Source organism: Symsagittifera roscoffensis, chromosome 6, assembly GCF_963678635.1.
Source record: "Symsagittifera roscoffensis chromosome 6, txSymRosc1.1, whole genome shotgun sequence".
In the NCBI taxonomy this organism is placed as follows: domain Eukaryota; kingdom Metazoa; phylum Xenacoelomorpha; order Acoela; family Convolutidae; genus Symsagittifera; species Symsagittifera roscoffensis.
The window spans coordinates 47,507,431-47,651,609 of NC_087067.1; the positions used below are offsets into that span (position 1 = coordinate 47,507,431).

A 144,179-nucleotide genomic window follows, 5' to 3' on the forward strand; every position below is an offset into this window, starting at 1 on the left:
TTTAGCAGGCTGACGTTTAATGAATTTGCACTGTTCTTCTGTGAAGCACATTTCTGCAAAAATTGACGCGAGATTGAAAAAATTAGCTCGAAATTCACATTTATTCACAATTAGCTCGAAAATTTCAAGAAAACGGCGCAAAACTTTTTTTATGTTTCTTTAAAAGCTATTTGTTTTTGAAATATCAAAAAATGTAATCTCAGCTGTCATCCTGTGAAAAATCAGATTCATATGTCAATGCCTTCTGAAAGGTGTCAAATGTTTTGAATCACCCTCTATTAAAAAAGCGATTGATCTGCTCTCAAAAAAATTTTTCGGAATATGTTTGCACACTATCGTTTCCAAAAACTCGAGTTTTTAGTGAATTAAAACATTTAATTATCTGTTTTCTAAAATCTAGGCTGGAGAAGTGTTTTCAGAATTTTTTTCCACAATCATCTGTTTTTGGAAAAAAAGCAAGGAAGCGTTGCCTAAAGACACAAGCGAGGGTAGTTAAATAAAAAATTTTCTGTTAAAAGTCTGTTTTTTTTTACCTATGTCTGCGCTCCAAAATGTATGCGGTGGTACTATAATCATTGAATTATTGTGGAAATCCGCGGGATCCCAACTTGCTGACTGAGACCAATAGTAGCACGACATTTGCAGCTGTAATGTCAAGAAACCCTCTTTTTCGTTAACGTGTGATATTTGTTTCGGCGCAACAGAAATATAAACGGTATTTGACCTCATATCTGAAGGTGGAATGTTTTTTGGCAATACACTTTCAAGTTTCTCCAAGAGGCGATTTCCGACATCCACTCCATTAGTAAACGAAGTTTCATTTGCGGATGTTTTGACTTCAACTGAGATCAACAAAACACATACAAAAAGACTATAAAACATTGCTTTAAGAAATGAAGCCTCAGAAACTGTAAACTGGAGCTACTTTTCGAAGGACAGGAATCATCCTTAGTTTGGGGTAACTGAAAGCGCAACTACCAGATTTATTTGTTGGAAATATTGAGAACAAAAAATAATATAAATCAAATTGCGGCCAATACAGCAGTCGTAAAAAAAATGGTATAATTTTACTTAAACATAAACCAATAGAATCAAAGCTATCGGCCAAAGCAAGGCGTGTTATAGAAACAAAGCTAGCTCAGGACGCTTTTGCTTTTTGATTTCATCACGACATTAATCTCTAATCCCATTTTCTGGTATTTTCCACTCAAACAAAAAAGAATCGGATATGGCTGAAACCGAAATGAAACAGAGATCGTAATGCATTTTTCAAGAGACTTCAAAAGAAGAAACTTCAAAAACATAGAGCGTACATAAAAATTCTAAAACGACGCAGCTGATGCGCAGGTGAAAGGAGCCAGTGGAATAATTTCATAGTTCAGCAGACCAATCTGAAAGTAATCCAAAACCAAATTACTTAAGAAGACAAGCATATTTTGGTCTATTAGATTAGAAAAAAATTCGGAGTTTCAATTATGAAGATAAGTTTCAGATTGAACTTTGAAACTTTTATGCCTTGCGCCAAGTTTTGAGAAGCATTGCTTTGACTGCAGTGTCACTTTTGGGGTATTTTTTTGAATTATTCAGTTTTTAACTAGAATCGAATTTTGCACTTGAATTTAATAATAGGTCTCGCGTCTATTTTCTCTAGTTAAATTAATAATAGGGATCCTTGATGAAAGGATTATTTACGCTAAATGAAAAACAACGGATTTTTAAAAAAGTTACACCAAGAAGGCTAATTTAAAAAAAATCAGTTCTAGATATTAATTTGATCTTCAATTGATGTAATTTATTACTTTAGCGTACTTAAATAAAAAAACATGCGATTTTTTTGTTATTTTTGTTATTTTTTGGTATTTCGAGCTTAAATAATAGTTTGACTGATATGTCTCCTATCTGCCCTTATCAAAAAAGTGCTTTTTTTACGGAAAAGCGCTTTTTACTCATTACAAAAAAAAAATATTTTTTTTTGTTACAGGGTTGTGAAGGAGCTTTGGCTTGTGCACATTTTATGCAAAATCAGCTGTCTTAAATCTATGGCAGTCGAACGATACGTCGTAACTTAAACCTTGAGTCTTAAGTAGGAAATACCTCAAGTAGTTTTTTTGAAAAACTCGCCGTGTCGAGAAAAACTAGTGTCAATTGTTTGGCATGGAATGTTTAAAAAAACTTCGCTTCCAAATATATCTTCTTAAGCTATTTCTCAGAACAATCAGGCCAATTTCAAGCAAAACATGAAAAAACAAACAAGCAGAAATAAGATTAATTTTCTTAAAATAAATTTTTAAGAACTTAGAACAAAGTCAAAGTCACTGAAAACAACAAATGATTTGTATCTGGTGCGCTAATGTTTTTAATTGGCGAACAATGGCAAATCTATCATTTTTAGGGAGATTAGAGTTTATTTTGTCTCTTTTTTGTCTCTTTATTTTCAAGAAACTCCAGGCAAAAAAAATTTAGCAAAAATTTCTGCTCCGCAGTGGATTTTGCAAAACTTTCCCGGAGGCCGCTTTAGATCCCTTTCCAAAAATTTATGATCCATCGATGTGTTTTCATGGTCAACCACTAGTTTTCTGTATTGGAACTCAAGATTGGCGCTCAAGGTGTTCAAGAAACATTTTTTAAGTTGTACGAACAAAAACTGACTTCATGGGTAGTTAGAAGATTGGATGGGGACTATGAGAGGCTCGAACCTCCGAGGGGGGACGAAGAACCAGATCTGAGTTTGCTCCAAAACTAGATACAAGATTGTAGAATGCCTACAACAACTTCAACGGCAATTGACTCAAAGCGAGCTGCCATACAAATGTTTGAGGATGTTCCTAAACGCTGTAATCATTGCAATTATTTAAATTCGGTGGAAAAAAATGCATCAAAAAGTTCATTATACTGATGACGATACATTAACTCATTTTGAAAGAATATTTCAAATTTGTGGTCAGCTCAGTCAACAAAAACTGTACAAATTTTAGCGGAAATTCGTCAAAAAATTTGCTTTTTAGTACTTTTAATGATTACTCATTTACTCATCGAAGCTTTAATTCATGTAGCGAGCTGAAAAGTAATTTTGAAGAATTTGCCACGACTTGAAGCACTTCTTTGCTCATCAAAAGTTCTCAAATAGCAATATTTTCAAGTTTTTCAATCGTATTTAAAAGTTGTATTGTCACATGGGGTTCTATAATTAATATATACCTTAACTGAATTTTAAATATTTAAAGTCTTGCAGATATCTTTTTTTTTCGACGTCCAACCAGTTTAAAATATAACTGATTTCCATCCAGTTGCATCGATGCTTCGATTTAAACGTCCTTCTACAACCGCATATTTTGACGGTGTCATACAATTTAATGACATACAATTTAACACCGTACATTTTAAAACTTAGTCATTTCACTACTAAACAATTTAAATCGACAACAATATAACTCCTATTTTCCAGTTTATCACAGTACATTTTATCACCTAGTCATTCACTATTAAAATTAATGCTTTATGAATTCCTTATCTTAACTCTTATCACACTAAAGTTAATCCTGCAATTAACACACGCACCATAATGAAAAACTTGGTTTATCTTAGTTATACATGCTAAAAGGAGGCTTCCCAATTTACTTAAGACTCTTATCTACAGGTTTGTAATTTATTTTCAATTAGACTTTTCGCTAAACCTTTATGATTACTAAAAAAGCTGCTTGTGCTAATTCAAAACAATTTGCCGTAAAAATTCTGACAAAAATTAAATTCTGACAGTCACTTTATACTTTACTCAAGAGATAAACAAACGCAAACACAACAAGACTGCTCGTATCAGGGCGAAGCCTTGAATGTTCCGACTGCCTTTTATGGTTTATGGAGCAGTAATAACATTAATAAATTAAATGTAAGAAAAAATAAAATGAAAAATTTTCTTTCCAAAATTTGAAATTTTTTATGAAAATCATCCCCCCACACGCCATACAAAGTACAAAAGGATAAATTTTGCTCCTTGTAACAAACCAATTATGGCGAATAAGCTTCTTTTAAGCAATTTGGAACAATTTCTAAGACGGATTAACTCTCCGCTTACGCGTTAATGGCGCGAAATATATCGCGCGTTAATTGTCCCAAATTGGCCAAAACGGCAATCTTTAAACCCCCATAACTTTACAAAAAATGATCACAGGTGAAATATCTTTTCAAGTTTGAGCTCAGGACAACAATACCTTTCGAATGATCTAAAAGTTCCGTCAAAGTATATATTGGAGCTCTGACCAGGGGGACGGGGTTGCACGCCCTCATGTATTAAGATAAGGAGTAGACTATCAGTCTCCATGCTATGTATTAAAAAAGGTAATTGTATTCCCCCATCCATCTATTAAGATAGATTGTACGTTTCGATATTTATTAGGGTATGATGTTTCAGATGGCAAGTTTCATTAAGTTTCCGGCGCTGTAACTTGTTAATACAGCACTGGCTTAGGATTTATTCTCATTTATTTAAGGTATGTTTTGACAAGTGTTCTAACTAGCTGAATTTTGTTAGATCATTTTAAAATTATGTTAAAACCTATTTGAAAATTTTTAAAAAAAAGATTCTCGAATTTTTTTTATTAAGAAAAAACTTAAATCATCGCTCATTTGTATAGAACTTAACTAAAATTTACATGTTGATTCTAGAAGTTTACTAGTTTAGTATAAATTTTATCATGTAGAACCTCCATTTTTGCTTAAAAGTTACTTTGCGTAAGAGTCTTTTCGATCATATGTTTTGATCGATTTGTGGACTGCATTTGATATCGATTGAGAATGAAACAAACGAGAAATTTTTAGTGTTCTTTGAAGTAATCTCTCATTTCTGAATTCAAAGATGTCGTAACAGCAATACGTTTTGTGGCAGAGACACATCTTTGCAGTATACCGATTCAAAAGACAGGAATCTCGTTTTTCAAGCTTTTAAAAAACAGTGGCGTGTACGCGGGACGAAGTTTTTTTTGGACTGGACCTAAAATCAACTCTGCAGTCATTTTGACAAATTTTATCCACTGAGTTTTTTCTCAAGCAACAAACAACCATCTAAATTCTTTTCAGCTAATGCTAGATACGCAGATTTCATGTTCACCTCAAGCTTCTCGAACTGTTTTTCATTGCAATACATTTGAAAAAAGGTAGTACGCCTCAACATTCTGAGGCTGGCAACATAAAAACCAAATTCTACTATAAACGATTATCAAGTTTCATTGAGGAGTTACGATTACTCCAATTCGGTTTTTTCTCAGCGTTGAACAGATCAAAAATTTCTACCTAGATGCTTTGTTTATCTTCTCATCGAGGAAAAATTTAGTTTTTGGATGTCTGCATCTGTCCATGACTTGGTAGCTGCCTGAAATTGTATCCAGATACTTAATAGTCTCAGCTTAAAATACTATACTTGAATACGTCAACAGTTACATTTAAGTTTTGGCTAAAAATTGTTATTTGAAGAACATTTAAAAATCCTAAAAAAAAGCCACAAAAATACTTCTAACTAGTTGAACAAACAACTTCGAAAACTAGAATTTTAATGCTGATATGCCTAAACGCCTGATACTAAAAATTTAATGCTAATATGCTTATCTTTTGTCAAAAAATCTTTCTTTTTCGGATCAAGAAAATGATCGAGGATATATGAAAAAGAGAAAAAGAAACAGGTTACAAGTAAGAACATTTACTGGAAGTTTTTTTTGGTTATGTTCATTATGATTCGATAGTTTCCAAATACTTTGAGGACAAATCGGACAAAACTGGACTAAATACGGTAGGTCAAGAATTTCCCTAAAAATTCTGATTTCCAGCTTTAGAAGGAAAGTCGTTGAATTATCACTCTTCTTCATATCTTCTATCTTGTTTTTGGTTTTCCAGGTTTAACAAAAACTCATCGATTTTTTGAGTACAAAACTGACAAAAACTCTATGAAGACGGATCAATTTTTGTTGATCCTCGAGGAGAAACATGCAAGAACCCACTTTCTAGAGTTGTTATTGAGACTATTAAGTATCTGGATAAAATTTCAGGCAGTTACCAAGTCATGGACAGATTCAGACATCCAAAAACTAAATTTTTCCTCGCTGAGAAGATAAACAAAGCATCTAGGTAGAAATTTTTGATCTGTTCAACGCTGAGAAAAAACCGAATTGGAGTAATCGTAACTCCTCAATGAAACTTGATAATCGTTTATAGTAGAATTTGGTTTTTATGTTGCCAGCCTCAGAATGTTGAGGCGTACTACCTTTTTTCAAATGTATTGCAATGAAAAACAGTTCGAGAAGCTTGAGGTGAACATAAAATCTGCGTATCTAGCATTAGCTGAAAAGAATTTAGATGGTTGTTTGTTGCTTGAGAAAAAACTCAGTGGATAAAATTTGTCAAAATGGCTGCAGAGTATTCGTTTTACTTGATCCATTCATGATTGAATCGGGATCGAATTTGATCAATCTCCTATATATAACAGGCTCATTAAGGGTTTCTGTAACTACCTCCTGCAAAACGAAGTTCAAATTTTTAGTGAAATGTGATGCGGATTCCGCAACAAGGCGGTTCTCTCTCCGTCTTTTTTCCTTTCGTTTACTTTGATCATTCCAAAAAGAGGTTAATAGGTTTGAAGACTTGTCTCTGTATTCTAGAAACCTACACCCTCTAAACTGTGTGACTATCTAGTGCACGTTTGGCCGTGTAATGTGATACCATAAACTTCGAATTAAACACTCAACTGGAGTTCTATCTGATTCTAACTTGCCTCAAAAGTATTATTTCATGTTGTAATTATATTTTCACACGGACAATTTCTTGTCTTTTTAATTGTCTCTTTCTTTAGTCAAAGTCAAATATGTTTTTTCTTGCTACCACCTTGCAGCTGAATTTGAGGAAACAGTTGCCTCAAGTTTGGCCAATCGATTCACTCAAATCTGTCACTCTTATCGATCCTGAAGAATTGTACAATTAAAAAACGTACACCACAAGTAAACGTAAATTAGAGGCCTACAAAAAAGTAGTAGTTTATTGCTTTGGCGGGTTAAGTGTCGATTGTGTAAGTTTTTTTTTTCTTATATTTTCTGTGTTTTTTTAAATTAAAAGAAATAATCGCCTTCTCTGCTCAAACGGTGGTTTTACAGTTCAAACTTTATTCGCTGTTCTGTGATTTTTTTGTTAATAAAAGTTCCCCGACAAATTCCCCACTTTTTCAAATTTATCTAGAAATGTTCTATATTCTATAATTGACAACTTGTACAAAAAGATAAGCAGGCCACAGAGAATTTGAAGAAAAATCAGCCAACAAAGAAAAGGGTAAACTAATTTGACAGTCAAAAAATGCATGCTTGTGTTTTTGAAAGTGGCATCACCCTTTACGCGTTCTTCAGTTACTGCCCTGCCAGAAAAAGTTAACTTTGAGAATAATCCATTTGATCGTTGGTCTAATCGAAATTTTTGAAAAAAAAGATTAGATATAACTTCGAAACAAATCTTCTGAATTAGGTGTGTGAAATATTGCTAAATTCTTATCCAATAATATAACAATTACGGACAAATCAGTTTAAATTGATGTTTTTTCCATTTTTCTCTGAACGAGAAATTTTAAAAAAACTATTGAAAATTATCTCCGCAAACTTGGAAATTTGGCTAACTGCTATCTCAAACACGACCATCTTCTTTTATTGGACCGAAAACGATGACCACGGCCATAAAATCAAACTGCGTTCACGGCAATGATTTTTTTGATTGATTGAAAAACAAAAAGCTGAAAGCCAATTACTAATTATTAATTTTTTGGAAGTTATCAAAAAATTGGAGTTTTTTTGACGGTAGTTTAAAAAATCGAAATTTTGATGATCCAGGTTTGTTTTTCTTGTTTGTTTTGTTATCTCTAAAAGTACTGAAGTTCACCACACACAATTTTTTCTACAATTATGAAAAATGTTTCAACGCAAGACTAGAATTTGTTTTGGAGTTTTGCGAAAAAAAAACAGTTTTCCTGTTAATTGCAAACACAAATTCTTATTACCGTGCAGTGTTCCGACTTCCTGAGTATTAGTGCATTGAAAAAAAACTAACAGAACAAAACAAGGAGGAAAGTCGGTATTTCAATCACACAGGGCAATATTTAAAACTGAGTCTTAAAATGTGCTCTCTGCAGTGTACAACTCATCCAGCAGCAAAATTGCAAAAATGGGAAACGAAATATAGATATTGAAAAATATGAAGCTTTCACCAGTTTTTTTGATATACTATTGTCTAGAATTTTCATCTATTTTAAGTTTTTACAAAAAAAATGAAAACAAATCATTGCAACACTGTACAAAAAAATCAAAATGAAAATTCTGCTGTCAAAAAGTAATTGAGCAAAAAAGGGGGTTCAAAGATACCTATAAAGATCGCAAAAATGAGATAAATGGAATTATTTGAAAACAAAGATCAAATCTACAGTGCATTATTTGCGATTAATTCTAGAAGAAAACAATTGTCCAGAAGAAGACCGCTTTAAGGCGATTAATTCTAGAAGAAGACCGCTTTGGTCTGGAAAGTCGCGTAGTCTCCGCTTTGGTTGCGAGGAATTGATTATTGGTCGCGCCCTCTCCGCCTTGGTCTGAAAAGTAGCGCCGTCTCCGCGATGGTCTGGAAAGTCGCGCCCACTCCGCCTTGGTCTGAAAAGTCGCGCCGTCTCGTCCTCGGTCTGGAAAGTCGCGCCGTCTCTATCTAGGTCTGGAAAGTTTGGAAATGGCTAAGTTTGGTCGGGCCGGTCACGCCGTTTCCTGAGTTGCAGGGTCGCGCCGTATCCACCTCGGTCGCGAAAGTCGCGCCTTAGTTATTCGGTCGCGAAAGTCAGGAAATGGCAACTCTTGGTCGCGAGAGTCTGGACCTACCAAATATGAGTCGCGATGATTTGATCGCGCCAACTCCGCTTCGGTTGCGAAAGAACCACGGATCATCATGGTTGCAAAAGTCTGAAAATGCCAGGTTTTGGTCGCCAAAGTCTGGACATGAGCCTGGGACCTCGACCCGGGAAAGATCAATCTCAAAATTAGGTGTAGAAACTATTTCAGACCTTAGAGAATCGAATAAATGTGCCACATGTGTACGTGTGAAAAAGGTGACCAAAACTTTCTAGTATTTTGTCCTTGACTTAGCGTTGAGCCATCTGTTAAAATTTCTTAACCATGGATGGTTCGTAATGCTAATTTTATTTTCTTTCTATCAACAAAATTTGAAGAAAGTTTAGGTTAGTATATTTTTTTACTTTTGCAGAAAACCTACAAAAACTTTGGAAGAAGCTCTTTGCCATAACTCTTAGAATGCAAAAACGGGTACAATTTCAATTACGTTCAACCGACCCTTTATCCCAAAACGTTAAATTTCCTTGTCCAAAGTAAATCTAATTTTTGCACTTTTTGATCCAATAGGCGTTGAGCCAAAGCAAACCATCAAATTTTGAAGCACTGTTTAACAAATTTGGGAAAAAAATTGATCATAATCCACTTTAATCGATTACAATTGGTTAAATTGTATTATAATACTTTAAAAAATATATTATCAATCATTTCTAATAACTTAAAATTGTTTATTTACAGACTGACTACTGAATCCCAACTCGCACTGAAGTTTCATAATTGATAATCAATTATATTGGATTTTTATTGTCAGTCTCTATAGAATAAAAAAAATAAAAGATTATAATCGATTAAAAATGGATTATTTTCAATTTATTTCCAAAAAACTTTATCAAAAGAAAAAAAAATCACCTTTAATTGATTATGATGGATTATAATCCATTTATTGAAACTTTTCGGTGTGGTGTTTTAAACTATTCATAAAAAATTTAATGTTAGAATTAAGTTACCCGCACTGAAACTTCATGGATAATAATCGATTATATTGGATTTTCATTGTCAGTCTCTATAAAATAGCAAAAACAATATAATAGAATCGATTATAAATGGATTTTATTGATACTTTTTTTAAGCAATAAAGTCCCAATATATTCGATTGTAATCTATTATAAACGATTTTTTCAACTTAATTTCAAAAAAAAATTATTAAAAGAAAATAACCAATTTTAATCGATTATCATGGATTAAAATCCATTTTTTAAATTTTCGACGTTCTCTCTTTTTTCATTTTTTCATAATAATATTAAAGTTCAGTTAACTACTTTGTTCTCTCGCCAAGTTTTAATTTTTCCTAATTTCAATCGCGTTTATGAAAATTTATAGAAGTCATGTATTTTTGCTATTATTTTAATTAAGTTTTATTTGTCAAACCCGCGAGTGGGTTTAAATGCGGGGAAGGAGGGGAGCTGGGGGAACGAAGGGGGGGGGGGAGTGAGAACGTAGGGGGCGGGGGGCTTGGGGGGACGTGGGGGCAGGTGGGGGCTTTCAAAAAGTCGAAAACTTAGACGATTTTTTTCAGATTGGCCAAGTTGATTTTCCGAGCACTCCCACAACACTAAAAAACGTGTTTTGACCATATTTTTAGCGCTGCAGGAGAATATCTTGACAAAACTGGTCTTTTTGGGCATATTTGAAAAACTAATACATACAACATATTGGCCTCTTCAATATATCTAAATATTGGCCGCCCCTAGATGAACGAGTTCGTTCGAGTTTTGCAGAAACTTGCAGAAAACAGAGTCATTACTTCCAAATTTTAATCAATTTTCATGGATTTTATGCACAAAAAAAATCCATTATATTGAATTCCAAATGGACTGTAATCGGTTATAATAGATTTTAAAGTATTTTTATTTTTCGAAAAAAAATCGAATAAAATGGATTAACTTCCATTACTTTGTTTAAATTTGCCATGATAATCGAATATATAGACAACATTTTATCGACAAAAATCCATTATAATCGATTTTACCCGAAAAATCTCGAAAAATCAATGCGGGTAGTTTTTTTCTTCTCTGGCTAAATTTCAAATTTTTCTTAATTTTAATCGCGTTCATGAAAATCTTTAAAAAGCCACGTACTTTTGTTATGATTTTATTTGAGTTCTAATGGCCAAACCCGCGTTAAAATCCAAACTAACCCTCCCCACGCGTTTACCACACTCCCACAAAACACTAAACATCCCCACTTGGATAGGTAATTATGTAGTATGGGTAAACGTGGGGAAATTGGAGTGGTGTGGGGTGGGGGGGGGGGGGTAGTTTTTTGTGGGATAGACCCCACACCACCCCCACCCCTCCCACGTTTACCTGTCCCGTTGGGGCTGTTTAGTGTTTAGTGGGGTACGCCTGGGTGGGGGTGGTTTGGGTTTAAATGCGGGGAAGGAGGGAGAGAAGGGGGAACGAGTGGGGGGATTACTACAAGCTGGCAGCCCCTGGATGAACGTGTTCATTGGAGCTTTGCAGAAATTTACAAAAAATTGAGTCATTATACACAAAAATCAACTTATTTTCTTGGTTTTTTTGTACAAAAAATTATCCATTATATTGAAAACAAAAATGGATTATAATCTATTATGATGAATTTTAATGGATTTTTTTTCGGGAATAATCGATTAAAATGGATTAAAAATCCATCAATTTGACTAAATTTGTCATGATAATTAATTATACAGACAACCTTTTAGTAAACAAAAGTCCATGATAATCGACTTTTATCCATGAAACTTCGGCGCGGTTATATATTCAATTTTTATCCATGAAACTCGAGCGCGGGTCGCTCTACGGCATTGCTTTTCGGACTCTACAGTTCGTGCCATTAACTCACCTGCGACCAAGAGTGTTATTGTTTTACTTCGCAATATATTATATCTTTTAAGTGCAGTTTTCACAAAAAAACCTTATAACTTTTAAGCATCCCAGGTTGGTAAAAAAATGCTTATCATACTCTTTCATACATTTTCATAGAAAAAAAGTGTATGTATGAAAATAGCAAAATAAGCGTTTTGTTTTCATATATAAAATTTTTTAACAAGCATTTTTTCCATACTCTAGAATTAATTTTTAGGCTTTTTTTATCAGTCTCCTTACTGCCAAAATTGTATGAAAATAGCATGATAAGCATTTTATCCATAGTATGAAATTGTATGATAAGCATTTTTTCCATACTATGAAATTGTACGATAAACATTTTTTCCATACTATGAAATTGTATGATAAGCATTTTTCCATACTATGAAATTGTATGACAAGCATTTTTTTCCATTCTATGAAATTGATGATAAGCATTTTTCCATGCTATGAAATTGTATGACAAGTATTTTTCCATATTATGAAAATGTATGATAAGCATTTTTCCATGCTATGAAATTGTATGACAAGTATTTTTCCATACTATGAAATTGTATGATAAGCATTTTTCCATACTAGGAAATTGTATGATAAGCATTTTTCCATACTATGAAATTGTATGACAAGCATTTTTTTCCATTCTATGAAATTGATGATAAGCATTTTTCCATGCTATGAAATTGTATGACAAGTATTTTTCCATATTATGAAAATGTATGATAAGCATTTTTCCATGCTATGAAATTGTATGACAAGTATTTTTCCATACTATGAAATTGTATGATAAGCATTTTTCCATACTAGGAAATTGTACAATAAGCATTTTTTCCATACTATGAAATTTTATGATAAGCTTGTTACATTCTTCAAACTTGGCAAATAGATTAGAGGCAAGTATATATAAGACGCACCCATGAAGCGTGCCATCTCTGAAGAATGGAGAAAACATAAAAATTTAGAGGTCGGAACCTCAACTGCGTTTTCCACTAATTTTCCACAAGTTTGAGACAACTTAAAGCTCCTAATCCTATCAGAACCATACCGAGGGGGGAGCCTCACAATTAAAAAAAAACTTGAGACGAAAGTCGCTGCCAGACGAGATCAACATTCAATCAGCTGTTGAGACCAGTATCCACATCCACGTCGTATCCAGTCTCTGCGTTCATAAATTCTATATACCAAATCTCATAATAAGCTCATTCGACTCTATCTATGATCAGTTTCAAATGATTACTGAAACTTTCAATTTTTAATTCGAAAAATGTTTATCATTCAATTTTCATATATGAAAATTATATGATAAGCATTTTTTCGACCAAAAAACAAAAAACGATTTTAATATAATGCTCAACATTTCAAAAAGCTCTGAATATACCAAATCTCATAATAAGCTCATTCGACTCTCTCTATGATCAGTTTCAAATGATTACTGAAATTTTTAATTTTTATCTCGAAAAATGCTTATCATACAATTTTCATATATGAAAATTATATGATAAACAATTTTTCGACTAAATGTCAAACCAAAATTTCGACAGTCAAAAGGCCCTCAATAATCAAAAACTCAATTTAATTCCAAATAAACTCATCTAAAACTGATTTTGAACATTTTTTTAAAAAATTTTCTTTTCTATGAAAAAATGTTAAACATGAAGTTTTCATATATGAAAATTGTATAATAAACATTTTTTTCATTCAAAAATTAAAAATATTTTTTGATTACTAGAAAGTTTTAAAAGCGTCGAGAAGAATATGTATCTGAACCAAAAATCTTTGAAACATTTTGAAATTTTGTATGAAAATTGTATGATAAGCATTTTTTCTACAGACACCATATATGAAATTGTATGATAAGCATTTTTCTTCTATGGACGTCGACCCGGGATGTTTTCACCGAAAGACTAAGACAGCGTTTGATACCTATCTACAACTTAGGAATTTGCATTAAAACGAGCAGTCTTCATTTAACTTGTGCTGAGTCAAAATACCAATTCGATTTGGCCAGTTTTATGCCTTGTTTTTGCCTACAATTCTTAGAACCTTTAATCTTTGAGCAACCTTAATGTAAAATGATGTCGTCATGTTCAAGTTCTTAGTCATTTAGTTATTATTGGGTTAGTTAGTTTGCGGTGGTGATAAGAAAAACGGTGGTAAACACGGCTTCATTCTTGTCATTTGTCAAAATTTATTAAGCATGTGACTTTCGCTTCAACCGTTTTCTTCAAAAGAGTATTACCACGAGAAATCTTTTCTGTTGGTTCAAATTATTTCTGTTTTACGTGTTTATTTATGTGATATATTTTCAGTCAAATTGGTAAGTCGTTTATTTATTACATCTCAAATAAAGATCGTTGCATCGTTCATCGAAATAAGATTTTAGACCCATTATTTAGGTCAACTTTCCCTAATTTTAAACTAAACATATCGTTTTTTCATCTAAAAGTTTTGCAATGTCATTTCTTATCGCCAAAAATATAGCAAGTCGAGTTTTTTTCTGAAACAATTTTCACATTGAAAACAAACACAGACTGATTTCAACATATGCTACCATTTTAATCTCTCTCACAGCAAATTTCCGTCATCCTATAAACATTATATCGCCGAAAGTTATTTCCAACTTGTTTTTTTATTTGAAAAAAAAAATTTTTTTTTTTGAAAAAAAAATTGTGTTCACTTTAGCAAAAAATCAATTCTTCGGCTGATCGAAAATGGAGACGGATATCGGAAGAGAGGAGAGCCTGAATGGGACAAAGGAGCGTGCATTTACTCTAATAGGGGACCCGGGAGACGAGGCGGGGGAGAACTTGCTACCAACTAAACAGGGTTGTCATTTGAAGTCATTTAGTTGCAATTTGAGTAGAGATATACATTTCCCTGTTAGTTTTTTTTATACTGCCAATGATATGAAAAACAGCCACTTAAAACTATCAAGGCATGCAAGATCTTTTTGCAAATAAATTTTCTACTTCTTTGGGAAAACATCCCGGAAAATTACTCTATAGCTATAGAGGGACCGGTCAGTGGCATATATAGGGAGGGAACGCTTTCTTTAAATAATCGACACCTTCGCTAATCAAAGGGTCCCCCTATGATAATTTTTGTGATATCTTTTTTCGGTGACCAACACTACTAGTGTTTTCTAAAAGCGTCTTCGTGCCAATTTATACTAATTGTGAAGGGGAGCGCTATAAGTATGCAAGGGATTTTTTGACTGTTTTTCTTTCAAAAACTTGCCTAATATTTTTACAAAATAGTGTCTTTATTGCTTTTTGTTCTGGGAGAGCTCGGAAAAAAAGGTCCTCAAAGTTTTCAAATTTTTTTTGAAAAAACCAACCCCTCCCCCTCGATAAAATCCTAAAATCGCTCCTGGAACCAGTATAATAACACACTTCTTACCAAAATTTCTCGACAATTTTCAATTTTACAGAGATTCCTTAGAAACAACCTTTTTTTTCCAATTTACTTGCTTAGACATAAGTTATCGGATAGAGAGGATCAAGGTTCAATCATTATCGGTGCATAGTTCAAGGCCTCTCCATGGTGCGCGTTGATTCAAAAAATGCATGGTTGGCTTTTATGCTAGGTACTGTTGACAAAACCCGACTTTCAAGATTCCTATAATTCCAAGAACATTTTGGTTCCACTGAATTATACACCAAGGAACTAATCCTCTTTTAGGAAAAGAAGTAAGGAATCTTTTAAAAATCATTTTCCCCTTCAAACCCCCCCAACTTGTTTCAAGATGTGAACTTGGTTTTTGTTTTATTTTGTTTCCATTGCTTATGAAATTTGCTTATTTGAGAAAAAATTTAGGTCCAAATCCGTTTCCACGACGAGTAAAGCTGTTTTATTTTTCTATTTTTCTCTTTATTTGCATTTTTAGTAATATTACGCTAGCAAAACTATATACATCGGACAAAACGCTTGCTAGGAATAAAGGGTCCTTTCTACTTTCTACCTTAGAAAGTAAATCTAAAATTCGCTGAGAAATATTTTATTAGAAAAGAAGTTAGTATGAATTTACAGCAAGTTGCCTTTTGACTCAATATATATATTAACGGTGAGATTAGAGATATTTTTACTGAGAGTAGATATTATTTTAGAGATTGGTTGGGGTGGTTGAAGAGAGTGGTGTTGGTTTTAGAAGAGATATTGTTGGGAATGAATTCCCGTAGTTTTGAGCTTCTATTTATACTCAGATGGGAAATCGTACCACTTTTCGTATCAAATGAGAAGTTACTTCTTAACTTCGTATTCTCTATTCGTACATTCGTATTTTACGAGAAGAATGTTTCGTATGCTCGTATTTTACGAGAGGAATCGTTAACATTCGCATTGAATGAGAATAGTCGTTTCAATTCTCAATGCTTAAAACGTTATACGAATTATTCCAATAGCATTTCCCTTCCCTTTGCAAGGGAATAAAAACATATTTCTTTTGTGGTGGCGGCGGCGTCACATTTTTTGAACGCAATAAAATAATTCATGTTTCTGTTTCTATTTGAAATCAGAACATATCCATCCTCCTATTTGAAGAGGAAAAAAACTGAAACTTTCATTTTTATTACTTTCACTTGAATAGTGGGGTAATTGTTGATCGATCGAAGCTTTTTCTTTCAATCTCATAAAGTTGGTTCAATAGTTTGTTGGTATTACAGGTAGCAGATAATTTTTGAACAACTGATACTTTGAGTCAGGCTTGAATGAATATAAATACATCAGTTACATTTATAAATCAAAATAGAGTTTACACAACCAAGGGATTTAACTATAAAATTAAATACATCAAAATTATTTGTTTCTCAAAAGTTTGAAGGTTAGTTTTATTCCTTGAACATTCTTTTTCCGAAGTTTCCTTTTTGTCCTGAAGTATGTGAAGTGGATGTCCATACGCGTAATAAGGGGAGGACTGGTTCATACAAAAGGGGGTATTTTTTGTTTTTTTTTTGTTTTTTTTATAAAAGTCAAAATTGTTGAGAAAGGAAAAAATTAATAGCTATACTACATAGCTATATAAAGCGAAAGAATAAATGTTTAAATTAAAGGATAAACTTTTACAATTTTCCTTCCAACCGGGCTATAAGTTGGTGATTTTTTGTTTTCAAATTGTGGATTTGCTTTTTCAGCTCCCGGATTTGGTGCGTTTCATGTATATGACTGCTCTGAATTTGCTCAGTATAGTCATCTAACTGAGGGGTTTGTAATTTTGCTGTCAGATATTTTGCTGGGACATAGATTTTTTGATATTCAAGAAGGGAATTAGTTATGGAGTACATTTTTTTTATAGGGTGATAGGCTCCTAATTTAAAACGATTGATTAATGGATTCAAAGCATAATTGAGATCCATATCGAAGCCGGGATTGCTGTTAGAATTTATGTATCGTTCCCTCTCTAACTGAATATGTATTTTAGTATTTAAATCAGTGGGATGTAAGGGCTGTCGCCTAATGGTCATTGGATATTGAGAAGTTGATACCGGCGTATTTGCCGTTAGTATCTTAAATGGTTTTACAATCTGGGTCCGTTTTTTAATTTTGGAATTCGAGGGAACCAGGGGTATTTTGAAATCAGGGGGTGAAATTTTTAGGGGTGGTGGCTTTGATGCTGTAGTTATTGGGACAGCTGAATTGGTTTGAAGTAGTGGCTCAACGAAGGATCGTGTTGAGGTCGGCTTTGCAGTGGGTGTTGTAGTAGTAGAAACAGTTGGTTGTTGAGTGAGTGCTGAAATCTGCGAGTCCAGTGGATCGGTTGGTGGCAGGAGTGAGAGAAGGTCCTCAAAATCTCTCAAGTCGTCATCAAGTGTTGCGTCCATAGTTGAATCAGTTGGTATATCCTAGAACAGTAGAATTTTTTTATTAGACTGGGTTTGTTGGGTGATCCAAGTTTTGAGTTCTTCTCTCAAAACTTGTTAATTGGATGTGAGGATACATGCGATCCTGGTTTATTTTATCAATTTCCTCTAAAAGAGGAGCTTGTATTTTTTGATCACATTCTTGTTCTATTTTTTCAGTTTGCTCATCTTGAGTGAAAATTGAGGTCACTATGGAAGTGAAAAGTATATTATATGAAGCGGCAAGCAATACTTTGTCGAACCAATTTATTACGCTAGCAAAACTATATACGTCGGACAAAACGCTTGCTAGGAATAAAGGGTCCTTTCTACTTTCTACCTTAGAAAGTAAATCTAAATTTCGCTGAGAAATATTTTATTAGAAAAGAAGTTAGTATGAATTTACAGCAAGTTGCCTTTTGACTCAATATATATATTAACGGTGAGATTAGAGATATTTTTACTGAGAGTAGATATTATTTTAGAGATTGGTTGGGGGTGGTTGAAGAGAGTGGTGTTGGTGTTAGAAGAGATATTGTTGGGAATGAATTCCCGTAGTTTTGAGCTTCTATTTATACTCAGATGGGAAATCGTACCACTTTTCGTATCAAATGAGAAGTTACTTCTTAACTTCGTATTCTCTTTTCGTACATTCGTATTTTACGAGAAGAAGGTTTCGTATGCTCGTATTTTACGAGAGGAATCGTTAACATTCGCATTGAATGAGAATAGTCGTTTCAATTCTCAATGCTTAAAACGTTATACGAATTATGCCAATAGCATTTCCCTTCCTTTTGCAAGGGAATAAAAACATATTTCTTTTGTGGTGGCGGCGGCGTCACATTTTGTGAACGCAATAAAATAATTCATGTTTCTGTTTCTATTTTAAATCAGAACAGTAAGTTAGCATCATTCGAACACCATTGTAAAATAATCTAAATGAGAAGCAATAGTCATTGTAATATAACCAGATTTGACCTCTAATGACAACCCTGTCTCCGAATAACTATCTAGCCCCCCAATCTGTTCCCCCTGAGGATGGTGTGGGACCAGAAGAAACATGTGTACTACATGCTCTACAGCGACCTCAGACTCCTCAAGATGTTCAGACATGTCTTCATCAGAGACATCGAGGACACCTTCATCACAGGGAAATTATGGCCCTCTGACGTCATCGGTTAGATCACGTGGTCGTCTTTTTCTTTGGTAAAGAGCGAAATTCTTTATTAAAGAGCGAAACTGTGGAAATTTTAGTTTCACAAAACAGTGGGTGTTGGATATTGGAGGATTTGGAAGAGAAGATTTTTGATATGTAAAGTAGAACCTATAAGAAACCATCTGATTATGATTATGAGCTTTGGATAGAACTTATGTATGAAACCGTTTGACCTCAACAATTTTACGTTATGAGCTTAAAACTAACTAATTGTTGGAGAAACGTTTTAACTTTTGATTATTTTTCAAATTGCATCCTGGCTAATTGATAAGTTCTTCAAATTCACCTGAAGTCCGGATTTATTTAATTATTTTTAAAAATTACTTCAGGAACCATATTTGTGAAAGTCGAATTGAAAATTCAGGCTCAAAAAATATGACGATAAAGAACGCTGATTATTCATTAACTTAAGAAATTATCATCTCTAACGAATCATCAAGAATTTAACAAGCAATTGAATTTGAATTTTGAATTTGATGCAGATAAAATTATGACACACATCATTTTGATCAAACAGGTTAAATAAATCTACATCAGGACTTTAAACTCATAACTTTAAACTAACTTTAAATTAACTTTAAACTAAATTAACTTTAAACTCATAACATAAGACTGTTATTTTTTTTCTTGAAGAAATAATAAGTTTTGTCTTTGACTGAATTTTTGAATAGAGTTTTGGGATATATCATCAAAAATTTGGTTTCTGAACTATTAAAAATAAAATTTTTCATTAAAATGAAGGTTTCTTAGAAAAAATCAGTTCGCAAGGATGAATTTTCTGATAAATGTTTCGAAAAAAGCGTATTTTTTGGACAGGCCAAAGTTAGCTCATTGACAATCATTCTTTTCTCAAGACATGACCTTGGGCGACAATTGTCTCTACATACTCTGTCGAGAATGGGCCATGAACAAGGACTCGGCTTTGAAGAAACTGACCAATCAGAAGACGATACCTGCTTCTGCTTCTGCTTCTGAGTCAGAGAGCATCGGCAGTGATGGAAACATTGCGAACATGGTAGCCGAAGGAGCCGAGAACGAAACGAGCAGCTCTTCCTCGGAGTCGCCAGTGTGAGTCTCAAAACAAATCCTTTCACACCACCCCTTTCACCCGTTCCACTCCTTCCCCTCAATTTGAAAATGATGCACATGCTAACGTTTAATCAGCTCGCTTCAAAGGGAAAACTTAGCATTGGTTATGACCAGTGTCGGATCTAGGATTTTCTCGAGGGAGGGGCGGATTTTCAAAAAAAAAATCGAAAATTTTGTCGACTTTTTTTAAAGGTCGACCTAATTGATTTTCCGAGCTCTCCCAAAGCACTACAAAGACCAAGTTTGGTCAAAATTTCTGTGTCGCAGGCAAAATATCGAAAAACAGTCCAAAAATGCGTCAAAAAAATTGCGTTTTTTCGGCGCGCGCTCCCCCCTTAGCATTAGTATATATTGGCGCCAAAGGCGCCTTAGAAAATCTAAGGGTCCGTAACCAAAAATGGATATCTCAAAAAAGTACAAAGGGGGGACAACTTTACTTTTTAGGTAGGTCTGAGTTTTATACCTGACTTATACTCAAAAAAAGAATTGTTGTCATGCAAAGCTGTCATCTCACTGTCAAAAACTGTCAGAGTTGTCAAAAAAGGGAAAGTAAATTATATCTATCATAAATTTCAGCCCTCGCAAGTCGTTCGACCCTGTGTTGAAGCACTTTATCTGCATCGTGGACAAGAGGTCCCTGTCTAAACTGGGCGAAGTGGCCATACCCTCTCTCCTGTATGACCAGAAAGGGGCATTCACTAATAAATGGCACATGGCTGCTCACGAATCTGACTTGTTGTAAGTCTGATTCAATTTGATTGTTTCACATTTTCGAAATTGAAGTATGTAAAGAGTCTTTTTGTCATTTAACCTTTTCAGAGTTGAAAAATTTTGTGACTCAATGTGCTGATCTGTTTGTTCTCTTCCGGTATTTTCTAGAGAAATTGTAAAGCTTAGAACATTTTTTCATCATTGCTTTTAAGAATCAAACTCAAAAAAGTTGTTTTTATGTGAGCTTCCTTGATGGAGCTAACATTTTGGACATAGTTTTTCAAAAAAGCTGCCCGGGTTGACCAAAATGTTAATAATACAACTTCCAAATACGTAAAAATGGTAATCATCGATTTTTCATGCAATTCCATAAATACAAAAATGCCTGAATTTGAATTTGAATTCATTTACCAGCTGCAGTCAAAAGTTATATAATAAAAGTTTCCATTTTCCATAAAAAAAAATTTTAAATTTTTTTCATTACGAGGCCAAACTGTGCATATTGTGAATTGTGAGCGGATTCCGCAACAAGGACGCTCCCTTTGTTCTTCTCTTCTTCTTACATTTTCTTACATTGTTCCGAAAGATTTTGATATGTTTAAAGACTTGTCTCTGGAGTCCAGGAACATACAAACACAAAAATTTGCGCCTATCCAGTGCACAGTTTGGCCTCGTATTGTTCTATTTGAATTTTTATCAAAAAATCTGGGTTGTTTTACTAATCAGACACAAGTGACAAACGCTTGGTTATTCAAAGCTTGCATCACCAAAGGTTGAATGGTGTAATGGTGTAATGAGTTTGACCTAAAAATTTCTTAATCAAAAAATAATCTGAATATTTATTTTTTTCTGTAAAATGACAATTTAGATGTCTTAAACAAACATTTTTATGATTATATCAACATAATAATTTTGATTATATCAAGTCTGAATATATGGATGCTAATTTTTCAAAATTGTAAACTTGCAAAAAAACATTCTGAGCCCAGTTAAGTATGCAGCACTAGGTTTTTGAGTACTTTCGAAAACAGCTAGTCATAACTTGCATTAATGGAAAACTTATGGTTAACCTTTTGCTGAGTTTACAATTTTCTGATTTATTTAGGATGGAACACCGACAGATCTTGCTAATTACTACCTTCTCTTTTTTTGTACCTTGCTAACTAATTCCCCTTATGCATGTATTATTTTTGAAAATCATTTCTGTATAGAATATGCATTTCACCAATTAATTGAGTTTTCATTTTCGCACTTTCGTATTTGTATTTCGTGTATTTATATAATTCTTACATTAGAGATTTTAATTTTTATCTGGAAATTGTTTCGAAGTGTTAAAAATGTGGCAACTTAAATTAAACTATTGAAAATCGAAATTGGGGGAAGGAATAATTAACAAGATCCGCACAGACTTTTAAAACACAAAAATTATTAGTCCTAAGAGAATTAGAATGTCATTTCTCGGTATTGGTTTTGCCAAAGTTTTTCATAAACACAGCGCACTAGGCGGTTGCCCCCAGAAAGCTTTAGTTTTTTGAGTCTACTTTGTGATAGGCGGCTAACTTCAAGTTTTGATCAATAATCTTTCCCTAAGTCTCTCAAAACAGGAAAAACACAATTTGTAACAAATATTAACCTAAATTTTAAGACGTAAATCCAAAGAAGTTTTTTTGATGATTATCTTGTGTTTTCATTTGACACAAAATGCATTTTTCCTATTTTGAGAGAATTAGGTGTAAGTTTTCAATGAAGTTTTGAAACTACTCGCCTATCACAAAAAAACTCAAAAGTTGAAACTTTCGGGGTGGGGGAGGGGGGGGGGGGCAACTGCCTAGCGGGCTGTGTGCATGTATGCGTAGCTAAGAGTGTTTTCTTCTTCCACGAGCGCTACTTGGTTGTCCTCGCGTGTAAAGCCGTTTGACTCCCCCCCCCCCTCACACAAGAATCAACTTTATGGTCTAACGATTGGTTTTACGAGGTTGATTATGAAAATCAAATATGTTGGGCTAAATAGTCTACATGTCAATTTTCATGACAATCGGACATTGTGAACAGTCATTTGAATTATAAAAAATTTGCTGGTGGGGGGAAGGAAAAAAAGCCATCGATTTTTGCCCAAAAAACGTATCACTAAAGGTTTTGCAAAAAAAGGATATCTTTAGTCTTGAATAGATTATCCATCAATACCTTGATTGACTAGGGTACTATTGTTAAAATTAACTAGTTTTACTGTGCGGAGGTCATCCCGGTATTAAACTAAAAACAAAACGTTCAAAAAAGTTATATTTTTTCATAAAAGTTATTATAGCTTATTTTTCAAGGGCTTTAATTGAAAAAAGCAAGAATTATGTAGTTTGGGTATCTATAACTAAACCATTTTGTAAAAGGGGATCAGTAACTTGGTACTAATTTTGCAAATGCTCAACCGGTAAATTGTTTCAAACTGAGGGTGGCAATACGTTGCCAGGTACCAAAGGGGGGAATAGTTAAAGAGACCCTGAAATTTTTTCGGGATTCTATCTGCAGTGTAAGAACACTGGGGTCATCATTTACTAATCAATAGAAAAGCTAAAATCATCGAAAAACCTGGATTTTTTCATGTCGTCCTTTGATTTTTCTGAAAATCAGTTTCTGAAAGCCTGTTTTTAATGATTTGGTATGTTCTTAACTACAATAAAAACGTGTCAGCGTATATAAACGAAAAAAATTTCACAACATTTCTTTTATGTAAATTACCTTGCAATTGATTTTTTCAACATTTTTGTTGCAATTTTATGAGAGGTTGACAAACTGGAAAAGAAACAAAAGACTTTTTGTGGATCATGTCCATGCAAACCAACACCATGTCAAAAAAATTTTCTTGTCAAAAATATTTGCGACTAGAAAATCTATTTTACATTGTCGAGGAAAAATCAGACAAGCTCATTTGAATTTAATTGAAATAATAGTGCGGGTTAATATCAGTTCCATCCACATGTCTTTGAGATTGGATCTAGCCCAACTGTCTATTTGTATAGTAGCTTCCAGTGGTTCGTTTTACACTCTGCGTTGTGGCTGTCAAGTTCAGTCCTCGCCGTGACCTCTTGACCTTAAATAGACGAACATATGAGAAAACAGATTTTTTTTACTATTCACATTAATGTCAGATAACACTAACAACACATTCCAAGTACCCATGTTGACCTCCATGCACCGAAAATGCTTGTCATACAACTTGCATACATTTTCGAAAAACAATAAGAAAAAAATTAAACCATTTCTGCATCTTTTTTTGAAAACATTTGAACAGACTGGTGACAAAAAAAACTGATTTTAATTTTTATTTTTGAAAAAATTGCTTACCATACAATTTCCATATACGACACAAAAAATATTGAAAATTAGCCCCAAAAGTTTTTTTTTTTTTCAAGCTCAAATCAATTTTTGTATACAAACAAACATTTTCCGAAAAAAATTTTTTTGCATGCAAATTTCAATCTTTTGTGTGCATAACGTAGACCTGGATACGATAATACTGGCTTTTTTTCTTTTCACTTAAATTTTCTTTCTTCAAAAACGCTGAAAATTGCTATTTCTTTTGTATGGTGTGTTTATGTATGCCTTGATCAATGTCTGATAATTGGAAAATTCACAAATTTAAAATAATCATCATTGAAAAATTTTGCCAAAAATTAAAAGTTTGTTCCTATTGTCATATCATTTGTGAAAGACATCTTGAAGACATTTCAGGTCGTTTTCTATGCATTGTAAATGCAAGACCGTCCAACCTTTGGTGCTTTGAGTAACCAAGGTCTTTGTCACTTGTGTTCGGTTGCAAACATAATCAAAAGTTTGTCAGAAAATAAATTTACGAACAAAGAACATCTTTTTGGTTTATGGAGAAAATACCCATCATACAATTTCCATTTATGGGAAAATGCTTGTCATAGAGTTTTCATACAATTTTCTGTACGTATGGAATTGTATGAAATTGTATGAAAAAAACTTCCCATTCTTGAGAATTGTATGATACGCATTTTTTGGTCAACCCGGGTACCGTTTAGCGAGAAAAAATTATACAAAGAAAAACATACCCCTCCCCAAGATAATAAAAGTCAAAGTGTCTGAGCAGTTTTTGTTCTGTTACTGGGGCAAGGGGGTATAACGGGAGTCATCGGATTTTGATGAATTTTTTTCCGTTTTCCGGACAAAAAAATTCCGGCCTGCTACAAGCGACCATATCTCTCCATACTAACAAGAAATGGATTGCAATCAATTTTCTACAGATAATGTAGCAAAGACCTACAAAAGTTAGTTGAATCAATTTAAAATTGATTCAATTTCAAATAAAAAAGGTTGTAGAAGAATCAATTTTAATTGGTCCTAAGTTGATTGAAATTCTATTTTTGGCAAAGTTTGTACTTCCTTTTTCTTTCCGAAATTGGTAACTATCAAACTGAAGAAATTCAATTCATAACCTCTCTTTTTAGACTCGTTTTATACATATTACTTTCTGATTATTTTAAGAGGTTTTATATCAAACAAAAGAGAAACTGCAACTAAAATTATCGCGTCTTTTCAATTGGTTTTTTGTTTTGTGTTTAGCCGAAAAAAACGAGTACTCCTAAAACGTTTTTTTTTGCACCAAAAAAGTTGTTCTAAGTTGAACTTTTCAATTATATATTCATTTGCCTTAATAAGTTGCGCCTAAAACGTTGTTAATGAAAATGACAACTGAAAATTTTCCATAGTTTTACTTCTGGTTACCGAGAAAACCCTTAGTTTTGCACAATTTGAAAGAGAGTCCCCTAAACGCAATAGTTTGCATCAAAGAACTTTGCTCTCTGTAGCTCTCCGAAACAAAAAGAAATGTTAAAATAAATGAATTTTGTTGAGATTTGAGTGATTTTCACAAACTTGCAAAGTCCATTTAAAACAACTTGAATCTATTTTTTTATGCATTAAAACCGATATTTTCGCCCGTAAAAATCCATTAATCCAATCTGTATCGATTTACATGTCTAAATGGGCTATCGTTAATTAATTTCTTTCAAAAAAATTATCTGCACAAAAAGTCGATTTTGTTTGCTTTCAATCTCATTTTTGTCAAAAACGGAAATAATAGCATCAGATGTGCTTCAAAAAAGATTAGGTAATTACATGGAAATGAAAAACGTGTTTGTCTAAGTCACTTTCCACTTTAAGCGTCGTTTTTACACTAAAATAGATGTTTATGTTCAAAAAATGTCACGTGGCGGAGGCTAGAAGGGCCGATAAACGCATAATATTGTTTGTTTCCTAGAGAGTTTCATAGAACATTTTTATACCTGTTCCGAATGGCGTGGCGATAGTAAAGGCCTCCAAGTATGTCAAATTGTTGTTAGTCTTGCTGTGGTTAACAATCACCGGTGAATTCACAGGAACAGGCATCCCGTCTGTTTCCAGCCTCAACTGGGGGTCAAAACAGTGTATCCTCCACAGGGCCAAATACGAGGGGGTGTCCGAAAAACTTATTGGTTGGGTCCGAGATTTTTTGGTGTTCAATAACCCCCCGTCTTCGCTCTGCATGAACTTGGGCTCGGGACTGATACTCGGGTGGGTTGCGATCGCGAATGGCTGACAGTAGCGCAGTTTGTCCCCCATTTTGGAACCGTCAGTAGGGAAGATTATAAATGTGTTTCGCACCTAAGTTGTAAGTTAAAATTGAACGATTCGTTTTTTTCTTTGTGAAGTTGTTTGGGAGGGTCTAGAAGTTTTTTCGACCGCATGCTAATTTTTGCCTTCTCCCCCTCGTCCTTGCATAAGCATCAATATTTTATTCCAAAAGGAGAAAGGAAGTGGAAAAGAGCCGAAATCTTTTTTGCTTACCTGGGGAGATTTGTACTCTAGTGCTGTCGCAGTTTCGCCTGCGAATGTCAGAGCCAAATGATGCTCATCATTGAATAAATGAGGGTTCTGAAACACGACTTGATCCCCGAACTTAACCCACCCGTCGGCCGAAGTAGCGAGTTGAGTCGCGTTCAACATAGCCGTTGAAAGTGACGCGTTTTTCTGACTAAGAAGTTCGCCGCGTTCTCGTTTTTCGAGATACTCTTTAATTTTGTCTTCTTCTAGAACTCGGTCTTCAAACCAGTTGTCAACTAAAGTCTTTTCCCCAAAAATATTCATGTTGTTATCTTGTTGCTAATAATTTCACGAATCCGATATAATATCTCTGTTCTTAACTGCAAAAAGTGTTGTTTTGAAAGCGCTCAATGATATAATTTATACCAAGCAGATTATATGTTTTATAGTATACAAAGCACGTGCAGTATTTCAGATGGCTGTATTATTTTTTGCCACTAAAATTTGTGGTCTTGTAGTTGATAGCTTTTTTCGGTGACTCTCATATGAAGAGAAAAACCATTTCATACCATTTTGGTTGCTATTGATTTCAGATTGTACGTGGAACATGGGGAGAAGGTGTTCCACTTTGAGGATGGAAAGTACTCGGGTGAACTCGAGACTGAACAGTTCCATAAGCGTAGTGAAACTTCTGTCAATGGTAACCACCTTCATCTCAAACAAATATCCGTCTAATTCTAATTCCCAATAAAAAATTAACCACAAAAAAATTGACCTCATACTTTCAAATTTTCATTCTTTTACCTCTTTTACGTGTCATTATGGCTAATTGCGTGCTGATACAAGTCAACGTATAAAGAACAAATCTGTTCACAATTGTTAGTGTGGATACTTTTTTTGTTTCCCGCCACCTCACATAAGCCATAAAGCTTATGGCGTAACGAGAGTTTTATAAGGTTAGAGGATCGAAAATGATTGTCATGGCTTATTTAGTCGGCATGCCAGTCTTTATAGCACTCGGACAATGTAAACGAAAAATTATGGAGGTGGGAAAAGAGCGTTAGTTTGTTCATCATGTCAACTTTCATTGAATTATGACAAGACTAGAAAAGATTTTCAAACTTGAAAATCCAATGTGTGTGTGTGTGTGTGTGGGGGGGGGGGGGGGGGGGTGCAGTGTGTGCCCGTACTGACTAGAAAATGATTGCAGATAGCACGATTGGCAAGAAAAGGATTGGACGATTTTTTTTACAGATAACGTTGCAGAGACCTAAAAAAATCTTTATAATTTAATACAAAAATGAAGATTAAAAATCAATTTCAATCAACCCTTAGTCAATTTAAATACTTTTTCTTAACATTTTTTTGGTGCCGCTTCCTACGGATTTGAGTTACATTAAAATTGGTCGAAATTGTTTTAAAACAATTTTTTCTCCAATTTTTTGTATGCACAGTTCAAACTATCAAACAAAAAAGAAATAGTGGAAATAGTTTGCCACATTTTTTTTTTGGTTGACCCTTACTCTCTGTAGCCCAGATGGAGGTTTTCTGGAGTTGAATAATTTGCTCAAGCTTTGAAACAGAAGAGTAGTTAGATTAAATTATTTTTGTTGAGATTCGATGTTTTTCACTAAAGAAAGCTCTTTTAAATCAATTCAATTTTTTTTTGCAATAAAAAGTTTTTTTTTCTGTTGAACTCAATTTCATCCATTCTAATATGATTTACGTATCTAAATGGGTTATTTTGCATTGCTTTCTATACAGTATATTATATGCACAAAAATTTATTCAAATTGGTATCGTTTTCAAAATTATGAGTGAAGGAGGAAAAGAGACCTGGAAAATCTAAATTCGTTTTTCTTTCTTATCACAACCTCACGCAAGCACTAATTATTTGGTTCAAGAATGATTTCACAGGGAAGAGATCCACATTCCAGAATTACAGGTCCCTATACTTCTGTTTTGTTTCAAAATTTTGTTCACATTGTCTAAATGTCATCAAAACTGACATATGAGTTAAGCTTTCTTTTTTCCCCACACCAGCATCAAGATTAACTCGCACTGACAAATTTAAGATTGAAAAAGATTTTAATCGATTTTTAAACAGATTATATACTGTATAGAAATTGGTTTACGATAGCCCATTCAGAAATTTCAATCGATTTAGATTAAATGGATTTTCACAGAAAAGAAAATTGATTTTGTTGGCTACAAATTAACTCAAATAAAGTTAAATGAATTTTCGCAGGGTAGCGAAACGCATCAAAATTTGAATGAAACTGATTTAAATTTATTATTCTCTTTTTTTCGATGCTTGAGCAAAATTTTGTACCCAAGAAAATCTTCATCAGAGCTACATACAGCAAGAATCACTCGAGGAGAGTTTTTACCGTAAACTATTGCGTTTAAGGGTTCCCCTACAAACAATTGATCCCGCTTTGATTAGAAGTACAAGAACGCAAAGTTTCTAAATATCATTTTGATTATCAATGTCCTAGGTTCAAACTTTTCAGGCAAAAAAGTATTTAAAAATTCAAATTAGAAGAGTTCAGTTGTGGTGCAGAAGGATTCGATATTAGTTATCTTCATAGTTTAATTTCTGGTCATTTATTTAATCAAAAAAGTCAATTTATAAACTTATCTTAAAATTTGTTTGACAGTCTAGAAGAACTGAATATAATCTGCATAAAATGAGCAACCAAAAAATTCGTTAAATACCAATTTAAATTGATTTAATACAATTTTTTTTAATACTAAAATCCGTAGATAAATGAAACCAAAAACATGATCCAGAATCGATTGAAACTGGATTGATTAATCTACATTGTTGTATCAAACTAAATCGATTTTACATCCATTCAAATGATTTTTTATAGGTCTCTGCTAAAATATCTGAGTAAATTCGATTGCTGACCTTTTCTTGTCAGTACGAGAAGTATGAAGATTGAATGTGTTTCTCAGGGTTTAGTAATTTCGCATGCCACGTTTTGTCGCAGTCGGACAATGTCAACAAAAAATCATTTGAAAATTTTTTCAGTTTGCAGTAGGAGGAAAAACAGCCGCGAGTTCATTACTCAATTATGAACAAGTCCTCATTTACAAGCTTATAAACCCAATAATTATACCGTAAATTGATCTATTTGTCTGGTGCACGCCACGCCAATTCATCAATTTTGTTGGCCTAATTGTTACAATGGCCGAAAAAAAAAATGGTGACGTTATTCAGTCTCCTCGCAGACCTGGGTTTTTTTCAACCCTTCCGTTGCTTGCAGATTTTTTCAAGTTTTTTTTGTTCATATTGTGCGATTGTTGCGAAAAACCAACATACTGAATCAGGTCTCGACAAACATAACTGATCATCAAACTTAACCTTGTAACACCCCCTGTCACATCATAAAATTGAAATTTATTCAGAAGGGAGAGAGGGAGCAATTAATTCATTGCAAACATACGCACTCCTGTTCACAAATTACAATGTTGGCCCTAAAATTTTTTTTGATATTACTTCAAAATGGCTCAGCATGAAAAGGGTGTTAAGTAAAAGTCAAAAAGTTTTGCCTACCAAATGCAAATTCGCTTTTCTATTTGTTTTAGATTTCCAGCTGCGTGGATCCCTGCTCTACATTGGCACGAATGACAACGTCCTTTCTATTTACGACTGGAAAAGCTACTCTCCCAATTGCAAAGTGATCATCAAAATACCCGACGCCAAAGACGGAAACTTCACCCTCCTCGGGAAATTCCTGGCAGTCACCAGATCAATCCAGAAGTTGCCAACCGATTCCAGTTTCGATGAAGATGAGCAAACAGATGTCTGGAAGAAATCGATGGTAACTGGACAGGAAATCGAGTATTTGAGGTATGTGGATGTGGGAACGAAAGACACTTTCAGGAAGCCGATCAACTTGCGTGATTTCAAGATATTCACCGCTGCTTCAAATGGAAAACTGGTGCTCTATAAAACGCTATCAAAAGAGCTGGTCTATCAAAATTTGTAAAATAAATTACAATATACTAAAAAAATGGATTTAACTTAAGATTTTTTTTGTATTGAAAAGCAATGAGCATTTTTGCAAATGCAAAATTTGAAGTTGAAAATACTTTTTATTCTAACGAGGTCTTCCGAGTTGTAATGATTCAACAAACAGTTTTCTGAAGCCAAAAAAAAACACATTCAAATAGCCCTATCTCATTATTTGTGTCTCAACCGTTACTTAGTAGTTTTGATTAGTAATTGTATAAAAACTTTGAAAATGATAAAGAAAAGTGAAAAAATGAATATAGCTCAAATGAAAAACACAAACAGAACAACAGTAGACAATAATTGAAAAATAGAGTTTACCGAATTACTTCGCCAAAAGTTTTATCAGCTTTATGGAAATGAGAGGAATTTGTGAATAATGGAAAAGTTTTGTTTATTTCAAGAAAAAATATTGACAAGCCTATTGATTTGATTTCCAAAACTATCTATTAATCATTCTTGTTTTAGCTATTAATTACCACTCAATCAGGCACTGATTAGCTGATTCGCCTAGCTCACAATTTCCAGAAAAAAATAACAGGAGATTTTAGACACAACTCAAAGAAAAGACAAAAATTATTCGAATTAATTTTTCGTAACCGCTTTTCTTTCTCTTTTGTTTATCAAAAAAGTACAGACCGCATTATTCATTCAATTACACTTTGCCAATTACTTGATGATGTCATTGAAATGCTTGAATCAAACACTGATCGTCGCTCATAAAGTAGTTTGCAAGAAAAAATTTTTGTTTGGTTTCAATTATCTTGTTGACAATTTCGACAGCAATTGAGTTCCATGTTTCAATTTTTTTGCTGGTCAAAAGACTTTTCAAAATTTTAATTTTGCGCTTTTTATTCAATTTATTGCTTTTTCAATATCTAATGATCCATCGACAATAAAGTATTTCCTCGAAAACTCGAAGGAATCTAAAAAAGCTTTAGTGAATGACATTGCGCATTTTTTAAATAGCAAACCAAAGTTTTTCTCCATTTCATGATTTTTTGACAAAATACAAATAGTTACGAGGGCGAATTGTATATTTTGTAAGAAGTAAGTTGGTTTGACAGTTAAGCTCTCTTTGAACTTCCTTTATTCTTTCATTTTCTTTGATCGTTCCAACAAAAAGTTAACATCTTTACAGACTTGAATCTGGATTCCAGAGACCTACTCAAACCGAATGGTGTGTCCGTCTAATAATGCCTTGCAATAGAGCTTTGAAACAATTTGCTCCGACGGACTGAAGAACATCTTTCCCCATGCCATTCAATAAAAGATCTTTACCCCTACGAATGAAAGCAGTAATTAGTACTTTCCATTGAGATTTCCTGTTTTGCTGCATTATTATTGGTCGATCCATATGCTCTTGTAATGAACTTGAATATAAAACGCTTCAACCAAAAACAAATTAGGATGGAAGCCTCTCACAATCAGAAAAATTATGATGTGAGATTTTTTAGGAGAAAACTAAATATGATTTTCTAAACTTTATGATATATTGATTTATGATAGAAATTTCTTGCAGGCAAGTAAACTCTAACACAAAACTTAATTGTTTTTGACCTTTCAGATTTTCAGCTACGTATTAGCAAACATGAGAGTTTCGCTATTTACAAGATTTTAGAAAAAAATTTCTCCAAGATATTTATCTGCGTTTCTGTGTGAAGAGAAAGTAATTAGTACTTTCCATTGAGATTTCCAGTTTTGCTGCATTATTATTGGTCGATACATATGCTCTTGTAATGAACTTGAATATAGAACGCTTCAACCAAAAACAAATTAGGATGGAAGCCTCTCACAATCAGAAAAATTATGATGTGAGATTTTTTAGGAGAAAACAAAATATGATTTTCTAAACTTTATGATATATTGATTTATGATAGAAATTTCTTGCAGGCAAGTAAACTCTAACACAAAACTTGATTGTTTTTGACCTTTCAGATTTTCAGCTACGTATTAGCAAACATGAGAGTTTCGCTATTTACAAGATTTTAGAAAAAAATTTCTCCAAGATATTTATCTGCGTTTCTGTGTGAAGAGAAAGTAATTAGTACTTTCCATTGAGATTTCCAGTTTTGCTGCATTATTATTGGTCGATACATATGCTCTTGTAATGAACTTGAATATAGAACGCTTCAACCAAAAACAAATTAGGATGGAAGCCTCTCACAATCAGAAAAATTATGATGTGAGATTTTTTAGGAGAAAACAAAATATGATTTTCTAAACTTTATGATATATTGATTTATGATAGAAATTTCTTGCAGGCAAGTAAACTCTAACACAAAACTTGATTGTTTTTGACCTTTCAGATTTTCAGCTACGTATTAGCAAACATGAGAGTTTCGCTATTTACAAGATTTTAGAAAAAAATTTCTCCAAGATATTTATCTGCGTTTCTGTGTAAAGAGAATTGCTTATGTGTTTTTAACAGTTTTTTACCGCTGTTTTTAATCACTTTTGAAAGTTGTAGCAATAGAAAAGAAAAAATTATGTTCGAACTTTACCTTGAACGACATTTATTACCCAGCAAATTTTTAAATGGTTATAGGAATGCAAACTCTTTTAAGAACTTTACAAAAATCTTTAGGATTTTAGGATTTGTCCGTGAACAAACACAAGTGACAAAAACTATGGTTTAATCGAAACTAGCCAAAGTTTGACTGTCTTGGTTTTTCAATGCCTTGGAAATGACCTGACAGTTATAAAACTTTTCTTACACAAATCATGTACTAAAAACATCAAACTTTTAAATTTTGGCAGAAGTTTTCAAAGATGATTATTTTCAAAGTTCGACTTTTTAAATAATCAGATATTGATCAAGGCATACATAGTCAAGCCATACAAAAGAAATATGAGTTGTTAATATTTTGGAAAAAAGTTAACCATAAAAACGGAAAAAAGCATCAAAATTTTAGTGTATTCAGGTTTACTACGCTCTGCACACAAAAACTAAAATTTGCTTACAATTGTTTTTTGGAAAATGATTGTTTGAGTACAAATATTGTTTTGCCGTTGAAAAAAAATTGTGGGCAAATTTTTAAATTTTGGAAAAATTTTGTAGTCGCCGTCAAAAAAGCTTGTCATACATTTTCCATATATAGAAATTGTATAATTAGGATTTTTATGACGAAAAATTTTTCTTTTCTATTAGGTACTATACACCAAAGCTTATGCCAAAACAAGAAAAAATGTCGAAATTCGATGACACCATTTTAGCAAAATCAATGAAATTTGTATGATTAGAATTTTTTCATAGACTTAGTTTATGGTATTGTATGATTAGCATTTTTGGTCCATAGAGGTCAACCCAGGCTTAAATAGGAATCTAATAAGTTTTGAATTCATCTGAACTGGATCTCGGTTTTCGAAATCCTGATAATCCAAAAGATTCTTGTAAGATTTTCACTAGATTTAAGATTGTTGCATATTATCCGATTCTCTCTTGCAAGATATAAAGTTATTATAAGAAATTGAATTGCGCAATAACCCGCGAAAGAGGCTGAAACTCCAAGGCTCTAAGCTACGGCTTCTCCAGTAATCAACCTGGGAGGTTCAACGAGGGACAGACGGCACTTGACAGCCTTAATTGTGCTGTGTTAAAAGGGAAGCATAGTCAGCGGCGATCAATGTTGAGATAACCCCAGCGCTGCGCTTCCTCAGCCGCAGTTTGTCAAGGTCAGCGTAGTTAACATCGGACAAAACATACCTATTTTTATACAAGCACCAACGAGAGAGAGGGAGGAATTTTTATGGAGTTAGAAAAGAAAAAAAACGCGGATTTTCCGGTATCTTTTGAGCTAAAGGGTTACCTCAACAAGCCTGTACATGACAGGAGTTCGTCCGAATATGAGGTTTGGTTTCCTACAGAGTAATTGGGTGCCTGAGAATTGAAGCAGAAAACATTTCGTCAATAAAGATGCGACTGAGTTCGTAAAATCAGGCCTTCCGACAAGGAATTTGGTTTAGTTTTGATTAGTGTAGCGAGGAAAGTAAGTTTTTTATTGCTTGCATTATTATAAATACTTGACGTATTATCAAGCCCGCACTCAGTAAAAAGAGAAAATGATAGCTTATAGCTTCATTCCTTTTTATTTTTGTTTTATTTTGTGTGCTTTTCAGTTGGTTACCGGACAAAAATCTGTTATTTCGTACTTTTGCTTAAACTTAAATTAAATTTAACTTTACTGTGTTTTCATGCAGAATAGCTGAATTATTAACCATTATTATTGATTTTTGTTCGTAAGATAATATTTTGATAAAAAAAGAGATTATAATCTATCAAAATAGATTATGAGAGATTATAGAAGATTCAAGGAGAAATTATAATCAATTATAATTGATTATAATTTAATAAAATTTCATCAAAATATTATCGCTATAATGGATTATAAATTGTTTGAATATCTAGTAATGGCGCTGATTCTTAATTATAATTTTGCTAAAAGTACGATTATAATTATAATACAATAAATTAAATTCTCATTTAAGTGAGTGCGGGTTTGTCTCCGGTCGTTAATTAGGGTTCTAGGTACAAATTTAGGCACCTAATCTAGGTTCAAATCAGCAGATCTTTCAGCTGATTTATTGGGTTGCATCTCTTTTCAAAAAAATCAAATAAATACAATGTTCAATGAGAAATAAGACAGCAGCGGTAAGCTTTCTTCATAGCTTTGATTGATTAAAATTGGCTGAATTGGAGGATCTCAAGTATCACCTACTTGTCTATTTTTCTAGCGAAAAATTTTTTACACTCCGATACAAAAGTGAGTAGAATTTTGGAGTTGCTGTGATTCGCGGTTCTGTAAAGTTATGCGTTTAAACTAACATTTTTTGAAAAAAAATTTAACTGCAACAGACAGATAGGGACCTTTTGAGCTCAAAATCAAAAAATTAAGTTTAATTACTTGACATAGGATAATAAACGCGCGATATCTTAGGTTCTCATGGAGCGCGTAAACAAGTTTGTGCAAATTGTTTCCGTTCTACAGGCCTTCTGGCTTGCTCTATTGGCTCGAAATTGAATCAAAACTCAAAGTTTTAAAACTTTTTCCACACTGAGGTTTTTTTTGGATTTTATTTAAAAGGTTTGGAATCACGACCGACTACAAGAATTTTGGAACAAGTTCAAACAAGCATTTAAAGCGTGACGAACAGACGGTGTACTTTATCTATAGCTACTCTATGAGAAGGCCAAACCAGGCCTAAGCTCAGTCTTAAAAGAAAACATTGGTCGACCCGTTCCGGTGATCAATTGTGGTATATCTTTTGCAGGGAAGTTAAAAAAAGACAAAAAAGAGACGAAAGCAAGCACACTCGAAAACAAACTTTCTCGGGTGACTGCGTTACAAAAAAACTATTTTAATTATTTCCTTGGCAATTTAATCAAAATGTATTTACCACGACTACACAAATCCACAAAAAATGTTGTTTTTTGTCAAAATTGATTGTAACTAAATATCTGTTAGTTTGTATTAATGTTCTGTTGAAGATATTCTATAATCTAATCGAGTGTAATATATTGAATTAGATTATATGGACATAGAAATTTAACATTAGAATCAGGGCGGATCTAGGATTATCTCGAGTGGGTTGTCGATAATTTAGTCGACCTTTTTTTTAGATCGACAAAATGGATTTTTCGAGCTCTCCCAGAGCACTGAAAAGATCCTGTTTTTGGAAAATTCTAGAGTCCGTCAGCCAAAAATGGATATCTCAAAACAGTACAAAGGGGTCTTTTGAGTCGGTAGGGGGTCAAATCCTTGAGGAGGGAGAAGGCCCGCCCCGCGTCCCCCCTCCCTAAATTCGCCCCTGATTAGAATCCGCTGTAATGCATTATTATTGATTTGATAATATTTTGCGGAGAGAATCCATAAAATTACAATATAATTGATTATTATCCACGAAACTTCAGTGCAGGTTGCTGGGAGTTTCCTAAAAAAAAAACTAAAAAATGAGGAAAACCCATTTCTTTATTTTGGCGACTTCATTTTGGACAATTTATTCTATCGGATAATTCAGCGCAGACGTATTTTTCACGGATAATGTCACAATAGAAGATGATATACGCCAGACTCCTTGACTGTATAAATATTGGATGGGGAAAACAATAATTAAAAACTTTATCCTGAAGTTTGCTCAAAACTTGAACTAATTGTATCTATTTGAGAATCACTTATTCAATCAAGCAGCGTCGCACTTATTCAAGTCATCAAACACCTGGATGAAAATAGTCAAACACTCCGAATTAGTCTACATAAATTGAAAATCTTTAAATGGAAAAAATGTTAACGTAAACATAGAAAAGTACTGGCAGCGTTTTGAACAAGGTACAAGTTGACAAAAAAATCAATACTAAGAGAAAAAAAAGAAAAATAAATTATTCAAATTTGACTGCCGCAAGAACTATTCGTTTCGTCAACAAACTAATTCTGCCATTTTCTTGTGTTTTAGAAAATTTTCAAAAGCCGTTCATCGATCATTAATAGCACCTGAAAATTGAGCAAGACATCTGCGAATAAATCATTGAAGCAGAAATTGAACAAGATTCTTCTGCCCAAAAATGATAGACTTCGTAAAATTAGTTTTATTATGTGTTTTGACAGATATGGGTAAAAAGATACGAGCTTGCCTAATATGCGGCGACAGTTTAATTGCCGAAACACCCGCGAAGCAGCGGATTACAAAGTAAGTTTGTTTTCTCATCATTAATTTTTTTATTTTCATCTAGACTCGCTCAATTTTTCAAATAATTGATTTTTTTTAGCTTTCCAAGTACTCAGTACTTTCGCATAGACGAGAAGATTCTAGAAGAAATGATCATCGTTAAGTTTGATGCAATTATTGACGAGAACTTCTGCGGCAGCTTATGTGTTTTTGACCCTTCTTGTAAATCCTTCAATTACAACGTAGCCGTTAAACAGTGCCAACTGCTGGCTTCTGATCTGCATTTAAAAAATAAGACAAAACCAGGTAACGCCAATCTTCAATATCAAAAGGCCAAACTGTTCCTTTATGCGGATTTTATTACAAGCGCGATAACGACTCTGTCACGGATTCCGCAAAACGGGTAGTTTTGTTGGATGTTTTTTCAGCAGTGAAATCCACTGACAAATAGCCAACACATTGTTCCACTCCAAATCGCTTCAAAAGAAAAAAAAATAACACAAATGAAAAAACACACCCAAATGCAAACCGATTCCGCCAAATTGTAAATGCATGTAGTGAATACATATTTTCTATAGATTCCGCAAAAGAGTCAAGGAAATTCTGAAATATTCATCAGCAAAAATGTTCTGGAGGCAGAAATTTTGTTTAAAAAAAAGGCTTCGCGGAACCAATCAGGATAACCGTTCTTTTACTGGCCAAAAAAAGGTTTGATAGAGTCAAAACAAAAGGAGGACTCTTTGGGAAAAAACAAGGCTGTAGGAATTGACAGATTTACCGACAATATTAGCAATTTTTGATGCATCGATGGGCATTTCGATTATCCATAGTTGATTGGGTTATACTAAAAATCTTCATTCTTCAAACAGTTTTCTGTTCCAATGAAATGTTTCCCTACAGATGAAGGTGTGCATAGAAATTTATTGAGGATTTTTGATGAAATAAGTTTGATTAGCAGAAAAAAAATCGTTCAGAATCAAACTGCCTTTCAGATTTGGACGCTGCAGGAATTTGGATCCACCAGACCCCCAACAAAAAAGTATCCAGGGGCTGCCCGGATGACTCACTGATACTGTCAGACTGTGTTGGTATTTGGGTGGAGTCTTTCACGACTAATGAGCTGGTGGTTGGTTGGAGAGAGCCTTCAGATGAAGACGAACGCACAGAATTTTCTATAGTTAGTTCCTTGATTTTGATCAAATAGATTTCTTAATTTCCTTCTCATTGACTTTTTGAATTTGATTTTGTCAAGTTCAAAACCCAAGGACATGCAAAAAAAATGGACATAACTTTTTAATTTTTGTTTCTTGTAAATGTTCTTGCATCGATGTTTCTTGTAAATGTTCTTGTAAATGTTCTTGTCAGAAAATACGATATAGCTTGCGTAGCAAAGGTTCATCCTTGCAATTGAAATTTCTGCAATTGCAAATTTGTGTAGTTTTCACCATTCGTATTCTTTGATTGTTTCTAGGACAAGTACACTATTGAGATCAACAACACAGCCCACAGGGGTCAATCTGCAGACTTCGAAGCCGACTCAGTGATGAGCACTTTGACATCTTCACGAAGACGCCATGTATTCAGTGACCTAATTCCTGGAATGAAATACAATGTCGAATTGAAGTAAACATGTTTTCTAATCTAGTTTTATAAAATCTTATCTTCTGAGCTTGAATTATATTCAAACCCTTGGCGGATCTAGGACTTGAAAGGGTCAAGTTCTTGAGAGAGAAAGGGCGCCCTCCTGCCCTGATCAACAACACAATGCTGATTGGAATTCATATCTGAAATTATTTTTTTTTCTAAACGTTTCTCAAATTAGCTTCCAAGAAAGTCCCATTAAAGTTTGCTAACCTTAAGCAGACGTTGATAGAAAGCAGACTGAATTTTTCATTTTTTCAGAGCGTTCTATCAACTCGTTCACGAAATTCAGTTCCCACTACCAATTGAACAATCTCTTACACCGGAAAGACCTGTTTTGGGGGGCTTGGATGCATTTGAGAAGAAGTTCTACCTCAACTGGACACTAGAGGGCGCCGCGGACACCTTCCAAATATGGAATACTCCAGCAGACGGCTCATGTGCAACCCTACCTGAAGGATATTGCGAAGTTGATGTGAAAACTAAAGAGATCTACATAACCGAGCTGGTTGCGGGAAAAGGTAGTCATTTTGAAACGTTACCTTCAGAAATGCTGCATTGCTTCTGAATGCTTAAGCCAGCTGAGTTTAAATAACAGAAGTTTTTGGTTCTCAAAATTTGATAGAAGTTTAAGTTTTGTTAATGAATCGAAGTTCGTCTAATCTTGGGAATTGAACTACATAAGTGCGTTAATTGAGGCAGCTTACATTTTTTATGAACCAACCTATTTGATAAAATAAACAGACAAAAGGGTAAAGGTTTTGCGCTATACAAAGGTTATTAAAATAGTCTTTAAAAAAATTACAACCTCTCATTTAACTTTTCTCTTTTTTCCCAATTTTCAGAGTACACAATCTTCGTGAAGTCTGTCAGCCATGGCAAAGAGAGTCTCATCCTAGAAGTGGTCCACCCCACATTCACTGACGTCACATCCATCGACACCACCAGCTCCCCCAACACTCCCAAACAGTTCACGGTGAGTTAAAAATTTTAAGAAACAAGTAGGGGAGAGTGCAATATGACACAATCAATGCCAATTTTTTTGTCGATTAAGCGCTGATTTTTTTTCCAATTCTTTTCACATGATCAGTATCAGCTTCGAAAGATCGTTATCTGCTGTATAAGATTGGCAGAACAATTTATAAGGTATATTTATTTACTTTAACCCTAATTATGTTGTGAATTGTGCAATCATGATTAATATAGTTACAAAAACTGACGCTTCAGGCTGTCTTTTTCTCGAGAGTTCAAACGGAAAACGGGTTGTAATGTAACTGAGAGCTGGCAGAGATCTACTTTCGGGTGGTTCAGAACTGCAAGCTCCAGAAAATAATACCCCATCATTGCATCCAACCCCATGCACAAAAATTTCCTGGATATTAAGAATTTATTTAGGAGAGAGTTATACGCATACAATAAGTCAAAGAAATTGCTTGTACAGAAAAACTCTACAAGGATCATGCAAAAAACTATACAGCTTATTGCGGCAAAAACTTGAAAAATCTAAGACAAAAATTGCGAGATAATATCGGACTTGAACAGTGCAATTCAAAAAAAATCTATTAAATTGGTGGTATCATTAAGTAATAGTTTTTAAAAAATGCTGTAGTTGATGCTCAATTACCTGCTTCAAATCATCTGGTACAATATCATTTATTTGCCTAAAATTATAGCATCTAAGGGAAGTCTTTTGCCATAACCAATGCATTTATTGAGTTCTCGTTTCTAGGTTAGGCAAAAGTTTGGCTGTAGAAGCTCGAGTAATCCGTCTATTTTCGGTGTATCCAAGTTAAAAGTTTTTCCTCTAGGTTGTTTTAGAGATTTAAAAAAAATGTCTGTGTAATTGAAAACAGTATCTAGGTCATATGCCTGCAAGATATATGAAGCAAGATCAAATTTGCGTTTGATACGAATAGTTTTTAAAATACGCTTTTGCATTGCAAAAATTTTTTCCAGAAGTTTTTTCAAATTCGAATCATAAGCAAATAACCCACACGATTTTATTGGCATGCATAGCAGTTTTAAGATATCTAAACTAAAGGTTTTGAGAAAGAGTCTCTATTCCTAAGAAGCAATCTATTGAATATAGCTAAATTACCGCAATTTTAATCAAGATGTTTTTCGAAACTAAGCCGATTGTCGACCTGTATATCTAAATATTCGAATTCTGAAACTTCACAATAACATCACAGTGTTCCGAAAGCTAGCACGCTTGCAAACCCGACCAAATTCCATCATTTTGCTGTCGAGTGGTTTATAACAGCTCGTTATCATCACACTGGTCACTAACTTTCTGCACTTCTGATTGATTTTCCTCTTTAGAAGCACAAACTTCTGAGCATTAATTAAGGTAATCTCATATGTAAACAAAATTAAAACAATGCTGCTGGCTGACCGCATATCAGTAACGTAAAGAAGAAACAAAAAAGAATAAGCTCGGATCCTTAAGGAGCAACTTTTTATACATACTAAGTTATCAGAAATCAATTTGTCTGAACAGAAAAACTTTTGTCGTTTTGGGAGCCAATATTCGGAAGATTTTTTGGTAATCTGTCCAGATCGACGGTGTCAAATAAATTTTTTATATCATTAAAGCAAGAAAAACCAAAAAATTTCTGTTGTCAATTGATTCCTTGATATCATCTGTGATGGACAAAAGTGCATGCGTACAAAATTTATCTTTTGAAATCCAAAACGGATTTTAGCAATCAAGTTATTTTCAGCAGCAAATATGGACAAACTTTTTATAATTTTTTTTCTAAAAATGATTACCCACAGAAGACAACGAACTTATTGGTCAATAATAATTAGTTTCTGTTTCGTTGCCATCTCTATGCAGTGGTTATGATAATGAATTTTTGATAAAATCAGGAAAACATTCTTTCTGGCAGCAGTCATTGAAAAAAGACGCTAAATGGCCAGCCAGCACCGGGTTATAAAGTTTAAGACATTTTCTGCATATGCCATCATGAAAACTTGGTTATTTGTTGTTCGTCTTTTTTGAGTTATTTCAGGACTTCGTATTTATTGGTAATATGCAGCACAAAAGTTTTCCCGTTGGCAACAAAATCTGGCCCGTGCAAACGTGGTCAAAGTTTGCTGTTAGTTTTTCTCCAATAAAAGCGAAGCGTTCAATGGAATCACTTAGGTCAAAGTCAAAATTATTTTGCTTTTTTGTTCCGCAGATAGGATTAAAAGAGTCAAAAATTGTATACTGTTCTTCTTTGTTCTTGATTAATCTATCATCGAAACTGCGTTTTTTCTCCCTTGCACGTTTAACCACGTTGTTTCTATAGGTTTTGAAGCCATTGCAATTCTCCTTGGATGAGTAGTCCATCCATTTTCGAACTCAAATTTTTGTTTCCTTAGCCTTAGTTTAAATTGGCTATCAATCGGATGATCTTTTTTTCTTCTTCGTTTTTCACATACAACTTTTTGTAAACTGTTCTGTCAAGATCTGTGTGAGTTTTGTTAGATAAAGGCTTAGATCATTTCCTTCATTTTTTAATCGATCTTATCTGCAGAACTTTTATGCAAATGTCGTGATTTAACTTTAAATCAGAGCTTAAATCCGAAAAAGTTATATCATCCTTTTACTTTTCCACGTGACATTAACTGTCATGAATGATGCCAAAATTGTTACTGATAGTGCAGTCACTGTTTGATCATGAAATTCTTTTATTCAATTATTGCGATGCACCTAATTTCACACTCGAATATATCAATAAGTACCTAACAAAGAAGGTGACATAAGATTCATTCGGAACAATCAGAAATTTTGATAGGGCAAACCGTGGGACCCATACTAACCAGTGGAGAGGGAGATGACAAGTTGTAATTATTTTCCAGAATAGGGCGCATACATAATGCCAAGGTACGAGCAGACTTCTCTTACGTTATAATAACTGGTGCAAAAGAGAGCCGTATGGTACCCATAAGTATACAGGTTATAGTAGATAAGGAAATTACGCTTTTAATGCAGGAGGGACACACGGTTGAACTCGAAGAGCGATCGGATAATTGTTTTTTAAGTCCCCAAAGGTAATCATAGTAAGAAACGGGAGCATAAAATTGGCACAAGAGTCAAGGGAATTCTCCAAATAATTACACAAAAAGAAGTATCAAATGCCTAACATAGTTAATGGACGGAAAAGAACAAATAATCGCAAAAGATCTGAAAGAGAAGTCTATTTTCCATTGCTTGGTTTTACGTAGCGTATGGGCAAGTTGCATTAGAATCAAAAACAAGCAACCAATGCAACTTCTCAATATTTGGGGGAATGTCTACGTAGACTTGCCGTTTTAAGAATGGCTTTTAGGGACTAACCACGATGCCCGCAGAGCCTCAAAGAGTGATGGACATTCTTTCAGAAGAATTCCCGCAGGCACCTGCATGAATGATATCCTGATCGTCTCAGCGGGAAACAAAAAACCCAATTGCATAAGAGAAGAAAATCTAACACAAACTCCACAGCGAACGCTTTGCTAAAAATCCGAAACAGCAGTTTTGCGAAAACAAGTTGCCAATGGCTAGGTAACCAAAAAATACCGGAATTATGCACTAAAACGGAAAACCAAAGCAAAAGCCAAACTAAAGCGGCACGAACTAGAAAACAATTAAGAAACAATCGAGGTCGCTACAGAGCTTACACAAATTCCTAGCGGAAAAGAGGTCCCTCTAAGGCGGCTACTGAGCCACAATAAAGATGTCATTTGGACACAAGAATGCGCAACGGCGTTCGATTCCCCTAACTGGTTAGTTGCCAATGTATTAGAGCAACCATCATCATCCGCATCAAGATACTTCAACTCAGCCAAATGAAAGTATTCATCGAACGAGTTTGAACTACTAGCTGTTGTATGGACTACAGAACATTACCGGAACTACATTTTCGATCGATATTCCTACCCATTTCAGACCACAAAGCATTACTAACGTTATTAAAATCATCACCGAAAGGTAATAAAACATTTTTAAAAGGTTAAACAGTTGGTATAATGGTTTATTACCTTATGGTTTTAAAAAAGAACATTGCCAACGATCAAAAATGTTGATGGCACACTATTTGTTGAGGTAACCTTCAGCCGATGAGCCCCCACAGGCCATTATGATTCTACATTCACTGATGCCAAAATTAAAATGATGAACCATTCATTAATTCCTCAAAGGGTGATCAAAAAGGAAAGAATAACTGAGGGGAAAAATAATTTCGAACCAAAATTTGCCGAAACTGAAGGGCGGCAGAAAATCATGCAATTACGCTTCAGCCAAGGGGAATCCACAATTAGCTGAATATGCAAATGCATCCAGTAAAAAATAACGACCGAGGGCAAAATTGTCTTGCGATTAAAAATCAGCCAATTGCACGAAAGATATTTACCTATCGCGTAATTTACGCACAAAGCGATAGCAAAAAAAATCAGACTTCATTTCAGAGTTTCAATCTAGCTGATCAATTTCTTCTCAGTACAATAATCAGAGTTAATTTCTGAAAAAAATGACCAAACAGTTCTCTACATCTTTTCTGGACAAGTCGGATGAAAGTATTGCCATTGTAGTGCTTCTACGCAATCAGAAAACGTCAATCTGAACGTGGTATTAAGCAATTCATTAACTCCATTTTCAACCTTTGGCTCAATTAGCCAGCTCTGATACGGACATAGAGGTTATCCCACAAGAAAAACTGCCCAACAAATCTACTTCTTGTAGGAAAGTGAGTACAATCCACTAAATTCTTTCAAAACACCCGGGCCTTTCTTACACCCTCAATAACACGGACACTGGATCTACTTAATGATCCCAAAAAACAGTAAGATGGTGAGGTGGCTGTAAGCAAACGGTCGTAGAAACAAACCTTGAAAAAGTCCCATACTTAAAAAAGTGTAAAACGGGCAAACGGGAAAAGAAATTAAACGGAGCGCAAAACAGGAACAGAATTTAAAAGACAAAGAGATAATTACGAACCTGGGTCAATACTATGGACAACATTTTCCGGACTTCGCGATCAAAAAATCTGCCTGTAGATTGGGGGGAGACTCGCAATACCGAAGGCGCTGGCGACCCCGACCATGAACCGATTACTCTAATACAGCCACGGCCACGAAGAAATTATGCCGCTTCTGAGGACATCTGGATGCCCATGATACACAGGAACTTGGCAGCGACAGCCAAGTTTTGCAAACCTTGCCTGGAAGCAGGCAGAAATCTAAAATCTGATATAGCCTGAGGGTGACAGCAAAGTGGATCGATTGGAATTCTGAGGGTTAATTAATTACGTGAAAGGAAGAGGAACCTTCTTGTAGCGGTAGATGTATTTTCTCATTGGCGGTCGTAAAGTTTCGGAAAAAACTATATCGCTCTGAACGGACATCCCATAATTTTGTACATGGAGCAGGCCTACCGGTTTTTCTCAATCAAAATTAAAATTTTATGAGAAAAAAATACATAATTAATAAAATCACCGGTTCGCGATCACAGGGTAACTGGCATGATCGAGCGAATTTTTGGTTCTCTTTGCAACTACGTTATGACCTATTTTACAGATTGTACCGAGCAAAAGTTTAAGCCTCAGGTTCATATCTAATCAGGGCATTAAGTGCTTTGAGATTTGTCCCGCACAGTAAGACAAACTTCGCATCGGGACGTGAACACGGTGTTGGGAAACCTAACAAAAAACGACCAAGTCTGAAAAATCTTAACTAGAACAGACTAATTAACCAAAAACTGCCTTCTTTTGACGAAGCGAGCGGTAGAGCCGATTCAAAATGGAGGAGTTGGACAAATGAAGCGATCTGATGATGGCTCCACAAAATAGACGCGGCCCTAGAATGCTGGACGAAAAATTTTTTACCGAGAGAGACATTCAGCTCGATCATCCAAAAGCACCTTCAGAGCTGCGACAACAAAAAGCAAAGCCGCCAAAGGAAACCTATATCGTCTAACAGTAAACTGTAATTACGGACCCTGAAGACCCAGCCAGATATTTAAAAAAATGACCAAACAGTTGAAAAAATCACGCCACATATTGAGAAAAGGAAAAACGGCTAATTGTTGAGAAGAAGCGGTGTCACGTTAAGATACGAGCCAGAGTCAGAGGCTGCATTAGTTGCGCGGCGGAAAATGTACAGAAGATATGACGGTGGGCTTGCCGCTAGTCGCTGAAAAACCGTCGGTCCAGAACGAGGGAAGAGCGCGAGCGAAGAGAGCAACCTTTTCGAAAAACACGACATCGGAGAAAAACCAGTAAGGGAAAATCGCCTAATCCAGCGACGATGATTTTGACACAGTGGACAAACCACGCACAATGCCGTCAAGTGCGGCAAGTATGAAGATACCAACACCAACAGCTCCGGAAACTCGGTCACATGAGAAAGAAGGCACGCATGAGGAGGCAGGAGCAGCGATATCGGAGGCAAGAGTGAGCAGCGATACGCCACCACGAAATTCAAATCGAGCACAGAAAGCGGTTAACGAAATGGGGATTGTGATGATCCGGCGGATCCAAGAAGGCGACGCATGAGAGTAAGGAAAATCGAAGAGCGAACCCGGGTAGGCTTAGAAAAGCCTAAAAACTCAATTGTTTAAAAAACTGTTAAAAAACAAAATTAACAAGAGTTATTTATCTATCTACAGATGCTATTTGAGTTCTTCAAATTCATACTACTGGTTTAAATTTTGTAGAGTGTCCCTATGACATAGGGGTACAGTTTATGTTTATGTAAGAGTTTGCTAATTTGTTCTTGAATATCTGGCTATCTGTCCTTTCTAATCACTGTTCTTGTAGACGCCTGGATCCGCCTTCAAATTCAAAAAAAGTGCAATTCTGCTTTTTTACATGATATAAAGTTTGACATAAATTTCAATTCACTTTCATACACTCCATCTGTTTTTCTACTCTAACAATTTTTATGCATTAGACCCTGAAAAAAATTAGAAAATTTCGAGTGCTCCATCTGTTATTGTAACTTGGAAACCGCAAAAATTTTAGGGCGTGACTTTCCCGCTCACTTATTTCTATGTGAACATTCCCGAAACCTTCCGAGCCAAAAAAAAATTTTTTTAAACACAACGTGACATGCTGATGAATTTTACTGTTATCCCGAGCCGAACTGAAATGTAAACGTACAATTTCAAGCAATGTTTGGATTCAAGTATCCGGCTCGAAAAAAAGTGGGTCTTTTCTGTTATACAGCCCAAAATTGATAATTTTTTTGGTATCTCGAAAATTAATTCTAAATGCTGAACTTTGATGGGTTGAAAATAATAAAAATTAGATTTTTTATCCAAAACGGAAGCTCAATTACTAACCTGGCAATTTTGGGCCATACAATATAAAAGACCTCAAAATTTTTTTTCATGATTGTTTTTTGAACGAGACTTCATTGCAGATCTATCACAACACGGCTTCGGGTGTTGGATGGCAACACGAGGTGTTCATCGACAGCAGAGGCACACGAGTGGTGCCCCGCCTGTACAATTTCCCCTTCCAACTCTCTCAAGTGTGGGACATTCACCACGCCTCCGGAAACCTCATGTTACAAGGCAAGAACTCTCAAATTTTTTTTTAAATTTGCGTGTATTTATAAATCAATTATTTTAAAATCAACTGTTATAAGTACTTCGAGAAATCATCATGAAGGTTGTCAAGCCTGTCGAGTGGTGTTCCTAGATGATTCTTTCTTCTCGGTCTATTATTTAAAGCTGGTTTTTGTTTTCAATTTTTTTTTCATTCAAGCAAAAATATTGAAGCTCTTGAAAGAAAAAACAATAACAAAAAGGTATTTTAAGAGTTTTGTTTTTTTAACGTTGCAGATACTTTGTAAATTCAAAACTTGCTTATTCAATCAGTACAAGATCATTCCAAAAGTAGACGCTCTTGTTTTAGTAGAAATTTTTTGCAAAATCCCGTTTTCTATCACCTGGAAACGTGCAGCTAGTTAAAGTTTCTTTCATTGCCAAAATTTTTGAATATCTTTTTCTGATGGTTAGCTTGAATATTGTTTTTAATCAAAATTTTTTATTATTTTGTTTTATAATACCGTTTCTATTATAAAACAAAATAGATTTTATGATACCGTTTATAATACCGGAGTGTTCGACTATTTCTGTGTGTGATAGGGGGCGTGTTCTACACTATAAACATCACAGCCTACAGCCAGGGCGAGACTCCGGTAGTCAGGAAGTACTACACTGAAGAGATCACATACCCTGAGAAGCCCATTCCGGATGGGGAACACTGGACTTCCACTACGAGGTCGGTCACCATCAAGTGGACAGCTGCTGGATTCTTCCATGGATTCGAGCTCGGAGTGTTAGTAATTTAACCATTTAGGGATGGTGATCTCCATAAGCATCACTTAAGCATCATTTTCATGGTATAACTAGTGGCTTAACCAGATCGGGTTGCTCTCTGTAGAAAAAATGCTTATCCATACAATTCTAATGATAGAGCTTATGGAAAATGTTTCATTATCATACAATATCTATTTATGACAAATGTATCATAAGCATCTGTTCCATTCAAACAAAAATTCAGAAATCCTTTGTCAAAAAATAGAATTTGTTTTGCGTACGAAAATTCATTTCCCTAAAAGTTCCATTTTTGATTAGCCTTTTTTCTTTGATGACAAAATTCCAAAACCAACAATGAGAAAAACATTTTTATATGCCATTTTAATCGCTAGAATAATTCAGTTTTTATATACGCTAAAAGAAACCGTTTTTTTATCAAACTTCTCCCTCAACACAGAAGAAACACAGAAAAATTAAAAATCACAATCAAGCTTCCCGTGAAGTCAGAAAAACAATTTTTTTGTGTTTATATGATGACATAAACTTAACTGTACCCGAAAAAAACCTACCACTATTTTCAACTCACAAATTCTTTCGAAATAATTGCTTTTTGATCAGATTCAAAATTTATCTGCTGCGAGCATTTGAGTCAGCACATCTGGTTTTGGCGAGCAAATCGACTGCACTTTTTGTATATGGGCTTACTAATCGACACCTATTCTAATCGGCATCTGCCCATTTATTTAGCAGAATATACGTTATCCGCCGTCGTATCAACACTCATTTTTCTTACCCTTTTCACTATGCAAGTAGCACAACAAAAATTTGATAAAAATAGTTTGTATTTGAAAACCATCTTTTTGCTACTTTATTCAATTTGAGGCATTCTTTTTTGAGCAAAGTCTCAGGGAGCGCTTATATGAATAATAGCTGATAAAATAGGGCGATTTTCAAGGTTGTCAAGGTCAAAGAAAAAAAATCCGAAAGAATCAGAAGTCGCAAACACAGTTCTATGTTCAAATGATTGTGCTCGGGTGGTTTTTTCTTCAGACAATTTGCTTCAGACTTTTTAACCAGACATATTTAATCGACATATTTAAGCGCAGATTTAATCCGTCTTAGAAAATGTTTCAAATTGGTTAAAGGATGCTTTTTCGCCATCACTGATTTGCTACTAGCAGAGCAATCTATCACTTTGTAATTTATCACTTGTCCTGCTGGAATTTGTTTTGAAAAAAAAATCTCAAATTTCAATTTAGTTTATTCCATTTCTTTTTTTTCACATTATTACCGCCCCCTTAGACCTCAAAAGGCAGTCAGAACAATCAGGGCTCTGCCCTGATTTGAGCAGTATTGTTGTGTTTTGAGGCAATCACGAAAAAAAAAACTAAAATCAAAAACTCTTTTTTAATTTCACATTAGGAGAAAAAGCTTGTTGTACGGGTTCTTAGTATTGACCCGCAACGAAAATTCATAGATAATAATGGATTTTAATGACAAATTGTTTTCCAAATTTTTGTCAGTACAATCCATAAATGGTGCAAATTTAGACCAAGAAATCGATTATATTGTCTTTATAATCGATTGTTTTCGTATACACACAATCAACTAAAATCCATTATAATGGATTAAAGTCCATTTTAATTCATTATAGTTGACTATTAAGGATTAAAATCTTAAGGTTATCTTGCAAAATCATTTCTGCCACGTAACATTTCTACCACGGCCCCCTCGCAACTTAAACCAACTCAAATTAACTCCCCTCTCACCCTAACTTTACCCCCCATCCACATTCACCACCCGCACATAAACCACTCCCCTACGTTTATCCCTACGCCCACCCCCATGTTTACTTAAGTTTACCACCAACCCCAACGCCAATCCCCCAAGTTACAGTTTATCCCCCACTCTCCAATTTAACCCCATCACCCAATTTTTTTTCTACCCCATGTTTCTTTTTACTCCGACCACATTCAGTAAACGAGGAGGTTTTAAACTAAGATAGGTGGAGGGGTGGGGAACTGAGGAGAAGTAAACTGCTGGGTTGGAGGAGGGAGCGCGGGTAAATTGACGAGCGGTAAACTGTGGGGGGGGGAGGGTTAAACTGAGGAAGAGGGTTGTCAAAAGAGGTGGTGGAGTTCACGCAAAGTACAGAAAAAGTAGAGAAAATATAAATAAAATAAAATTTTGTGAGAAAAGTAAAAACTTGGGAACCGCAATACATAGCAACTGCATGAAACAAAAAAGGAGATAACTTTCGAAAAAAAATTGCAAAGTTCATAAACTCTTCTCAAAAATACCTTATAATCGATTATAATAGTTTATAATGGATTATTTTGATTAAATAAATATGATGATATTAATCCAAGTTTAATGTATTATAATAGATGATAATCGATTATTATGAATTATATTGATAAACAAAAAGTACTAGGATTAAAATCCATTTTTGATGGATTATAATCGATTACTTTTATAATTTTATCGATACTGACAATAAAATGACAATATTATCGATAATTATTCAAGGAACTCCATTGCAAGGAGGAAATGCTTGGAATTTACATACTAATGCCTAGAAGCTTGAGCTGTTTATTTCAAAGTAGTAAAAAGTATGACCAGTATGAGAAAAAAATGAGAAGCGTTTTTAATTCTTTTCTCACTGTTTTTCAGATGTCTTTTTGATTTTTTGCACTTTTTAGTTCTCAGAAACGCTATAAATTTTTTGAAAACAAGTTTGTTGCTGCTAAATTTGCATATTTTTTTAAACTCAATCAAAAATGTTCGATTATTATTTCGATTTATTTGTGTGTGCAGCTTTACTAAGTCTTATACTTAAGTGCAATCTTTTAATTTCCACAAATTATACTGATCACAAAAAAGTCTACTAATTTTTTTCGGCATTGAAAAAATTTTTGCAAGTTTTCGACTGAATTGGTTTGTGTTATGATATATCCTGCGATATAATTTAATGTTCAATTGAATGATGTGGCTTTTGCTAAGCTAAATGGATTTTTTTTACCCGAGGAAACAACAAAATTTTTTAAGCAAATCCACAAAACCGAAAGGAAAAAAATCATACGCAAGCTGAATTTCATGATGTTAATATTTTAAAAAAATCATAATTTTTATTGTTCCTTCATAAAATTTATTTTTGTTTTCGTTTTAGTGGAGCCCAAGCTTGTTTTGATTGCAGTCTTGCTTCGTGGCAGAGAACTTACACTATTGACAACCTTCAACCGGGGGAGTACTACGATTTCATGTTGACAGCTCATGTAACCTATGACGGAATAACACTGAAAGGGCTGCCCATGGTCACAGACGCGTACACCTACCCAGAAGCTCCAACAGGTCTGATCTCGTTTCTAAATCAAATCAACCAAAATAATCCAGTTGATGACAGCAAAAGGTCGGTGTTTAGAGCCAAACCATAATCAGTGCTTTTTGACCTCCATGCGCAAAAAATGCTTATCATACCGTGTTTACCATATTTCCATCAATGAATTCTATGAAAAAAAAGCTTATCGTACGAATTTATTAAAGGAGTCTGTGAAAAAATTCTTATCTTAAGATGTGAAGCAATTTTTCTCGTTCCAAAAAAAAGACCCAAAACACTGCACGCAAAATTCTTAAGTAGACAAATTGTTGTTTTAATGCATTAATGCGTCATCAGTACCATAGTACAACCAGTGGCTTGCACAGATGTTTTTCTAGGGGGGGGGGCGGAGGGTTTGAAAAATTTTGAAAATTTTGCAGAATTTTTTTGTAGGTCTACCATTTGATTTTCTGAGCACTCCGAAATTACTATAAGGACCCTGTTTTGTCAACAATTTTGTGAGCCGCGTTTTTCGGCAATTAGAAAATGTTGAAAAAAATGCGTTTTTTTTGCGGCGCGCGCTCTGAAATTGGTTTTATTGGAGCAAAAGGCGCCTGTAGAAAAATTTTGAGGTTGGTCAGCCATAACTGGTTCTCGTTAAAATACACAAAAGGGGAGACCCTTTAGAAAAATTTGGCAACCAGATTTCAGGGAAGAGAAGGCGGTCGCATCCCCATCGCCATGCTACTGTTAATCAAAGTACAATGACAGCCTTGACTTTTATTAGAATCAGCTGCAAATGTGCTCTTGAGACTTGAAGTTTGTTGCTCTTTATATTTTTTTGCCATTTTAAGTTGCTTTGTTAATGTGAGTCTGAGGCGTGAAATTGGTCAGAGAAAACGGTTATGCGGCAAAACAATTCGGTTGCGGAATAACTGTAGCATGCTTCTATTGATTGTTTGGCATATTCTGACTGTTGTCTATTGTTGCTGTTGAGTCGAAGTGACTTTTGTTCAGTTGCCGCTGAATTCGATAAGGGAGATTTGATTGCTAGAAGCAGTTTGAAGAAAGGATGCACTTCGGTTGTCGGATTGGGCGCTGCTGATTGCTACAGAAGTTGCGTCTGTTGCAATCTTTCGTTTGACTAGTCTTCTGTACTCATGGACAATGTCGTCTGATTTGTCTTCAATTCCAGTGAATGTTGACATGAGGTCATCTGGCTGTGAGTCTTCTGTCGAATGGTCGACTAGGTAAGTCGTCGATTCCTCAAGCAGCTTTAGAAGTGAAGAAGTTTCTGTTTTTAATTCTGCCAACTCAAAGGGGGTTTCCTCTTCTACGATGGTTTTGTCAATTTGGCTGAGGAGTCGTTCCAGTCGTTTCACTAAAATTTTGCGCTGCTACGCGTACTTTTTGTGGGAATTCTGTCGTTAAAATGGATGTCAGTTGTGTTGTTCGCAGTTATTGGCGCTGTTGTTGAGCCGTCGAATGTTGTTGCGGTGTTGATTGGTTCTGCTGTGACGAATTTCAGTTTCTACTTAAATCTCAAAGTAAGACGAAATGAGAACCCTATTAGTTTTAAAATTTTGAATTTCAAGCATTAAAAACAAATAAAGATTCAGAGCTGTAGATATTTGTATATGTCTCCCTGATAATAGAGAGAGAAAAAACTATTTCCATGTAAGGAGGACGTGAAAAGCTACTTTAGTAACCCGAACTGTTGACGTAATCATGATTTTAAGTTTTAAGTAAACCGTTGAAAGTAGTAATCAACCAAAAAAACACCTTCATCTTTTTCAAATTTTTGCGATTACAAAATATTCTCGGGCAAATTGTTTTGATGTAAAGCAGAGAATCTTTCTATCAAATCATAGGTCTGTTAAAAGTTGAGTGCCATATAAATTCGAAATATAGTGGTGCCTGTTTTATCTCAAATGTTTCTATTCAAGTAGTTTCCTTGTTTTGTTCCAAGAGCTAATAACAGTTGTCAAGAGTAATAATTTCAAAATTACGCTTTCATGTGGTTAAGTCATATCACTTCTGTCTTTCTTGAATGTTGAACACTTTTTGTCGTTTTTCGTCGTGGCATATATATATGTTGCGTGCAACATATATATGCCTCGATGTTGTTGACTGAAGGGGGTTCCAGAATCAGGGTCATCGAACCTTGACTCTTATTAGTGTCAGTTGAAAATGTGGATTTAGGACTTGAAGTTAGTTGCTTTTTATAAATTGTTTTGCCCTTATGCCACAAAATTGAAAAGCAAGAGAGTTTACCTCTTATTTTTTTCGGCGCAGATGTAGTAGAGCTTTGTAGCCTTGATATCTTTTGCGAAACAACAATTCCGGATCACTTTACCATGGAAAGAGTGCATACACAAACTCCAGCCGGATCTTTTTGGTCGCGAAGGTCTGGAATTGCCAAAGTTTGGCCCCGAAAATCTGAATATGCCAAAATTTGGCCAGGAAAGTCTGGATATAAAACGCGTACATGCTCGACACGGGGATCAAGAATCAACTTACACTTGTTGAAATACTATTAAGCGATAACTTTACTTTTGACAAATTGCTTGGTCGAGTATTGTCAAAGCAGTTATCAATTGGGTCAAACTTGGTCAATTTGTTTTTCTTCGGTCGAACAGGATGGAAACGTTTTTTCTCAGTCGAAATAGTACGGTCGAAAATAGTACTCAGTCTAACTAGATCAAAACTTCTTCTTCGGTTGAACACAGTCAAAATACTTTTCCACGGTCGAATTTGATTTTTTTAAAATTTGTCGGTCGAACATAGTCGAAACCTAAAAATTTTTGGGTAGAAAAAGATGAGATGTTCGACAGAATGACCGAACGCAGGACGCAGGTCTCACAAACACCGGAGTTTCATGAAAAAATTTTGATTAAAATGGAAAAATGTTGTCTAAAAAATTGTCATCATAATCCATTCTTGTTGCGAATTTAGACCACGAAATCGATTATATTGCCATTATAATCGATCATTTCCGTAAATTCTCAGTCCACTAAAATCCATCAAAATGTATTATTCTGGATTCTAATCTCAATATCATTAATGCAAAATTACTTGCAAAACTGTCAACAACTTCGGCTATACTCACGACCTACTCGACTTTCTAAAACCTACTCCGTAGAAGTTCACCTCTTCCCCACTCCCCCAGTTTATTCTATCCCCAAGTGTTGAGTTTTATAGAAGCTGACAATGAAAATCCAAAATAATCGATTATTATCCACGAGACTCTACAACGGGTACCCATTCGGCCACGGCTGCTCTCAAATCTGGACTCGGTTATTCTGGTTGATATTGTTGTGTTTTCAGTTGTTGATATCACATCTGGATGCGACAGTGGCCAGGTGCGGATATTGACTGAAGGGGGTTCGAGAATCAGGGTCATCGATGGCAACAATCATTTTTTAATCACGCCCAGAACTAACTCCAAGACGGTGCGAATCAAAGGGCTTGCACCAGAAACCCATTACCAATTCTTTGTAAGTATTTTCTCCCCGCACTGGATTTGCATGGTTAATAAGCAAGCATATATTTTAAATTCTCATGCTTCTATTCATTTCAGTTTAATCCAAAAACAATTTTTTAAACTTGGATTATTGAGTTGCTTTATAACTTTTTCGAAGGCAATAAAATCCAGTTTAAATATCTAGTCGAAACAAACCTAATTTTGGCCGTGAGTTCGAAACATGGGTTAAGCACCATTCTAACAATTTCTTAGTTTTTTTGAACAATTTAATTAGTTTTCAAATCAAAACTCGAACAAAAGATTTTCGCTCTATAACCCGCATCCAGTTTCAAGCGTTAATAATCGATTATATTACGATTTTAGTACCAGTCTCACTAAAATTGAGAAACAATCGATTTTATTCAATTAATAATCGATTATAATCACTCTTTTTAAAATCAAATTATAATCAATTATAATCAATTATAATCGATTATAATCGATTTTTTATTCGTCTATTTTTCGATAAAATTATAATCGATTATAATTGATTATAATCCATTATTTTTATTCATATTTTTATTTCATTATTTTTGCACAAAAATCCATTATAATCGATTATAATTGATTATAATCCCTTTTGTTTGTCCATTTTTGTCTTCGAAGTTGCATCTAAATCGCTTATATTTTATGCTTTTTGTGGACATTGGTTTCTATAAAAAATGAAAAAAATATTTTAAAAGTTTTCCAATTGATTCAAAATTATAAGTTTTTTTTTCATTTCTTCCCCATTAGGGTTGTTTTGTGATGCATATTTTAAGCTTTTTTAAACACCAAAACATCAGCAAACTGATTCAGTCTCATGATTGATTCGGAAAATTTATTTTTCATATACCGCGAGAACCTTTCCCTTCATATGAAAGGATCTCTATGAAACTTTTGTTTCGTGGTAAAACTTTGTGTTCAGATGAACCAAAGTGTTCAAGAGATCTCTCTTTTAGAGATTTTCTTACTGTCACAAAATTAATAACCCATAAAATATAATTCGAATATCGCAAAATTTCGGCAAAATGAGAGATTATAATCGATTATAATCGATTATAATTGATTTTAAGGGTTTTTAGTAAGAACTGTAATCAATTATAATCGATTATAAGAGATTATAATCGCTTGGAAAATATCACGATTATAATCAATTATAAATCTCTTAAGGACCTAATTTTGGTAATTATAATCAATTATAATTGTCAAAAAATCATCATAATAATCCGTTATAATCGATTATTTACGCCTAAACTTGGATGCGGGAAATACCTCTAAGAAAGTTGCACTCAGCAACGATCACTTGAGTTTTCAGGGCCCTTTTAATTTATTGAGATCTGTGGGTTCCTGTGGCAAAATAAAGTAAATATAAGTGAAAACTCCTCCAATATTAAAATACAAGTTATGCAAGTTATTCTTTTATTTTAAAATCAGATCAAAATAGGAAGATTCAACAATACAGAAAAAGTTATTCGCGGACAGAATTTCTCATTTCAGTGTTTCTTAAAAAAAATAAAAAAAAATTTAACTGAAAAACTTCGGTAACATATATGAGCATATTTTTCAGGCCGTATTTTTTGAACTTCAATCGAGGTGTCAAGATACGCCATTACTAATTGTCTCGTTTTGATTGCTTAGGAAATTTCAAGTAAATGTTTGAAGTTAGAGTATTGAGTGCAATTATTTAATGCTCAGAAATATGTTTCAGGTTTTTCTTATGTCTTTTTTCAAAATTTCAAACTTCCGAGCAAAGTCAACTTTATTCGAACAAGATGCCCGGGTTGGCGCCCATAGAAGAAAAATGCTTATCATACAGTTTCTTATATGAAGTCTATGGAAAAAAGGCTTATCATTGAAAATAAATACAAAACTTAAAAAGTGTTTTAAAAGTTTTTAATTAACATTTTTGGTCTAATAGCCTCTTTTGAAGGTTTCTGGTCATTGAAAAAATGATTTAAAATTTTTTATAAAAAATGCTTATCATACAATTTTCATGTATGAAAATTACAATATAGTCATTTTGTCATAGAAAAAATAAAATTTTCAAAAACCACCAAAAAACATCTCTGGGTAACTTTAAATAGATTTACAAGAATATCTATGATAGAGGGCATATTGACAATCAAAAACATAATTTTAATTTTGGTCAGAAAAATGCTTGTCATAAAGTTGTCAATAATGAAAATTGTATGATATGCATTTTTTTTCATAAACAAAAATTAAAATTTGAGGTAGAAAATTTTTAATCCCTCTTTTGGCTGCAAATTTGCTTTTGTGCTAAAATTAAAAATTTAAAAAAAAAAAATTTGCATGCAAAATTTGACATTTTTTTGTTTATAACGTAGTCCAGGATGCGTTTCTCACCCAAAAAACCCAAAATCACATGAAAAAGTTTTTTTTTGTAAACACGATTATTATTTTTTGTTTGATTTGCTAAAATAAAAAAAAATTTGTGAAAAAAACAGCTTTTTTGTCAACCATCATAATTTTCAAGCTCAAAAATATCTAGCCATATTCAAAAAGTTACTTTTTTGTATATATTTCTATGTGAAAAAGTTATAATTAATTTTTTCGGCTGAAACCACCATATGCAGTTTATCTGCGTGGTAACTGCCAGTTACTCTCTGGATTTTCTCATGACAAAAAATCCTTGGTTAGTGTTTTGATTGAAACACAAAATTTCGAAACAAAAATTTTTGGAATATTCATTCATGGAAAAAATGCTTATCATACAATTTCATCGTATGGAAAAAATGTTTATCATACAATTTCATATATGGAAAAAATGCTGATTTTGCTATTTTCATACATATACTTTTACTCTATGAAATTGTATGAAAGATTATGATAAGCATTTTTTGTCAACCCGGGTGGCTAACCTGCATTGAAGTTATTCTTATTGTTCGTAAATTTGAAAACTGGGGAGGAAATTTATATTCGGGGTGTGTTTTGGTTGTGTTTTTCTTTTTCCTTTCTGTTTTCCATGCAAAATCAATCGTTCCCACATATAATAATGGGAATGGATCGGCTAAAATATCATATTGAATCCTTTTGAGGCGTCATTCGAGCCTCATCAAAATTTTCCAAAAAGTTGTCACATTATCGAGAAAAAACAAGTTTAAATTTTTTGATTTTAATCTAAATTAGTGCGGTTAATGCGAGCGAGTAGGCCTATAATAGCTGAGGCCCTTATAACTTAGTTGTAAACAAATAAAATTGTATTTGGGTTTTTTCAGCGCCTTTTGGGAATAAACAATTTTTTTTTAAATATGTTTTTCTTTTCTCAGTCAATTTTCTACCAAGTGTTGTCAAATTTGCATTTTTTTCTATGACTGTCAAATATTTCCAAGCTCCAGTTTTTTGTACGGATCTTTGTATCGTATCATATATCGCAGAAAAAAAACGACACTAATTTGGAAAAAAACTGATATCCTTGTTGAAACTACTTCTATATTTCAGGCAATCGTAGATGCTGACTATCCAGGATGGGAAGCAAGCAGCAGCTTTAGCATAAACACATATTGGCCTAATCCCGAGTAAGACTTTAAAACTATTTTAAAGAATTTAATTATCAAAACTTATACTTTTTAGTGTTCATAAAAGAAACATTCCCGTGGTAAACAACCTGCAACTAAAAAAGTTTCAAAATTAAGCAGTAAGGTGTGCATGTACTGTGCTCAGATGTAGTTGGCTGAAAACTATTTTTTTATTACAAGCGTGTGAATTATCTCCTCCTTTTTGAACGAGATAGTTCACTTGGTCTGAATGATTTACAAAATGAAAAATTATGCTAAGTTTGAAAAATAATTAATCATAAAAGCAGTAAATAAAGATCAGTACAGAAAGTTTTTCTAGTGTACAATTTATTGCTGAAATGAATGAAATGAAGGAGAGCAATAAAAAGTCCTTCAGCTTTTGCAGCTGGAACAAATTTGAAATTATAATTAAATCTGATAATTAAAAAAAAAATGTTGACCAACAAAAAATCGTCAACAATATTTTTTCAATTATCAGATTTAGCTATAAATTCAAACTTGTTACATCTTCTTAACTAAACAAACTAGAGTTTTACTTCAAGTGTAAATTTTCAAATACAATTTTTCCTAAATTTAGAGATTCTTTCCACTAAACCTGTTGGTTTTCTCAGAAGAAAAAATCTTTGGTTTTTGTGTTGGGAACAAAACTCAAAAACTTAACGAGAAACTCAAAAAACTGGTTGATTATTACATAAGGAGAAAACGCTAGTCACTAAATTTCATAGAACCAAAAATTTAGTCACAAAATTTTTCAGCTGCAAACAAATGGTAGTCACACAATATCCCTTTGAGAAAAAAATGCTAGTCGTAGAGTTATCAGAAAATTTTCTGAACGTCTAAAATGCTAGTTTCAAAGTGTGAAAAGGTATGGCTAGCGCTTTTTGTCAACCTGAGATCTATTAACAGACCAAAATTTTAGAGTCCTGATTCATATTAACCGGGTAAAACGCATCAAGCTTGATAATCAAAACGCGTTTTTCTCAAACTGGATTAACTTTACGTGAAAAACAAGCATGTCAAAACTTGCTTAGAATTATAACCAATTATAATGCAATTTGTTTTGCAAGACGGATCAACTTTGGTTTTTTTAGAAAATCAGAAATTATGCGAAACGATTACTGAAAAACTACCAAGTTAAACACTGAAAAAATTATATCAAAATGAGCCTCTTTCTTAGCGTAACATAGTTTAGGAAAAGTTTTGATCTCCAAAAATTTTGCGCAAAACGTTTAAAATTTCTTTTTAAAACGAGATGCAAGTTACTTTTAGTGAAAGCAACATTTTTTGCCTATCAAATGAAACATAATTAGTTTTTACAAAAAATTGGAGAATACACTCTTCTTTAAGTTTTTTGAGCTACGTAAGAGACTAACTTTGATATAATTTTGTCAGTAATTGATTAAATATATTTTGCATTATTGTTTGTAGTTTTTGGCACCGTAGTTTTTGGGCAATGTTTTGTAGTCTCAGCGTAGTTTTTGTTAGCTTCGACTGACTAAGAAGGGTCGAAAAAGCTCCGTTTCTAGGGTATTATTTTGGGCCCGAGTATTGCTAAACAAATTACTTTTTTTTCGTTCTGCTTAACTTTTAAGCAAGTTTTGTCTTCATTGCTTCATTTTTGTTCTGGCTTTTGAAGAAAACGGAATATTTATGCTCGTTGTGGTTTTTTTATTCAGTCAACTTTCGCCGAGAGTTTGGGTTGGGGTGGTGTGTAAATTTGTTCTTAGCTGGAATTCTCAGCCAATCAAAATCGAGCACTTTTCATGCGGCGCTTAGCATATTTAGTCTGAAGTAATTTCTGGGTGGAAGATCTTAACTTGATCTCAATCGTCTTCTCCATAACCATTGTAGCTAGCTAAAATTTGTTTCAGAGTCTGTCTTACCATCTCAACTACAGACAACTACTATGGCGAATATGAATTGTGAGTAGCTCATGCTTTAAATTTTCGGCTACAATTTAACAACTGGAGCTAGCTGTATCAGGTTTGGTCCAGATATGGACATGTCTGAGTCTTGCCTTGGGCAGGTCTGGATTATTGATCGATTTCATATCAGAGCATCAGAGCTGAATCAAGTCTGCCCATAAGTAATTGAAGCATGCATCATACCTGCAATTATTATTACTATTGATTATTATTAATTATTATGATTAAAAACTATTCCTGAGTCGAGATTTTTCACCTAATTTGAAGCAAGATTTGAGCGGTTTGAGCGGTTTTTTTAGACAATTACGCTCAAAATCTTGCTTTAAAATGAGCGGTTTGAATTGTAGGATAACCATTTTTTTACAAATTAAATAAACGTAGTTAATTTTTATTACGAGACCGTTTTATTTGGTTCAAATAGCCGGAGAAACTATATTCAACCTTTTTTCAATAGTTTTTTGAAATTGTATGAAAATTGTATGATTAGCATTTTTCCATACATTTGATGTAGGAAATTGTAGGATAAGCATTTTCGGTTTATGGAGGTCAACCCGGGTAGTATTTCAACTGCATCTTAGCGTCACATTACCTTTTCAGGCCTTTTTGTTGGTTTTAATCGGTTTTCTTTATAAGAGCGCTCAAAAACCGCTCAAATCTTGCTTGAAAAAACGTTCAAAAATCACCGCAAGAGTCACAGCGGTTTTTTAGCGGTTTTTTAAGCAAGATTTGAGCGGTTTTTCCAAAAAACCGCCCAAACCGCTCAAACCGCTCAAATCTTGCTGGAAAACCGCTCAAACCGCCCATATCTTGAGCGGTTTTTGAGAGGGATCTCGACCCGGGAATTAATTATTATAATACCCGCATAAGATCTGAAGTGGTTGAGAATTTAAAATGATCAGATCTGATTTTTATATTTTTGTTGGGTGCGGGACTTCAAAACCCAACAAACCAGCATGTTATGAATTTGAGATTTTTCTTCTGTTTCTGTCCAAATCAGTTGTTTGAAAACTCTGGGCTCGTTTTGTTAACACTGGAACTGTTCTCTAGGTTGACTCATCCAGGGGCCGTGAATTGACCAGAGAATTTTTGAGTACGGAATGATCCCTTTAAGGCTAAATTTTTATGAGAAGATTTTGACTGCTATTTGACACTTACCAATAGAAGGTTACTTGAAATTTAAAATCAAAAAAGCTTGGTTCAGTTTTGCGAATGGAACCAAGTCGAGCGTGCAAATCCTGACTTATAACAATAAGAATAAGTCCGCGACTTGTGAGTATCGCAGGATGCAACACAAATGTCAAAACCCTGAACATAAAGTCGCAAAAGTCTGAACAAAACATCTCGAACTGCGTCAAAAAAATCGATTTGTCACAGTTCGGCCGCCGGACACCGAGATTTAGTCATAAAGCTCTGAACATAAAGTCGCAAAAGCTCGCTCATTAAGTTATAACAAGGCAAAATTGGCTCAATTTTAAAAAGGTGGGTCGACACTGCACGTCATCTCAAACAAAAAAGACTTGGTGAGGTAAAAAGCAAACGTGAGAAAATTTTAAAAGCGCAAAAGTATGAAGAATGAGGCTCGCATTTTGCGAACTGTGTCAAAAACTTCCGAATCTATCACAATTTGGCTGCAAAAATCTGAACACACCGATTTGGTTGCAAAGCTACGAACATAAAGTCGCATTACCTTGTAATCCTGTGATGTACGGCAAAAATGTGATGCATCCGGAATTTATTGATACACTCTGCGATGTTTTTTTTAACTAATTTCACAATTTCGAAACTTTGTTTTCGGAGTTTTGGGACCAAAATTATGTATTTGCAGCTACTTTCATGACTTAAAATCCACTTTGCCATATAGATTTCGGTTTGTACACTGTGGAACCAGATCTAAACTATATTTTATTATTGGTTATAAATTAGATATTTTAACACCATAAAATACTTAATATTAACCAATCATGATCCATCTAACTAACAACCCACTTATTTGTAAGTGCTGAAATTACTTGTAATTTCAGCACCAGAGAGATTTGAATTTAACTTAGAAATTAGTTACCTCTCCAAGAGAACTTCAGCAGTTGCAAAAAGCCAGTATACTCTAGATCTATTGAGCATAGCAGAGACTATTTAAACACCCTGAGACTAGTAGATATAAGAGTAAGGTTAGGATCGGTATTAGACTAAGAACTTGCACGAATCTATCCGGCCGAAAATAAGATAGCGTGACGAGCAGACGGTGTACTCTATCCGAAGTTACACCTCGAATTTAACTCATCTGGTGCGACCATAAGTCTCGAATAAGACTTTAAAAAACAAATTAGTTTAAAACTAACAAAATAGATTAGAATAGACAAAAACATTTTCGAAATGTTACATGACAATAACTTAATTGAAATGTCTCTACGACTCAATAGATCAGAGCCGCTACTCCGTACAATACGAGAACTACTCGGTATTGGAAGAAGATCTCGGACAAGAGACGATCTACGTCTACAAGGAAACTTACCTTTAACTTTCATGGTCGTACGGCAAAAGCCAACACAAACTTTTATATTTAAAAATTTACTAGCAATGAATTTAGATTTTCATTTGCAAACAAAAAATCTTGAAAGAAAGCTTTCAATGATTATTTCAAGCGCTAAAACAAACTTACAATTGTACAATAACGATTGATAAAATCATCTCAAATTGTTTCCTCCAAAACGGCAGTAAGATTCAAAAAGATATCTGAATAATTTATTTTTTGAAAATAAAAAAAAATTAGTTAACATGATCATAAATTATTAGTATATACAAATCATCCTGTCATCTCCCGCTTCATCACCTAAACATAACAGCAATCATAAAACCACTAATATGATACAAAACTAAACTTTTCTATCAATTAAACTTAAATTATTTCTAAAGTCCTATCCTAATTTTTACCTTTATTTGACTTCAACTTATTCAATCTTAAAGTAGATCAACAAGGCTTTCCTTGGATCTCCATTAAATATTTAAATTTACTCCATTTTATACCATTAAATTTATATCCTGATCATCAAGGCTTATCCTTGGATCAAATAGAACAATTTTGTTCTCCCCACCCAATTAATAAAGTGTCTAACGACCTCAAACGTCGATTCACTAACAAACCCTTTCAAAGACCCAGGACTAATAGAAATTTTTCAAATCACTCTAACCATTCTAATTAAGTTAACCAGTGAAGAACTTGTTAACCAGTGAAGAGCCGGTTATTCATCCTTCACTTGATCCCCCCTTTTACCTGACACAGGCTAAATCTTAAATCTTAGTAAGTTTAAAATAGTACCTAACGAACTACTTGCGTTCTAAATATACCTGAGACTTGTGGATTGATTTACTATTCTCCAACCCTTGAATACAATCATTACCCCTAAGTAAGATTAAGTAAGTTAACACTTTAACTTAGAACAGCCACGAGAAAGTAACAATCTTTCTCCGGAATCGATATATAGTTTTCTCTCCAACCCTGAATAAAAAGACCCAAGCTAGATTAACCAAAAATTCGTAAGGACTAACAGTCTAGGATATTAAAATCACTAATAACAACCTTGCATCCTTCACCCTAAACCTTATGTCACTGAACAATTTAAGAAATAAACAAACAATCGTTTTACACCATTGCGAATTAAACAACATAACATACGATCTCGTAATCACACCGCACAAACAAACGATTGGATATATTCAAACAAAACGACAAACAAGAAAAAGAAAAATCATAAGTAAACAAAGACAAATTACACGGAAAAGATTTTCAAAGCGAAGAAACGCAGTCGCCGAATCGGAAGTTAGTAATTTAGATGCACTTTGCAAACTAAAAGACACAATAAATAAAAACTACCCAGTTGACGATCAATCATGTTTTTCCGATTCAGAAGCCACATCACATTCATCAAAACAAGGAAAAAGAAGAATCAAAAATATATAAAAAAAATAAACCAGTACGTTTATACAATTGGAATCAACCAATCAGACACATCGAACACTACGCACTAACAGTCATAAAACGAAAAAATGAGTCAGAGTCCAAGTGACGAAACTCCAGACGAAAACTCTGTTTTCCCATTTGTCATCAATTCACTCACTGAAGATAGAGGACAAATACAATTTTGCAATAATCTAATCGCAAATTTATTCGAACAAGGAATTAGACCATGTAAAGCAGAATTCGCAGAAAAAAAAATCAAAAGACAAAATATCGATCATTATTTAAAAAGAATATGTAACCTAAAACAACAATATGGAATATGCACCATAGAACTCAGCACAGCGAGTAAATTTCATTGTAAACATGTTATTCAAACAGACGACGTCGACATAGAATTTTCAAAAGTATTCGCAGATTACATTAAAAACATACAACACCAAAATTCACAGAGAGCAAATTCAATATTTCCGTACGATGTTTTTGCAATAATATATAACTATTTATCCATACTAGAAAAGACAGAAACCGAAAGTACGTCACCAGTTCAAACATCAAGACACACGAATGTAAGAAATGAAATTGCCGCATTCTCAGCATTTTTAAACACAATTCCTGAAAATTTTTCAAGCAATGAAATTTCACAAAAGGTTAAACACGACTTAGGAAAAACCTTAGCATGGTTCATAATTGACTATTTCACACACAATATTGACTTAATTGCGCAAGCAAGAAAAAATTTTAGACCTCATAGTACCAATGATGACACTGTCATTGCCGAACAATCAGATTAAAATTGGGACCCTGATTGGTCTCATCCCTTATTCCTTAACATCCCAATAGACATCTCAAGTCAAGCAATCAGTACAATTTCTATTCATAAAGACTATGTAAAATATTTCCACTTACAATCGATGCAACACCTTTAAACTATAATTCATTTTTGCCCGATAGAAGACAAAAAAATAGCTTAAATTCATTTCTTGTACAACAAGGAAAGCTTAAATGGAACCAGAAATCTTACACAACAGGATATTCAAATACCATCACATTTTATATATGAAGAAATAGTTCAATCAATTGTAACAACCACACAACAAAGTATTCCACCAATACATCCAAATCTTACAACGCCCAAACCAAAAAATCAAACATTACCACAAGTAAAATTACAATCCATGGTTAAACCCTCGGTTGCTCCAAACTTTTCACATATAGATTATCAAATATTTAGACCATTGACGAAATAAATACAAAAACAAAGAACATTCATCAGAAGTAATTTTGCAGAAAACAATTATAACTATGTAAACAAATCACAAACATCTAAACCTCCTCGTACAAACCCGCAAAACCATTTAATTTCACAACGACAAAGTTTCCAACGACCAACATTAACAATAACTCACGAACTCCAAAAGACCCGAGTGAAAGTTACCCATTTTTTCAACAGAATAAACACAGTAAACAGCATAATCAAAATAAACAAAATACACCTTATTATACACCTAATTATTTTTCATCAGATGATGACGATTTTTATGACAAAATTTTCAAAACCGAAAACTCCACTCTTATCACATAAATGAACCAGATATTTTTGAACCATCCATATACACGAGAACATTATATGCGAAAACCTAGACCAAATCACGCATCTCCAAATATTAATTTTGATTCACAAAACCCAGTTAATACAGACTATTACCAACCAACGCAAATGCAAAATGAAATACCACTACCATATTATTTGCAACAACATGAAATAACAAAAAATCAACTTACAATTTTTTCACAAAAGCCAAATGCCGCAGAATCACTACAAATGACAATGAATCCGAACCTAATGGGTGGATCATCAAAAACATCAAATAAACCATTGATGGTATTTACAGGCACAGACCCTGAATATTCTGTAGAAGATTATTTAAATGCAGTCAGAGCCAAATTAATTTTAAATATAGGACTTGAACCAATTAATACACCACTTCACCAAAATTGGATACATAGACGCACAGCGTTAATGCAAACAACACTTGATGGCGCAGCTCAAAAATTATTTTCAGTTTTACCTATAGACATAAAAACAAATTGGAAAAGGTTCACAGAAGAATTTTCAAAAATGTTTGATTCTGAAAGAAATAAACAACATCAAAGAGTTTTATGTAATGAAATTCGCAGATTACCAATTGAAACAATTAAACAATTGGCAGTTAGAATCGAAACACTAGTTCAAAAAGCATTTTCACCTAACACTCATGATTTCAAAAACACGAAAATGACAGAAACTTTAATGATGACTCTAACACCTCAATTAAGGAAAATAGCTAATAAAAAGAGAGCATCACATCCCTCCTCACTTCGAGAACCAGATTTAGATTTTACAAAACTAGTTGATAAACTAGAACAAGCAGAAATCATAAAGAAACACTTAAAATACAATAAGTCAATAGAAGCGAAACAAATACTACACATATAAACAACATACAAGATTCAGATGTAGATCTAACTGAAAAAATTACTGAAATCTTAAACATATATGAGAAAAATCCAAATTTCAAAGGTAAACCATCTTTCAAAAAATAGTGTAATTATTGCCGAAGATACGGATACAGTATTGCCGAATGTAGACAAAAGCAACAAGATAACCAGAACAAACCACAAAAGTACAAAGAACCAAAAAAATCATACTATCAATACATGATAAAAGACCAAAATTTACCAAACAAAAATATACATAGTAATAACAGCTCTGGTAAACCACTTCCAAATAATTCCAATTATTCAAGAAACCAATCACCTTATAACTCAAGTTATAGAGGTAGATCACCAGAACAAAGAAATTCACGAAATTTCTCGCAAAATAGATATAGTCGATCAAATAGTCAAAATAATCAGTATCAAATTCAAACAAGAGAGAATTTTCGTTTGATACCACTTTCTATTCAAATTCCAGAAAGAGACACTATTCAAATGATAGATCACGAAACTCATCATACAATAGAAATAAAAACTATTCAAACAATAGGAATAGAAGTTATTTAAATAATCGAAATCAACGTTACCAAAACAATAGATCAAGAAACAATTCATACAACAGATCTAATTATCAACGAACAAACAACAACAACTACCATAATAGATCACGAAACAATTCACAAAACAGAAATCCAAACTATAACAATCAACAAAGAAATTATTCACTATCTCCTCATAGAAATAATAATCGCTACTCCGATTCCCAACACAAATATAGGAGCAACACAAAACATCAAAGACAAATTGATCAGGAACAAACAACTGAAGACATTTCAAAACGTAACTGAACACATTTCAAAATCCTTCACTTCACACATTTATGAAAATCAATTGGAACTCCTTCAAAATTACTACACTAGATCTATTAGTTTTAACGTACCAGTTGAACAAGAAGTAAATGAAATTAAAATTGTAATTAAACCCAAAAAAGACGAAGTAAAAAGCTCAAGTAAAACCACTTTTATCAAAGTATACAAAAAGAACAACCAAGAGTAAAGAATTTAAACACCCTCAGATTTTGAAATAGATTTTTTAATCGACTCAGGAACAGAATCAAATATTTTTATTATCCGCACTTGGAATGAAATCAAAACACTACGTCCAGCCTTAATACTTATTAAGACAGCCAGCAAAATAGCAACAGGACAAGGCTCAACCTTAATAAATTTTGGAAAAATTCAACTTTTCCTTGTTCCCACCAGAACAATGGAACAAAACAAAATCTTAAAGAAACCATTTAAACAAACATTCCACATAACAGATATTAAACACAATATCATTGGCATACCGTTTATAACTAAATATATTCCCACAATAAATAGTAAAATCCATATAAAAGACAAGTACACAAGAATGAAAAACACAGCATTAACATTCTTTCAAAGACTAAACAAACAACCCACAATTTTCTCCAATATTTACCCTATATACAATCAGGAACGAAAATAACTGAAACCACTATCAGGAAATGTATATAACTTTTCAATCAAACCAGTTCACTAGTATGATAAAAACCAAAACAAACAACATCTCTTTATGTCAGACCTTGAATTTAAACCCATTCATAAATTTTTTCGAATAACAATTTCATCCATAAAATACATGAAACATTCAAACTCCGATATTATTTCGTTACACGTATATAAGAATTCACCAAAACCGATAACATTACCTCTAGGACTCTTAGGATACTGTGAAACAAATGCCACAACTTCACCCACAAACGAAGTAGCATACAGAGTCAATAATATATTACAATTACTAGACATATGTCAATCAACAATTCTTGATGCAGAATTATCAATAAACAGTATAATAAGCAACGAAAAAAGAAATACAGATTAATTCACAAAAACCCCATATTTTAAACCGACGTTCAAAATATCAGAATATACAGAAGAACAGCAAAAATTTTTAACAATGTTTAATTTTCAACACTCTCAATTAACACAGAACGAACTCGACAAATTAGCCAAATTACTATTAAAAAATCCAACAGTTTATGCAACATCAAAATTTGATGTTGGAAAAATTAGTTCACCACTACATTTACCTTTAAAACCTGGCGCTATTTTCAAAAAACAAGAGCAAGCGAAGTACCAATACATTTAAATGATAAAATAAACAGACTACTTGACATTTTAGAACAACATGAAATTATATCTCCGGTAAATAAAGAGGAACAATCAAAAGGTAACACCTTTATCAACCCAGTTATCATCCTAGCTAAAGTAGAATCACTAAAAATTGTTCTAGATGCTAGATATCTCAATTCACTAATTGTCGAATCTAAATGCAATTGGCCTATTGAACCCATTCAAGTAATTCTAACAAAACTAAACGGTAAAAATTTTACAACCGCAGACATGAATAGTGCATACAATTGAATGCCATTAGATGAACAATCACGACGGTTAACACAATTCGTTTTTGGAAATCAACAATACAAATTCAATAGATCATGCTATGGAACATCCATAGGACCCGCAGTTTTTTCAACTTTTATGAGTAAAATTTTTTGACCACTTATACTCAAGAAAAAAGCAATCACATACTTAGACGATGTTTTCATGCAATCAAAACTAAAGATGAAATGTTTATAATTTTAGAACAATATCATCAAATACTCAAAAATGAAAACATGAAAGCAGCCCCAGACAAATCACATTTTTTTCTAACACGCGTAAAGTTTCTTGGACAAATTATTGAGAGAAACACTAGAACTCCATTAAAATCACGCATAAATGCAATTCAAAAACTTCAACCACAAACAAAAACTTCATCCACAAACAAAAAAAATCCAAGAATTCCATGGAATGTTAAATTTCTAAGTGAATATGTATACAAAATGCAATTATATCTAACACCTTTCTATAACATCCTCAGACAGCAAAATAACTTGAATGGACTACCGAACATCAAACACGATTTGAAGAAATTAAAAAAGTGCTAGCAGAACAAATATGAATTACAATCCCAGATCCAAATCAACAATTCTCTGCAATGTGCGATGCTTCGAATTTTGGCATCGGCGCAGCATTACTACGATCACACAGTGGAACAAACAAGATGACTCTTATATCAGCAAACTCTCGCTTATTTACACAAGCCGAACTACGACTCTCTACTCTTATGAGAGAATGCACAGCTATAAAATACACACTTACAGAATATGATTTTCTGATACTTGGATCAAAACATCCAACAGTTCTTTTCACAAATCACTAACCAATTATTTTTCTTTTTACATAAAAATCAAATCCAAACCATAGAGTTTACAGATTTCAATTAATCTTAATGAAATTCCCAAACTTACATATAGTTTGGACAGCAGGAAAAAATCTTGCATTACCAGATACACTAAGTAGAAAAAACCACCTGAACTATTACACGAAAAACTACAGTTGAAATACCACAAAATATTAAATTTTATCTTGCAAAAAATGAAACATCACCACGATTAGAATGTAAACATGTAGTAAAAACCGTTATAGATCAATCACAAATACTACATTTCCAAATAATGTTTTCAGATTTACAACATTTCCAGATTGTCAAAATAATCACTATGAAGTTGATTTAGTAGGTACATCCACATTTAAACCAATTCCATATTCACATTGGAAAAAAACTAATACCCCACAAAAGACAATAAAAAACAACCACACAAAAAAGATCCTTTCCCATTAATAGAAAAAGGAAATTTAACTTTCTTTATAAACTTATCTGGACCACCGACAAATGATTTAAATCACACAGTAAATCAAGTTTTTTACCTTCACGACCCACTTGACACAATTCCCCTATAAAATTTAGAAGTCGAAAATTTTTTTCTACCACCAACAGACACAATTACACTACAATTACTACAAAATACCAAAATTTTGACCCTGTTATTAGGCAACTCAAATTATAGCACAAATATAAAACAAAGCCAGCAAAAGCTGATGCAATAAAATTAGGAAATAAAACACTCCTCAGATACTTTAGAAAATTTAATAATACAACTATAAATGAAAACACAGACCTTTTAGAGTATCAAACAACTGATTTTAAAGTACCCTGTCTTCCCATCAGTATGATGTTGATAGCATTCAACATATCACACAAACAAAATACAAAAAGACACTCAGGATCAGAAAAGACATATTCATATTTTACACAAAATTTTCACTTCCTAAATGCACCAATTTGGATTAAAGTATTATGCAACGATTGCATAATATGTCAATTAAATAAACCTTATCCAAATCAAAAACAAATAGCACAGAAACGAGAATTTAAAAGACAAAGCCTATATTTGAATCATAGAATTTCATTTGACACAAAAGGACCAATTTCACCATCCTCCGAAGAAAATTATTATATCATGGTCACTGTTGATCCATTTACGCACTATGTAGCACTCAACCCAGTACCACATTGTAATGCTTATTACACTTACACAACACTTTACGAACATTGGATAGCTAAATTCTGACTACCGGAAATACTAGTCACAGATAACGGTACAGAATTTATAAATAATGAAATCATCACTTATGCCACCTATATAATATCAAACATAAACCACGTACATCTCATGCACCATGGACAAATGGATTAGTCGAAGGTATGAACCGTTCACTACAAGAATGTCTTCGATGTATCATTAATGGAAATGATACACGATATACTGAATGGTCAACAGATGTAAAATTATTCCCCTTATCTTATAATTCACAAATCACAACAACTTTAGGAATGTCACCATACGAAATGGTTTTTGATCAAAAGCCACGAAAACTAATTATGACTGCAGCAAACGCCCATAAAAAGGCATAAGGATATTGTCAACCAAATAAAGATTCAATTTATATAATCTACCATTACATACACATGATGAAGACCACTTTCATCATCCACAAATTTTAAAATTAGCTTCCGGTACACATACCGAATGGATTTTAAATAGAGATAAAAAACATAATAAAATCTACCAAAAAGTAACAAAGAAATTTTTTTAAAGGCAAAATATAAACAACCAAATTAATTCACGCTTTATGCCAGCCACAGATTTAAAAATTCGAACATTTGTTTTAATACCTAATTTCAATACACAAAAAGGAATCTCCAAAATATTACAACCACTTCAAAAAAGACCCTACCAAATAATTGATAAACCCACTGAAGTAACATACAAACTTACTGACTCCAGTAAAAAAAAAATCGTTCAACACCGTAACAAACTGTTACCTTATTATCCAAAAGAAGACGGACTCCGTGATATAACTCAATTATATTCCTTCACAGGCTTACAAATCTTTCAAAACAATCCACAAACTGAACGAAATCAAAACGTTAATATCAATAAAAATCAAAAAACAATCCAACAGCAAAACGCAAACCCTCAAATATCAAACACACCAGAACCAAAAATATCTCAAAAGAAAGAAAAAATAGAAAATTGACAGAAAAAATTTTTACCACAGAATCAACAACAAAAATCCAAACATACAGAATTATCACGAAAATAATATAAAAGACACTCATCCCACAATCTAAAATATTAAAAAAAGTTGAATTTCAAAAACACCTTTAATTTTGATTAACGTCAATTTTCTTTTTAATCACTTTAAACTTTAACATTTCCGTTATAACATGCTGAAGATAAACTCGATAAATTCTAGTTCAAATTCAACCAATAGAAATCATTTAAATTGTCACCTTTTTATCTCTAACACATACTCAATAGCCGACAGATATCAATCTCCAGGCAAATCTATAACTATAACCTTACAACCTCCAGGTCAAAAATAAGCAACTTCCTAAAACTTGACAACTAAAATAAATAATACTTCAATATTATAACCCTCCCCTATCAGATTATGCAAAAATCAACAGTACTTTCGACCTCAAAAGTCCCCCAACCAAAAATGGCAAATTAGCCTAAATCAAAAAACATCCATGATTATATGGCCTAAAGTACAAATATTTCAAAGATACCCCCAATTATCCAACAAATAAAAACAAAACTATGAAGACCCCCCAAACACCATAAAAATAACCCTCAACAATTTTTGACAAAACTCAACACACTCGTCAAAAAATCAATTAATAATTCGACCACACTTGAATTTTGCCCCAAAAGTTTAAAAAATGTTCGACGAAACAAATCATTTCTTAAATGCTTCTTTTCATAACAGTCGACAACTTGAAACAAAAATTTTCAAACCTTTTCACAAAATTTTTTGCCATTCTTTTTCATTGCAAGTTTTGAATCTCTAATGATCCTTTCTTTAATTTTTTGCAATCTTTAAAAAACATTTTATTCCCCAATTGAAAAATACTTTCAACTTTCCCAAATCCTTGACCACATCTACAGGTACGAAAACATAAAATCTATTTAAATGATACAAACCATTTTTAGTCGAAAAGATATTTTTCTTTTATTCATAATTTTTCTCACATTTTTAATATCCCAAATCATGACAATGTGCGAATGTATAAAAAAGGCAATAGTCACATTCGCCTTAGCAACTATTTTTTTGATACTTTTTATTGAAGAATATTATAATAAACATAAATTTTCCCAATAAGAAATAAACACTCAAATACCTTTTTAAAATTGCTTTTTAACCACCACCAAACCAGCCCCCACCAACAACATCCCAAGACAGTCCAATAACACCTACAACTACCAACAATCCCCAACCATCAACACAAATTTCTTTTCTAGACAATCCATACACTTTTGAAGAACGACACTCATGATTATCTGAACCATTAGAACCAGTTAATCGCCAAGCATCTTTAAGGGAACCAACACATAATTTATATCCCACCTTACAACAAGATCTTAATCGAGTAAGACATATTAGCTAAATCAAAATACACTTGAAATAAATAGACAAATTTTACATCCAAGAAGAAATAGACATTTTCAAACCCCCAGAGTTCATTTTAACAGACCCCAATCACCAACACCAACTACCTCAGAACTTTCAAGCAGTACACTACCAGAAACTCCCACACTCCTTCACAACATAAAATTTCAAATATTCCATCAGACTATCTAGGTTCAACTCCAACATCAGAACAAATCCGAGAAAATCTTTTTTATCCCCCAAACACCACCGAAAGACCACCATATTGGAAACACACTCTTATACTCAAGGAGGACCAAATTTAGTAAATGAACAAATAGATATTTCTTCTGATGCAACATTATCCTCCCTGCCAGAAACACTTTCACTTCCATCAACACCATCTATAAGTCAAATATCACCAACACTTTTCCCCCTTAATTTTCCCACCAACCTTTGCGCTAGATACCAAGAACAATCATCGACAAATACCCCTCTACGGTTGGACTGGAATACTTTTGTAGCACCTCCCCCACTATTTGGACAACATCAAGAAAGTAGCCGACTCCACAATTGGGCACTAAGTAGATTACAATATAGACAAGATATTCACAAAAATATTCAAGAACACAATATTCAGATACTTCAACAAAATAGTCTCCAGTTAAAGTTTGAAATCACAGTCACACTTAATAATATTGCTCAACATCTTTTTCCCCTAAGCGCACTGAATATAACAGCTCAATCACTACCTCCCCCATTTATAACAACTGAAGTTATATATAAAAACGACAGTTATACTAAAAACACAATTGGATATATTAGCTTTTATAATCCATACTCAGGATTATCATACACATGTATATTCTAAAAATTCTTACATTTCAACACCTCCATTTTCTCATTTTTTTCCAAACAAAATACAATTCCATCTCCTCGCACAGGACCTCAGGATTTGTTAGTAACACGCTACGATTGTGAAGAAAATGAACAAAAAAACGCTACAAAAATAAGCTATAAACCAAGTAACACAATGCGAATCAGAACCACAAGCCATATACACCACAAACATAGTAGCAACATTATACTCAAAAGCCCGAGCAACAACACTCACAGGCTATAAAATTACAGCAACATTTTCCGAAAAGAAAGTACATTGTTCACAAATTTCAAATGGAAATAAAAACCGACTTGATCAGGAATCATTCTATCAAAGTAATATAGAAAGACTTTTACATCTAAGTCCCGAAGATTGTAAAAACGAACTACTCAGATTAAATTTGGCTAAAAATAAAAATTCAAACTGAAAAATAGTAAACTTTCAAGTCTTCACAGACAATGTACATCAAGCAGAACTTGAAAGATATCAAGGACATATTAAACTAGACGAAATATACCCATACAACGGCGCACACGGACGAATAACTTATTATATTCAAGACAAACACTGGATACCACATATTGGACTAAATAATCCTTCAAACTGCAAAGCAGATACGAAAAAAAAGGATACCGAGAAATAATGTTTTTTGACTGGAAAATACAATTCGAAAAAATACAACTCACACGAGGTATAAAGCTAACACTATAATTCATTAAGGAATCAGACTACCTTGCAAAAATGACCAAGGCTGTTGTGACCCCACAGCAAGAACACAAGAAACAATTGTTTAGTTTCCCGAAGACACTTGTAAATTATTTCAAGTAGCAAAAATCCACGCTCGAATGATTAAATTCCATAAAATAATGTTCATTGAATCTATCCTATTTGACAATGTCAATCCTAGTCAAATAAGACACACCAATATTGAATTCAGAAACATTCACAATATAGAAAATAAATTAACACGTTTCCAAAATTATCATGAAACAGAATTTGCATGTAATTATAAAAACCCACTCTACAAAACACAATACTCCGAAATACTTGTCGATCAGACGACGGTTTCGATAGGACCACTGGAAAATTAAAAGATGATCGCCATGCAACACATCAACCTCTCAACGAAGGAACATCATACATCCCAGTAAATCTTCTAAGAATCACAGGAAACCCTGGTGCAAAAGTAAAACCACACGACACTGAAAGCACACGATTACAAGAATTATCACTGATGAATAGTACATATTTAGGCGCAATACACTATCACATCCACTTAGATAAGAAATTAGAGTACACAATTAGTAGAATTTTTCAAGAAATGTCACTTTCCGAATTAGAAACACTATATCAACAATGTGAATTAGAAAGAACTCAGATTTTACAATCACTCGCATTAGCAGTTCTAAAAATACCCTACGCAGGATATATTTTATCCGGAAATGGATCAAACTTCCTTGACTACGATGGAAATATACTATGGTTTTATACTTGCACCAAAAATCATCACCATTATATGTTTTTGAAGAAAAACGTTGTTACAAACGAATCCCGATGTTCTATAAAAATTAAGTTCATTTTGTCGATACATTTTCAAGACGAACATATTTTTGGGATACCGCAGTCCCATGTGGTTCAGAAAATAGCCACAACGTCGAACAATTAAACCCTGACGAAGAAAAATACTATCTACTCACACCATACCCAACATTAATGCAGCCATTGAAAAAGTTCTCACCCGAAAGTAATCGAGCTCTTGCTCTTATCTTAATCCCAATATCGACCTACAATCAATCGGAATTTATTCTAAATCAGATATACAATGTCACATTCGTACACAACAATTTCAGGAACTACTAACACAAATGGACACCATACAACGACATTCGATAGACCAAAATTTAGGAAAACTTGCAGAAACGGCAGGATTTCCAGACATTTATACACAAGACTACAGCGGATATTTGAAAGATAAGAAAGACTACATATACTTAAACGGCAAAAAATATATACCACACGATATCTCACCAATAAATATTTTTAGCTTCGTAACCTTAAAAAACGAAAGCCTTGCCTTTCTAGGATGGCCATATTTCATCTTAGAAAGATTGACTATCTTATACGCTATGTTTAACTTTATTGGATTTCATTTCTCATTACTAAAAGGAATCTATAACACATGCGCAAAACAGACACAAGTAAACCGACAAGCAAGCGTAGCACGCTTATTATTTACAGGATTTTTTGGAATATTTTCATCATCAATAAATAAAATACTCTTAGATGCACAAATCAAAGAATACAAAACAATCTTAGATGCACAAATCAAAGAATACAATACAAAACTATAAACAAACCCGAACACATACGACGAATCAAATAATAATACAAAAACATTACCTACAGCACCACGTTTACCAAATCTCATCAAACCATCTATTATCATTAGTTTCAAGAAATTTTCGAAACTTACAAAATTACAAACCCCCCAAACTTAAGACCAAGCCCCATGCAAAGCCCCATTCAACATATAGTGACGCAACACCCCCAAAATCAATGAACAATTGGGCACTAAGTAGATTACAATATAGACAAGATATTCACAAAGACATTCAAGAACACAATATTCAGATACTTCAACAAAATAGTCTCCAGTTAAAGTTTGAAATCACAGTCAGACTTAATAATATTGTTCAACACCCTTTTCCCCTAAGCCCACTGAATATAACAGCTCAATCACTACCTCCCCCATTTATAACAACTGAAGTTATATATAAAAACGACAGATATACCAAAAACACAATTCGATAAATTACCTTTTATAACCCATACTCAGGATTATCAAACACATGTATATTCCAAAAGTGCTTACATTTCAACACCTCCTTTTTTCATTTTTTCCGAACAAACTACAAATCCATCTCCTCGCACAGGGTCTCAGGATTTGTTAGTAACACACTACGATTGTGAAGAAAATGAACAAAAAACGCTACACAAATATGCTATAAACCAAGTAACACAATGCGAATCAGAACCACAAGCCATAGAAACCACAAACATAGTAGCAACATTATACTCAAAAGCCCGAGCAACAACTTTCACAGGCTATAAATTTACAGCAACATTTTCCGAAAAGAAAGTACATTGTTCACAAGTTTCAAATGGAAATAAAAACCGACTTGATCACGAATCATTCTATCAAATTAATATAGAAAGACTTTTACATCTAAGTCCCGAAGATTATAAAAAAGAACTACTCAGATTAAACTTGACTAAAAATAAAAAAATCAAACTGAACAATAGTAAGCTTTCAAGTCTTCACAGACTCTGTACATCAAGCAGAACTTGAAAGATATCAAGGACATATTAAACAAGACGAAAGATGCCCATACAACGGCGCACACGGACGACTAACTTATGATATTCAAGACAAACACTGGATACCACATATTGGAATGAATGATCCTTCAAACTGCAAAGCAGATACGAAAAACAAAGGATATCAAGAAATAATGTTTTTTGACTGGAAAATACAACTCGAAAAAAAAACAACTCACACGAGATTTAAAAGATAACACTATAATTCATCAAGGAATCAGACTACCTTGCAAAAATGATCCCACAACAAGAACACAAGCAAGAAGTAGCAAAAATCCACGATCGAATGATTAAATTCCATAAAAAATTATTCATTCAATCTATCCTATTTGACAAGGTCAACCCTAGTCAAATAAGACACACCAATATTGAATTCAGAAACATTCACAATATAGAAAAAATATTAACACGTTTCCAAAATTATCATGAAACAGAATTTGCATCTAATTATAAAAACCCACTCTACAAAACACAATACTCAATAAATAAAATACTCTTAGATGCACAAATCAAAGAATACAATACAAAACTATCAACATACGACGAATCACATATTAATACAAATACATTACCTACAGCACCAAGTTTGCCCAATCTCATCATAACCATCCATTATCATTAGTTTCACGAAGTTTTCGAAACTTAGCAATCACAAACCCCCCAAACTTAAGACCAAGCCACATGCAAAGCCCCATTCAACATATAGTGACACAACACCCCCAAAATGACAACACATATGAACAAATCAATGAACAGCCCCATACGACCACTTTTCAATCTCAAAATAATCGTTTTTTAAGCCCACGATGAGCAGACAAATTGGATCACTCCATCGATCAAACTCCCACCCTGCCAACCTCCAAAATCCAATCCCTATTATCCCACTTTTTGCTTTCCCGCCACCTGATTCACCACAAAATAATACATCATCAGGCATCAATTCTGATACTAACTCAAATATCACAGTTTTTCAGACAATATCACAATTCAATAACTCCGATGTAGAAACTCTCGAAGAATTCGCAGATTCCGAACCATCCCCTTCTACCCATACCCATACCAACTCTTCAACCTTCTCAAAAAACCCCCTTTTTCGACCTATTCAACCTCAAAAACAATGTACATCTCCCTACACTCCTTCTCAAGTGACCCCAACCTACTCACCAATTAATTATGAACGATCAATCAATAATTCCCCAGATAATATTCAAATTTCTGAAGAATTCGATAATTTTATAACACTCCAACAACAGTTACTGTCTCCCCACACTCTCGCCATTCACCAACTATCATCAACAATAACATCATCAAATCCACCAACACCTACACCAATTTCAGATTATAATCCATCACTAGCTCAATCATCTACATCAACAGAAACATCCACTAGTACTAACAGAGCTTATAGAACCTTTAAGCGAAAATTCTTAAATCAACCGTTCCCATCTAAACCCGGAACCGCCCGAGAATACATTAACCATCCAGACAACCCCAATACCACAAATTATTTTCCAATAACCCTACCTTTATTTCCCCAATACACATTAAATCAATCCGACCCTAACCCCGAACCACATCATTTTATAGATGAACATGTGTTAATACCCACACTTCATTGGACAACTTATTACAATTTTACTAGCCATCTTACGCTACCAATCCTTAATACTACAAAAGATATTGAAAGAAATAAGAACGAATTATTTTGACTAACCACGACATTAACACCCCGACAATTTACATACGTAGGATATAAAAAAATACTAAAAACATTCACTGCACCCCGAGCTAACGACTATTCAATTGAATATTATGATCATAACATCATCAGATCTAATCAAGACCAATTTTTGGACGACGAACAATTTGCAAACCCACAATTAACAGAAAAATTTCTCATCAAAACACCCAACTTATTCACACTTAACATACTAGATAAAAAGCATGACCACATTATTTCAGAAGCCTCATCAGACATTCAAGCATACGAATCATTTCACGAAAAATTTCAAACATTTTCACTAACCTTTCATTTCCTCACACCAAAAGAACGTGATTTGCACTGTTCACACGACATCATGTTGAGAACTAAAAAAACACACACCTACACTTATTATCATTTTATCCAGAATCATTTTCATTTACACACTCCATCAAGAAAACCCCACCACAGTCTTTAATTCTAAATACACCTCATTGTTTTTCCTAAAATTCACTTATTGTATTAAAAATACTAACCTTCAAGGCATCCTCCGGAATTTTGACTTAATCACCCAGATGTATATATGTTGTCCCCTCACCAGGACCTTCAACGAAGAAGAATCCCGACCCCTAATAGTCCCGCATGAATATATTCAACCTATAGAAGTACCCATTTTGAAAATCTTCCACAACACTAAATATAATCACAAAATTTATAATCTAATTCAGAACACACCTCACAAATTTGCAGTAGGCACCGAAGAACTAAAAACCATAAAAGCACTTCAATTGCTTTGGCCACTGATGCAAACTAAAAACAACATACGCATACTAGCAAAGTTATTAACCACATCAGATGCTATTCACGATGTTTTCCCTCATGGCTTCTTTCCCGACGACTAAGGTAAGTATGATTCAATATTTTAAAACTAACTATTTTAAAATAAAACTAACCATTCTTTATAAGTAAATTACATCATATTCATTAGCCTTCACACCACGATCACCTACAAACAAGAAAAAACAAATAAAAATACAAACTCTCTTTTCATATTAAACTCTATTAAACCCACAGCACGAAGTGATGCAGTAAAATTCAAACTCAAAGTAATAATTTATCTATAAATTATTTCCCTATATGTAGTAAAATTAATTAAAATGATAATAAATTTATAATTTGAGACCCCCACAAAGAAGTAAAATCATTAACTAAGTAGTAAATTTAGTTAAGTAGTAACTTTATACAGAGAAATGCAGTAATAACTTTTTATCTATCTTCTGTTCATCAGCACAAGAATTCTATCCACAATCGCACAACTCGCCCTCGAAGAATTGTTTAAAATAATGAACTCAAGTTTTACGTTTTCACTGACAACAACTCAGACAAGCGATAACAAGTTTCCAACTTTCCTTTAACGCGGTTGGAATGGAATTATATAATAACCAAACTAACCAACGCAGCTAACTAAACACCATAAACTACAAACTAACAGCATGACTAAGAAAAGAACACCCACGGTACCCAAACCGGATTAAACCAGCTTAAAACTGGATAATTTATTCTTTTAAAGACTATTACAAAGTCTAAAAAAGAAATAATAAAACACCAAAATGTCGCAAGACAAACCCAAACCAAAAACAATTTGATTTTTGAGAAAAGGAAACAAATAAAGTAACAAAAGAAAAACCAGAAATAACATAACATAAAACGCTAGCACAAAACAGGACCCCTTAAAAAACCAGCATGAAATCATACTCCCAGTCCTGGCCTAACCCACCAGAGAGGACGTCTTGAGCATGCTCTATAGCCGGCCTAACCAACCGTGCTACATCCACGCTTTGTAACCACACTATATTTTTGACAAGAGGTACTCAAGGGTGAGTAACTCTTAAAAATAACTGAACTAAAACTAAAAAGCTTTTGCGAAAACAATTATCAAAAAACATAACTAAAAAATTGAATTAAAAATAATTTTATAAAATGTAAATCATAATATGCAGTACATAGATCACACACAACCACAAATACGACCATCCAAAGATTAGGCGACCCATCACACTCAACTTACAGAATGACTAAACGCAACCGACATGCCGCCCACAATCATGACTCAAAAAGGATTTAGAGTACGACTTGACTTCGCAGAAAAGGACTTCATTGAATCAGACCAATGACCACCTCGATGTTCAAGTATACGTACAGATCCGAGTTACAAGGCATTCCCTCCAAACTCGAGTTTCACGCCATTCCCAATCCAGATCGAAAAAAAATTTCTCCACAACCGAAAGGGAACAGACGATCATAACCAACCATCTTGAAATCAGATTGATTTCGTTGGCGGTCATAGCCTTTGTCGAACGACAGCTAACAACTTTCTGTCGACGATTCCAGCCTCCTGGAGCTTTCGACTCCAAGAACGAAACAAGAGATGATGCTCGCCAAATACCAACGATCATCATCCATCCTTCAATACAGATAGAAGAAAGATACAAGATTCAAAAACTCTGTAAACCCCGGTTGGGTGGAACCAGATCCAAACTATATTTTATTATTGGTTATAAATTAGATATTTTAACATTATAAAATATTTAATATTAACCAATCATGATCCATCTAACTAACAAGCCACTTAATTGTAAGTGCTGAAATTACTTGTAATTTCAGCACCAGAGAGATTTGAATTTAACTTAGAGATTAGTTACCTCTCCAAGAGACTCTTTAGCAATCGCAATAAGCCAGTATACTCTAGATCTATTGAGCCTAGCAGAGACTAGTTAAACACCCTGAGACTAGTAGATATAAGAGTAAGATTAGGATCGGTTTTAGACTAAGAAGTTGCACGAATCTATCCGGCCGAAAATGAGATAGCGTGACTAGCAGGCGGTGTACCCTATCCGAAATTACTCTATGAGTTACACCTCGAACTTAACTCAACTGTAAAAATTTATTGTCTAGATTTGTCTGACAAGATATCGTGTGATACAAAAGTCCTGTAAAATACAAAAACTTTCAGCATATCGAATGAATTCAAAACAAAAAAAAATATTCTTGTGCTGAAAAACCATGTTGAAAACTTTAAAAAGCAGAACCTAAATTTGACCCCAAAATGCAATCTTTCAAACCAAGTGAACCTTACAAAGGCGAGATGAAAAACCTTTCAAACCTCTCGCTCACTTTTTTAAATCATCATAATAATTTCATTATTATAATATGCTGTTGCAAAAAAAGTTAGAAAATTTCCGGTGTCAGAAAACAGGGCAATAGCTAAAAAGATAAATTGTCCGAAATCTGGTTAACCTGTTTTCTTCACATATGCATATAAGTTTGCTTTATATTTGCTCAAAAGACCTCATTTTTTCACTCACTTTAAAGTTCCCTGCAAAATTTTTCTTTGATAGCTATCAGTTGCTAACAAAAACACAACAATTTTATACTAAAACAACAACTTTAAGCGAGTAGAAGGAAAAAGAACATCATTATTAGGGGTAAGTGTCTTCATGAAGACCCGGGCATTGCTTCGCGTCTCATACTACACGAGGAACTTTTATGATGCTACTTAATCTCCTCAGCGACTCTTTACTTGATGTTCAGCAGGGAATTTTCAAATTGGACTTAAATCTAAACTTTGCGTTCATTTTTTTGTTTTGGAAAAAAAGGAAACATATCTAATATCAGAACTTGAAATTTTTTCTTTTTACTCTATTTTTCGTTTTATTCAATTTATCTTAGCCAAACTAAATATAGACATGGTGTCGAACCACTGAAAATCTTATGCGTTCACACGTTTTATTGATACAAAAAAGACACAGGATTGCTAGTCATCTACATGGTTTTTTGAGGGAGTTTTCACGAGCTGTGTCGTATGTTGTACAAGTAAAAAACAAAAAAAACGAATTTGCAAAAAAAAACGAATTTGATTGTGTGAAACATTCACGTAATCATGTTAAACATACACGTAATCATGTAAAAAAACGGTTTTTGATCGTGTAAAACATTCACATAATCATGTTTAACATAAAAAAAAAATTTCTACGTTCTTATGTGATAGTTACGCGATGCATTGTGTAAAACAAAACGTTCATAGTATGTTTAATAGTACTTTATATGAAAATTTTCATGATAAAATTGAATGAAATATCCTGTAAATATACTTCGCAAATCGTGCAAACTGACACAAGAAATCATGCAAATTTCTAAAAACCTAATTTACTTTTTGTATCGATAAATCGTGTAAATTTACACGATTCCTCGTCGGTTAGCACACGACACAACCATAGAACGTACGAGAAGTGATCTCAAAAATCGCAAAAACCTGAAAACAAAAAGACTTGAAATTGCGAACTTAAAAAAAACTGATATTGGCCGTTGGACAAATTGCATTTTAGTCTCAAAGCTGTGAAGATAAAGTTGCAGAAGCCTGCACATAGAGCCGCGATACGCAAAATGGGCTCACTTTTGAAATTTTAAGGTAGAAAATCTTAATTTGTTCAAATTGATACAACTAAAGATACCGCTGCGTTATTTGTGAAAAAAAAAGAAAACGAGGTCGTCCCTCATTATCGAGGGTGCAATTTTGGAACATTGTTTTTGTTTTTTTCAGCCAATCAAAACTTTGTTATCATAATTTTCGTAGAAAGCGCGAAAATCATAGTTTGCAAAAAAAATCCAGGCCAAAAAGAATAAAACTGACCGATTAAAAAATGAGCAGATTGTAGATGAAGGAAACTTAAAGCATTGATCAAAAATGCTTTGGAAAAAATCAAAACTTCTTTTTTAACCATTTCCGAAATACGAAAATGTTTTGATTGCGATTCCCAAAAACAATACACAAAAACTTTAAAACTGCACTGAGATGCATGATATGATTGATTTCCTGATAATATTGATTTCGGTTTAGTGCAAAATCTACACAGCGTTTAGAAGCTGGTTTGGGTTTTGACTGGTTGAAAATTTTTTATCATTCGGTTCCTTCATCATGAAAATAGCCCCCAAACAAATATCATTGGAACTAATTCTAAATTCTAAGGTATATTTTTCTTTTGAAAATAGTTTCAGTTAAATCAAAAATTGAGCTTGGAAAAAAATTCAAGTAAATTAACCTAATAAATAAATTTTTGTCATAGTTGTTCATCACGGTAAGAAAACAGCACCGGTACTTTTGTGACAAAAAAAGTTCGCTAAACAAAACTTTCACTTCAAGTTTGGTGCTGTGAACTGTTGCGCCGGTAAGTCTCGATTCGCGCAAGCTTATGAATTGCGCCTAATATCATAGCAATTTTGATATTATAACAAAGCAATTAATTTTACTCACTTGCTCCTTGAAGATAAAATATTAGGTCTTTCCCAATTAGGTCATTACACGAACAGATGTACAATTGAAGAGTTATTTTTAAGAAACCTCGCTTGAGCTTGCGCCATAAATATATATTAAACCTATTTTCATCGTTTCAGAGCAACAATCAAAACGATTTTTTGGATAAATTTGTAGTTATGTATGAAAAAACTTGGGTGAGTAGAAAGAGCCCAACTTGCTAAAAAGTTGGAGGAAAAGTCTTACTATTTGGTAGAAACAAATTTTGGGAGTTTACCAGATTGAACAACTTCTAAAAATGGCTGGTTGTGTTTGTTTACTTCATGGATACTATAACTTTTAATTGTTTCCGTTAATTTAGTAATAGGAAAAAGAAACTGATGAAGAGGACAAGATTTTCAACTGCAATGGAGTGCTTCGACGCAAACCTTGTGAATAAGTCATATGGTTGAATTGTTTGATGCATTTCTATGGTGATTAAACTTTTTAAAATTCGAATTTGCTTTCTTCTATTTAAATTTGCACGAAAATTTAATCAGTTCTTTTTTTCTAATCCTAAAAATTTTTCATTGTATTTTATCAGCTTTTCTAAGTTTTATTTTTTATTCTTTTCCTTGGTATGTGAATCAAGAGTCCAACTTGTAAAATTGGCAGAGCAAATTCGTTGTAGGCCAAAATAAGCCGTTTTTTTGTTCGAAATTTATCTCACTCGACAAAAAAGCCCACAGTATTTGCCTTTTTTCTACAGAAGTTATGCGGTTTTTGACCGTTAACATTTTATCAAAATTAATTCCAAGGTTTTTGAAACATTTGACTGTTTAGTTTTTTGCTTTTTTGTTGTTTCTGCAGAAAAATTGAAGACTAATTTTTTTACCGAGCTCACATTTATCGAGCAAACATTAGAGGTCAGTTGTGTCAAAACAATTTGTCGATTTTTCGAAATTGCACTGGGTTAACATGTAATGATCGATTCATTGAAACCTAATTTCATCATTCAGTGATACAATTGCATCTTTTGTTCACGTTTTGGTCTAAGCTAAAAAGATTCTGGTTAAAATATCAGAATTGTCAAAAAACGTAATCTTAGTTTTCCATAGTAATCTTCTCAAAGTTTTTGCCGAAAACTGGACATAAAGAAACTAACCTATGAAACGCGGGGTCACTTTTGTCAACAACCTTGCCTATTAGAACTACTTTAGCAATTTTCAAAATTGAAGTAGAGCAATGAAATTATCTTTGAAAAAGCGTTGTCAACAGGTCCGAAAGTACATGCTGAAGTTATTTTGGGGCAAAACAATTAAAATTGTTTGGGTCAAACTGTATTCCGGTTTCATATTTTCATATACTCTTTCTTTTTTTTGTTCGTTATTTTTCAAAAAAAAACATTTGATTAAGTGCAAAACGGTTTTGCGGTAAGGTTTCAGCTATTAAAAAAATCTTCCTGAAAATTACTTGTAGTATTGTCTTCGTTGGATCATCTTTTTCTTATCCAAACCTAATAAAAATTTGTAATTTTTCAAAAAAAAAACTTGTGATTTTTTGCTTCCACCCTCAATTTTTCATGATATAACTCTTAATTTTTTTTATTTTTTCTAATTTTCATTTGAGTCACAGTAGTGGATTGTATTTAAATTTGTTTGTGCAATTTTGATATACTGAACTTTTGCAAGCGATGTTTTTTCTCTGCCGCTTTTTTCTTCCGAGATCCTTCGACATTTTTTTGCAGCTTTTAAAGTAAATTATTTTAACGGAATTTTATTTTAAAAATTTCGCTATCAAAATCTCTCGCAGTTTTGACAAAGCTTCAAAACAACCTAGTGAAGACAAAATAACCTTAGATTTATCAATCTCAGATCTTTGAGTAGCCCTGAAATTCTATGATTAGTTATCGAGTTTCAGATCTAGTGATAGAAGGTAATGATTTTTTACTGCTGCTCGAAGCATTCTGGTTTGACTTACTAAATGGAAGAAAAAGAGAGCAATACATGGTTTTTACTACATAATTTTGTTTTCACTACTTTCTCTGGTCATGTGTTTGGCGTTGACTTGTCCAGTACTCCTATCATTTCATTTTGTTGCCTGTTTGTTGCCTGTTGTTGCCTATTTATGTAGAGTTCAATAATACGAATATCTAAATATTTATGAAGCTTGTAGTATGTTAGCTCGCTATATAAAACGTAAACACAAATATTGTGAGAATATTACCTTGTTTACCACTTTTTTAAAGCTCGGAATTTGAAAGCTGTTATCAATCATTTTTTATTACTTCAGAAAACACTATCTTTGGCATTTGTACCTACTTCGCCTCCGCTGTTTTTGTGTAGAAGAAACAACAGAAGAATAATACCCATGGAACTCAAATAGGCTAATTGGTTTTTCAAATCAATTTTCTGTTATACATATAGCTTTTGGCTTCGAATTTATTTGGTTAAGCAAATCTTCAAATTCCTGAACATTTTTTGGGAGCAAATTCCCTTTCGGTACTGAAAATTGGCTGCATGAAAACATTCTTTACTGATGCTAATGAATCTTTGCTTAATCTTCCCGATAAAGAATTTTGAGCCCGCTTTTTAATAATAATTTTTCCTACTTCTGCTTGAGTAATAATAGAAATTGGGAAAAGAAAAACAAGTTTCATTTTTCTACTCTACGAATTTTGGTTTTTCTTGGCTCTGTACTTACTGTTCGCCTTTGCAGACAAAACAACTAACTGCAATAATGTCTTTGATATATTTTTTTCCGAAGCTAAGAAAGTTTAATCGCAAAATTATAAAGTTAAAAGCAATAATGTCTTCGTTGTGTCATCTTTTTTTCCGAACCTGATAAACATTTGTAGTTTTTATTTTTTTTGGGATCATGTGCTTCTACCTTCAATTTTTCATAATACAACGCTTTTTTTCAAATATTTAAATTATTTCCAAAAACGGATTGCATTTCATAATTGTTGCGCAGTTTTAATATTCTGAAACTTCTGAAAATGTCCAGCGAGCCATTTTTTCTCAGGGCAGCGTTTATTAGTTCATTATCAAGCCAAAGTTTTTGCCAAATTTGAAGATACTTTTTTCCGAAACATTAAAATGAACTTCTGATAGAGAAATTCGAAACATTAAAATGAATTTATCGCAGTGGCGATAAAGCTTCCTTGCAAGCTAGTATAGAATAATTTTCCTTAGAATTATCGATCTCAGTTTTTGCAGTCACCCTGAGATCTTCAATTATTTATTGGACTGTTTTTGTACCAGGGTCTAGTGATATGTTTTCGAATGGGTTTCTCTGATTCTGAATCGATGTTCAGATCTGGTGTTATGAGATAATGATCACCTACTGATGTTCAAAGCATTTTGGTTTGATTTAATTAGGTGCAGTTTGGTTAATTTAACTTATTTTGCCAATTAACTGCAATTTGAAGTACCTAAAAACAAAAAAAAAATTGTGAGATTTTTACAATGTTTTGTCACAGTTCTAATGTTCAGAGTTTGGAAGATTTTATCATTATTTTTTGAGTACTTCCAAGATGACACTATCTTTGACAATCGGACCTACTCAGCCATCGCAGTTTTTCTGCAGAATGAACAACTGAAGGTTGATACCCATGGAACTGAAATAGGTGAATTATTTGACTTTTCTTCGACCAATGTTTGTTCTATATACGCGCTTAGTTCCGAATTTAACTGGTCAACCAAAACTTCAAAATCGTGAAGATTTTTTGGGAGCAACATTACGTTCTGTACTGAAAATTGACTGCTGGAATACAATCTTTGCTGCTAGCTTCGAGTCTTTGTTCATCCTTTTTGATAACTAAATTCGAGCCCTTAGCAGCAGCCTGTAGTTCTCCTGCCCAAAACATTTGGGAAAACCAAACCAAGTTTCACATTTACGCTCTTTATGACATTCTGATTCTTTTTCGCTTTGTATCTACTATTCGCATTTACAGACAAATAATATTGGAAAAGAATACTTTCTTGCGGTTTTTTCATTGGCTTACAGAATGCTATGACGATTCACTATTCAAAAGTTAAAAACACAAGTTGAAAAAATAACCCGCGTCATCACAAAGCTTTTAGAAGTCTACCAAACAAAAACAAAAGATACTGCACCGAACAGCCGAAGAGTTGTTTTGAAGAACCGCTGCTCTGAGCTATTGGTTGCGTAAAGTTAAACAGTCAGCTTTGCTTGCGTGGACACAAGCAGTTTCGACATAGGGTATTCCAATACAATTATCAAGCAACGATTGGCTTCACTGTCCTCTACGAATCAGATCTTTGAAAAATCAAAAGTGTACTGAGAACAAAAAAATAACATTTCAATCAAATGTATTAATTCAGGCTACCCAAAAAGATCTTTAGGCTACCCAAAAAAGTTGACATACATGCAAATCAATTTTGCACGAAAAGTTCAATTCATGAAACAAGTCTTTTAACGAGAATTTTTTCGCTCAGCTCGTCATTTAAAATTCAACGCTTACAATTTTAGTTTGTCTTTGAGCTGTAGAACAAAAATTCCTAATTTTGTTCAGGATTTTTTCTCTTTACAGGGGAGACGTTTTTCGTGCAGTTGCATACTCTCCAGCAATTTGAACCCAAATTCTTTTTATCGCAATGTTTTTAGGCTTTTTCAGGTCATCCACACTTTTGTCTTTGACATTGTTTAAACTATTATCTCCCGTCCTCGCCGCGACTGAAACCACACCGCTGTTTGTGACGGTCTCGATACCCATTGGCTGAGAAGCTGCTGTTATTTATAGTTTTGCTTTGGGCAAGAGCTTGCCTAAGTAAGTTTTTTTTTTAATTATTGGATTAAATTTTTCTTTCGTGTAAATTGTCTTCTGTTCCGTAGTACAAATTTTTCATCAAGTAAACAAACTCGCAATACTCGGCAAAGAGTCCCTGAACTCCCAAGACAAATTTTGACAGAAATCTTACCCTTTTTGTTTTCAAATCCCAAATGCGTGCAAAAAATCTTAGAGCCACAGCGGTTGCTCCATTTACTTCCCTGGCATCAAAGGTTGGGTTTGCAATAATGACACCGTCCTTGCGTGAGAATAGCTCTTGCGTTCTCAGCCTGTCCTCCACATATATTTTTTTCAAAATTGTGTTGCAATTTTGTTAGTCACTTGTTATTTTTTCAAATTCCTAACCTTTTCTACTGCTATTTGTGTAACCACGGAACCTGACATTTGAGCTGTCTCAAAACCACAACAAACTTCCTCCTCGGGATCCATTTGAACGAGAATAGAAATATAATGAGGCAAGATGAAATTTTTCAAGCCAGTCAAATGCCCTTTTAAAACTGCCATTGGAATTCAGGTTCATTTTTGAAACCTTTTTTGAAGCTTCATTATTCAATCAAAGGAGGTTCGTCTTGAGCCAGAAGATTTCTTTTAAGATAACTGTTTTTAAGCCAGGTTTTCAAAAAAAAATTCATGAGAAAAAACCTCTGCACACGCAAAAAAGCAACATAGCGATTGTGTAGTAAATGTAGTGATAACACCTAAGCAGTTAAACAAGTCAACAAAAGAGAAAAAAAATCAATTATAACCGCACGATATGTGAACCCAACTGTTTAATGAACAACACATACAAAATTAAGTGAACAACACATGCATAGTCTCTCGAGCTTATTGATTCTACTGATCAAAATTTCCACATAATTATCGAACCTTTGAGTTTCAACCACCAAATTTTTAAAATTAGATAAAATATTCCACAAAAACATCAAAAAAGGTTTTCGGAAATCCTAATTCGAAATGTCTATTACAACCAGAACTTGAAATTTTTTTTATACGGAAACGAAAAAAAATTAGATATATTTGAACATTTCAAAAGAAGGTCAACCTAATTTTCTTAACCTAACTGAACCTAATGTTAAATCTCAATTCTTTGTGATCGTAGGGATCAAATGGGATCTACATGGTGTTTTTCTTGCACTCATAGTAAGTTTTTTAATGAAGTTAAGTTTTGCAAGATCTTGCAATATAGCCTTTCCTTGATTGACTAATAAACCTTATGACAATTTTAAAAATATATAGTACTTTGCAGCTGTCATCTAGAGACAATTGATGCCCACACAAAATTTCGGCAAATTTTTCACTTTATGTGGAGTTATACACGAGTTATTAAGCAATTGTATAGTAATTTTCAATTAGTATTTGATTGATTGTCTTTCGTTTCCAATTCCTTGAAATATTGTGAATCAAACCATTACCAAAGTTCTCGAGTTTGTAATTGTAGCGGCTGCCTCTATCCTGGATGCAAAACCAGCGCCAAATTTTATGTTCTTCAAAAGTTGTTGCTCAAAATTGCTCGTTGATGAAGTCTCCTCACTTCGTCGTCAATTGCGTCATATCTTTTTAGTAATTTGCTCAAAGCTAGACAAAAAAATCTAATACGTTTTTTTCGACACAAAGGTCTTCTATATGATATTTGTTATGACCCATACTAATAATTTTTCGATTTACCTGATTTTGCGCGAAAAATATCAGAAACACCAAAACACATTTTGATTATCCAATTTCAGGTGTCAACAAAACGTATAAGCAAAGCGCATAGTTCAAAGGCATAGATAATTGCTTCAAAATGGTTCTTTCATCAATTCGAAGTAACTACGGAGTTGTGGCCCTTTTGTTCTTCCCTTTCTCAATCGATGATTCAAAATTTTGAATTTTCTAATTTTTCCAGGAACTGGAATGCATGGGGCTGGTGCAGGCATAGAGTGTCAGGAGGAAACGCAGGTAACGTAGATTCAAAAGTTTGTGGTTTTTGATTTTAAAAAATTATAATGACTAATTTCTTTTTCATCAAAATTTGTACTGAATTCAGTTGGCTCTCCAGCCTATGGTAGCCCGTTTTCATGTTCATACCATCGAGGTTAACTCAAGCGCAAATCTAGAGGTGTTTCTCAAGAGTATGTGGAAAAAAAAATTGTCCAACTCTCTGAGTTAGGACCGAGGTGTAACTCATAGAGTAATTTCGGATAGGGTACACCGTCTGCTCGTCACGCTATCTTATTTTCGGCCGGATAGATTCGTGCAACTTCTTAGTCTAATACCGATCCTAATCTTACTCTTATACTATCTAGTCTCAGGTTGTTTAACTAGTCTCTGCTAGGCTCAATAGATCTAGGGTATACTGGTTTATTGCGGCTGCTGAAGTGCTCGGGAGAGTCCAACTAATTTCTAAGTTAAATTCAAATCTCTCTGGTGCTGAAATTACAAGTAACTTCAGCACTTACAAATAAGTGGGTTGTTAGTTAGATGGATCATGATTGGTCAATATTAAATACTTTACATTGGTAAAACATTTAATTTATCCAATCATAAAATATAGTTTAGATCAGGTTCCACCCATCCGGGTTTTACAGAGTTTTTTAGAACAGTTCTTCTGTAATTCAAGGGTGGATGATGGACGTTGGTATTTGGCGAACATCATAATTTTCTTCCGCTTCTTCTTGTGACAACGACTGAGTCTCTGCAACAAAATCAATTCTGATTTCAGAATGGTTGGCTATGTCAGGTTTTTCTGTTCTTCGGGGAGAACTTCCTTTGTGTCTGATCTAGCTTGGGAATGGCGTGGAGATTGTGCGTGGAGGGGATGCCTGGTTACTCGGATCTGTACGTATACTTGAACATCGAGGTGGTCATTGGTCTAGTTCAATGAAGTCCTTTTCTGCGAAGTCAAGTCGTACTCTAAATCCTTTGAGTTGTGATTGTGAGCGGCATATCGATTGTAGTTGGTCATTCTCTCTCGAGTGTAGTGAGGTCGTCTTGTCTTTTGATGTTCGTCCTTGGTGTTGTATTCTGATCTATATATTGCATCATGTGATTTTACATTTTATAAAACTTTTATTAGTTTAATATTTTTTAATAATGATTTTAGTTAGTTGTTTTCACAAAAGCTTTTTGTTTTAGTTCGGTTATTTTGAAGAGTTACTCACCCTTGAGTAGCTCTTATTAAAAATAAAGGTGTGGTCACAAAGCGTGGATGTAGCGCGGTGGGTTAGGCCGGCTATAGAGCATGCTCAGGACGTCCTTTCCTGGTGGGTTAGGCCAGGAGTGGGAGTATGATTTCATGCGGTGTTTGTGAGGGGTCCTGTTATGTGACAACGTTTTATGTTGGGTTTGTTGTGGTTTTACTTATGTCTTGTTGGTTATGTACTTTTTCCAAAAAGCAAATTGTTTGTGGTATGGGTTTGTCTTTCGACTTTTTTGTGTTTTATTATTTCTTTCTTAGACTTTATAATAGTCTTCAAAAGAATAAATTATCCAGTTTTAAACTGGGTTAATCCGGTTTGGGTACCGTTGGTTTCCTTTTCTTAGTCATGCTGTTATTTTATGATTTGTGGTATTTAGTAAGCTGCGTTGGTTAGTTTTGTTTAGTATATGATTCCTTTCCAACCGGGTTAAAGGAAAGTTTGAAACATGTTATTGTATGTTAGAGTTGTTGAGTGTGAAAACTTGAAACTGAAATTCATTATTTTAAACAATTCTTCGTGGGCGAGCTGTGCGAGTGTGGATAGAATTTCTGTGCAAATGAATAAAAATATCAAAAGGTTAGTACTGCAATTGCATTTTATTAATTTACTGCATAGAATTTGGAAATTTACTGCTAGTTATGGGGGAATTTTAAGTTACAAATTTTCATCATAATTAATTTTACTGCTTGTGGGGAAAATTTTAGAAATGAATTTACTGCATTGGTATTAAATTTATAAATTTACAAGTGTAATAGATTAATATAATTTTTGAAATCTGTTTGATGAAATTTGCGATTTTTATTTGTCTTTTGTGGTTTTTGTAGGTGATTGTCGGATGAAGGCTAAAAATCTAAAGAAAACATGAATAAAGAATGGTGAGTTTTTTCAATATTTTAATTAGTTAGTAATATTTACTTAATTCATACTTACCTGTTAGTCGTCGGGGAAAAAACCGTGGGGGAAGATGTCGTGAATTAGTTCTGAAGTCGTTAGTAGTTTAGCTAAGATGCGGATGATATTTTTAGTTTGAAGCAGTGGCCAAAGCAATTGAAGTGCCTTAATAGTGGTTAGTTCTTCAGTGCCTACTGCAAACTCATAAGGTGTGTTTTGGATTAAGTTATATAATTTGTGGTTAAATTTAGTGTTGTGGATGAATTCTAAAATTGGGATTTCTATAGGTTGTAGGAACTCGTGCGGGATAAGGAAGGGTCGGGATTCTTCGGCGTTGAAGGTCTTGGTGATGGGGCAGAAAATGTACATTTGGGTTATGGGGTCATAATTACGAAGAATACCATGGAGGTTAGTGTCTTTAATACAATATGTGAAATTTAGGAAATACGGTGAAGTGTATTTTGAATTGATGAATTGGAAACGATGGTGTGGTTGTCGAGAGGGTGTGTGGAGGTCAAAGTGATTTTGGATGAAACGATAGTAACTGTATGTATGTGTTTGTTTAGTGCGCAACATAATATCGTGTGAGCAGTGTAAATCTCTTTCGTGTGGTGCAAGGAAATGAAAGGTTAGTGAAAAGATTTGGAAGCGTTCTTTAAAACTTTCGTATGCTTGTGTGTTTGTTAGTGCTTCTGAAATAATGTGATCAAACTTTCGGTCGAAGATGTTTAGTGTAAATACATATGGTGTCTTGATGAAAAATTTCTCGGTGATTTGTGGATTAGCGAAGTGATCGTCGTCTAGGAATTGATCTTGGTTAGCTCTAATGATGTTGTGATCGTAGTATTCTAGTGTATATTCGTTAGCTCTAGGTGCAGTGTGTATTTTTAGTGATTTTTTATATCCAACGTAAGTAAACTGTCTAGCGGTTAATGGTGTAGTGAGTTGATATAGCATGTCTTTGTTTCGGTCTATATCGATGGAAGTGCTGGATAAAGGTAAGCAAAGAGGGTTAGTGAAATGATAGTATGAGGTCCAAGAGAGAGTGGGCATTAAAACGTATTCATCTACAAAGTTGCGTGTTTCGTTAGCGTCGTGAGGGGTGTTTAAGGTGTATTGTGGAAATGAGGGTAAGGTGATAGCTAAAAATTCTTTAGTGTTAGTATGCTGGGGGTGGTTGATGTATTCACGGGCTGTTCCTGGTTTTGCTGGGAAAGGATGGTTGGGGAATTTTCTTTTAAAAGTGCGGTAAGCTCTGTTAGTGTTTAGTGAAGATATAGTGGATGTGGATGATGGTGTTAATGATTCAGTATAATTTGAAGAGGGTGTAGGGGGATTGGATGAATTTGTAGTGGAGGAGATTTGGTTTATGGTCGGGGTGTTAAGGTGGTAGGGTTGTTGTTGGAGGGTAATAAAATTATCTAGCTCTGGGGAGATTCGGGGGGTGTCTGGAGAATGAGATGATCGGTCAGAATGGTATGAGGAATAGGTTGGGGTAACTTGGGAAGCATAAGAGGGTGTGGGAGTAATTAGGTCAGGGTTATTGGATAATATGGGTTGAAAAGGGGGTTGAGAAAAATTAGAAGGGTTATGAAAATTATTGGATGGGGATGGTTCTGAGTCGGCGAATTCATCGGGGGTTTCAATATTCGGGTTATTTAGCTGTGAGATGGAGTATAAAACTGAGATGTGTGAATTAGTGTCGGAATTCATGCCTGATGTTACATTACTAGATGGAAAATCGGGTGGCGGAAAAGCAAAAAGTGGTATTATTGGGATTGGAGAGGTAAGATTGGTTGGATGGGAATTTGATCGGTGTAGTGATCCAAGTTGGCGGCTCATCGTGGGCTAAAAAAATTATTATTTTGAGATTGAAAAGCGGTGGTATGGGGCTGTTCAATAATTTGTTCATAAGTATTATCATCTTGTGACTGGTGTGTCATTATATGTTGGATGGGACTTTGTGATGTGGTGAGTCGAAAATTTGGATTATGTGTGATAGCTAAATTTCGAAAATTTCGTGGGACTAGGGATAGTGGATGGTTATTTGGTAGGGGTGGTAATTGTGGTACCGTTGGCTGTGTGTCGACATTGTTATGTTCTTCGTCGTATGTATTCTGTCGTGTTGTTATTTTTGTGTTATATTCTTTTATTTGTGCGTCTAAAAGAATTTTGTTTATAGATGTCGAAAAAATTCCAAAAAATCCTGCAAAGAGTATGCGTGCTACGCTTGCTTGTCTGTTTACTTGTGTGTGTATAGCACATGTATTGTAGATTCCTTTTAAAAGTGAGAAAAGAAATCCAATAAAGTTAAACATTGCGTATAAAATAGTCAATTTTTCTAAGATGTAGTAGGGCCATCCTAGAAAATCAAGGATTTCATTTTTGAGTGTAACAAAGCTAAAAATGTTAATTGGTGATATATCTTGGGGACGGTATTTTTCACCGTTTAGATATATATAATCTTTAATGTCTTTAAAATATCCGCTATAGTCTTGCGTGTAGATATCGGCAAATCCTGCGGTTTCTGCAAGTTTGCGTAAGTTTTGGTCTATTGATTGTCTTTGTATAGTGTCCATTTGTGTTAATAATTCTTGGAATTGTTGTGTTCTAATGTGATGTTGAATATCTGATTTTGAATAGATTCCTATTGATTGTAAGTCTATATTTGGGTTTCGAGCGATAGCGCGAATGCTTTCTGGTGAAAATTTTTTGAGTGATTGCATTAATGTGGGATATGGAGTGAGAAGATAATATTTATTTTCATCAGGGTTTAGTTGTACTACATTGTGGCTATTTTCTGATCCACATGGGACTGCGGTATCCCAGAAATAGGTTCTTCGTGAAAGTGTATCCACGAAATGTACTTTATTCTTATAAAAGATAGGGATTCTTTTATAACATCGTTTATCTTCAAAAACGTATAGTGGTGATACTTTTTTAGTACAAGTATAAAACCATAAGATGTTTCCTTCGTAGTCTAAAAAATTTGATCTATTTCCTGATAATAAGTATCCTGCGTAGGGTATTTTTAAATTTTTAATACTGCTAGTGCAAGTGATTGTAATATTTGTGTTCGTTCTAATTCACATAGTTGGTGTAGTGTTTCTAATTCGGAGAGTGACATTTCTTGAAAAATGCGGCTAATTGTATAGTCTAGTTTCATATCCAAATGAATATCATAGTGGATATTACCGAAATATGTAGTATTCATTAGTGATAATTCTTGTAAGCGTGTGCTTCTGGTGTCATAAGGTTTTAGATGTCCACCAGGTTGTCCGTTGCTTTTTTCAAAATTAACTGGTATATAGGATGTTCCTTCGTTTAGAGGATGACCTGTGGCATATGGGTCGATTTTTACTTTTCCAGTGGTCATGTCGAATCCTTTTTCGTATTCAACTAATATTTCAGAATATTGTGTTTTGTGAAGTGGGTTTCTGTATTTGCATGCAAGTTCTGTTTCTTGACATATTTGAAAACGTGTCAATTTATTTTCTATTTTGTGAATGTTTCTAAAATCAGTACTTTGTTTTCGTGATGGATTTACTTGTTCCAATGGAATTGATTGTTAAAAAATATTTTTCGTGAAATTTTATCATACGAGCGTGTATTTTTGCTACTTGAAATGTTGTACATGTATCTTCGGGGAACCAAACAATTGTTGCTTGTGTTCTTGTTGTAGGGTCGCAATATCCTTGATCATTTTTACAAGGTAGTCGGATTCCTTGATAGATCATTGTATTATCAGATAAATCTCGTGTGAGTTGTATTTTTTCGAGTTGTATTTTCCAATCGAAAAACATTATTTCTTGGTATCCTTTATTTTTCGTGTCTGCTTTGCAGTTTGATGGGTTATTTATACCAATGTGTGGTATCCAATGTTTATCATGTAGGTCATAGGTTAATCGTCCGTGTGCGCCGTTATACGGGTATTTTTCGTCTAGTTTTATATGTCCTTGGTGTCTTTCAAGTTGTGATTGATGTACAGAGTCTGAAAAAACTTGAAAATTAACTAATTTTCTTTGGGAGTTTTTATTTTGTGTGATGTTTAGTCTAAGTAATTCATTTTTACAATCGTCGGGATTGAGATGTAAAAGACGTTCTATATTACTTTGATAGAATGATTCATGGTCAAGTCGGTTTTTGTTGCCGTTGGAGACTTGTGAACAATGTACTTTCTTTTCGGAAAATGTTGCTGTGAATTTATAACCTGTAACTGTTGTTGCTCGGGCTTTTGAATAGAGTGTTGCTATTATATCTGTGGTTTCTATAGCTTGTGGTTCTGTTTCACATTGTGATACTTGATTTATTGCATATTTGTGTAATGTTTTTTGTTCATTTTCTTCGCAATCGTAATGTGTTACTAATAAATCTTGTGGTCCTGTACGAGGGGAAGGGTTTATGTTTTGATTTGAGGTTACTAGAAAAGGGAGTTGAAGAAAAATTAATAATTTTAGAATATACATGTGTATGATAATCCTGAGTATGGGTTATAAAATGTAATGTAACCAATTGTGTTTTTGGTGTATCTGTCGTATTTATATATTACTTCAGTAGTTATAAACGGTGGTGGTAGTGATTGAGCTGTTATGTTAGGTGGATTTAATGGGTAGGGATGTTGTGTAATATTGTTTAATTTAACTGTGATTTCAAACTTTAATTGTAAACTGTTTTGTTGGAGTATTTGAATATTGTGATCACGGATATCGTTGTGAATATCTTGGCGATATTGTAATCTATTAAGTGCCCAGTTATGAAGGCGGTTACTTTCTTGATGCTGTCCAAATAATGGTGGAGGTGCTGTGAATGTATTCCAATCTAATCTTAAAGGAATATTTATTGATGATTGTTCTCGATATCTGGCGTCGAGATTATTTGGAAAATTTAAGTTAAAGGGTAGTGGTGAAAATTGGCTTATTGATGGTGTTGATGGTAGTGATAATGTTTCTGGTAGTGATGAGGATGTTGTTGTATCCGTAGAAATATCTATGGGGTCATTGACTAAATTTGGTTCACCTTGTGTAAATGAATGTGTAGTCCAATATGGCAGTCGTGATGTTAGGTTTGGGGGGTTAAAAGGATTTTCACGTATTTGTTCAGATGTTGGTGTTGAACCTAAGTAATCTGATGGTAAGCTTGAGGTGCTACGTTGTGAAAAAAGTGTAGGAGTTTCTGGTGTGATACCAGTGGTGTTTTCTGGAGTGGTTTGTGATGGGGATTGAGGTATATCAAAATGAACTCGGGGAGTTTGAAAATTTCTATTTCGTCGAGGATGTATAATTTGTCTATTTATTTCTGTTGTGTTTTGGTTTTGACTAGGATTTCTTATTCTATTTAGTTCTTGTGGTAGTGTTGGGTATAGGTTATATGTTGGTTCGCTTAGAGGTGCTTGTCGTTGAGCTGGTTCTAGTGGTTCTGATAAACGAGCGTGCCGTTCTTCAAAAGTGTATGGATTGTCTTGAAAAGAAATTCGTGTAGATGTTTGAGGATTTTGAGTAGTTGAAGGTGGTGTTGGATTATCTTGGGATGATGTCGGTGAAGACTGATTTTGTGACTGTTGGGTAGCAATTTTTGATGGATTTTTGAATTGTTACTTTAGTGAGAAATTTTGTGTTTATTATAATATTCTTCCAAAAAAAGAATTAGAAGGACTGTTGCTAGGGCAAATGTGAGGATTGCTTTCTTTATACATTTACAGATGGTCAAAATGAGGGATGATAAGAATGCTATGAAAATTACAAATAATAAAAAAATATCGGTTCTACTAAAAATTGTCCGTATCATTTAGACAAGTTGTTAAAATCGTACCTGTGGATATATTCAAGGGTTTTGGAAAGTTGGAGGAATAGTTCGAGTATTGTATAGAAAATTAAAAAAATGTTACAAAAAATGATTAGGATTATTAGAAAATATTCAAGTATATCAAAAAGAAATATTATAAAGGCTTCAAGTATTGAAAAAAAATGTTTAAAATTTATAAGTATTTGAGCAACTGTTTGAGAGAAGAGCATTTAAGAAATGATCTCTTGGTCGAATATTTTTTGCTGTTTGAGGCGATTTTCTAGTGTGGTCGAATTATTTATTAGTTTTTTGACAAGTGGGTTGAGTTTTGTAAAAATTTGTTGGGGGCAATTTTCGTGGTGACTGGGAGGTCGTCTTTTTCTTTATTTTTGTTTGTCAAATGATCCGGGGTATGGTGAAATTTTTATACTTTAGGCTAATTAAAATCTTCATTTTGTTACTTTAGGCTAAGTTATCAAATTTGTTTTGGGGGTATTCGTGGTCTGAGTTGGGGAAATATTGTTGATCTTTGGGTTATTAGATAAGGGAGGGGTACGGTATTATGGTGATATTTATTTTAGCTGTCAAGTTGGAGTGGTTTGCTTATTTTTGACCTGGAGGTTGTAAAGTTATAGTTAGAGATGTGCCTGGAGTTCTAGATTATTCGTCTAATTGATCTTAGTTTGAGTTAGAGAAAGTGGCGGATTGGATGAATCCTATTGGTCTATTTTGAACTAGAATTATTGCGTACTTGTGAGCATGTTATTTTGAAAAATTGAAATGAAAAATGTTACGGAGGTTTCAAGATCGTGAAGTATAAAATCTTAAAATTACTTTTTAAATTCTACTTTCTTTAATATTTTAGATTGGGGGATGAACATTTTGTAATTTTTACGTGGTTGATTTCGGAGTCTTGTTGTTTTTCTATGTTCTGATTTGTCTATTTCTTCTTGGGGTATTATTTGTTCGGTCATTTTTCTATTTTTTCTTTGTTTTGGAGATTCTTTATGGTTTTGTGTATTGATTTTTGTTGCGGTTGGTTTTGTGTTTTGATTTTCGGTGGGGTTATCATTTTGTTCTGTGTTTTTCAGATGTGGTTCATTTTGAATGATTTTTAATCCTGTGAAAGAATATAATTGAGTTAATTCGCGGAGTGCGTATTCTTTTGGGTAATAAGGTAATAGGTTGTTTCGATGTTGAACGATTTCTTTTTTGTTTGAGTCGATAATTTTATATGTGACATCAGTGGGTTTTGCAATTATTTGGTGGGGTCCTTTTCGGAGGGGTTGTAATTTTTTAGAAATTCCTTTTTGAGTATTAAAATTAGGTATTAAAACAAATGTTCCAATTTTTAAATCGGAAGCTGGTGTAAAGCGTGAATTGATTTGTTCATTTATGTTTTGTCTTTGTAATAACTTTTTCGTAATTTTTTGGTAAATTTCATTGTGTTTCTTATCTCTATTTAAAATCCATTCGGTGTGTGTACCGGAGGCTAATTTAAGAATTTGTGGGTGATGAAAATGATCTTCATCGTGCGTATGTAATGGGAGGTTATAACAGATTGAGTCTTTATTTGGTTGACAATAACCTTGTGCGTTTTTATGGGAATTTGCTGTAAACATTATTGGTTTGCGTGGCTTTTGGTTAAAAACCATTTCGTATGGTGACATTCCTAAAGTTGTCGTTATTTGTGAATTATATGCTAAGGGAAATAATTTTACATCTGCTGACCATTCGGTATATTTTGTATCATTTCCGTTGATGATACATCTAAGATATTCTTGTAGTGAACGGTTCATACCTTCGACTAAGCCGTTTGTCCAAGGTGCATGAGATGTACGTGGTTTGTGTTTAATGTTATATAAATGACATAGTGTGATAATTTCATTATTTATGAATTCTGTACCGTTGTCTGTAACTAAAATTTCTGGTAGTCCGAATTTTGCTATCCAGTGTTCATAGAGTGTTGTGTAAGCGTAATAAGCGTTACAATGTGGTACTGGGTTAAGTGCTACATAATGTGTAAATGCGTCAACAATTACCATAATGTAGGAGTTTCCTTCTGATGAGGGTGAAATTGGTCCTTTAGTATCAAATGAGATACGATGGTTAAAGTACAAACTTTGTCCTTTAAAATCTTGTTTTTGTGCTATTTGTTTTTGATTTGGGTAAGGTTTATTCAGTTGACATACTATACAATCATTGCATAGTACTTTTATCCAAATTGGTGCATTTGGGAAGTAAAAATTTTGTATAAAATTTGAATATGTTTTTTTCTGATCCAGAGTGTCCTTTAAAATTTTGTGTATGTGAAATATTAAAAGCTGTAAGAATCATACTTATAGGGAGACAGGGGACTATGGATTCGTTTAAGTTGTATTCTAAAAGGTCTGTATTTTCGTTAATTGTTGTGTTGTTAAATTTGCGAAAGTATCGGAGGAGTGTTTTGTTTCCTAGAATGGTTGAATCTGCTTTGATAGGTTTATTTTTATATTTGTGCCATGATTTCAGTTGTCGAATTACTGGGTCAAGGTTTTGATATTGTTTCAGTGTTGAAATTGTAATTATTTCTGTTGGGGGGAGAAAAATGTTTTCGATTTCTAATTTAGATAAGGGTATTGTATCAAGTGGGTCGTGAAGGTCAAAAACTTGATTTATTGTGTATTTTGAATCATTTGTTTGTGGTCCTGATAAATTTATTTTATCAGTTAAATCTTCTTTTTCAATTAGTGGAAAATGGTCTTTCTTAGGCAGGTGTTGTTTTGTTCGTTTTTGTTGGGTGTTATTTTTTATCCATTGAGAATATGGGATTGGTTTGAAAGTTGATGTTCCAAGTAAATCAACTTCATAATGATTATTTTGACAATCTAAATAAAGTGGGAAATGTTGTAAATTATTTATTTGTGATTGTTCAATATCAGTTTTTACTGCATATTTGCATTCCAATCGGGGTGATGTTTCGTTTTCTGCAAGGTAGAATTTTATATTTTTGGGTATTTCAACTGTTGTTTTTCGTGTAAGTAATTCAGGTGGTGTATTTCGACTTAAGGTGTCTGGTAGTGCAAGATTTTTTCCTGCAGTCCAAACTATATGTAAGTTTGGAAATTTCATTAGAATTAGTTGAAATCTGTAAACTCGGTGGTTTGGGTTAGATTTTTGTGTAAAGAGAAAGATGATTGGTTTATGGTCTGTGAATAGAACTGTTGGATGTTTTGATCCAAGTATCAGAAATTCATATTCTGTCAGTGTATATATTATGGCTGTACATTCTCTCATTAGAGTTGAGAGTCGTAGCTCTGCTTGAGTGAATAATCGAGAATTTGCTGATATGAGGTTCATTTTATTTGTACCATTATGTGATTGTAATAGTGCTGCACCGATGCCAAAGTTCGAAGCATCGCACATTGCATAAAATGGTTGATCAGGATCTGGAATTGTGTTTGAAATTTGTTCAGTTAAAAGTTTCTTTATTTCATCGAATCGTGTTTGATGTTCTGTATTCCATTCAAAATTATTTTGTTGTCTAAGGATGTTGTAAAATGGTCGTAGATTTAATTGCATTTTATAAACATATTTACTTAAAAAGTTTAACATTCCAAGGAATTCTTGGATTTTCTTTTTATTTGTTGGTGGTTGAAGTTTTTGAATAGCGTCAATGCGTGATTTCAGTGGAGTGATTGTTTTTCTTTCTATGTTATGTCCTAAGAATTTAACTCTTGTCAAAAAGAAGTGTGATTTATCGGGGGCGGCCTTCAGATTTTCGTTCTGAAGTATTTGGTGATATTTTTCTAAAACATTGAACATTTCGTCTTTTGTTTGTGATTGCATAAAAACATCGTCTAAATAGGTGATTGCGTTTTTCTTGAGTATCAGTGGTCTAAAAATTTTGCTCATAAAAGCTGAAAATGCTGCTGGTCCTATGGATATTCCATAGAATAAGCGGTTGAATTCATATTGTTGGTTTCCGATAACAAATTGTGTTAAACGTCGTGATTGTTCATCTAGTGGAATTTGATTGTATGCACTATTCATATCGGCGGTTGTAAAGTATTTGCCGTTTATTTTTGTTAAAATAACTTGTATTGGTTCAATAGGCCAATTACATTTTGATTCATCTATGAGTGAATTGAGGTATCTAGCATCGAGAACGATTTTTAATGATTCTCCTTTAGCTAGAATGATAACGGGGTTGATGAATGTGTTGCCTTTTGGTTGTTCTTCTTTATTAACTGGTGATATAATATTGTACTGTTCTAAAATATCGAGTAATCTGTTTACTTTATCATGTAAGTGAATTGGTACTTTACTTGCTCTCTGTTTTTTGAAAACTGCGTCTGGTTTTAATGGGAGATGTAGTGATGAACTGATTTTGCCAACATCGAATTTTGATGTTGCATAGACTGATGAATATTTTATTAGCTGTTTGGCTAACTTTTCAAATTCGTCTTGTGTTATTTGTGAATGTTGGAAATTAAACATTGTTAAAAATTTTTGTTGGTCCTCTGTGTAGTTACTTATATTGAATGTAGGTTTGAAATATGGAGTTTTTGTGAAATAATCCGTATTTCTGTTTTCGTTACTTATTATATTATTTATAGATAATTCTTCATTAAGAATTGTAGATTGGCAAATATCTAGTAATTGGAGTATATTATTTACGCGATATGCTTTTTCGTGTATTGGTGATATTGTAGCGTTGGTTTCACAATATCCTAAAAGTCCTAAAGGTAATGTTACTTGGTAAGGTGTGTTATTATAGACATGTAAGGAAATGATATCGGAATTCGAATTTTTCAAATATTTTATGGATGAGATTGTGATTTTGAAAAATTTGTGAATAGGTTTGAATTCAAAATCTGACATATAAAATTTTTGTTTGTTTTGTTCTTTATCATATTGGTGAACTTGTTTGATTGAAAAATTATAGATATTTCCTGATAGTGGTTTTAGGTGTTTTCTTTGTTGGTTAAATATCGGGTAGAATTTTGAAAAGAATGGTGGTTGTTTATTTAATCTTTGAAAAAATGTTAAGGATGTTTCTTTTGTTTTGTATATTTATCTTTGATTAATATTTTACTATTTAGTATGTTAATTGTTGGTATATACTTCGAAATAAATGGTATTCCAATGATATTATATTTAATGTCAGTGATATGGAATATTTGTTTAAATGGCTTATTTAAAATTTTGCTTTGTTCCATTGTTCTGGTGGGGAGGAGAAATAATTGGATTTTTCCATAGTTTATCAATGTTGATCCTTGTGCTGTTGCTAGTTTGCTGGAGGTTTCAAGAGGTGTTAGCTTTGGGTGTAAAGTTTTTATTTCATTCCATGTGGGGATGTTTATTATGTTTGATTCTGCTCCTGAATCAATTAAAAAATCTATTTCAAGGTCTGGTGGTTGAAATTCTTTATTTTTTGGGCTTTCTAAGAGAAATGGTATTGTCCAAATTTTTTCTTTGGGTTGTTCTTTTTGTATATTTTGATAAATGTGGTTTGTATTCAAGCATTTTGTTTTGGTATTTTTATTGGTTTGATTTGTAGTGTTAATCTCATTTGTTTCTTGCGTCGTTGGTGTGGAATTTATGGGTGTAGTGTAATAATTTTGAAGAAATTCTGATTGATTTTCATATATGTGTGATGAAAAGGGTTGTTCATATATGACAGATTCATAGTCATTTTCGACTTTTATCATATTGATAGAAAGAGTGTTTTCAGTATCACTTTCTGAATCTGATGATGTACAGTTTATTTGATTGAGTTGTAACGTATCAGTTACTGTGTCATCAATACCTGGAGGGTCTGATGTTGTTTCTGGATTAGATTGTACTTGATTGATTTGTCTTTGATGTTTAGGTGTACTACTTCTGTGGCGATTATTAGAATTATTATAGTTATTATTATTCCGGTGTGGTGATTGGGAATAATTTCTATAACGATTATTATAACTTGGGTGTCGATTTTGTGAATTATTTCGCGATCTGTTTTGGTAATTATTGTTTGGTCTGTTATAGTTCGATCTATTATATGAGTTATTCCTTGATCGTTTGTTCGGGTAATTCTGGTTTCGGTTGTTTGAATAACTTCTATTTCGATTATAGGAGTAGTTTCTATTCCTATTGTATGATGAATTTCGTGATTGGTTGTTTGGATAGTAGTTATTTCTTGATTGGGAATTAGATCTAGAAACAAATCGTTGTGTATTTGAATTTGATCTGGAGTAGTTATTTCGACTATTTGGTCTATTGTAGTGATTTTGTGATGAATTGTTCGTGTTTCTTCGTTCTGGTGATCTTCCTCTATAACTTGAGTTATATGGGGATTGGTTTCTTGTATAACTTGTATTGTTCGGAAGTGGTTTTCCTGAACTGTTGTTGCTGTATACATTTTTGTTTGGTAGGTTTTGATCTTTTTTCATGTATTGATAGAATGATTTATTTGGTTCTTTGTATTTTTGAGGTTTATTTTGATTATCTTGCTGTTTTTGTCTACATTCGGAAATACTATGTCCGTATCGTCGGCAATAATTACACCATTTTTTGAAAGATGGTTTGCCTTTAAAGTTCGGGTTCTTTTCGTAAATATTGAGTATTTCAGTGATTTTTTCAACGAGGTCTGTTTCTGATTCCTGTATATTATTAATATTAGTGGGAGTCGTTTCAATTTTGTTAACGTATTGTAATTTCAGATTTTCCGTTTCTTCTAGTTTCATCGTGATTTCTGCTTGTTCTAATTTGTCTACTAGTTTTCGAAAATCTAAATCGGGTTCTCGAATTGAAGAAGGATGGGATGCTCTCTTTTTTATTGCTATTTTCCTTAATTGTGGTGTTAAGGTCATCATTAATATTTCTGTCATCTTTGTGTTTTTATAGTCATGTGTATTTAGTGAGTATGCTTTTCGAACTAGTGTTTCGATTCGTACTGCTATTTGCTTGATGGTTTCGTTTGGTAATCTGCGAATTTCATTACATAAAACTCTTTGTTGTTGTTTGTTTCTTTCGGAGTCAAACATTTTTGAGAATTCCTGTGTAAACCTTTTCCAGTTTGATTTTATTTCTAGAGGTAGTACTGAAAACCATTTTTGGGCTGCGCCATCTAAGGTTGTTTGTATTAACGCTGTGCGTCGATGTATCCAATTTTGATGTAGTGGCGTATTAATTGGTTCAGGTCCTATATTTAAAATCAGGTTTGCTGTTACTGCATTTAAATAATCTTCTACAGAGTATTCAGGGTCTGTTCCTGTGAAAACCATTAAAGGTTTGTTTGATGTTATTGATGATCCACCCATTAGGTATGGATTCATTGTCATTTGTAGTGATTCTGCTGCATTTGGCATTTGAGAAAAATTTGAAAGTTGGTTTCTTGTTATTTCATGTTGTTGGAGATAATATGGGAGTGGTATTTCATTTTGCATTTGTGATGGTTGATACGAGTGTGCAGTCATTGGATTTTGTTGTTGAATTGGTTGAAAAGATTGTGTATTAATTGGATTTTGTTGTTGAATTGGTTGTTGATGTTGTGCATCTATTGGTTGTGGAGAAAAATTCCTATGATTTGTACGTGTTTTCTGTATTCCTTGTCTACGATATTCTTGAGTATTTTGTGCAAATATATCTGGTTGTAAAAAATCATCATCTGAGGATAAATAATCCATTTGATAAGATGTTTGTTTTTTATTTTTATTTTGTTGAAAAAATGGGTAATTTTCACTATGATCCTGTGGAGGATTTGGTGGAAAATTTTTGGAATTATATTGGGCCGTTGGGTTATCCCAGTTTCGAGGTTTTGTATATTGATTAAAATTTATTTGTGGTTGATAATTTGTTTTTGATGGATGTGTATAATTATAATTATGGTCTGCAAAGTTGTTTCTAGTGAATGTTTTGCGTGTTTTTGATGGTATTGTCATGGGTCTGTATGTTTGGTAATCCATATGTGAATATTTAGGGGCAACCGAAGGTTTAACGGTTGATTGTAAGGTTACCTGTGTTTGTGAAGGATTTGTATTTCTTGGTGTTGTTAAATTTGGGCGTATTGGTGAAATACTTTGTTGTGTAGTTGTTGTGTGTACAATTTCTTCATTTATGAAGTGTGATGGTGTCTGTATATCTTGTTGAGTAAGATTCCTAGTTCCATTGAGGTTTTCGTTGTGTATGACTGTAGAGTTTAAACTATTATTTTGTGTATCGGGTAAAAATGTATTATAGTTTAATGGTGTTGCATCAATTGTTAACGGTATTACTCTTACATAGTCTCTTATGTAAGATATCGTACTTATTGCTTGACTTGAGATTGATTGTGGGAAGCTTATAAATGTGGGATGAGACCATTCGGGGTCCCAAACATAATCTGATTGTTCTGTGATAGGGGTATCATCGTTCGAGTTTTGGGGTCTAAAATTTTTTCTTGCTTGTGCAATTAAATCAATATTATGTGTGAAATAATCTATTATGAACCATGCCAAAATTTTTTGTAAATCGTGTTTGGTATGTTGTGAAACGTCGTCTTTCGTGAAATTTTCTTTAATGATGTTTAAATAACTAGAGAGTAGTGTGATTTCATGTCGTACTCTTAAATGTTTAGATGTTTCTGTCGGTGAGACATTTGTTAATGGGAGTTCATTTTCTAATATCGAAATATAACTATATATTATTGCGAAAACTTCATTGGTGAATATGGAGTTTGCTCTTTGTGAGTTATGATATTGGATGCTTTTTATATATTCTGAAAAAACTTTTGAAAATTCTAAATCAAGATCGTCTGTTTGAATTGTATATGTTCTATTATTATGGTTTGGTGAGGTGAATTCTATAGAGTAGATTCCATACTGTTGTGTTATGTTGCATATATCTTTTAAGTAGTGATCTATGATTTGTCTTTTGATTTTTACATCGGGGAACTCTGTTTTACATGGGCTGATTCCGGGTTCAAATAAATTTACGAGTAAATTTTGACAAAATATGTGTTGTCCTCTATCAGTATCTGTATCTACTATAAAAGGAAAGATTTCATCATCATCTGGAGTTTCGTCACCTGGAGTGTGCGTTGAGCTCATTTTTTCGTTCGATGACTGTTAATATGTAATTATTAATGTGTCGAATTGGTTGATTCCAATTGTATAGATGTACTGGTTTGTGTTTGTACTGTTTTTTTATTCTTCTTTTTCCTCTTTGTGATGAATTTGAAGTTGTTTCTGAGTCAGAAAAATATAATTGATCGTGAAGTGGGTAATTTTTATCTATTGATTCTTTTAGTTTGTAAAGTTCGTCTAAACTGTTGGTTTCTGATTCTGAAAATGCGTTTCGATTTTTTGAAAATCTTTTTCGTGTTATTTGTCTTTGTTTAGTTATTATTTTCCTCTTTAGTGTTTGTCGTTTTGTGCGAATGTATCCAACTGTTTGTGTATGAGGTGTGATTACAAGGTCGTATTTTTTGTTATCTATTTCACAATTGTGTAAAATGATTGTTTGTTTATTTCCTAGGTTTTTAAATGACATAAGGTTTAGAATGACGGATGCAAAGGGTTGTTAAATGATTTCTATTTTCCTAAACTGTTAGTTCTTACGATTTTTTGGTTAGCTTAACCTGGGTCTATTTGTTCAGGGTTGGAGAGAAAAGTATATCGATTCCGAAGAATGATTTTTACTTTCTCGTGACTAGTATAAGCTAAGGTGTTAACTTACTTAATCTTACTTAGGGGTAGTGATTGTGTTCAAGGGTTGGAGAATAGTAAATCGATCCACAAGGTTCAGGTATAATTAGAACGCGAGTAGTTCGTTAGATACTATTTTAAACTTACTAAGTCTAAGATTTATCCTGGGTCTGGTAAGAGGGGGGGTCAAGTGAAGGATGAATAACCGAAGTTCTTCACTATTTATCCTAATTTGAATGATTAGTTTTGTTTAAAAATTTCTATTAGTTTTGGGTCTTTAGAAAGGGTTGGGTAGTGAATCGACGTTTGAGGTCGTTAGACACTAATTAAGTGGGTGGGGGAGAACAAAGTTGTTCTGTTTGATCCAAGGATAAGCCTTGATGATCAAGTTTGAAATTTAATTAAGTAGAAAATGATTTAAGATCCAAGGATAAGCCTTGATGATCTGATTTTAAATTAAGTGACTTTAAGTTTTTATAAAGTTTTAAATTTGTGTAAAGGAAAGATTTAGTGTTTTATGATGTTAGTGAGTTGATGTTTGCTGTTATGTTTTAGGTGATGAAGCTGGAACAACAGGATGATTTATGATTACTAACCATTTATTGTCATGCTACTAATTTTTATTTTTTATTTTTCAATAAATATTTTTCAAACATGTTTTGTATAATACTGCAGAGTTTTAGGAAAACGATCTTAGATCTTTTTATCAATCGTTATTGTATAGTATTAATTTTGTTTAGCGCCTGAAATGATTTTGAAGATTAACTTCAAGGTTTTATGTTTGCAAATGGAAATCTAAATTCATTGCAAGTAGTATTCTAAATATAAAAGTTTGTTCTGGCTTTTGCCGAACTATCATATAACTATACGGCAAGTTTCTACTTTGTCGTATGTCGTCTTTGGTTCGAGGTCTTCTTCCAATTCCGGGTAGTTCTATTATGGTTCGGAATATTGGCTCTGATCTATTGAGTCGGAGAGACATTTCAATTAAATTATTGTCGTATAACATTTTTGTAAATGTTTTTGTCTAATTTCTAATCTATTTTGGTTAATTCTAATCTAGTAAGGTCTTGTTCGAGACTTATGGTCGCACCAGATGAGTTAGGACCGAGGTGTAACTCATAGAGTAATTTCGGATAGGGTACACCGTCTGCTCGTCACGCTATCTTATTTTCGGCCGGATAGATTCGTGCAACTTCTTAGTCTAATACCGATCCTAATCTTACTCTTATACTATCTAGTCTCAGGTTGTTTAACTAGTCTCTGCTAGGCTCAATAGATCTAGGGTATACTGGTTTATTGCGGCTGCTGAAGTGCTCGGGAGAGTCCAACTAATTTCTAAGTTAAATTCAAATCTCTCTGGTGCTGAAATTACAAGTAACTTCAGCACTTACAAATAAGTGGGTTGTTAGTTAGATGGATCATGATTGGTCAATATTAAATACTTTACATTGGTAAAACATTTAATTTATCCAATCATAAAATATAGTTTAGATCAGGTTCCATCTCTTCACATCAGCTGAAATGTTTTTCCAGCTTCCCGAAGAAGCAATGCAAGTTAATTTTTATTGAAGTAACTCAATGTCGAAATTGACGGTAATTAAATGGACAACAATGCAGTTTGAGAGCACCTTTTGAAATGCTTAGACTGCGTTTTGTGCACTCGTACGAGTCTCAAAGTTAAAAGTGCAAAAATGATTCCTTCCTTTTTTTATCTTAGGAAGTTTTGAGGGTTTGAACTCAAGACTTTGAATTCAAAAAGTATGATCGAAAAGAGTAGAGGCGGATCTAGGATTTTTCTCGAGGGTGGTGGGGGGGTCCAAAAAATTAAATTACGGCTCACTGTTTTTTAAGGTAGACCAAAATGTATATTTTCTGAGCTCTCCCAAATCACTAATTTCTGCAGGGAAACTTTTGAGAAAAATTTCATTTTTTTTTCGCGCGTGCTCCACAAAAACTGTATTTTTGAAGTAGAAGGCTTCTTTAGAATAAAGATGTTTTTAATAATACCAAACAAGAGACACTTTGGTCGTCAGAGGTCGAATTTATTAAAGTAGGCGTCCGCCAACCAACCCTCATTACGAGGCCAAACTGTGCACTGGATAGAAGCACAATTTTGTGTCTGTATGTTCCTGGATTCCAGAGACAAGCTTTGAAACATGTGAAAAATTTGTTGGAACGATCAAAGAGAAGGAAAGAACAAAAGAAGAACAAAGGGAGCGTCCTTGTTGCGAAATCCGCTTACAATGCACAAAATGCATAGATTGGCCTCGTAATGCTCCCCCCTTCAAGTTCTCTACTGCAAAAAAGTATCCTCTAAAACTAATGAAAAAAACGTGCATGACATGGATTATTCAATACAACCAGTATTGTATGTGGAAATATCTGAAACCTGGTCGTAAGTTCTCCTTTCATTTTTTGTATATCCCGGGAGGAAGTGTTGGCTGGAATTTGAACACGGGGATGTTGTTCTACCCAAAATCTGTGGTCGAAACCAGCCCTTTGAAACAATAGAACACAGTTTTCAAAATATCCGATAGCTGTAACTAAAAAACCCGACCGAGTTGGTCGAAACATAACACGTTAGACATATTTTTTGTTCGGACCTGACTTACAAAACGTGCTATGCGTCTGAACGCGTTGTGTTTTGACCAACTCGACCGAATTTCTTATTCAGAGTTATGGGATGTTTTGAAACTGTGTTTGATTATGTTTTTTTTCGGCTTGATTATGTTTTTTTTTCGGCTGTGTTTGATTAAGTTTTTTTCGGCTATTTGTGTCGAGTCGGTCGGAGCAAAACACATTTGCTGAAAGAGTACTTAAATAGAGCACGCTTGTAGCGAAAACAATCTTTCTTTTTTTCTTCGGTCGCGTCCGAGTTGGTGGACGCAAAGCGTGCGTAAGTCGAGTTCATCGAAACATGCCGTCAAGTAGTTTTGAAAAATTTTATGACGTTTTTCATGGTTAAAGGGCGAACCAATTCAGCCATTTTAAAAAAACTTAAATTTCCAAAAAAAGTATTTTTCGCATGCAAAAATGTCAAAATTTTGACCATAACTTGATTCAAACCCGTTTTTTTTTTCACAAAGCAGTCAAAAATCATAATGAAAATTTTCCGCGATGAAGGATATAAAAAATTTTGATTTGAGATAATAGCGTATAAACTTAACTTATTTCAAAAAACAGGCAAAGACTTTCAACCACTGGTTTTTTTGAAGTGCGAGGTATATACGCAAAACTCTAAATTTTTACCATAGTGTCAAGGATTTTCAGTGATTACATTCTGACTTAGCGTATCTCATACAAAGTTTAAACTGCAAATTTGATGCTGTTTAACCTGCTGCCCGCACTCAGTAAAAAAAAAGATTAAATTTATTACAATTATAATTATACTTTTATCAAAATTTTATTTAATTATGAGCGCCAAACTTAGATTTTAGACGATTTATAATCCATTAAAAAGATAACATTTTTTGTGATATCATAATAAATTATTATCAATTATAATTGATTATACTTTTCCAAAAATCTCTTAATATCTCTTATAAACAACTACTTATTATAAAAAATTATAATCCTTTATTCTGCCAAAAATCTCTAAAAGTGACATGCGATGTTACTTTTTGGTTCACCTGAACACAAAGTCTTACCACGAAACAAAAGTTTCAAAGAGATCCCTTCATTTTAGCTGAAAGAATAACGCGGTAGGTGAAATATGAAGTTTCTATATAAATCATGAAACTAAAGCAGTGTGCTGATATTGTGGTGGTCAGAAAAAAATAAAATGTTTATCATAAATCAATTATAATCAAGAAGAAACGAAAAAAAAACGTTAAAAATTTGAAAACTGTTATAACTTTTTTTCCCATTTTCCACTTAAGCCAACGTCTAGAAAAGCATAAAAAATCAGCAATTCAAGTCGAAGGTTGAAGACGAAATGGCAAACAAAAAGGATTATAAACATTTATAATCGATTAAAAATGGATTTTTCTGCAAAACATTTAAATTATAAATTTGGATAAGATAATCGATTATAATCAATTATAATTCAATATCATTGATAAAATTTGATTTCAGAAAAATAGTTTCTAATCGATTATTAAAATCAATTTTTTCTCTATTTTGTAGGACTGGTACTAAAATCATATTATAATCGATTATTAACGCTTAAAACTGGATGCGGGTGGTTTTCTCATGTGAGAAAAATTTTCTTCGTTATAGTGTTTCAGAGAGGAAAACACAAAAAGGTTGAGCGAAACACACAATAAACATTTGTTCCATTTTATGGAAAAATTGCTTGTAATGCAATAACATCATAGAAAAAGTGCACAGTTTGCCCTCGTAATGAAAAATTATTTGTAAAATTAAATTAAAATTTCAATTTTCAAATAGTTTTATGCACAAATTGGTACAAGTTTCTGAGTTTAAGTTTTAAATTGAGCTAATTTATTGGTGAATTTATGAAATTGGAAACAGTGTTTTTAGGGTCAAGCTACTGTCACTTACTCAGCGAGGAATGCGGTGGTCCATGTGAGGTTGGAGTAGATGGGCGGTAAGTTGAAAATCTATCACAAACGACGAAAACATAAACACAAGCTTAGTTGAAGCTCCTCTTGGGACATTGAAATGCATGAAAGTTGTTCATTTGTATCTCAAATTTTCCTGCTAAATAGCTTCTGAATGCAAGATACAAGCCTGATTTTCATGAAAAAAAAAAAGATTTTTAGTGTTATACTAATTGAAGTATTTATCTCTAAAGTTTGTGGAGGCTGTTCTACGAGACAGTTGCCGTAGTCGTTGTACCTCGCAAGGTATATTCTATCCAGCAGTTATAGTATATAAGCAAACAAAAAACTAATCCAGGTATTTTGCTTTCGTGTCGCATACGTGACTCACAGTACGCCTAATTACTTAATACTTCGCGGTTTAAATTGAAAGTTTTCACTTTTCGAAGCAAAACACATTAATTGATGTTTATTATGTTCCTTTTTGATTTAGGTTGGAAGTTCAAGTATTTGGTCATGATGGAGACAAAATGATGAAGTTTTCTCTGGCAACTGTTAAATATGGAGACCTGTATTTTGAACTAGTAGGAGACTGGTGGTGTGTTGAGAGCTGCGGAATCACAATTCCCTACAGACACCCAGATCACTTAGTAGATATCAATAACCCCTTGTAACAAGCGCCACCCCCGACTGGATAGCTGTCCGACGCCCCATGGAACCCTAATCACCAGCTTAACTCAAATCATATCGAAGAGCTACGACGTATGATGATATCGACGAGCTCGAATCAAATCCCAACAAATACTCTCATTTCGTTCATTAAGAAAAAAAACTAACTGGTTTGAGTGATTTCTTCATCTTATAACGTATTGCCATGGTAACCGATGGAACAAAAATGGTTGTTATATTGAATTTAACCTCAATTCAGAGCCAAACAACCTAATCCGATAAGTTTTACAGAGGTTAATTTGAGGAGTTTCCGACGCGCCGAAAGTGAAAATAGACAGTGAGAATAGGGGAACCATCATTACAATAGACCGAAAAAGGCTATGTTTTTACAAAGTACGGATTGAGTTTAGGTCAGGGGTGGCCTTCTTATAGAGTAATTTCAGATAAGGGTATACCGTCTGTTCGTTACGCTATCCATTTTCGGCCGGATAGGTTTGTACAACTCCTTAATCTAAAACAGATCCTAATAGTACTCTTCTATCAAGTAATTCCTAGTCTCAACATATCTAGAGACAACCTGGTCCGTCACGAGGTTAGAGAAGAGAAGAAAGCAACTGATTTCAATCGGCATTAAGAACTCTATGACTGAAACTACGAATAGTTTCAAGTTTTAGTTTTGGGTGATGATTGGTTAGTTATTAAAACTTTACATTGAGAAAAAAAGCAAAGTATAAAATGAAAAGTATTTAAACTGGTTCGATCAATCCGGTGAATATAAAGTTTTGTAGTTTATAGTTGTGTTGTGAAGGATGGATGTAGTGTTTTCTAAATTTTCCATAGAGAGTGTAGATTCATTGAGTCTGCGAAGTACATGTGATGTTGTAGTGGGGTTGTTGTGAATCCTGAAAGATCGTAATGGAAAGCAGGCCTGAGTCTTGTGAGTATCGATTTCGTAAGTCACAGCGAGACTACTCGCATTCCCACTAGTCGTTTGTAATTGACCGAGTAGCGAGATGAAAGGTTGACTTCTCTGAGTGAAGCGCAAAGTGACAAGGATACGTGTGTTGAGTTATGACACCGATCTGGCCATTAATCTGTTTGAATGAGTTCCTTTGCTACGGTGTCTGCTTCATATTTTATATACAGAGAGGGTTGTGACTGCGGCAAAAAAAACACATTAGAATTGCCCTTCTATAGCCGGAATATCATCGAGTGTATCTCCTTCCGCTGCTCGTGTCTTATGCTCGTTGAAATCTCTACAAAGTTGAAATCAAGCTTCATGGCTTATGGAGAATTTCCTGATAAATTTCTTTAAAACTTCTAATAACTTTTTCTGGTTCAATCGTTCTACCCTAAATCTGGTCTCATGAAAACCCATACTTTCATTTTGATTTCACGTGGACTATACAACTTTTTTTATTTAAACAACTGTTGAATCTTTTCGTTATTGTAAGTACTCTACAAATGATATCAAATTTCGAGCCGCAGAGAAAGACAACCTATCATACGTCCAACCGCAACTCGATTTTCCCGATAAAACGACAATCAGTAAAAACGACGACAATGAGTAAAAAATTTGGACAACAATAAACCATATCAGGTTACCGAACTATTTCTGGAATGTCTCATTTACTTCGAAAAACAGAAATGAAAACCTAAATACGGGAGTTGTTTGATTAGCGAGAGATTTGCGATTGAGAAAAACGACACCACCATGCTCAAAATGTGTCCCAGAATTTTTCTTGCGTATGACTGCGAAAATCGGGAAGGTTGTTTTTCGTGAACATGCAGAGCGCTTAAACCTTTGGGTTACTCAGGCAGCAATGTCTTCTGAACCAAGGATATGCGAGCTTTTACAACTCTACATCATTTATTTCATTAATTGGACGCACCTTTTCGTTACAGAAGGCGGACTCCATTGGTTTTTTGACTCCAGCTATCATTTCAGTAAGCCCTACAAATACAACTTTCTATAACACATTAACACAAAAATCGAAATTTCGAATTCAGCAAATCTAAGAATTCAACCTTTTTCAAGCTTTGTTCTCTAATTTTTTCATTTGTTCAGTCTTTTCGATATGATTTGAAATAAGTTTTACTTGTTGTCATGGAGAAAATTCATCTGTTTCTCTTTTTTGCTCAGTAGTTAAACTAGAACTTGCTCTGAATCTTTTTACGAAAAAAAATAAAAACCAAAAACTGAAAAACGGAAAAAGAGTAATTTTTTTAAATTTTGGCTGAGAAAGTGTGAGATGAAAATACTTTTTTAATAGTAAAGCCCAATTACATTTTTCTTCTAAGACATGCTTTCCTCTCGAAAAGAAATTTATTTTAAAAAGTTTACTATTTTATTCGCGAATCGAGCAAATTTGTTTTGATTCTCTTAACAAATTCTGATATCTCTCTCTTTAAAACTTTGCCCTCTTGGGTATTCATTTTTGGCTAAAAACCAACTGAGGCAAAAAACAGAAAATTAGTATAACTAAAAAATTTTATAAGAACCGTAAGAAAAACAGATCTTTTTTTTCAAAATTTGAATAAAAACCTTAAAATTGCTCAGCAGATCAAGGGACACTGATTAAGAGGGATTTTAAAAGAAATTGGAAATGAAATTTCTTTTGAAAAACTGGAACTCTTGATTTCGACGAAAAACAGAATTTCCGCAAAACATAAAACCTTTTTCTAGGGTCATGGCCCTCTTGATTGAAAAAAATTTAATTTGTAATGCGTGTGCTATTTTCAACTAGACATCAGATAGCCCTCAAAATGACTTCGCACAATTTGTAGCCAGTTTGAAAACATGAGTTGACATTTTAGGGTAAAACTGAAAAGAAAAGTTTATAGAAGACCAGAAGAAATATAGAAGAGATTATGAAAAATGGCCACAAGCACTAGGAAAATTTTTGATTTTGAAATCTTTCAGTTATAATCAAATAACATTTTTTACCATTCATCTTTGGTCTTTTTGGTCTCATAGTGTTATCAGTATTCATAACTTTTCAAAAAATCAACAAGTGAGATGAGAAATAATTGAAAACTCTTTTTGCCCACTAAAGAAAAATCAGAAACAATTTTAAGCTTCAAAACTTTCCAGCTGTACTTTTTCTACTTTGGTGCTAAATAGTAATTGAAATTCTCGACCCCTCACCACAAAGTGTACCAGTTTAGAAAGATTTCTAGTTACCCTTAGAAATCAGCAAGAGTTTAGGCTATAATTGAATCCCTCTTGAAGGCTTCTAACTAATCTTCTTTTTAGTGCCCCAAATTTCCTTCAGTTATTTTCCAGTTTTTTTTTAAAATTCATTTCTGCTTCAATCTTGAAACACTCTCAAAAAACTTATTTAATTACTGAAGGCATAAATATAGCTCTATTGCAACTCCTGCTCCATGGCTGCAGTGCAATAAAATATTGAGCTGTGAAAGAAATTGTAGAAACTATGATCTCAATAAACGGCTTATGATGAGTGCCTCAAGTCACTCGACAGTTTGTCGGAAGCCCAAGAGTAGGTTAAAGTTATGCCAGACAAGCCTTCTTATAAACGTTGTATCTATTACTATACATTTTTACTCATAGCGGAGAGCTATTAACAACATCGGCCGAAGAAGCACACCTTTACTATTTGAGATGGCCTTGAACTGACGTCATCCGTAGCACCAATGCAATAGAAAGCGCATTCAGAGAAACAGTGCAACGATACTTTGATGAAGAACAATTTCGGGAAAAATGGACCTACTTCAATTCATGATGCAAATCAAGGGCAAAATTGACCTGATTTAAGTTGAACGGAACCAAATAAAGTGAACTTACACCTGGAAGTGGGGTGATCAAAACTTTAAGTAATACTAAAGTTAATATTTTAAGTGATCAATATTTTAACTGATCAATGAGTTACTGGAAACTACGATAGGTCCCTACTGTTTCTAAAAACCAAAAAATTGACTGTGTACTTCAAAATATTCATTAGAGATCAGTATATGGAACTGATCAATCATTTGATCAATCAGTTCAGATCATTTTCATCTCATGGCAGCGAATAGATTGTTGATCAAATTCAAAACCGCTAATAGGGTCGACTCCTTCCTCGATCTACCCGATGTACTCAGCTCTGATTTTGATGTGCTTATAAAAAAAACTAATTCTTATCACTGACACATGTCATCTACATTGCATTTTTGCAGCTTGTCATAGCGTAACTAAAATTGCCTTCTACTCCTCGTCTAGATTGTGACTAGAAGCTAAATATAGTTTAAACCTACGATGTGGACAAAGAGGGAAAAAATTATTTTTGAAAAGGCTAATACGAAAAGCCAATGGGTCTGATGGACGAGGAAAGATTTGAACGGAGCTAAGTTAAAGTCTTTCGGTAGGCAAGATTTTTCTACTTAAATTTGGAAAATTTTATGCTTCTTCTTTGGACATCCTATCTTGTTCAAGTTCCCTTCAAATCCAAAGTCAACACTAGATATGAAGCAAATTTTTGTTCAGTTTTAACAGTGTAAAATTTTTGCATTTTTTCTGAATATGGCCTTGTTGCTGCTGACATCACTATATAACCCTAAGAAAGCTCAAAAACTAGTAAATCATTAGCAACACGAAGAGTTTTGATTCCAATCTAAAATTGTTTCATATTTAAATAAGTTTAAAACGATTAAATGATACTTTATTTTAAATGAGTAAAAAATATGTTTTTATTTGCAATTTAAAGAAAATTATTACCACTGTAAGAGTTTATGAAAAAAAGCAATCAAAAATTAGGAGTGATTATGAAGTTAACTAATCAGTTGAAAAATTACTTTTTGATTTTTTAAAATATTTTGAAAAAAATTAAATATTATTTTCTGTTTACCATACATCTAGAGCCATGCTGATATCCCACTCAATCAGAGAGAAACCAGTTTTGAAATTTTTATTACCTTCCCACAAATCAACCAAACTGATAATTGAAGGCAAATTTTCTCAACAATTCAAACCCATTGTTTTATTTTCAATTGAATTTAAATCAGTAAACCAACCAGTTGGACGAAGTATTGAAAATTTGAAAACTTAAAATATCCACCAGAAATAGGACAGAAATATTTTAAGTTCCGAATCATTTTGCGCTTAATTTTTCCTAAATTAATGCTGAAAATGCGGTTAAGGTGCTAAACCCCTTACCAAAAAAGCCAACTTTTTATAGAGACTACCCATTAAAAATGACAAGAAGTAGGGCTGTAAAAGTTTACTCGTTGTTGGGTGTAAATTGAATTTGGATAAATAATTTTTAGGCATACTTCTTTTGACTCCGCGAGTTTGACGCCGCGAGGCGGGCTACTATAAAAACAATTATTTGAGTCGGCGGGCTACTCTCGAATGAATTACTCCGCGCTATGAAACTTTTCACTCCGCGAGCTATATGCTAAGGCACAATAACTGACGGCGTGGCGAGGATGTTTTAAGCAATTATTTTCTTATTATTGTCATGATAAAACTTAGTGAAGAATTGCTAGACAATTTGATCAAATCTTTATCAAATCTTGTCAAAAAAATAGTTTTAAATAGACTTCAAAACTTTTTTTGGTTATTTTAATAGGCACTGGCGTTTATTTTTGAAATAATTCAAAATTCTCGGCCACAAATCAAATGTAGCAAGAAGACCCGGTTGCAAAAAATCATTGTGTCCATGGTTAGCACTGATGTGACTTCGTTCATCGGCCATGGATCACTTTTGACAGTAACTTGTTTACTGCTCAGACGATAAATTAAAACTTATGTGAGTTTTTTTTTATTGGGAGAATGTACAGTTTAAATTGGAAAATCTAGGATCGCCGTTCTCAGTTTTTCCAATTCAAACTTCTATATTTGAAAGTGATCCGACTAAAGGAAAATGGAAACATTTCTTAGAATAGCACAAAATTACTAAAATTTCGTTTGATTGAGATAAAACCAATCAAAAAAAGTTTTAAATTTCCGGATAATCGCTTGTAATTTTTTCTATAAAAGTAAATTCTTTCAACTAATCATATTATTTAATCACACATTAACTAGAAGACTCGTCAAACCGAATCTATGATTCTTCTTTACTTGTAAATGCTAACATCTATGATTCGTACACACCTATGATTGCTTTCTCAATCTCATTTACCAATAGTTGCATTTCTTTCCCATTCACTTATGACTGCTTTTTAATCTCTTACACATATGATTGCTTATTTATTCCCATACCAGTTTAATCTATGCCTTTGAATTGAATCAGCTAGTAGATATTTAATTTAAAATTTCGGTGATGCCAAAAAACAATACTATAAAAGCTTATCTTTTTTTTGAACAAGCCCAATGCGAGGTCTGTAGGCTGAATTTAACTAGAGAAAATACAGTTTGCAGTTTTGGGACGCTCCGGGTATGGTCATTTTGGAATAAATCTTGCTAAATTTCTTAGTTTACCCGTATTATACTTACTTAAACTGCTCATTTCAATGAATATCCAGTCATTAATGCAACGATCTATCAAAAAATTTTACGTAAACTAATAACATTTCTTGCTTTTACTCAAAATTCAAATTTTCCAGTTCAAAAAAAATTAGTTTTAAACTCAAAGCGCTCACCAGAATTTTAACTTTAAAATCGACCAGTTAACAAAGTGCAAAACTCTTTTGCTGCTGACTTTCAGAAAATCATTTTCGATCAGCTATCCATCATGCGTCTCCACTTCATGAAAAAATGAAGTGGAGACGCATTTTTTCTGTCTAAATTTGTAGCATCAATTAGTAGACCATCATATCAAAATATATTCTTGTGTCACTGAAGTATTAGAACAGACTCGTAAAGATTTCACGTATTCTTCGCCAGACCACTGGCCTTCGGTACAAATACAGCGACAGATACAGGTTGGCACTCTTGAAATAGGAAGCATATCAGGCGGTCATGTTCCCATGAGAAGCAGATCAGTTTGCAGATATTTTATAAATTTCAGATTAACTGCGTACGAACTAACTGTTCAAGAAACCGAGATTTAAGATGGCCATCGATACTTCTATTGAGTTTGGCTTTTGCCATCACTACAAGCGGTTGATGTGAAGCCTACTCATTTGGGAACAAAAAGAACAGAAGAAACGAATGCCAGTTTCGTGCCGTTTTTTTTACCAGAGTGATGAGTTACTTGAATGAGGCTTAATGTTATTTGCAAAAGAAAAAAAACCGCTTGAAGACATTCACTTAAATTAAGCTGATATCAAGATCGAGTCTTTATAATTTTGTTTTATGGGTCTGAATATTATATCTACCAAGCTCTTTTACGTCTTCTCCTTGTTTCGGTTTCTTTTCGTAATTTTTATATTTGATCAATTAGATGAAATTGTTTTCTGTGTGTAGTTTCTTTTTGGCTGTCTCATTTGCATGGCAATCATGGTATTTATCTGTGAGAGTTGCGGTGCGCAATCCATCGTTTGGAGCACAATCACTAGGCACAAAACAATTACCGGAAAATTTAAAATTAATTTCAAAAAGTATGGTTTTTAAGAAATTAAATTTTTTTAGTATACTTTAGAACGAATAAATTAAATATTTTCAGGCAGAAAGCAGGTTTTCACAGTATATTAGGTGTCATTTTCACCTAATGGCATGATTTCAACAAACTAAATCTATGAAATTTTGCAAAAAAAATCCCAAAAGAAATGAGCTATTTTGTTAACAGCAGGTAAGGAGATAGATAGCAGGGCAATGGTATCGCATTGTTCGGTGTCAGTAAAGGGGAGAATTTCAGTAAGCACATCAAAATCACGTGCTAAACACAGTTACTGTCGCATAAATGAACAACAAGTAGTATTGTATCGTGTCCCGGAACCTAGGGGGTGGTCCTTCCTAAGAGGGGGTCCTCACGCAAAGCAAAATCCTAGGAAAGGGGTCCTTAATTTTTTGGAGGACCCTCATCCAAGGAGTTTGTAAACGAAAGAAGTTTTCCACATACAAAGCAGAAGATCTCTTACCTAGGATCTTGCTAGGCTTAGCTCAACAACAAGGGACACGGGGAATTCACTTTTAAGCTATATAATAAAAATCTCATATACCAATAGTTGCATTTATTTCCCATGCACTTATGACTGCATTTTAATATCTTACACAAAAGATTGCTTTTTCATTCTCATACACCTATGGTTGCTTTTTGATTCCCATACCAGTTTAATTTTTGACCTTAAACTGAATCAGCTAGAAGATATTTGATTTAAAATTTCGGTGATGCTTAAAAACAATACTAAAAAAGCTTATCTATTTTTGTTTGCATAAAATAGCATATACTGATAATATCTTCCTATTTACATATTTCTAGCAAGACCAATGCGAGGTCGGTAGCTTGAGTTTGAGCAGAGAAATTACGGTTTGCAATTTTGGGGCGCTCCAGCTATGGGTCATTTTGGAATAAATCTTGATAAATTTCTTAGTTTATCCTTATTATACTTATTTAAACTGCTTATTTCAATGAACATCCAGTCAATAATGCAACGATCTATCAAAAATTTCTAGTTAATTTAATATCATTTCTTGAATTTACTCAATATTCAAATTTTCCAGTTAAAAAATAGTGTTTAACTTCAGGGGCGGATCCAGAAATTTCTCGAGGAGGGGGATTTTCAAAAAAATTTCGAAAACTTTGACGACATTTTTTTAGGTCGATCAAACTGACTTTCCGAGCTATCCTAAAGCAGTAAAAAGACGCTGTTGTGACGCTAAAAGACGGTAAGATTAAAATAAGATTTCTGCGCCGCAGGCAAATTTTTGAAAAAACAGGTTAAAAAAGCCGTCTTTAGGTCCTTTTTGAAAAAATTTGACAAAAAATCGCATTTTTTTTAGAGCGCTCACCCTCAAAGTTAGTATATATTGGCGCCGAAGGCGCCCCTAGAAAATTTTAGTGTCGGTCGGCCAAAAATGGATTTCTTAAAACGTACCAAAGGGGGGACCCTTTGGGTCGGCAGGGGGTCAAATACCTGAGAAGGGAGGACGTCCGCCCCTCCCTTAAATCCGCCCTTGTTTAACTCGAAGCGCTCACCAGAATTTTAACCTTTACATCGACCAGTCAACATATTACAAAACTCTTTTGCTTCTGACTTTCAAAAAATCATTTTCGATCAGCTATCCAGCATCCGGCATGAAGGAAATTTACAGAAAAAAAAATTTTTTTTCTGTCTAAATTTGTAGCATTAATTAGTAGACCATCCTATCTAAATACATTCTGTGTCACTGAAGTATTAGAACAGACTAGTAATGATTTCAAATAATCTTCGCCAGACGGTTGGCCTTCAAGTACAGATACAGCATCAGATACAATTTGACACTTTTAGATAGGAAGCATATCAGGCGGAAAACGAAAAGAAGCGGAACAAAAAAAAAACATTTTTCTGTCATATTACCATAAACATACCATTCGAACCAATGTTATGTTTCAGTGCGCACTGTACAGCTTGCAGTGGGCTAAACGACATGGCTACTACGTTCACTGCCGATTCACTGCAGAAACAAATTCGACGTGACACGAAGCACCAAAATTATAAATAAGTAAAACAATTAATTAAAATTTGTTTTTTACCAAAAAAGCAGCAACGGGCCCCAACGGGCCGATATTTAATAAATTCCCTGTTTATCGGGCCGCCAACGGGCTGGACTTCAATTATATTGGGCCGGGCCGGGCCGGGCCTCAATTATGGCGGCCCGTTAACAAGTCTGCCATGAGAAGCACATCAGTTTGCTGGTATTTTATAAATTTCAGACTAACTGCTGACGAACTAACTGTTCAAGAAACCGCGATTTCAGATGGCCATCGGTACTTCTATTGAGCTTGGCTTTTGCCATCCCCATAAGCGGTTGATGTGAAGCCTACTTATTTGGGAACAAAAAGAACAGAAGAAGCGAATGCCAGTTTCGTGCCATTTTTTTTATCAGAGTGATGAGTTGCTTGAATGAGGCCTAATGATATTTGCAAAAAAAACCGCTCGAAGCCATTCACTTAAATTCTGGGGATCCGCCTTGTTTGGAGTTACTTCAAACGAACTGTCACTGCTGCACGAGGGATCTAAAACGAGAGAACCAGAACATAGCTTCACAAGCCATTAGGAGTTCTCAATAGACTTTCAGAGAAATAGAAGCTCGATTTTACAGCAACGAAAATGACGACTAAATGACCCCTGACGACTGATTCACCATTGCCAGTACCTGGATAATAGTCCCCTACCTTGTCAATAACTTAGATCCCCCAGTCGTTTAAATACCAAGCGTTGAAGTATCGAGGGAACGCAAACTAGCGCATGATGATTTGTTATATAATTATTTATGTGCGGATTTCTGCTGATATCAAGATCGAGTCTTTATAATCTAATTTTATGGGTCAGAACATTATTATCATTGTTTCGGTTTCTTTTTGTAAAAATTAATTTTGATCAATTAGGTGAAATTGTTTTCTCTGTGTAGTTTGGCGCACGATCGTTTTTTCTCTTTAACTGTCTCATTCGCATGGCAATCACGGTATTTACCTGTGAGAATTGCGGTGCGCAATCCATCGTTTGCAGCACAATCACTATAGGTACAAAACAATTGCCGGAAAACTTGAAATTATTTTGAAAAAAGTACGGTTTTTAAGAAATTAAGTTTGTAGTATAAATTAAAATTAATTAATTAAAAATTTTAAAACAGAAAGCAGGTTTTCACAGTAAAATAAGCGTCTTTTTCACCTAATGGCATAATTTTCAACAAATTCAATGTATAATATTTAGCAAAAAAGTCCCAAGAGAAATGCGATATTTTGTTAACAACAGGTAAGGAGATAGATAGCAGGGCAATGGTATCGCATTGTTCGTTGTCAGTAAAGTGGAGGTTGTCAGTAAGCACATCAAAATCACCACGTGCTAAACACAGCTAATGTCGCATAAACGAACAACAAGTAGTATTGTATCGTGTCCCGGATCCTAGGGGGGTCCTTCCTAAGGGGGGGGGGTCCTCACGTAAAGCAAAATCCTAGGAAAGGGGTCCTTATTTTTTGGAGGGCCCTCATTCTAGGATTTTGTAAACGAGAGAAAACTTCCACACACAAAACAGAAGACCCCCTACTTCGGATCTAGCTAGGCTTAGCTTTACAAAAAGGGATACAATACAAAATTCTTTCTAATTCCAATTTTTGGGGGCTAATTATTGGTCCTGGTTAATTATATGAATCATAATAATTGTTATATTTGTTTCGGGCAAATGAAATTTCGACCTAATTGATATTTTTTAGTGAACGGGGAAATCACTTTTATGTTATATAATAAAAACTTCGCCAGTGATTTTGGCAGCGTAGCTTAACTGTTGACAGCAGTAAACTAAGTCCACAACTTGATTTATGTTTTATGGTCAAAAGGCAGTAAATTGAAATTACCCCGCAAAGATTGCGGCCGTTACTGGGCAAGTTATAGCAAATGATAAGTTTGTCAAATTTTGAAATCAGAAAAATGAAATTAGAGGGAACTTCGTGTACTGAAGATATTGATAATTAACTCATACAATTTAGAGGGTTCTCAACCGTACAAAAAAATTCAAAGTTCCAAACCGGGGAGGAAGAGCATGCCGTGTTTCTCGAAAGGGTAATGAAAGTTTCAATGGATAAAAACGATCAGAAAAAGGAAAAGGGAAGGAATATAAAAGAAAAGCACCGAGCTTTCTGCAAAACTTGTTGCATTTTTAAAGTGTTTTCGGCAGTTGATTTGGTTATTTACCACCGGAAACTAGACAAATCTAAAAGTGTTTGCTAGATATCTTCTATCTCCACTTAAAGAGGGACATTTAGCAGGTTGGACATTTAGCAGGTTGGAGAGGCGTTAGAAAAAAAACAGTGAAATTGGGAAAAACCGAGTTACTCTATTTGATTTAGAAACAATTCAAGAAATGTATACGTCCTGAAAACAAACTTAATATGAGAGTTCTAACCGAAAAAACTTTTTCTAGTTTTTTTCTTTTTTGGTTAGAACGACTCCAAGTTTTTATGATAGCACGCTCTTTTGCACGATGCAGCCAGATTAAAACATCAACTTGTCAGGAGTATCAAACATACTGTTATGTTGCCTGGGAACTATAACAACAGCTTTTTGGGCCATTTGTGTGGAATAGTTTTCCATCTTCTCATTAACTTGAAAAAAAACCAAAAGTCTAGCATTGAAAATTATAGCTGCACAATGTTATGCTGTTACCTTTTAAACATTGGGAGTCTTAAGCTCTGTCATATAATCAACGCCATATGTCTACAAACTATCGATCTCGAACAAACTTATTTTTACCCCTGTCAGAATAATAATTGGAGTTTTGAGACCTATCAGCAACGTTTCAGCAGTCTTAGTTTGGTTAATGGCCTTGAGAACCGTTTCACGGTTTGAATATCGTTCAACTGAGCCGCTCAATAATTCAAGGAGTATTTGCTTTTTTCTTGTTTGCCTATTTATCATTTATTAACTGATTTAATTACCTAATTTCTGTCTTACTTCTCCTTTACTTATTTTTTTTTCGTTCAGTTACTTCCTCTTTTAACCTACCTTTTAACTTTTACTTTTTATTTACTTTTAATTCAACCTCTTTTTACTTTGTGTTTTTTTTTCAAATTATTGGATAACTTTCATACTTTATTTTGTTTCATTTTATCTTATTCTACTTAATTTATTTTAATTTACTTTACTTTACTTTACATTACTTAACTTAAATACATTAATAACTAACTTAGTAATATACTTTTTACCAACCTACTAACTTGCCTACATTTTACATCTATGCATACAAGCATACACACATATTTGAATACATACATACAGACAAAACAACATGCATACATTACTTTACTTTGCCTAGTTTTTTTGTTTTTATTTAATTCACCTATTTTACATAACTCAATTTTACTCAACACCGCCTATTTAACTTTACTTTGATGTTTTTACTGTTTTTTGCGTTCGTTCTTTACTTTATTCTACTTTGTTTTACTTCATCATACTTTCGTTTACTTTACCAACTCACCCTGCTCACTTACTTACTTACTTACTCAATTTGTCACATACTTACTTCTTAATCGCTTACTTACATACTTACTTACTGAATCCTTTATTTTTTATATACTTTATTGCCTACTTGCTTACTTTTTTACTTACTTACTGACTGACTTCCTTACTTACATGTCTACTTACCAACCTCTTTTTTTATTTACCTACTTACTTTTTCACTTACTATCCTACTTTTTACTTACTTATTTGCTTACTGACTTTCTTAGTTACACCCATAGTTTACTTAAACTTTACTTCAACACTTTACTTAAACACACATACAATTATGCCCATTTTACTATGGGACTATAGTTAGAGCAATCTGATTTTGACTCCTTGTTTTTGTACAACGGAATTAGTTTAGCAAGTTTAAGGCAAATTGGGAAAACGATTTCCGAAATAGCTCTATTGACCAACAGAGTCAAAACAGGAGCCAGTACAGTGTTAACCGATTTTATCAATTATTTATAAAAGCTAAAATAATCTACCAATAGTTTGTTTCTTAGATTTGAAATCGTATCGAACAGTACGAAGCTAATAGGCCGATATAGAATAGGCCGATACAAAATAGGCCGAAACCAATCAAGCCAAAAAAATAAAACTGAAAAAAGAAGTGAGAAAAACATTTTGTTCGATCCCATGGTTGGCGATAAAAAATCATTCAGACGATAAAAAAATAGGCCGAAATAATTTTGGCATAGACATTTTCAAGCAAAAAAAAATACGAAAGAAATGATACGAGGGCAAGTTCGTTAAATTATAAACAGCAGTAGTAAATCAAAACACTAAAGACAAATATGAAAAAGTTTTGAAAACACTCTACAATTTGGCCTCTAAGCCGACAAAACGTTAGCCAACAATAATAAACCGACAATTTTTTTTTGAAACGGGCTATTTCGTCAGATTCGAACACAGGATCTTTGCCGTCCCAGGCGCATTCGTTACCTCCAGACCAATAAAGCCAGAGACGCAGGGTAAAAAATAAAACACATACAAAAACAAAATTGTTTTCTCTTTCAGTTCTCAGAAGAAAAAGTAAATAAAGAGGCCGAAAGTATCCAACAAAAAACCAATAAGCAAACCCTTGTTAAAATGCAAGCAGCCAAAAAAAACATTTACTTTCGTCCTACGATCTTTAAAAAAGATCTGAAACACATAAGTTGACGCATCTGAGCTACCTTTAACAAAATATAAGCAATGATTATCAAAGAGGCTCTGAAACATGTAAACTTGGCACAGATTTGTCTTTTTTTGTTTCTTCCATTTTCCTACATGAATGTTATTGCGGACTGTAAAACAAGCATCGGTTGGCTAGATTAAAGTTTTCTGTCCTCTCTGATTACTGTTTCCTATGTCAGGATTTACAAAGATCAAATTGATACTTCATAGTTATCTTGTCAAATAATACGGCGAAGCAGTTCGATTATCTCATTCACTATTTCTTGTCAACAAATCCACGTAGAAGAAATTAACTTCGTATTTTCCCGAGGTTCAAAGTTTTTCTAAGGCAGGATATGTTTTTTCCTAATACTTGAACACATACTAGTATTTGATCTATTTGAATTTTCCCGATGCAAAACATCGCTGAATACTAATCAACATCTCCTACTCACAACGATGACTACTCAACGGGTAAGACTCATTGATATGAATCATATCAGAAAAACATTGAACCTAAAAAAGCGAATCAAATCGCAAACGATTTGAGAAGAATAAACTATCACACCTCTAGATTGAAAACAAATATTAACGTCCTGAGTCAATTCTGAAACTTCGAACTTCGTTGATATGAGTCACTTCCATAGCACTCTGCTCCAAGCTACCCTTGTGTTGCAGAAAAACAGAAGCATGACTCAAACCAAAACAATCAGAGGTACGTTTTTAATAATTTTGTTTATTTTTTCACGCTCCGAATGGACAAATCTAAAGAGGAGGGTGGTGTTGGAATTTGGAATTCTATATCAATTAAAATGCATATTCGTAAAGGTCTATGAGTGCTGACGATATTTTCTATGAGTCTCTATGGGTTGAAATTGAGTCATCAGTCATGGAAAACTTTAATTGTTGTTTCTTACTGCTCAAAAAATTCTCTCCATAGTTTTTTTTGACAATTTAGGGGTAAAATTTCTCAAGCGTGGGCTTCAGAAATGGGAGCTTTTATATTTGGGGACTACAATATAAATCTTTTATACATTAGGAGGCCAAACTGTGCAGTCTGCGCTTATAAACGGATCAGATTTGTCGCGGAATCCTCAACATTGCTACATTTCTTTTGTCATCTCTGCTGTTTCGGATTCCACAAACAAATAACTAGAAGACTGTACCGCTCAGCAACGCTACAAAAACAGGCGCTTTTTCGGAATCCGCAACAGTATTTGCGAAATTCGGAACAGTCTGTGGAATCCACAAGAAATCAGACGACTTGCGTATAGCTAACATTAGTTGTTGCGAAATCTGCAACTAAAAGCGGAGTCCAAATATTCTAAGCGAATCCGCAATTTGGAAGTGGGATCAGCATTTTCGTTACGAATTCCCTTTACATATATGTATATACGTAGTAGCATTTTAAAGTATATATTTTATTAACTAGGTGGCCACAAGCAAGTTCATTTAATTACTAAAACTCAATTACTAAGTTGATTAGCTACCAGATCAAGAACCACACGTTCGATCTCAATCCATGCCCCTATCTTCAATCTCAATTCCTGTCAAACACCTAACTTCGATCTTTATTCCTGTGAAACACCCAACTTCGATCTCAATTCCTGTCAAACACCCAACTTCGATCTGAATTCACCTGAGATACCCAACTTCGATCTCAAGTCTTTCGATTTCAAGTCTTTAGACTCCAATTTCTTCGATCTCAATTCCTGTTTTTTTTTCCTGATCAAGCAACGCTTCTTTTTATTGCCGGAGCTTTATTAGTTTTATCTAATCGAGAAGCATTTGTGCTCCATGGCACCCTTCAGATAACAGATAGTTCCTAGATAAGTTTGAAAACAGACGAGGTAAAAAAATCTGAAGTCTTACCATTTAACAGAGTCATTTTTGGACACACAACAAACAAGAAAGAACTACATTTTTCCGAAAAAAAAAATTGCAGCATTTTCATGTTTACAAAAACCAAATGACCCATGGAGCTAATCCATTGCAAGCTGACGTTCTCTCTATACTTGAATAAAGAACCCGTCTGCCATAAATCTCTATAAGTTATAGCAAATATCCGAAATTATGAAGATAACAAAAACGTAAAAAGTAGGTTTAGAACGAAATGACTAATATATCAACACACAGGCAAACTCCTGTGTAAACGTTTTGCTAACTTAGTAGTACATGATGCTAACTCAGTATTTGGATAAGAAAAAGAAAAAAATTCGGGACACTCTGACAAACAATCACATATCAAAAAATTTTTAAAACATTGAAAAGGTTTTAATCAAAAACTTTCAAATTGTGACTTACTCTAAAACCGTTGTTTCTTGATTTCAAGAAACAGTTTAACATGTTTAGAAGTCAAAAAAATTTTAAAAAAATTCTAGAGTTCGGTCAAAATTGACCTCGTTGTCCCGACATTCCAGATGATGAACTTTTCAATTTTCTAGGTAACCGACCTAAACCTATTTTAACGCAAGAAATTACCTTTAGCAAGCATTGAAAATCCAAAAAAGATATATTCCATGTTCCTATGCTGAAAAGCTGCGGAGCGAACCAACTTTCAAGCAAACAGCAAAAAACACCCTTAAAATTAGGTTTTTAGGGAAAAAAAGTTTTAAATGAAAAATAATTTTTTATCAAAAATCTAGGCTCTTCCGCCTACAAACAATCTGGTAAGTTTTCATCATAATCCATCTTTTACTTAAGATGGGACAAATTTTTTAGTATAGACAATTTTGAGGTTATACGCCAGTCTTCAAAAAAATTTCTTATTACAGAAACGATTGTTTTGACAAAAAAAACGTAACGTTTTAGTTACAGGTCCAACTAGTTTGCTCATAAGAACAACCTGGCAACACTATCATACTTGTGCAGACACTTACACCGATACGACTGAATTCTCCATTTTGAGAAATTATTCTGATTTGATCCGTTTCATTTTGGCCTAATTTCGCGTTTTAACAGTTTTTAAAGCAAATAATTGATACAGAATTCCAAATTGAGTTTTGACTACTAAAAATTTAAGCCAATTATAGTTGTTAAAACGTAAAACAAATTGAAACCAGCATTTTTTTTCATACAAGCAATATAAATTTTAGAGTTTCAATCTGAAAAGTTTCTGGCAACATATTTCGCAAGATTTTTGCAATGAATAATATATACACGAGTTACTTTTCAAATTAATACGTGCTATCCACATGCGAGACCAGTCTATCCTAGCTGCTTTCTTGGGGAACCACTCTATCATAGTAAACCTAGCGTGCACACTGGGTGTTCTTTCAGCTCATCTCAAATAATGCCTTCACAATTGAAATCACATTCTATCAAATTTATCAAGAAATGGAATTGATTGAAACCAATATGGATTCATGGAAGTCTAAGATCGATTGAACTAATTCTGCGATATGCTCTGCGTTGTGTTTTTAAACACTCTCAACCCATTAAACTCCAATTAATGCATTTAATTGGTTTTGTGTTTCCAAATTTTGATCCAAAACTGCTCTGATATGTATCCCAAATACTAAAGGATGATATCCACTGATTTAGTTCACCAAGGCTTCAAGAATTGTTCGTGGATTCCGCTGACTTGTTGCGGAATCCACGAAACAAATGTGCTGACCAACTTACGACAGGTTTTTGTACGCGGAATCCACGGAAATTTTCTAAGTGGAGTCCGTTTCCATTTTGCAACATGTGTAAAGATTTATCTCAACATTCAGTGGCACAATAGAATCTGTGTGTGATATTAGTACAAGTGGTACATACATTTGAATTAGCTGATTCGGCTGCTAAAAACAAGGTTTGAACAGGTTCAAAATTTCTTGTGCAAAATTCTGAAATTCCAAACATCGAAAAGTCAAACACCTAAACTGCATTTTATCGCAAGTGTAAGAGAAAAGACATAATTATATGACGTAAGAATCAGAAAAAGTTCGTTTAACTGGTTTCGGGTTTAGAAGAAAATGCAGCTCTTAACTAATTTCATCATAAATTGCTGTTTTTTTATTATTCAAATTTTGTCAGAAGTATGTTGCGTTTCATTATTAAGCAACGCAGTCACCTTTGAAACTCACATAAGACTAGGGGCGAATCTAGGATTTTCTCGAGGGGGAGGGCGGATTTTCAAAAAATTTTCGAAAAATTTGACCTTTTTTTAGGTTGAACAAATTGATTTTCGGAGCTCTCCTGAAGAACTAAAAAGACGCCTTTTTGCCCAAATTTTCTGAGCCTCAGGCAAATTTTTGAGAAAATCAGACACCGGGCAACCAGACACCGTTGAAAAACAAAACTGCCGAACTTGAGAATACAATCACTCGTTTTGAAGTACCCAGTTTTGTTGTCAACAATCATTTTGGTTGACTGATGGCCAATTAGGGCCTTGATTTGTTATTGACATTGGGGGCTATTCTCATGCGCAAAGGACCGAATGGGCGAAAAAACTAGTGGACGAAGGACCGAAAACAAAATTAGCCCGAAGTCAATTTTTTAAAAGGAGCAATTGCTAATCAATTAAAGTGATTTAAATGAAGCAATGGTTTGCTTCTTCCATAACAAAATCCTTAAAATATAAAATTTGTTCCAATTCGGCGGCGGTCGGTGACAATTTTGCATATTTCTGCGGTTTTTATATTCGGTCAAAATCAATTTTCAGTCACTGGAAATGTTTACTTTCTTCCAAATTTTAAATTACTGAAATCTGATTGACTGACTTTTAATTTCAGGCACTCAGTCCTTCGCGTACGAGGGATTCCACCATTGAAATTTGGTTAAACGCCTTTTAAGCAATCAGTATCAATCGGATATTTGATCTTTTATATTTTCATACACCTTTTCGATATTTGCTCTGGTAACGCTGCTTTTTAGAAGATTTTTGTAATCTTTGGTTACTTGACCTACCGGATAATGGCACGGTACCCATTATTCTCTTAGTTCTACGAGCAGAAATATTAGCGATAAATCAGCTATCGTTTTCGGTGGTAATTTCAGATTTGCTGCGCTTTTGGAAGACATTTGGTAAGCAATATTAAATTTACTGTGATAAAAATTGCTTATAAAAAACTACTGTTATAATTTGAAAAGAATTGTCGACTTATTCTTGGGAAGCTTACCTTAATTCAGAAAGGGTCTTTCTAGCTAGACTATGAATGCGAACTTATGAAAACTCAGAACGTTTATATTTCATAAGGAAATTTGAAGTGGAAAATTGTTATCAAAACAACCAGCATAATTGAATAATTAGAAGCTTATTCTATAATCACTAGATGATTGTAGACTCTAACACAGGCAGTTTTTTTGTGCTTTTCAATTTTTTCGTTTTCTTCATCTCCATTCTCATTTTCATCTATTTCTTCGTCGTAGTCCTGAATGTACTTCACAACTGCACGCCTCACTACGAAGTAGTCATCTTTAGTTGCCTTGAAAATATCTAAAACAGATGACATATAAAAGAAAATTGACAGCTTAGTTCAAATTCTTGTGGCTAATTTCAATAATTGCCTTTTAAGCAAACACTGATAGTAATACTGTGTTCAGAGAAGTTTTTACGCAACATATGTTTTACTTCCAAAAAAGTGTAGTAGTGAAATTTAGGTAACTTGGATTTTTTTGTATTTTTTTTTACTTAGTTTCATGATGTTTTCTTCTGTAGATTTGCTATTCAAGGGCAGCTGTTAGTAGACCCTTATGGTCTCGTTAGTTGTCGCTTCCGATGAGTACATTAATTTTGAATTTCTTTTATATTCTGTAATTGAATGTATTTATTTATCTATCGGAAAAATAAATCCTTTTCGACCCAAACTTTGAATTGAAGTTAATATACAACTTTTCTGATCTAATAATTCCTTAATTTGTTTTTTAATGCCTCGTAAATGGAAAGGTCGCTACGAGTAACTGAATGTGCTCAATTGATCTCAAAACGGGATGACTTTTTTTCTTTTCCCCCAAGTCTACGTTGACATCAGCATCAGGATACAACGCGTAGTTTTCCGAAATCGAATCGCACAAAACAAAAGTTGATCCAGTAAAAACTCGCAGGTGATTAAGAAGGGTAAGAGGAACAATACACCAATACACATTAGTTCATGCGAAAGAAGTATTACCAATTAAGTCGTTCACAGATACAACCAGGGTTCGCTTCGTGACTAACTCTCCATTCTTCAGCACTTTTTTCTCTTGGATCAATGACTCGATCTTTTTGGTCTGATGAATATTAAACACAGACTTCAAAATATCTTTTACCTGTCGTTGCATGAGAGGTGCGCAGTTGCTCTTGCTGTTACAAAAAGATAAGGAAAAAAGGTTCTCAATTTTTTTTTCTTACAAAATGCCTAAAAGAATAAAATTTACCATCAGTTCCTCCAGTCAAGTCGAAGAGATGGTATCAAGATAGCTCCCGAATCTTTATCAAGCATAGAAAATACAACTTTTCAATAGGTGAAGGTGCAAATGGAAATTAAAAATCCCCAAAATCGGTTAGAAATCCGGAACTCATTCATTTTAAAATCATAACCTCGTTCTTTGAAATCAAAAAGGAACAATGTCCGCTTTCTGGGCAGTTCGCACAAAGTTTTCCGATAACAGTTCTCGTTTTTCTGTAAGAGCAGGGGAAGGTTACGTGTATTAGGAATTCTCGATATTTTTATTCAGTTTCTTTTGTGTACGAATTATAAGTCTTGTGCTACGCAATTGCAGCCGGGAAAACAGCTCCAGCTCAATTGACTGCTTTTTTGAAACCCGGAAAATTTAAGGAATTTTTCAATGCAACTCAATTCGTGAAGTTTAATTTAAAACCTGGAACTGAGTGGAAAAACACGCCAATCCGATTTACTCCACACAATCTACGGGCAAGTCTTAACAAAATTCTTCCCCCAAACTACTATCAAGCGTAAATTTTCAACCATATATCAAGTTATATTTAAAGGAAATTTGAAACAGAAAACAACCCGAAAATTCGGTTTTTGAATAAAGTGCTTATACAAAGTTGCTTACATAAAAGTTTAGAGTAGCAGTAACTATTATCTTCAGTTTTTTCAAAATTTGCTGCAAAAACAACTGCGCGGCTTTACTTGACATTTTTCCAGATTTACAATCTTGAATTGATACTGAAGTTCAGCATTCGGATCAAGTGCATCTTCGAAAAAGTCAGCCTCAAAATCATTGTCTGTGATATAGTCTGGAGATTCTTCGTCCTTATATGTAGTGTCCGACAAAAAAATTCTGAATTGCAAGTTTGGGCTCCCAGTTCTGAAAACATGATCTCGTTGTATATTCAATATTTTATCATTTGTCTTCAGACTAAATAAATTTGGCGTAGTAGTCCACAGACATCGACTGCTTATTCTGAAGCCACGGCAAATACTACAGACGCTAGTTGTTCTCAGCCAACTACAATACATCTGGAAAAACCCAGTAGCTTGAAGAACAAGCTAAGCAGAGCTATCTAATGGTGAGATAATTAAACCTGATGCTAGTTAAGAAACTATCAGCCTCAGATCCCTTAACTAAACTCCAGATGGTATTTCAAAAAAAAACAATTGAGGAGTTCAAATTTAAATTGTTTAAATTCTGAACAAATGAAACAAAGATGTTTAATCGAAGAGTCCGAATCCCATGTCGTCATCAGATTCCTCCTCTTCCTCCTCTTTCACTTCCTCCTTTACTTCAGCCTTGACAGCTTTACCACTGTCTCCGCTTGCTGCAGTTGGGGCGCCGGCACCTCCAGTAGGAACTGATGACAATTTACCCACTCCAGAAGCGATGAGTTCCTATGAGATAAAACACCTGATCTAAGACTATTTCATGCATATTAACGATTTGTCACTTAAACAAATGACAATGAATGATTTCATATGAAAAAAACTCATAAGAGTTAACGATTAAATAAGTACAATCAAAAAATGCGAATTTATTACAGTGTAATTTTAAAATTCTTCGATTGATAGTTTTCAGCAGAAACTTAAACCTGAATATTTTTTCCATCCAACTTATCGAGGAGTTCTTGCAACTTCGAATCATCAATATTGGAACCGACAGCTTGAAGAATTTCTTTGATATTCGTTTTTGATGGAGTATTACCACCTAGCTCGACTAACAACGCAGCTGCAACATACTTCATTGTGTAACCTGAAAGATTTTTTGATCATGACTTACTGAGGTGTCAATGCATGTCGTAAACACATCAATTAAAAGGCAAAACGAATCTCTAACTCAGAGGCGATACAAAACAACATATCATTAAAACTAGCCGACCGAAAATGAGACCGAAAGCCGCTAATCTTTTTTCAAATTGGAAAGAAGTTGTAAATACCAAAAAAAGTTAACGAGGTGGTAACAAAGCTGACAATTTTAGAGCAGAAAACCGTGGAGAGCAAAATATGTTCCATAAAAAGTTTGAAATCACAAAAAATTAAGATTAAAATAAGAAACTTTTTTGCTTGTCGAGTGACGCAAAGTTTGGCCATTTAGACAGCTTAGTAGAAACACACGCCTTTTAAGCCAAGTAAATAAAAAATTGCCGATATGAAATTACACTACAATGCAAAGTACCGCCAATGCTCAATGGTGGAGTGGTGTATCAAATTGATTGTTCTGGCTGGGGGGCCAGCTATGTCGGTAAAACCAATCGACATTTTGCCACTCGGCTCTCAGAGCATCTCAAGCGAACATCTCCACTAGGAGAGCATTTACTGAATTGTGTCGGTCATACGAAAGATGCGAGGAGCAAGATCGTTGATAAGACGAGGTTTTCCGACAAACTTTTATCTTTGAAAGCTATCTATATCGCACAACTGGACCCGCAGTTAAATACTAGAGAAGAGTATGCGCAGCGCCACTTGACCCTGAAACTGTGAGCAGAGGCAGGCGCGGGATTTTCTTGTTTCTATGTTTTGATGTATATCAGCTAGTAACTTGTTTCTTTCATTGTTTAGTGTCTGTATTTATAATCAGTTTCTTTTTTGATTTTCAGTTCTGATGATTATGATAAAATCGAAACGCGTCAAACTTTGATGTTTTTAATGAAATTACACTGAAATCGAACTTGATAAATTAATAGTAATCAGAAGGTCAAAAGTATCATAGTAACCGAGGTTACAGTCAAGAGTCCCTTCATCACATTTTCCAGTCAAAATCCTTGGAATTTTCTATATTTGGAAGTGATCATGATAAAAGAAGATGACAAGTCTTGATGTCCTTACAATTAAAATCGATACTTGGTAAATTTGATACAAACATCTAAATAACCAAGGCGAAGCACAGCTTCACACAATCAAAGCAATGTAAGCTAGCAGGCAGAAAATTATAGGAAATTTACAATGTAGGAAAAAAGGGAAAAATCACATTTAGATTTTTCCCGAAATTCAGGTGCGTACATTTATCTACGTTGAAAGGCATATTGTTTTCCAGGGTACATAGACTCACATTGTCAAGGTTTTTTGAAATTCATCCCTCCCCAAATTTATGCTATTGAATTTGGCATCGTCTGCGAATAATAATGGTATAATTGTATTGCATTTGTCAAGCAGGTCATTTATGAAAACCAAGAAAAACAAGGGTCCCAAAATACTGCCCTGGGGTACACCGCTCGTTACTCTTTCTGAATTTGATACTTCGCCATTTACTCGTACGACTTGAGACCTTTCTGTTAGGTATGATTTAATTAATTTCAAGTTTTTATCCCTGAATCCTTGTTCGAATAATTTCCGCAACAAAATTCCGTGGTCAACACGGTCAAAAGCCTTACTATAATCTGTAAAAACCGTTTCGATACTGTCGCCATTTTCATGACCGTTATAGACTAGCTGCAAAAATGTTAAAAGCTGAACAATGGTCGATCGGTTGTTCCGAAATCCGTACTGTGCCTTGTGGAAAGTCTTTTCAAAATGTTCATATAATCGATTGAAAATTATTCGTTCTAGAATTTTCGAGATTACTGAGAGCAGAGAAACAGGTCTGTAATTTTCAATGTCACTTTTGTCATCTTTTTTATGCAAAGGGCTAATGATGGCTTTTTTCCAACATGCGGGGAAAAAACAGGTTTGAGAAATTTTTCGGAATATCTGATAGATTGAATGAGATAATGTTTCTGCATTTTTGAATAGAAAAGGAGGTAGATCATCCGGGCCTTTGCTTTTATTTACATTCAACAGTTTGCATATTTCAAAAATATCTTGTTCTGAAAAATCGATATTTTCTAAAATTGGTTGATTTTTGTTACTGCTTTCGTTTTCGTTAAAAATTGACGACTCCACATATACTGATGCAAAAAATTTTGAAAACAAAGCTGCTTTTGAGACATCCGTATCTGCATTTTCGTTTTGATAATGCATTATACTAGGCAAAACTGATTTTCGGAAAGCCCTAAAATATTTGAAAAGTTTGCCGGTTGATCTTTCAGCTGCCATGGATTCCTCATAACTAACTTTATCGAATTCGATAAGCTGGTCTGTTTTCGATTTTGATAACACTACTTTAGTATGTGACTCATTGTGTTTTTTCCGAGCAGTGTTCAAACATTTTATCATATGGGAGGTTGATTGACTTATCCAGGGGGGTAAGGATGTACGATGTTTTGTGCGTTTAGGATTTTGCATTTTTACCCTCTGTAGGAATTACCCTCTGTTTGAGCAAGAGGCAAATTACAAAGATAAACTTAAGGGACTACAAATTTTACCACTGCCCATGTACATACAATTGAACAACCTGTTACTGCTGGCAAAATTAATTTTGAAACGATACGATACTTATATGATTGATGTTCCACAATACATAGACTTCTCTCGCTATCCTATGTTTCAGCTAAAGCGTCCATCAAAGTACAGGTGTGAACAAAATTTCTTTTACCAGACATGTCGTCTTGCGAAGTCACTTAGGATAGATTTGCGAAATTGGTCTGGACTGAAAGGCGCCCTGCTCAAAGTGTTCTGGAACAAATTTGCACTCTATGACGAAAGAAATAAATGCACATGGAAGCTTGCATGTGATTGTGCGACAAACAATTGTAGAACTAGACTCGCGATATGAGACGTGAAGGATGACAAGGGCCTGGACCCCTTGTGGAAACACTAAATCCCTACTACTAATACTACTACTACTAATATAGATTTTCAAAACTTGTAGATTCACAAAAATGTACGAAAACGTTTGTTTGAATTTACAATTTTAACGCATTCTCAAAAAGGGAAAAAAAATTATAGCAGTGATTCACCACCCATCTTGATAGTTCAATAAAGGGGGAATCACAGTCAGACATTAACCAACTGTCATCAACGTATTGAATTATTAAGTTTGTCTAGAAAACGACATTATACCTGATTTTTTGAGGTTCATGGTACAGTAAAATTGGGTGTTTTGAAACCAAAAGGTACACAGTTTTCAGGCAAAGCTTCTAAGAACGGAGATTAACAAGGCAAGGACAGATGAGAAAAACGTTGAAGTCGAACTGGAAAGGTCGAGAGGCCCAGAACAGAGGGGTGTAGATGAGAAGTTTTGGCCTTCGGTAATGAAATACTTCAGTCGCAGGGGACATCGACTAACAACAACTGTTTAAGAGACCCACCAAAAGAAGCTAATGAAACTATCAGAAAGGCAAGATCGACTTCTAGGGAAGCAAAATGAGGGTTCGGTAAAAGCTCTTGATGATGTTGAATTACCAGAGTGGGTACAACAAGTGTTGGCATTAGGTCTGAAAAATCCTGTCAGGGATAAATTTTAATGAGACACACTTTCTCGCCGATATTGCCATCTTTCTATCGGATCTCAAAAATTGTAAATTCCCTAGGAGGGCCCTTAGTGAGATCGAAGCTGTGGCAAAAGCCTATGCTAAAAGGGTGAAACAAACACCAACTGACAAGGGCATTGAGAAGGCCCGAAAATATAAAATTTGATATCTCTAGATGTAAAGAGTTTGTACACAAATGCTCCACACAAAGACGCAATAGACATAGCTCTGACAAAAACTGTTTGAGCAAGATGCAATTGCTAGGAAAACCAGTCAGAGCCTGTTGAACATGGCAGTTAGTCCAGTCCAATTCAAGTATACTCAAGTATGTCAAGTAAATTCAGAGAGATGGTTTGACAATGGGGGCATCTCTTACCGTTATTTCAGCAAATCTTTGAAAACTACACTATCGAGGGATTTTCCCGAAATGTTTTTGCCCGAGAAAGTTCTTAGCGGAAAATGTCCCGAGTGCAATAACAAGGTCTTGTACAGGTCAAAAGAGGTATGGAATGTGAAAGCTGTTTGAACTGGTATCATGAAAAATGCGGTGATATATCAGATGCTGAGTATCTAAAAATAAGTGAAACCTTGTGATACTGTAAAAAAATGCATCGCGATAGGGGAGTAAAATAAGTCAGTGAAGCAAGCTAAGTAATTTCTCTGTTACGTTGACGATATGAGTGAGAACAGTGAAGAGTGATCCTAAAAAGGTGATACGGGCAGCAAACTTACTACATCCAAAGGGGGATCACAGTCAGACATTAGCAAAAAAAGTGCACGATATCACCAATTCGCATATAATATTCACGACCACGAAAATGAAAATCTGTATACCCTCTACAAAATCATCCTTTTCCAGTGAACTGAAATCAAAAGTGGGGTACAGACTTGAATGTTGTGGGTGAGAATCCATCTCTGTTGGCCAGACGGTCCGACATCTCACCACAAGGATTGAGGAACACCGAAAAAAGGACACCCCGTTTGGACAGCATATCAGGCAGTGTGGTTGTGAGAGTGGCAAGTCGAGGTTTAATTCAGAGATAATTGACCAGGCGTCCAGCAACATTAACTTCTTACAATAGAGGCGCTGCACATAAGGGAAGAGATACTGGGAATTAACACGCGCGACGCGTTTAGAAGTAGGGAGCTGACACTGATGCTTTAGTTCCAGAATCGAAAATTCTGGCTAAAACAAAAAATATTGAAGTAACTTACATGTTAGCATGAAATTAGCGACAAAATGAAATTGTGAAAACAAAAAAATGGAACAAAAAGATAATTTGTGACTGAATGACTAAAATTGTTACATAATTTCAGTAATATTTGTGAAGTTGTGATTGGTTGATTTTTTTAAATTTTGAAATAATGATGAGTATGACATTTTTTATGATCTTTGATCTTTTTGTACAGATAATATAGATTTTTAAAACCTGAAGATGCACAAAAATGTGCGAAAACGTTCGTTTGAACTTACAATTTTAACGGAGTCTTAAAAGCGTTTTGCTTGCTAAGAAATCAGTAAAAACAGAGGTCGAAAATAAGTTACAGTCAGGTGTCCTGTCATCTCATTATCCATGTCTACCGATTGAAACTGAATTCTTAAACCTCATGGAGCAAATCAACTTAGAAAAAAAACATAGATTTTACTACGACAAGTACTGGACTTTTGGACTTAATTCTTGAAAGCAATGGCATACAACCTCTTGATATTTCAAAAGCAAACCTGGAACCTGAATTTTCAAATCTGTCAAACCACTACCCCATTAAAAAATTAGCTGTGCGTTGAAACGCAATACTTTTTGAAAATAAATTTTTGCCCAGAGGTGGTGTATAGCTTTTGCAAAGGTGATTATCGGAATCTCGCAGAAACTTTGATCATTTTAAGTTTGAAAATTTTTGCTGGTCCAATACTGATGAATCAATTGAATTGTGGTATAAATGGCTCCAAAATGCTTTACAAGAATCGATATCTAAACGAACCACTCGTAGAACGTTATTACCTCCCTGGATAAATCAAAAAACGTCACACTACATTAAATGCTTGCGAACTGCAAAAAATTATCCAGAAGCTCTTACAAAGTTAACAAGAATTGGTCAAAACATCCAGTAATCTGGACAAAATTCAGTACGAAGATAAATTAGCACAAAGAAGATCAACCTCCATTCTTTTCAAATACTTTAATACCTTTAAGAAGTCAAATTTACCACCCAGTATGTTTTACAGCGGATTCACTGCTGATTCTGACAAAGATAAAGCAGATTTATTTGCAAAATTTTTTTCTTCTGCTTATAATAAATCCAGTTCATTCAAGTTTCCTGGCGATTTATCTGCTGACATACCGCTTCTAAAGGAAATAGGCATCGAAACAAAAGAAGTATGGCAAATTTGGAAAAGTTTAAATGTCAACAAAAGTAAAGGACCAGATGAATTGCCTATTTTTTGTTAAACAAACTCTGCATTTCTCTACCCCGTTCTCTTACACAGATATATCGAAAAAATTTGCAAACCGGTGATTATCCAAAAACTTGGAAAATTGCAACAGTGTCAGTTCTTCATAAAAAGAACGACAAATGTGATGTATCAAATTACCTCCCAGTGTCTCTTCTATCGATCCCTTTCAAAAATCTTGAACGGATTTTTTTCATTCGGTTATAGAACCACTATTCTCATTTTTTTAAACAGCTCACCGTTTGGATTATAAGGAATCGATCGACGATTACTCAATTATTAACCTTCCTTCAAAAAGTGTATGATCGTATTGAAAATCATTCAAAAAAATAGATGTTATATTCACTAATTACAACAAAGCTTTCGACCGCGTCGATCTTGGTGTGCTCCATTAAAAACTAGTTGAAACCGGCATTAGAGGTAAATTTTTAAATTTACTGAAATCTTATATAGCAAGGCGCAGCCATTTTAAAATAGTTAACAACGAGTTCTCCTGGGAAAATATGATAACAAGTGGAGAACCTCAGGGAAGTAATGTTGAGCCAACATTTTTTCTTGTTTTTGTGAACGATTTGCCTTCAAAATGCAAATGCCTTTTCCCATGTTTGCTGATGATACAAAAATTATAAACAATGGAACAGAACAAAATTTAGTACACAAAGATTTAAACGCATTTTAAAATGAACTGAAACAAAATACATGCCTTTCAACATGGATAAATGTGCTCAGGTTTCTGTCAACAGTAATGAAAAGAATTCTTATTTTTGAAATCACATGATTGAAAAAGAGTCAACGCAGTCAGGTTTAGCTTCGATGCTCTCGAATTACCTTAAATGAGACCAGCACATCAAAAAAGCCTGTAAGAAGGCAATAAGAGTTTTCTTCCTGATCAAACGTAACGTTTCGAATTTATATTGGACAACGAAACTCAATCTTCATATACCATTGATAGTGCCAATAATAGTTTACAGAAGTTCACGCTATGGATTGAGCAAAACATAATGGTTTTGTTACAAAAAGGACAGAAGCGCATCGTTCAGTGGATATCAAGAAAATAGCGGAAGCTGCAAAGCTTGTCTCGAAATTTTGTGAATTTTACCTCTCCCTATGTACATTCAAGTAAGCAACCTGTCGTTTTTGTCCAAGCTAATTTTGGATAGTTGAGATAACGAAACATTGACATGCATTTCTACAAAGATTCCTCGCGCTGTAATCTGCATGAGCTGCAGAGACAGAAAAAGAGAATCTTGTAAGAATTTTCTTTTATCAGACATGCAGACTAGCAAAGTTTGTGAAAATTGATCTGCATCAGAAAAACGGAATGCAGAAATCGGTATCACGTATTTTTTGGAGAAGATTTGAAGAATATGAAGAGTCGAATAAATGCACGTGGAGAGTTGGCTGTGACTGCTTGATAAATAACTGCACAACAACACTAATCTATAGAA

The 144,179-nt window shown here is 33.9% G+C and overlaps 5 protein-coding genes and 1 long non-coding RNA gene across 6 annotated transcripts in view; 2 read left to right on the top strand and 4 right to left on the bottom strand.

The window, feature by feature from the left end:
* LOC134848070 (acetylcholine receptor subunit beta-type acr-3-like) overlaps positions 1-1,070 on the bottom strand; it is a 39,964-nt gene extending 38,894 nt beyond the window's left edge. The window contains exon 1 of the mRNA XM_063865410.1: positions 534-1,070. Within this exon, the coding sequence (XP_063721480.1) occupies positions 534-882 (349 nt within the window). The 5' untranslated portion in view covers positions 883-1,070. The remainder of the gene's footprint in view (positions 1-533) is intronic.
* Positions 1,071-13,887: 12,817 nt separating this feature from the next.
* LOC134848098 (uncharacterized) lies at positions 13,888-30,479 on the top strand. The gene is made up of 7 exons (XM_063865443.1): positions 13,888-14,066; positions 14,432-14,572; positions 18,596-18,760; positions 19,654-19,867; positions 20,465-20,626; positions 27,013-27,119; positions 30,014-30,479. The coding sequence occupies exons 2-7, from the start codon at positions 14,461-14,463 to the stop codon at positions 30,415-30,417; spliced, it is 1,164 nt and encodes a 387-aa protein (XP_063721513.1). The 5' UTR covers positions 13,888-14,066; positions 14,432-14,460; the 3' UTR covers positions 30,418-30,479.
* On the bottom strand, positions 23,469-26,916 carry LOC134847810 (cilia- and flagella-associated protein 161-like). Its single transcript, XM_063865029.1, has 3 exons — positions 26,444-26,916; positions 25,903-26,260; positions 23,469-23,684 (listed from the first exon to the last, which is right to left on the bottom strand). Exons 1-3 carry the CDS (start codon positions 26,741-26,743, stop codon positions 23,602-23,604), a joined length of 741 nt encoding a protein of 246 aa, XP_063721099.1. The 5' UTR covers positions 26,744-26,916; the 3' UTR covers positions 23,469-23,601.
* Positions 30,480-36,884: 6,405 nt separating the features above from the next.
* On the top strand, positions 36,885-115,000 carry LOC134848777 (uncharacterized). The gene is made up of 15 exons (XM_063866288.1): positions 36,885-37,124; positions 37,204-37,409; positions 38,096-38,280; positions 38,575-38,726; positions 39,006-39,265; positions 39,590-39,720; positions 47,133-47,286; positions 47,863-48,055; positions 51,206-51,387; positions 54,680-54,849; positions 58,317-58,393; positions 60,265-60,315; positions 91,602-91,654; positions 113,703-113,769; positions 114,216-115,000. Exons 1-15 carry the CDS (start codon positions 37,000-37,002, stop codon positions 114,394-114,396), a joined length of 2,187 nt encoding a protein of 728 aa, XP_063722358.1. The 5' UTR covers positions 36,885-36,999; the 3' UTR covers positions 114,397-115,000.
* Positions 115,001-133,664: 18,664 nt separating this feature from the next.
* LOC134848363 (uncharacterized) lies at positions 133,665-136,001 on the bottom strand. The gene is made up of 3 exons (XR_010162925.1): positions 135,631-136,001; positions 134,665-134,803; positions 133,665-133,991 (listed from the first exon to the last, which is right to left on the bottom strand). It is a non-coding gene; the product is annotated as an uncharacterized LOC134848363 (long non-coding RNA).
* Positions 136,002-136,098: 97 nt separating this feature from the next.
* On the bottom strand, positions 136,099-136,684 carry LOC134848340 (large ribosomal subunit protein P2-like). The gene is made up of 2 exons (XM_063865743.1): positions 136,527-136,684; positions 136,099-136,329 (listed from the first exon to the last, which is right to left on the bottom strand). The coding sequence occupies exons 1-2, from the start codon at positions 136,677-136,679 to the stop codon at positions 136,153-136,155; spliced, it is 330 nt and encodes a 109-aa protein (XP_063721813.1). The 5' UTR covers positions 136,680-136,684; the 3' UTR covers positions 136,099-136,152.
* Between the last annotated feature and the right edge of the window lie 7,495 nt (positions 136,685-144,179).

What these genes read in the sequence shown, in the direction of transcription:
- LOC134848098 (XM_063865443.1), top strand. Translation starts at nt 14,461, where the DNA reads ATGGAGACGGATATCGGAAGAGAGGAGAGCCTGAATGGGACAAAGGAG. An exon ending in GAACTTGCTACCAACTAAAC is followed by an intron (nt 14,573 to 18,595) that starts AGGGTTGTCATT and finishes GAATAACTATCT; the next exon opens with AGCCCCCCAATCTGTTCCCC. An exon ending in TCTTCCTCGGAGTCGCCAGT is followed by an intron (nt 19,868 to 20,464) that starts GTGAGTCTCAAA and finishes CATAAATTTCAG; the next exon opens with CCCTCGCAAGTCGTTCGACC.
- LOC134847810 (XM_063865029.1), bottom strand. Translation starts at nt 26,743, where the DNA reads ATGAATATTTTTGGGGAAAAGACTTTAGTTGACAACTGGTTTGAAGAC. An exon ending in TAGAGTACAAATCTCCCCAG is followed by an intron (nt 26,261 to 26,443) that starts GTAAGCAAAAAA and finishes CTTACAACTTAG; the next exon opens with GTGCGAAACACATTTATAAT. An exon ending in CGCCACGCCATTCGGAACAG is followed by an intron (nt 23,685 to 25,902) that starts GTATAAAAATGT and finishes CGTCTATTTAAG; the next exon opens with GTCAAGAGGTCACGGCGAGG.
- LOC134848777 (XM_063866288.1), top strand. Translation starts at nt 37,000, where the DNA reads ATGATAGACTTCGTAAAATTAGTTTTATTATGTGTTTTGACAGATATG. An exon ending in ACACTCCCAAACAGTTCACG is followed by an intron (nt 39,721 to 47,132) that starts GTGAGTTAAAAA and finishes ACTTCATTGCAG; the next exon opens with ATCTATCACAACACGGCTTC. An exon ending in CTACCCAGAAGCTCCAACAG is followed by an intron (nt 51,388 to 54,679) that starts GTCTGATCTCGT and finishes TTGTGTTTTCAG; the next exon opens with TTGTTGATATCACATCTGGA.
- LOC134848340 (XM_063865743.1), bottom strand. Translation starts at nt 136,679, where the DNA reads ATGAAGTATGTTGCAGCTGCGTTGTTAGTCGAGCTAGGTGGTAATACT. An exon ending in TGGATGGAAAAAATATTCAG is followed by an intron (nt 136,330 to 136,526) that starts GTTTAAGTTTCT and finishes TTTATCTCATAG; the next exon opens with GAACTCATCGCTTCTGGAGT.